Source organism: Schistocerca cancellata, chromosome 12, assembly GCF_023864275.1.
Source record: "Schistocerca cancellata isolate TAMUIC-IGC-003103 chromosome 12, iqSchCanc2.1, whole genome shotgun sequence".
Lineage (NCBI taxonomy): Eukaryota > Metazoa > Arthropoda > Insecta > Orthoptera > Acrididae > Schistocerca > Schistocerca cancellata.
Genome location: NC_064637.1, coordinates 20,046,538 through 20,190,716, shown reverse-complemented (window position 1 = coordinate 20,190,716; position 144,179 = coordinate 20,046,538). Strand labels below are relative to the sequence as shown.

General features: G+C 41.8%; 1 protein-coding gene across 1 annotated transcript; it reads right to left on the bottom strand.

Annotated features, from left to right (window-relative positions):
* Nucleotides 1-39,690: 39,690 nt before the first annotated feature.
* Nucleotides 39,691-128,556, bottom strand: LOC126109582 (uncharacterized). Its single transcript, XM_049914616.1, has 6 exons — nt 128,442-128,556; nt 106,971-107,112; nt 78,600-78,721; nt 59,073-59,194; nt 53,036-53,106; nt 39,691-40,346 (listed from the first exon to the last, which is right to left on the bottom strand). The coding sequence occupies exons 2-6, from the start codon at nt 107,095-107,097 to the stop codon at nt 40,222-40,224; spliced, it is 567 nt and encodes a 188-aa protein (XP_049770573.1). The 5' UTR covers nt 107,098-107,112; nt 128,442-128,556; the 3' UTR covers nt 39,691-40,221.
* Nucleotides 128,557-144,179: the final 15,623 nt, after the last annotated feature.

The window sequence follows — 144,179 nt, the reverse complement described above, 5'->3', positions numbered from 1 at the left end:
ATTCTTTCAGCAAGCTAGCTACACTGTCTTTGGCACTGGCTGCAGTCGCTGACACATTGTCCTGAATTTGAAAACCAAATGAATCAAGGCCAAATATGTTCACACATTCGCATGATTGTAGCACAGTGAAAGTCACAGTTTGCGTATGCGAGCGATACGTGGCAGGCAAAGTACATTTTCTGAGAATGGGAATGTGTTGTCCATTCTAAGCTATCAGGTGTGTGTTAGTTTGAGACAGGCGTGGAGAGCACAACAGTTCATATGTGTTACGATTCAGCAATGTAACAGGGGCACCCGTTTCCAACTGAAATTTCACTCATTTTCCACTAATATGCAAACGAGCGAAAAGATTGTCGGGCTGGCATAGCACTGAGGAAACTTTTGCTAATCCCTGCAGCAGGCTTTGAAGCCTTTGTGAATGGGCATAATTCTTATGTTTGATCCATTGCAAACATACGGATTTTACGTGACTTTTCCTGCCACAAGTGTAACATTGTGCTTGTCTCGATGGGCAGTCTTGACATTTGTGCTATGAATAGCACCAAGAGCATGACTTAATTCTATTTACCTGGCTTGGCACGTGTGTGGTGTTGCTATCTGTTGGACCAGTTGTGATTAAGTGATGACTGAACATGACAAATTGGTGGCTGGTCAAATTTATCAGCCTCTATGGCACCTAAATCATACTGATATAGAATTTGGACTACATGATGAAATGTTGGATATGACTGTTTCAGAATCTGTTCTCTAAGTCTGACATAAGTTACATCATACACGATCGCAGCACGCAACATCACATCTGAATATTAAGCACCACAAGCACTTTTAATTTTGCATTTCCTCATCATACTCCACAGCTCTGTTACCCACGTGCGATAAGTTTGTTCTGACCTTTTCTTGCAACGAAAGAATTGGTACCTAGCTGGCACCACATTCCCTTGTTGGTCAAAATAGTTAGTTAGCGAATCTACAACCTGATCATAGGAAAGATCACTCGGAGTTGCATTAGGGAACAATTTCTGAATGAGGCGAAAGGCTGCACTTCCTACAGTTGACAAAAAGTAATGTAGTTTCACAGTATCTGATACTTCATGAGCAATTATGTGCACTTCATACTTTTGCAACCACTCGAGCCGTCCCTCTTCTTTTTCGTTAAACTGCCAAAAAGGCGGTATAGTACTTGGAGCTACAGGTATTGCTTGTTCTGTTGGGTGCACAGCATGTGCCAGTAACTGCTGTACCCTATTTAGTAGAGTTGAGATCTGCTACATCTGAAACTGAAACACTTGGGTTAGCTTCGTTGCATCTATCGCTTGCAACTCAGGTGCCTTAGCAATGGGTGGGAGAGGTGGGGTGCTCATTTTGGAATAGGCAAATGCAATAAACAGAAAATGTAAGCAATAGAATTAAGCACACAAGCAAAGAAAATTTCTGCAACTTCCACCTGAAAACACTGATTACAAAAAAACACTATAAGACACTGTTAAAACGTGTAAACACACCCCTGCAAAGAAAAGACAAAGTAGAATTAAGGCACCAGCAAAACAGAAAAGCCCATGAAAAACAAAGTTATTGCAGCCAGGTTCTGGGTGCGAAACGTGAACAGGTTGTTGTGTTGGTTCTTCATATACCTCGTCGCCAAATATGTGGTGTGTAGGAAGCCTGCTTGCATGGTTCATGAGACAAACATCCAAACAAGTCGTACTAATGACTTTTTTTTACAATGAGAAAGTTACAGTACTAAACCTTTACAATTGCACAGACGTATCACAAGCATAGGGCGACATATGAAATAATAAATCTTCTTCAGTATAAGCAATTCAAAGTCTGTGCTGCATAGGGAGTACAAGCGAAGTAACTAGAGTTGATGCTGCTATTGAACTGGGCCGTCACCAGTCGGCCGCGGAACTTATGTCCTCTTCAGATGCTGTTACATTATTGTGCTGGAGAGAGGTCGGTCAGCGTGCGATTGGCTGATGTCTTCTCACAGCCATCTCTTCTCTATCACTCCCGACTGCCATGCTGGCACTTGACTTTACACCGTAACGTATACAATATGACACCTGGGGGTAGAAAAATATTTCAACCCATTGGTAAATGATGCGCAAAGAAAAAAGTGTAAACTTTCCAACAGAATTCATAAATATGCGATGTTCTTAGTATACCCTTGCAAAAAAGGTTGTAACATTGTAGAAATGGAGATATTAAATGGAAAAGAAAAAGGCAAGTCAGTATTCATACCACTAATTCCACTCATTCCAGCTTACTCAACTTTCACTTTTAGGATGCTCTAGTTTACTGTAACATTAGTGTACAGTATGACTGTCTTTACAGCACAAGAGCTAACAGTTCAGTTTTGTGATGTGGAATTAGAAGAACCGTGTTTCTTGCACAGACACCTTTAAGTAGTATGTTTGCAAATTGGGCAATTACGAACCTTGCACATCTGTACACCCGAAATCAAAACATGAAATGTAGTTCACAGTAGTATACTTTCAATAAGCTAGAAGCTAAATGAATAAGATAAATAAGTGCACACTTTTTTCCAGTTCATAAAAAAAGTGAAATAGGTCCTTTCCAAATAGTATTATGTTAATGTTATGTTGCATGGCTGTAGTGGTACATTCTGCAAAGAAAGTGTCACGTTTCCAAACTACACCAGGTGAATCTAATCTGTTTAAAGTTTGCAGACATAAAACGTGATGTCCCATAAGGTTGTATGTTGGGTCTAGTCTTTTGCTTGATAAGCAGACTCTCAGTATTTCTTGATGACAGAAACATATTAGTATAGTGTCAAAACTTGTTCACCATAGACAGAGCTGAACAGATATGTGACTAGTTTGAGGCAAACAGTTGAAACCATACAAAAGCTTATATTATGTAATTTCAAACAAATAATAATATTGTGTCCTTACATTGAATCGTGTTTATGCTCTGTTTGTCATGGAATACGTATAGAAGCATATCTCACATGTTAAATATACTGGAAAGAGTGACACTGACCTGTCACCATTTAGTTTAGATCAAGTGATCAGCGGGCACATAGACAAGATTGAAAATGCTGCTGAGCTTTCAGCCAATGGAGCTAACTGGCGTGCTCTCTCTCTCTCTCTCTCTCTCTCTCTCTCTCTCTCTCTCTCTCTCACAGAGAGATATCAGAGAGAGAGAGAGAGAATATTTGTGTGAGCAAAGTTTCCCAAAGATGTGAGTTGTTGTTTATATTATGCCTACTCATTACAACTAAGTGAAATTTGAAGGAATACTTTAATTATGCTTTAAAATCCTACGGAGGCCAGAAACTTTTGGTATTTTTGTGAATAAGGCCATACCATTGTTCATTTGGGGACTGTCACAGTAAAATAAATTATTTACAGTAAATATGAATGAGAGGGTGAAGGTTGTGTGCATGTTGGGGGTGGGGTGGGGGGGTGTGGAGGGAATGGGGCATGCACTACACACACACAAATGCATTGCAAATTTAATAATAATAGGCTGGCTGTTAAAATGGAGATTACACTATTGTAAATGTAATTATTCTTTTTTCATTTATGATGGACTCCTGTATTGTCAGTGGTGAAAGATATAACTATGGCTTTTCATTTGAAGGCGTTGGCAATCTGATTAGAAGTATTACCCAGAAATGGAATTTCATGGATTAATGGATTTTGTGTTCAATTTTTGTACTGTGATTGTTTTGTCACTATTGAGTGTCTTGGGTGTCTGCCATGGAGTTGTTATAGTCATTTGCAATGGTTGTCTGCTTTATTATTTCAGTTTCTTCTTTACATTTATCGTCAGAGTGGCAGTTGAATTACTTTGTTTTGTCAACAGAGCAATATGGCAATGCTGCCATGTTGTGGGTTGTGGGTCGACAGGAGGGGCTGTGGAGTTGTGGTGGGCTTCTGATAAATTTCAATTGGTGTCTTGTTATTCATTATTCTAATGATGATGTGTGAAAAGTTTATTCTGTCACCTGCTTAAAGTTCATCTGTGAACTTCAGTTGTTGCATGGGAGCTATTCAACAGTTGGTTTTCCTCACTGATATCATCTGTTGTCCCATTGATTGAAATGATTGTGTCATCTACATTCAGGATGTATACGACCCGCGACAACCGGGAGATCCGGAAAAAAAAACCGGGTATCTTTTCACCCGGGAGAAAACCGGGAAAAACCCGGGAATTTCTTAGGATTCCGGGAATTTTACATTCTTTTAGTTTTAGTTTTCAGTTAAAATTTTGAAACTTTGACTGGTAAGAACCAATAATCAAACAAAGAATATTACTGTATCTCGCTACTGCAGAATAATGCTACAGCAATAAAACACGAGTGAAAGAAAAAAACGAAAATAAAACTTATGTTGCAAAGGAAATGCACCATATAAAACAAAAAAAAAAAAAAACACACAGTGGTCATACAAGCGTCTGCCAACACCAAAACGTGTCAAAGGCTTTAGGAAGACTTTGCAGTCTTTCATAACAACAAATTGCCTCCGATAAGTGTGACGTCACAACTGTTTATATTAGATTCGTTTGAGTGGTTGCGAGCGAGCTCATGCGCCGTTGAATCGCTTCTGGCTACAGAAGTGTGGCAGTCAGCTGTATAAGCAACAGCAGCAAGTAGCCAGATGCTATCCGGAAAAATTTTATTGGTGCGACTAAGCTGCCAGATTCACGTATGCGCAACAGGCCCGGAACTAGGGGGCGGGGCAAACCGGGTAGGGGGCAACTCCATTTTATTGAGGAAAAAGACCTTGTTTCACAAAGCGCCTAGCAGCCAGCGCACATTGGTCTATCCATTACTCATATGATTTTGAACGCATCCCTGTTGGTTTTTGAACAAATTCTAAGTTAATTTCTGAATGTATTATAAGTTGATTTTTGAATGCGTGCATAGTGTACGTGATGCCTCTGCGAGGGGAATCCCCGTCGCATCTAGAAATAAACTTTCCTGTAGCCAAAAGGGGACGGGGCTATACGAGCTGATAGGAATAAAGCAGCGAAGGAAACAAAAGAAAAATTCGGAGTAGGTATTAAAATCCATGGAGAAGAAATAAAAACTTTGAGGTTCGCCGATGACATTGTAATCCTGTCAGAGACAGCAAAGGACTTGGAAGAGCAGTTGAATGGAATGGATAGTGTCTTGAAAGGAGGATATAAGATGAACATTAACAAAAGCAAAACGAGGATAATGGAATGTAGTCGAATTAAGTCTGGTGATGCTGAGGGAATTAAATTAGGAAATGAGACACTTAAAGTAGTAAAGGAGTTTTGCTATTTGGGGAGCATAATAACTGATGATGGCCAAAGTAGAGAGGATATAAAATGTAGACTGGCAATAGCAAGGAAAGCATTTCTGAAGAAGAGAAATTTGTTAACATCGAGTATAGATCTAAGTGTCAGGAAGTCATTTCTGAAAGTATTTGTATGGAGTGTAGCCATGTATGGAAGTGAAACATGGACAGTAAATAGTTTGGACAAGAAGAGAATAGAAGCTTTCGAAATGTGGTGCTACAGAAGAATGCTGAAGATTAGATGGGTAGATCATATAACTAATGAGGTATTGAATAGAACTGGGGAGAAGAGGAGCTTGTGGCACAACTTGACTAGAAGAAGGGATCGGTTGGTAGGACATGTTCTGAGGCATCAAGGGATCACCAATTTAGTATTGGAAGGCAGCGTGGAGGGTTAAAATCATAGAGGGAGACCAAGAGATGAATACACTAAACAGATACAGAAGGATGTAGGTTGCAGTAGGTACTGGGAGATGAAGATGCTTGCACAGGATAGAGTAGCATGGAAAGCTTCATCAAACCAGTCTCAGGACTGAAGACGACAACAACAACAACAACAACAGGAATAAAGTTGAATGGGTGAATGTCAATCGCTGTTTATGTGGTTGAATGGGTTGGCAAATAGTCAGTGTTGTTATAATTACTAGCTAATTCCATAGAGTCAGACTACCAGAGTGGAAATAAACGACTAACAGGAATAACAGGCAACAAAGTTTAAGTATCGCCCTCTTCGTGTATCTAAGAAAATGCGGCGGGGGTTCGAGTCCTCCCTCGGGCGTGGGTGTGTGTGTTTGTCCTTCGGATAATTTAGGTTAAGTAGTGTGTAAGATTAGGGACTGATGACCTTAGCAGGTAAGTCCGATTAGATTTCACACACATTTGAACATCTAAGAAAATGAAATTTTGACAGAAAATTTTTGGCGAGACCGGTACACTATTAAAAAGGGCCAGTTATACAGTCTCAGGCTAACAGCCGCTAATGTTCTATTCTGGGAGTAGCGTGGAAAACGCGTTGTACGAACACGTAATAACGCCTAACCGGGGAATAAATGCGTGATAACTAAACCGGTGACTGTGGCAGGGTTAGTGAAGTTAACCAGAGGATAAGTTTTGACACTGTCAGGAATAGTTACAGAATTAGTGATGACAAGATTGTTTGCTATAACGAAGGAGGACAAGAAACGGGGCCTCACACAAATTACGGAAGAAAATTACGATTCCAAATTTATATAAAAATTTCGTACTACTTCTTTTCGATCTCATGCTTCAGAACCTATAGAGTATGAATGAAATGTGAAACTATGTCCTAACATAAAACTTTTTGCTAGTAGTAGGCCTAATAGACATTTGATATTGGTACTTCGTGAATTATATTCTGTCGTGTTATGAAAATGACCATTTGTGCCAAAACAGTCTCGTTTATTTGGTGTGTGTAACAATTGCTGCAATATTAGGCAGGCCTATTTCGTTTAATCTAGCAGACAGTGACAAAATACACGTAATCAGATCGAGAAACCACACTAGTCTTGGGTACTATTTTACTAACAGCCTTTCTAGTATTAGACAACGATATTTCATTTTTCCATGTAGCAAAACAATGACGAACTTTGGTGAGGTAATAGATTCTTTGCCAGGAAGGAAAGTACGCCTTATAAAGCTGTGGCAAGATTAGAGAGGGAAAGAAAAAAAAAAGGCTAGGGCATAGGGATTGAAGAAATGTGTACTGTCTTGCTTGTCTCTTGACTTTACTCGTTTTATGTATCCTATATTTAATTTTATGTCGTACAAAACAGCAAGTTATTAGCTAATATGCAGTAAAGACTGTAAATTTTCTGAAGAATTCTTGTTCTGCCGGTTACAAATAATCCCATCCAGTATTAATTGCGAGATATTTATTTATTTATTATTTTTTTTAAAGAGGGTGTCAAACCGGCCGACTGGGTGCAGGAGAGGCACCACAGGACATTTTAATTTCCACTGGGTTGAATATAGTTTGATGGCACCCATTACAAAAAATTACACGTTTGAATTCCACAGAGCGAAATACAGACATATGCGATGGAAGAATGCTGTGTGAAGGCGCGTGGCACTGCACTTTGGCACACTTAAAACCAAATGACATGTCTTACATTCCCTCGAACATATATGTTTTATGTATCAGACTCTTGAGAAAGATGCGCGCTACAAAATGAAGATATTTTTGAAAAGTAGATTTTTTTAAATTTTGGGCTTCCTACGTCAAACGCTCGAGGGAGGCCACTTTCTAATATTGTCCAGGTTTGGAAATATGGTAGATCCTGACCTGATGCACGGAACAGTCTGAGTTGTAGTGGGGAGGTGGTAGTCTCCACGTGACCCATGTTACCGTTTTACTGTTTCCTCTTCGTTTATTGCTCTCACGTCAAATGAAAACGAAATGGATCTCTGTGGCCGGGAGCTATCAAGTGAATTAAAATACATTCACATAATTACGGAAGGCTAAAATATGTTATTAGTTTCAGATTTTACTTTGTTTCCACCTTTCTGACAGTCAAACGTTAATCACCTTGTCGGTTTGTTAAAGAAATTTTGTTTTTATTAATCTTTTCTGCTGAGGCAGTCAATTTATTTGAAACGAAGTGTTTAATTCCACACTATTGGCTAGTTTCAAGTGTTTGATGCCTTTCAAGTTCACGTTTTCATCTTCTAGCACGTATGGCATTATGCCATAATAAAGAACCAAACATGAGATAATACAGTACTGGTACTGCAAGATAATTTATACCTATATCTGGACATAACGAATGTGCACTTTAAACCGAATTATGCATTTTAGTTTGGTTCACAAAATTCCTGTGCTCTCGGAATATCCTCTAATGTCTTGTTTCATTTATGACATAATGTAAGATCTTTTAATGTTTTACATTTACATTTATCCGGTACTTTCTGGCAACTACTGAAACGAATCTATTTCTAACAGGTCGCGGGAAAATATTCCGAATGGTTGTTGATAATTGTTCCGGGTTATATGGCCGTGGTCCATGGAATACTTCTATTCCTAACGTTTCGTCCTATACTACCTTGGACATCCTCAGAGGTATGGCTGGTCCTGTTGAGTCCTGCCGACTGATGAGTCTGGCAAAGGATGGGGCCCCTCCACGCCCACACCAACGTGGTGACCAAACCAAAAGTTCCACTGTCACCTCCGTATAACATGTTAGTTTCTGAATCAGGAGTCACAGGATGCGGGCTGTTATCCATGCGTCTGGGTAAGATTACTCATTAACATGGTTCATCAGGAGATAGAAAGTGGACGAAAGCGATCGAAGGATAGCGGTTATAAGAGCAGAGTAAAAAAAGTGCCAAGGCAGGCGCCGAGGGAAAAAAACCTCTGCGACAGTAGGACGGGTAGTAAGGGCAGTAGCGGCTTGCTATCTGCGACAGTGCATGCAAGGTGTGGTTATGTTAGTTCGAGGTATCGTGGATCGTTACCTTTGTCGTTGTTGGAGCTCGTTGCGGTGCTTGCTGCAGTTGCTGCGTCCCTGCAACAGTTCAAGGTCGTTGTACATTAGTGGGCGATCGGTCATAGATCGGCTCACAGACGGTGTAGGGGGTGTGTGTGGTTGGTTTGCGTGCTGTGTACAGTACGGTTTCCCTGCGGTTGCCTGTTTTTCGGCTGGTCGAACATCTGGGGTTGCCAGTATTAGCTGTGTTGCAGGGGCTCACCAGTACAGTCGTGTTAGCGTTCTATGGACCATAGATGTTTAGTTCCTAGCCAGTAGTGTCTTTGGTCTGTTATGCTTCCATCTATGGTTGTGGTCGTAGTTACCCAGAGAAAGGATAAACGGGTTGCGCGAGTGTCTCGTGTTATTGTACAGTCGTGTGGAGAGTTTTTGGAATACCTGCAAGATAGTATGTAGCCGGTATTCCCGGTGAAGGTCCGCGATGCGTGTGTAGCGCGGAGCGTTGCTTATGATTTTGAGTACTTTGTTCTGTATGAGCTGCAGACGGCGCAGGCGAGTTGGCGCAGCGTATCCCCAGACAGGGGCTGCGTACGTCATCAGGGGTCGAATAAGTGTCATGTACATGGACCTAGACACCCTCCTGTTCAGTGTGCTTCGCCTGTTAAGCATAGGGTAGAGTTGTTTGAGCCTCGCGTTAGCTTTGTTGGTCACGTGTTGAATGTGGTCCCCCCAGAGTAGTTTCCTGTCCAGCCAGACACCGAGGTATTTGACCTTCTCGCGGAAACGTATTGGGCGTGCATGTAGTGTTACTGGGTTGCAGTGCTGATGTTTGCGCAGCTGCTTCGGTCTTTCAGTGAACAGAACGGCCTCGCACTTGTCGACGTTTACTCTTAACACGCCATTTCACCAGCCAAGGCTCCGCCGTTCTGAGTGCAGTCTGTAGTCGTGAGTTAATGTTAGACTGCTTCCAGTCTTGCGCAAGGATGGCGGTGTCATCCGCGTAGATTGCCACCGTCGTGTTGTGTGTAGCTGGGAGGTCGTTAATGTAGAGGTTAAACAGTAAGGGCCCTAGGATGCGTCCTTGGGGTACTCCTGCCTGGATACCATGTCGTGTCGATTGTTTGCCCTGCACGAGTCGGGCGTCAGAGAGCGGCCTAAATACCGAGGAAAGTGGGCGTGGTCTAGCTTTCACATAGCAGCAGAGAGTAAACTAGTCAAAGATAAAATGTAACTATCGATAATAGTCCGTCATAGATAAAAGTCACTTATCGATTCTGTAACGCCACTGTCCATATCTTGCTTAATTTCAAGGCCTCTTCTTTTCTATTAAAATTATCTTCATGTTTATCAATTTCAATAGCCTCCCTATACAGTCGTGGATAATAGTTCGTGGTAACACTTAAAACTGTAGTTTCAGAAAGCTTAACTACATGGTCACCGTACTGAAGTGCATGTTCCACAATGGCCGATTTATCTATTTTACCCTGTCGGCAAAGACTTTTATGCTCCTTTACCCTCGTATTCACACTTCTTTTCGTAGTACCAAGATAGACCTTGCCACAGGTACACGGAATTTTATACACACCGCTAGATGATAATGGTGGCCTTCTATCTTCAACAGAACGAAGTACTTGTCCTATTTTTCTGGTAGGTCTGAATACCGGTTTCACTTTATGTTTCAGCAAAATTTTGCCGATTCCATCTGTAACCTTACTAATGAAAGGTAAAGACACCGTGTTCTTCCATTGTTGTGTACCATTCTTGTCCTTTGGCTTGCTGTAATTAGGTCTTAAAACTATTAATTTCTTTGTTTGAGTACCCATTCTTTTCGAAGACCTGTTTCAGATGATTCAGTTCCGTATCCAGATGTTCCGGCATACAACAGTACCATCCGGTCATGAAAGCCTTCATTGTATGATTCTGAATGGTTGTTTGAAAAGCGTTACTTTCAAAGTAAATTTCCTTATAAACAAAAAGAACTCTCTTCGCAAATGTCCGATGAATTTCTTAAATCATAGAGTGTTTGACTCTCATTCAAAAATCTGATCTTTGAGGACGACCATTTACATAATTTTCGAGCCCAGCAGAGCAGACATTTATTTCGTTGTTAAAACTTTTAGTGGAACATTTGTGTGATGTATCTTGAAGTGTAACACGCGCAAAAAAGATCAACATTATGTGTGAAAGCTTAGCTTCTCTTGCAGCTTATTGATCTTAGAGACCAATATATACGTGAAAGCTTTTCTTTTCTTGTAGCAACACTGTGTATATTAATTTCAACCATTACCTTTACCTATTTGTGTGGTCGCGCTGCTTAACAGTGATGTTGGTATTGGCTGGCTGTCACATGTCATATGCTCTGAATATCCGCTGTCATCGGCTAGAGCTATCGCTTGACATGAGCCACGACTGGCTTACAAAACCGCATCGCAAACTCGATTTCAATCCTTCGGAAAATAACATGCGGTGTATGGAGGAATTCAAATTTTTACTTTCGTAATACGAAAATATGCAGTATACATGTTGCTGCACATCAAACGTCTTTCCAAAACGCGTTTTTTCCCCTGAGCTTCATTTTCTAAAGTGCCAGGAAATTCTACGCCGGTGTAAAAAACCCCAACCATCGAAAGGATTGATAAGTTTTATGGTTCCGAGGAAGTATACTGTTACTGAACACGGAAAAAGTGTATTTTAATCCGGGAGAAAGTGTATTTCTAACCGGGAAATTCGCGAATTTTTTTTTTCCTTGTCCACATAGGCTATACACCCTGTACATACAGGATGACAATTATTGAACTATATGAAAAAACCATAAATTAGTTACATACTATGGTGTACACACGCTTTATTCAACATACAAATGTCGCTACGGATATTCGCATGTAGGTTATGACATGTTCGATCAGTGTGCCATCATTGGTGATTGTTGTGTACATAGTTCCGCATAGTCAGCGTGTACACAACTTTCTCTATAGATCGCGCCCTGCTAAGCACAACAGCACAGGCGCAGCGCTCGTCTGTCTCCGCAATACGAGATGGTGCTGTCTTAGAGACGGACCAAATTCTGCTTCCGCCGATCCGCGTATTAATATGTAACGCAGCCAATGAGATTGCTGCTAACGTAGAACGTAGAACGTAGATCACACTCGCGCAGTGATACCTGAACATGCGAGGTATTATAACGAGTGTACAGACCTCCGATTAGTCAGTCTGCATTAGTCTGTACCAGTCTGCATTAGTCTGTAGTCAAGTTTCAGTCTGCGCGTAATAAGATTACCATATTCCTGTACGTAGCCATGAAGATAAATGTATAGACACTTTGTCAAGTATCAGAGATATGTGAGAATAAGATTAAAGTACCAAGACCAAAGGAACTTCAGATTGTCAATTGTAAACAGCATCCAGAATCAAGTTAGTAATGTCTATATTTGTTGTTATTTTAATAAATGTGTGTGAAAATTAATCAAGTTCTGTTTAAAGTTGGTCACCGTCAATTTGCTACTGTAAGCGTGCAAGTGGCATTTCTATCGTCTGACCTAACGGCATAAGATAAACACGCCACGATAAGACCACGAGACATATTGCTGACACTTGCCAACTTCGTTAGAGCGACAAGTCAAATAATCTGATGGTGTGTGTACCAAAGGTCTTACTGTACGCACCCCACAGTGATGGTGTGGCACAGATGAATAGTGAAATTCTGCATGACCCACTGAAGTGTCAAAACATTGATACTATGAGTGACCACCTCTATGGCTGTTTTCAGCTTAGCAATGGTTTTGGGGTTATTGCTGTACACATTGTCTGTAATACAACCCCAAGAAAAGGAGTCAATGTGTTCAGATCTGGAGAATATGGCAGCCAATCGAGGCCCATGCTAGTGACTTCTGGGTACCGAAAGTACTCCTCCAGGACATCACACTCCTGCTTCAATGGGGTTGAGCTCCATCTTACATGAACGACATGTCAAAATCAGGGTCACTTTGAATAATGGGCATGAAATCATCTTACAAATCTTCATGTACTGTTCAGCAGTCACCGTGCCATCAAGGAGCATCACACCAATTATTTCATGACTGGATGTTGCACACCACACGGTCACCGGCTGAGGGTGGAGAAACCTCTCGATCACGAAATGCGGATTGTCAGTCCCCTCCCCCCCGATGCGCCAATGTTGCTTATTGATGAACCCATCCAGATGAAAGTGGGCTCTGTCACTAAACCAAACCATGCATGCACATACAAATTCCCATCTTGCCCAACCGTGCAGTTTGAATGTCTAATGCAAACAATTTAGAAGTTATGACGGTCTTGCGCAAGGATGGCGGTGTCATCCGCGTAGATTGCCACCGTCGTGTTGTGTGTAGCTGGGAGGTCGTTAATGTATAGGTTAAACAGTAAGGGCCCTAGGATGCGTCCTTGGGGTACTCCTGCCTGGATACCATGTCGTGTCGATTGTGTGCCCTGCACGAGTCGGGCGTCAGAGAGCGGCCTAAATACCGAGGAAAGTGGGCATGGTCTAGCTTTCACATAGCAGCAGAGAGTAAACTAGTCATATTTATCTGGTGGTTTATGTATAGCCTTAAGATTAATGGGATGCCAAAACTAGTTGCATATAGTAAAGGATTTATAAAAAGTAAAACAGCTGTTTGGTACAAGGTTTTTCACAAGAATTTGAAGCCAGCTGCAGTCCTATATCCCACCTCCGATGGATTCACAAAAAGAAGAAAAAATCATTCACTGCCCTAAGAATTTCTCCAAAAATATTACCCATTACATGGAATGACCAGATGCCGCATTCAGAACAAGAATTTTGGAGACCTATGCAGGACCAATGCCTGGTAAGTGCTAGATCAAAATATGACCTCTTTCAACACCTCTTCATTTTCTACCTCGTTTTCATGTTTTTCTTCTTCTTCACCTAACTCTGAATTACTGTCATGGCTGCTATATAATCCAGATAAAGGCCCAACTCAGCGTTGTAGCTGGTTACTTTCTGTAGAAGAGGGCAAAATGAAGACAGAAGTCTTACATTTTGCATTTAAGAACTCATTCACACAGGGTGATCATACAGACACACTTGATTTTGCCCATCACACAGACTGGCATGTGATTGAACTTGAACGTGGCATCGGAGCTCACTCCCCAATATTTACAAGAATTAGGGGACTTGTGTGCATAGACGTTGTGCCAACTCCCTCCAGTGACCTATCAAGGCTTCGTTGATTCCGTGCAAATACGCATCGTCACTGTTATCTGTGCCGAAGATAGACATACTGGCTATTAGGTAGATGGTCAAAAGGTTCTGGTTAATCTTATTTTCATTTCTTTACGAGAATATAACATCGTTTCAATCTATAGGAACAGGAAACAGTTCGCTAGAGAAATCCCACAAGGAGTATGGTGGGGTCAGTCTGGTGCCAAACTTACCTGCTCTGAACACAACCACTTGGTTTTACAGTTCAGAGTGCAAAGTATGCACACCTAAAGCACTACAATTTTACAAGCATTCAATCTAAACATAAACAAAATTCCCTGGCATCCGTATTAACCCACCACACTGGTTATCGGTTAGATAGGCTACGCCAGATGACTTGGCAGACATTTGTAAAAGAAAGAAATGAAGGTAGTTAACTGAGGTGATGGAAAAAAAAGAGGCAAGTGAAAGTAAAGACTAAGTATAATTGAAGTAAAGATGCACTAGAAAATTGCATAAAGGAACTAATTGGAAAATATTTCAAAATCTTGCAGCGTACGGAAACAACTAACTTTCACTTTATTTAAATATTACTATTTGCCTAAATAAACACTTGCATAATATTGTACATACATTTTCAATAAAAAAAGTTTTGGTTGCCAGCAGCTTTTCAAGAAGTAATGTATCTTATACAAATTCATCCTACCAAATACAGTAATAAATTGTAAAGTGAAAGAGTTAAAATGATTGTTTCGATAGTTTTCTGTAAAGTGATCGGAATAATGGTGTTAACCCAATCTACAGAAATTCTGGAAGTGCTTCTAAGTATTTTAGCAGGTTATATGGTTTAATGTTTTATGTACTTTTAAATTATTAATAATTTAAGTGAACACACTGAAAACAGAAATTAATTCAATTAAAAATAAATACAAGCTGCAACACTAGCAGGACCATTGAAAAAAAAAATTATGAATACCATGTACAATGTACCATTATATCTGTATAGGAAGTTACTTTTATATTTAAAATAAATGCAAAAGGAAATAGTGTGTAAGGATTAAATAATTATGGGTAAATCACCAGAAAATGTTAAGCAAACAACAATATGTTTTAGCCACTTTTGATGATTAATTAGTAATGCATTTCAGACATTGCCCATCATCAGAATATCTGTCCAGAAACATCACAAAATATGTATGACACATTAAGCGTACTTAGATTCATAGGCAAATAAGTTATCATGCCAAGTGTTATCTATCATAACTTCGGAGCTCTCAACTCACAGCATTCTGCCGTCACATAATTAGCTGTTATAACATACCACTAATTGACTTGGTTGTAGAAGTGCTGAGTTCATTTGTCATATTTTGACAGATAATTAACAAAAATCAACTGAAAAACCATAAAAACAGTACATCGTACTAAATGATTTTTTATTCTTTTAGGAAAACTAATAATCACAATTGAGAGTACAAAGATCACATTGGAACAAAAGTACAGTATTAATGCAGGTGGTATGGGCAAGAGACGGAGGGAAGGGAAGGGACAAGGGGAATGTGGTGAGAGGCTTCCAAATTAAGCTCAGCTTATGTAAATGAGAACCAGCAATCTCTGGTATTAATAAAATTAAAATAGGGAATAGAGGCTTACTGTAAGTCTATTAGGTATTGCGCATACACATAATAAGTTGAAGGTGAAATTTCTTTAAAGTGCACAAACAGGTTATTAAATTATTCCAGCACTTAGATAAGAACACACAATATATTCAATATAATGTTATTCGAGTGGGGAGAAGCCATCTGCCTCTGTCAAACAGTAGTAAGTCACATATTTAGCTTTTTTTGTTTGTTTTCATAGTTTAATTCTTAAGTTAGAAATGGTAGGACGGATAGTGTGTGTTGGACAGAATAGGAGCTGGCTGCAGTTCATGATTGGCTGAAGGTGATTTTAACTATGGTCAGCTGTCTTCAGGCTGCTGCATTCTGGTATAATGGCAGCGGAGAAAGTGGTGCACTGCTTGGAACAGCTCAGGTATTATTTGTTTCACCATAGGCTCTGCTGTTGAGGCACCTTCTAGTGTATCTGATGTGGTGGGTCTGCCCTGACCATAGGGTGAGTGGCAGTCGGTAATACATTTGCATCACTTGAGGCAAGGGGTCAACATTGAGACAGATCATTGGGACGGGGGGAGTGGACGGCACATGGTAAAGTGAGCATTCATGATCATGGAAAGATGTAAGCAGAACACGGATTAAAGGGTCAGTGGAAGGAGGGTTGAGGCATGGAGGTGTTACAAAATAAGAGCAGAAGAGAGGAATATCTTTGTTTGATTGTGGAACTACACTCCAGAAAATACCCTCTATGTTTTGATGGCTATGAATGTCAACACTAATAGGTAAATTTGGATATCATCTTATAATGATTGATATTGGCAGTCATTAGGTGTAGTATGATGGTCTTTGTGATGTTTGAATTCTTTGCAGTATTAGGCATGTAATATATGTATTGGCTATCTATGCAAATTCCCAGTTGGAAGTAAGTTTGCTATTAATTCGGATAGAACACTACTGTATAAATTGGGATCGTGCTTATGACATGTAGTCCGTAGTCTTGTCATAATGCTGTGACATAATCTCTTCTAGCTTTGTATTTATTACGACTCAAAACCACCCCCCTGCCACCACCATTTAGTCACTATTTATTTTACTTATACCCTTTACCATACCTCCTCATCTTCCCACTGCTCTTTCACAATCCCCCCTCCCTCCAAACAAACATTCTGTATATGAAATTAGGTCAATTCTGTTGAAGAAATCGTCAGCCAAGTCATGAGGACAAATGTGTGGTGCAATGGGTAAGTTAGAGTGTAAACAGGCAAAGAATCAGATGAGTCTTTCTGTCACCAAGGAAAAATAAAGAAAGGTTGTGACCTGACAAACATACTCTCAGGCTCAGTGTACCAGGGATTTATAATATTCCGTGTGAGTATGGTATCAGTTATGTGGGACAGCCTATACAAACTACTGCTAATTGCTGTGTTGATCATCATCTCAAGCATGAAAAAATGAAAATCAGCAGTTTCCGAGAACTGTTTAGTGAGTAAATGCAAGAAAGCCCTTAAGCAGATGAGGATCTGACCCATATTTCTAGCTGTTGGGTCTCTGTAATTACGGAAGTAGCTGAAATTAGACTGTATGATCACAACAATATACACACTGGCTATGTAATTATCAGTTTATTTATTTGCTATTTTCTAATACAAGAACAGACCACATATTCCACATGAGGCAGTATATATGAATATAACACAATATTTTCACACAATTTCAAATTAATTAGTATAATTAAGCAATGCATGGAAGCTTGCACATCAGAAAGAAAATTAAGCTAATTCATCATTCAGCATTGTTTATCACAATGCCGTATGAACATAACCCGGATTCTGAAAAACTAGACAAGGTGTAGGAAGACGCAGTTCGAGCATAACACTGACATATAGTTCCTTGTTTACATAACAACGACCAAAATTGAAGCATAACACATACTTTGCCAGGAGCACAATATTGGGACACCCCCCTGGAAATCTATTCTATGGACTTCTCTATAATGTTGTCCGATGTGTGGGTGATAATTTCGTTAGTTGTGGAACTCGTAAAGATTGAGTGCGGGATAATTATTGTGGTGACAAACGGACATATGGCATTGCCTAATATTTACTTTTGCGTTATATTTGAAGGTACCATATTTATCGCACTTCTCGCAATAAAACCTAAAAGAACAAGGTAAAATTGGAAAATATAGTTAATGAATGAGCATTCACAGAATATTTTGATACATATTATGATGGTCCGCTTTTCCGCATTTGCCACAGCTGCAACCGGGTTAGTCTGTCACCACATTATCGATTATTCGCATTCGATCCAGGTTTTTAAATTTATTCCCATAGTTTAAGCTCCATTGAATAATCTGGTCTTATTTGACGTTCCAAAATGACAGCTGTGGGCAATCTATATGTTATTTTTAAACAACAGGTGAGCGATGTCGCTTAATGTCAATAGAACTCATTATACGTCTTGTCACCAGGCGACACTGCTACACACGTTGTCTCCCTGATGACGTCATGAGCCTCAGCCAATCAGCAGATCCAATTCCCTGGCATCCCCTAGACGCAAGTTGAGTAGGTGGCGTTGGAGACTTGCGTCTGGGGGACGCCAGGGAATCGGGTCTGCTGATTGGTTGAGGCTCATGACGTCATCAGGGAGACAACGTATGTAGCAGTGCTGCCTGGTAACAAGAAGTATAATGAGCGCTATTGACATTAGCGACGTCGCTCAGCTGTTGTTTAAAAATTACATGTAGATTGCCCACAGCTGTCATTTTGGAACGTCAAAGAAGTCCAGATTATTCAATGGAGCTTAATTTATGGGAATTAAATGTAAAAACCTGGTTCGAATGCGAATAATCGATAATGCGGTGACAGACTAACCCGGTTGCAGCTGTGGCAAATGCGGAAAAGCGGACCAAATATATGTAAAAGTTACATACATATTCCTTGCATTTTCTGCAGTTTATGTATGATATTGTTCACGATATGTATCAAAATATTCTTTGAATGCTTATTCATTAACTATATTTTCTGATTTTACCTTGTTCTTTTAGGTTTTATTGCAAGAAGTTCGATAAATATGGTACCTTCAAATATAACGCAAACGTAAATATTAGGCAATGCCATATGTCCGTTTGTCACCATAACAATTATCCCGCACCCAATCTTTACGAGTTTCACAACTAACGAAATTATCACCCTTCAACTAACCTAGGCCTCGGACAACATTAGAGAGAAGTCCATAGAATAGATTTCCGGGGGGGGTGTCCCAATATTGTGCTCCTGGCAAAGTATGTGTTATGCTTCAATTTTGGTCGTTGTTATGTAAGCAAGGAACTATATGTCATTGTTATGCTCGAACTGCGTCTTCCTACACCATGTTTAGTTTTTCAGAATCCGGGTTATGTTCATATGGCGTTGTGATAAACAATGCTGAATGAGGAATTAGATTAATTTTCTTTTTGACGTGCATGCTTCCATGTATTGCTTAATTATACTAATTAATTTGAAATTGTGTGAAAATATTGTGTTATATTCATATATGCTGCCTCATGTGCAACATGTGGTCTGTTCTTGTATTAAAAAATAGCAAATAAATAAACTGATAATTACATAGCCAGTGTGTATATTGTTGTGATCGTACAGTCTAATTTCAGCTGCTTCCGTAATTACATAGACCCAACAGCTAGAAATATGGGCCAGATCCTCATCTGCTTAAAGGCTTTCTTGCATTTACTCACTAAACAGTTCTCGGAAACTGCTGATTTTCATTTTTTCATGCTTGAGATGACGATCAACACAGCAATTAGCAGTAGTTTGTATAGTTAATAGATTAATAGATCTAGACAATACTCACGTCTCCAAATCGTGAGTCTGTTATAGATGTAGGTCACTGGTAATCACAGTTTATCATTTACTGTGAAATGTGTAACAAAACATTTGAAATAAATCACAAAGTTTCAGAGTGATACCGTATGTTTTAATGTATTAGACATTCACTCATAGTTCTTTTCCGTATTCTCTATTACAAACATAGGGCCTAGTCTGCTAGCTACAATACAGTATGTGGTGATGGCTACCTTGTATGACATTTCTCTAAATTTTCTCAATAGTGTTCCATGTAAAGAACATGTTTGTCCAAGGTTTTTTCATTTGAGTTCATGAAGCATCTCCATAATACTTGCATGTTGATTGAGCCTACCAGTAAGAAATCTAGAAGCCCACTTCTGAACTGCTTGGTTTCTTCCTTAAACTGACCTGGTGGAGATCCCAAAAATTCAAGTGGTACACCAGACTGAATTGCATCAGTGTTCAATACAGGTGGGTTTCTCTCAACTTGTGGTCTGAGCGACACTCCCCTCATTCCCAGTCTTCCCAGATGTGTTCATCTTCCCAGAGGAAGGAACTATGAGTACAGAAAGCCAGAAGTAGTTTTTTTACTCAACTGTTGTTTCCTCTAATAGTTCATACAAACCATTTTATAATTTTTAGAGAGCACCATCAGCTGTTCATATAACTGAAAAGTTAAATATCTGTTTAATATGAACATTACTGTTATCCAGTACATGCATCCTTGAGTCCAAACATTATGATTAATTATAGGAGGGGAGGCGAATCAGATACTCTTTTACTTTATATTTATTTTGGATAAATACTTTAAATCATTCTCGATCACAATTTGATTTTTTTTTTTTTTTTTTTTTTTTTTTTTTTTTTTTTTTTTTTTTTTTTTTTTTTTCATATGTGGTCATCTTCAGACCCATTGGCAGTGGCTGTTTGTGGAGTAGAACTCCATATGGCAGTAAATCACTGTTTCAGAAGTAATTACATTTATTTAATATCTAGGGTTTCCAGTTTTCTGTCTGATGCCTGCCAGCAACCTGTTAGACTACAGGGTGTTAAATAAAGGAACAGTCATGGAGATCAGCACCATACATCATGGATAAAATTCTGATTTTGCACCAGAATGTAAATTTATATTCTGAATCCCAGGCAGAGAAACAGACTATGCAAGTATTATGGCGTTTAATTTCACAAATAATCCTAAATTCACATTCTTATGAACACCAAATAAAATTAGGGGGTTAATATATTGACATGAGAGTGTAAAACTCAAGGACAATAAGGAGGCTTCTGTAAGATGTCAAACTATCACTTTTACACAATAATCTTACTCACGTAGATAAAAAGTTCTCTCATAAGATTCCACATTAAATCTGAATAGAATCCCATGCTTTTGATTACTGCCTCCATCCTACTGTCAGGGGCCAAGTCAGACTGTCATAAAATTAATGAGGTTCACACTTATGCCCAGTGGACACAATGCAGTTGGCTAAATTACATCATGGAGAAAGCATATGCTAAAGCAACACCATCTGCATTCATAGGTCACATTTTTGCAAGCTGTCCAGCATAGCTTGCAGTGCCATCACTTGTAATAGGTGGTGAACTATGTGAAGTTTTTCTCTGTAATTTTTCTTTCCGACTCACCCTATGGTCAGGGCAGACCCACCACATCAGATACACTAGAAGGTGCCTCAACAGCAGAGCCTATAGTGAAAGAAATGATACCTGAGCTGTTCCAAGCAATGCACCAGTTTCGCCGCCACCATTACACCTGAATGCAGCAGCCTGAAGACAGCTGACCTTAGTTCAAAGCACCTTCAGCCAATCGTGAACTGCAGCCAGCTCCTATTGTGTCCAACACACACCCTATCCATCCTACAATTTCTAACTTAAGATTTAAACTATGAAAATAAACAAAGAAAACTAAATATGTGACTTACCACTGTTTGACAGAGGCAGATGGCTTCTCCCCACTCGAATAACATTATATTGAATATATTGTGTGTTCTTATCTAAGTGCTGGAATAATTTAATAACCTGTTTGTGCACTATAAAGAAATTTCACCTTCAACTTATTATGTGTATGTGCAATACCTAATAGACTTACAGTAAGCCTCTATTCCCTATTTTAAGTTTATTAATACCAGAGATTGCTGGTTCACATTTACATAAGCTGATATTAAATTGGAAGCCTCCCTTGCCTCCGTCTCTTGCCCATACCACCTGCATTAATACAGTACTTTTGTTCCAATGTGATCTTTGTACTCTCAATTGTGATTATTAGTTTTCCTAAAGGAATAAAAAATCATTTAGCACGATGTACTCTTTTTATGGTTTTTCAGTTGATTTTTGTTAATTATCTGTCAAAATATGACAAATGAACTCAGCACTTCTACAACCAGGTCAATTAGTGGTATGTTATAACAGCTAATTATGTGATGGCAGAATGCCGTGAGTTGAGAGCTTCGAAGTTATGATAGATAACACTTGGCACGATACTCTGAAGTAAAGTTTTTTCCTCTGGTATGTTAACTTATTTGCCTATGAATCTAAGCACGCTTAATGTGTCATACATATTCTGTGATGTTTCTGGACAGATATTCTGATGATGGGCAATTTAATCCTTGCACACTACTTCCTTTTGCATTTATTTTAAAAATAAAAGTAACTTCCTATACAGATATAATGGTACATTGTACATGGAAATTCAATATTTATTTTTTGTTTCATGGTCCTGCTAGTGTTTCAGTTTGTATTTATTTTTAATTGAATTATTAGTATTTTTTCTGTTTTCAGTGTGTTCACTTAAATTATGAATAATTTAAAAGTACATAAAACATTAAACCGTATAACCTGCTGAAATACTAAGAAGCACTTCCAGAATTTCTGTAGAATGGGTTAACACCATTGTTCCGAAAACTATCGAAACAGTCATTTTAACTCTTTCACTTTACAATTTATTAGGCCTACCGTATTTGGTGGGATGAATTTGTGTAAGATACATACTTCTTGAAAAGCTGCTGGCAACCAAAACTTTTTTTATTGAAAATGTATGTACAATATTATGCAAGTGTTTATTTAGGCAAATAGTAATATTTAAATAAACTGAAAGTTAGTTGTTTCTGTACGCTGCAAGATTTTGAAATAGTTTCCAATTAATTCACAAAATTTAATTCCTTTATGACATTTTCAAGTGCATCTTTACTTCAATGATACTTACTCTTTACTTTCACTTGCCTCTTTTTTTTCCATCACCTCAGTTAACTACCTTCATTTCTTTCTTTTACAAATGTCTGCCAAGTCATATTGCATAGCCTATCTAACCGATAACCAGTGTGGTGGGTAAATACGGGTGCCAGGGAATTTTGTTTATGTTTAGATTGAATGCTTGTAAAATTGTAGTGCTTTAGGTGTGCATACTTTGCACTCTGAACTGTAAAACCATGGGGTTGTGTTCAGAGCAGGTATGTTTGGGACCAGACTGACCCCACCATACTGCTTGTGGGATTTCTCCAGCGAACTGTTTCCTGTTCTTATAGATTCAAACGATGTTATATTCTCGTAAATAAATGAAAATAAGTGATCACTCGATGAATGGCTACAGTCTATCCCTGACTAAGTACAGCTACACACACTGATTAACCAGAACCTTTTGACCATCTACCTAATAGCCGGTGTGTCTATCTTCGGCACGGATAACAGTGACAATGCATTTTTGCACAGAATCAGCGAAGCCTTGATAGGTCGCTGGAGGGAGTTGGCACCACATCTGTGCACATGAGTCCCCTAATTCTTGTAAATTCTGGGGAGTGAGCTCTGATGCCACGTTCAAGTTCAATCACATGCCAGTCTGTGTGATGGGCAAAATCAAGTGTGTCTGTATGATCACCCTATGTGAACAAGTTCTTAAATGCAAAATTTAGGACTTCTGTCTTCCTTTTGCCATCTTCTACAGAAAGTAACCAGCTACAACGCTGAGTTGGGCCTTTATCTGGATTACATAGCAGCCATGACAGTAATTCAGAGTTAGGTGAAGAAGTAGTACATGGAAACGAGGTAGAAAATGAAGAGGTGTTGGTAGAGGTCATATTTTGATCTAGCACTTACCAGGCATTGGTCCTGCATAGGTCTCCAAAATTCTTGTTCTGAATGCAGCATCTGGTCATTCCATGTAATGGGTAATATTTTTGGAGAAATTCTTAGGGCAATGAATGATTTTTTTCTTCTTTTTGTGAATCCATCAGAGGTGGGATATAGGACTGCAGCTGGCTTCAAATTCTTGTGAAAAACCTTGTACCAAACAGCTGTTTTACTTTTTGTAAATCCTTTACTATATGCAACTAGTTTCGGCATCCCATTAATCTTAAGGCTATACGTAAACCACCAGATAAATATATCACATAGTTGGTCTGCATTATGCAGGTGCCACCAGGTTTTTTACTAGATTCCACAGACTTCTTCAGACTGACGTGGACACCTTAGTCATAAGACAACTAGTTATATTTCTGCAATTATATGCATGGTATCCATTCTTTCAGACAGCCGAAAGAACAGTCACCATGCATACAATTTTATCTATACATAGCCTAGCTTGGCATTGGGTAACTTTCTTCAGTTCAGATGCACTCATACACTCAGAGCCATTTGCAGGAATATCTCATGGAGACGGTGAGTGAGATGGACTGCTGTAGTGAGGGTACTACTGCAGTAGTAGTGACATATGGAATTTTGGGTCAGATGGGAGACTTGCTGAGGTAATCCACATAGTCGTGATGGGCACTGTGTCTGGGTAGTGAAGTAGTCAGTGCAACTGCCTTGACAGCAGGAGTGACGGGTTCAAATCCCGATCCAGTAAAAATATTCTTGTGTCACCATTGATATAGGTCAACACAGCAAGAAAGCATTTAATAAAATTATCAAAATACTTTTATGTCAGAGGCATCCACATGGAACTGGAGGTGACATTCACAGAATCTAATAAAAAGCTGCTGGGACCTGCACAATGCAGACCAACTAGTAGACATGTTTATCTGGTGGTTTGCATACAGCATTAAGATGGCTGCCATTGGGTCACCAAAACTACATGCATGTAATAATGGATTGATTGTAGAAAAACAGCTGTTTGATACAAGGCTTTTCACAAGAACAAATGAAAAAATTCTGAAAAACCAGACTATTTCTCCAACAGAAAATACCTGATTGGTGATGTGTCATGCAATTTAAGGCATCTTGAGATTATTATTATCTGATTCAGCTTTCTTGAAGTAAAAATGTATTTACAATGATGCCTCTACAAGTTTATCTTGTTGTCCATCTTTTCTATAACCTTTGCAAGCTCTATAATAAAATTTGTACGAAAAGTTTACTGTACATGTTTACTTATCCTGTAACTACAGCTAATTGATGCATAACATAGTGCTATTGTGATGGGTTTACTCATATGTTGATTCAACCAACGGGTTTGATTCTTAAGGTTTCAAGAAAATATAACATTTCCATATATTATGCACATGTCAGAACTATTTCAATGTAAACATTTAAATTATGGTGAGGAGTATGTGATTTTCAACATGCTTCACAAGTTTGATTTTAATTGCTTTAACCAAAGAAAACTAGTTTGAGCTTCTTGCACAGCCACTTTTGTATATTATCCCTTCAATGTCGCAAAGTTGCCAGCAGCCATGGCAGACAGCTCTGCTGTGGCTGGTGTTGGCCTCATAGCACTTACCACGTTAAGTAATTACTAGACATTAACTGAATTATTGGGCAAAAACATTTCATTAAAGGAAAATTCCTCAGACAGACATTAGAATTTTGGCTGCACTTTTTAAACAAGACTTCTAGATGCATATACTTCATGCTCAAGGTCCCGAAAAGCTGTTAACACATCGACTGCAGTATTGTCACTAAAAGCCACACACCTGATGCCATATGCCTGGTGACAAAACATCCATCACCAAGCATGTCATAACCGACACGTTAAATACAGAAAATTAGACCAGGAAAGTCAGCAAAATAGATTTTTGGGAATTGTTTTAATATAACAAATAACTGGAACTGAATAAACAATTTTCAGCTTGTCTAAGCAAATTTTGCTTTTTGACTTCATTCAGTTGTCAACTGGAAAACATTCATACTGTAGGATTCTGGTGAATACTCATACTTTACCTGTGAAAAATAGCAAAACCATTTGAAATGACTAAGTACATAGTCAAATTAATGTTACAGTTTAGTAGATATTTCAGTTACATTTTGTTAACTATATGCAATAGGATAAATGAGTCAAAAGAAACACACAAACAGTGACATTTTCTTTATTAAGTACACTCGGATTTCCACATCACCCTGAGGTACCGAGTATGATGCGTTACTCATTTTTTTACATGGCGAGTTTCCCCAGTAGGCCTATAAACCATGCACACACAACTGTAGGACAGATAAATTTAATTCTTAGAGTATGTGTGATCAAAGCCAACATGTACACTCAACACTTCACTGTCAGGTTGCACCAAAGCACTAGCAACATTTGGCGTTTCAGCCAGGGTTGGTTTACCAAAGACACTTTTTGGACTGAAGTTCTGTTTGTTAGATGTTCGTTGAACTGATTGCTGGCACAGTGTTGACCTCCTTTCTTGGAGCGAGAGTTAACAAGTGACAGCAATTTCTTCCCACAGCTTCAGAATTTGCTCACTATCTCCCAGTGAGGAGTGTTCCTTTTGCTAAGAGAAACCTGTTACACATGAAACTGCATTCCAATCTGGGTTCCATGCGTTGAGCGATAGGGGAAAAAAAAAAGTTTCTTCAAAATTTATGGACAGTAAAAATAAGGTTTGTTAATTACCCATTGTGGATTACAATGATTGTGACTTAAATGTCTTCTAAGACTAGTCCGTTAATACAAATAATCCTTTCATGTGAGCTGAAAGAAACTTTGCAGTACAACATTGCACCAGATTACTGAATGCACAAAGAACGAAATTCTATAGTTTTACCAGAAACGATCCTACTATTGAATAGTAAAAACTTATTATTATGCAGTGTTTCTTACGGTCCATTGACTGGAATACAATATTTTCATCCGCAGTTCGAACCATGTGCTTTTTCCTCCATATGTGCTCTCAAACTAGCAAATGTATTGAAGGAATGGCTGCAGTTGTCTTGTGGGCACTTATTCTTACCTTCTGTATTTGGCTCTACATCATACATTTTCCTGATGTGCGGGTATAAAGTTATTCGAAGCTGAAATGCTTTACCGCACACAAAACACGTGTTGGAATCTGCCATTATAAACATAGGCCTAGAACACACAACAGTGAAGTACTATAACGAGTTAGCCACACAATGTACCGACAGACGAATGGCCTCGTTTAAAGAACAGCGCGTTTCAGAAAGTAGCAACGATCTGGATTGGCTGGTGTGGGAGACGACGTCATGGCACAACGTGGCCAATCAGCAAAGCCAATTCTTTGGCGTCCCCTAGAAGCAAGTGCGTTGGAGTAGCTCCTGCAGTCCTACACGAACAAAGACAACAAATTCAAATTGAGCAGCGACCTGTCAGCTGACGGGAAAAACCACAGATCAAGCGACTATAGCAAACAAAATAAACACGATGGTGCCAAATTAAAAACCCTCACACATAAATGTGATAAATAAAATCATTCTCTCTTGCCGTTTTACCTGTTTTGTAGCCTGGTTAAATAACAAATGCCAATAAATGGTTTACATTATTATTTGTGGACAAATTTTGGAAGAAAGTTTTCGTAACTGTTGGAGACAGTTATGTTTTTCGTTTAAAAAATATTATTTTTACTATCATTATTATATATGAAGACATAGCTCTGAGTTGAACATTACCTAATTGTAGTAAAGCCGTATTTGCAGCGCGCAAATGTCGCTATTTATAGATTTTTTTCCAACATTGTAATGTTGGGAATATTACATAGATCAGAAGACCTCGCGTAGTGATGATGTAGAAGAAAGTGCAAAGCTTCCATCTCAGCCTTAAGTCACCTCATAAACACAGCTTTTCCAAAGGTCCGCTGAAATGGATCAACAGAGAAATCGTGAATGCTAGATTTGAACGAAAGGTGTGGGACGTTTAATACTCAAGCACACTGTGAAATGTACAGATACAAGAAAAAAGAATATAGCAGGGTGATAAGACAAGAAAATATCGTTATTATAAGCTGAAACCTCATAAAATATTTCTTCGACAGGCTGGTTAGTTAGTTATATGTTCCATACGCATAAATAAAAAGAGGAATGAATTAAATAAGCCAGAAAGTGGGGACATAGTACTTACAGCACAAGGACAAACTGACTGACCTATGTGATGTGTATTCAACTTTAAATAAGTATTATGTAAATATAGTTCAGAATCTGGGAGAGTCTTGAAGATAGACACAAACTGTCCTGACAAAATCTACTAACAAAGTTTCAAGAACCAACTTCAAATGATGACTCTAGGAATATGCTACAACCCACTACATATCACTTCCAAAGGCTTCTTGAGGACAAGAGCAAATTAATTACAGCACACACAGATGCTTTTAAACAATCATTCTTCCCACACTCCATACCTGAACAGAATATGAAAACGCCTTATAACTGGTGCAGTGGAATGTACCCTCAACCATTCACTTCACAGTGGTTAGCAGACTATAGCTATAGATGTAAAAGCAAATGAAATGAAGCATTGACTAAAAGGAGTATAGCTTAACCAGAATGCCAATTCTTATTTGCGACAGATCGAACAAGTTAAAAATATTATGAGATTACCAATAAATGGAGATAAAAAAAGAAAAGATACAATATCTGCAAAAGTAAGTAAATACTGCTCACAGTATCTAGTGAAGGCTCTGACATTCCTAGTAAACTTGGTAACAGAAAGAGGTTAGTTTCCATCATGTCTGAGAAAGAGTAAGGTAGTCTAATTTATAAAGTCAGTGACAAGGGGGGATCCTGAAAATATAGACATATAACAATATTATGAAAACCTTTGGAAGAAAAGAAAGTTTATTGAGTATTCCTAATTCCCTTAAAATCCTTTGTCTGTGTGTGCCATTGCATAAATATAGTATCAGGGGAAAGTAGCCAGCCTAATAAAACCATTTGTGGACTGCAAACCACCACAACATGATGGCAGAGGGTACGTCACATTGTACCAGTTAGTAGGGTTTCTTCAGAATGACTGAATGCCTCTGTGCATTCAGCAAAATGGTTCAAATGGCTCTGAGCACTATGGGACTTAACATCTGAAGTCATCACTCCCCTAGAACTTACAACTACTTAAACCTAACTAATCTAAGGACATCACACACATCCATGCCCGAGGCAGGATTCGAACCTGCGACCGTAGCGGTCGCGCAGTTCCAGACTGAAGCACGTAGAACCGATCTGCCACACTGGCCGACTGTGTGCATTCAGCGATTATTCTAATCTTGGCCTCACAATCCCTATGTGACTGATACATAGGAGATTTTAGTATATTCCTAGACATTATTTAATGCTTGTTCTAGAAATTTTGTTAATAGACTTTCTCAAGATGGTTTATGTCTATCTGAAAGACTGTCGGTTCAGTTTTTTCAGCATCACTGTAACACACTACCACGAGTCAAACAGCCCCGTCACCATTCGTGCTGCCCTTGGCTGCATACCCCCAATATCTGTTGTTCATGTTGTCTGGTAAGAGTCCCACAAACTTGAGCAATATTCTAGAACTGGGCACACGAGTGATATGTAAGCAATATCCTTTGTAGACTGATTGCACTTCCACAGTATTCTACCAATAAACCAAAGTCTACCATTTGCTTTACTCATGACTGAGCCTATGTGATAATTCCAATTCATATCCTTACAAAGTGTTACACTCAGGTATTTGTATGAGTTGGCCAATTCCAACAGTGACTCCATGATATTATAGTCATAAAATAGAACACTTTTTCGTTTTGTGTTGTGCATAATTTTACATTTCTGAAAGTTAAAGCAAGTTGCCAGTCTTTGCACCACTTTGAAATATTATCAAGATTTGACTGAATATTTATGCAGCTTCTTTCAAATAGTTCATCATCGTAGATAAATGCATCATAAAAAAGGCTGATTTTACAATTAATATTGTCTGCAAGATCACTAGAATATAACATTAACAGCACACATCGCAATACACTTCCCTCAGGCATGCCTGAAGTTACTTCTACACCTGACAATGACTCTCCATCCAAGATAACACGTTGTGTATTCCACACCAGAAAACCCTCAACCCAATTACAAATTTCACTTGATATCCCACATGATAGCACTTTTGACAATAAGTGTAGGTGCAATGCCGAATCAAATGCTTTTCGGAAATCGAGAAATACAGCTTCTACCTGATTGCCTCGATCCAACACTTTTAGCTAGTGATGTGAGAAAAGTGCAGGTTGGTTTTCACGTGATCAATGTTTTCAAAATCTGTGCTGGTTGGCATTAAGGACATTATGTTCAAGATACCTCATTGTGTTTGAGCTCAGATTATGTTCTACAATTCAACAACAAATTGATGTCAAGGATAATGGGCGATAGTTTTGTGGATCACTTCACTACCCTTCTTGTAGACAGGTGTGACCTTTGCTTTTTTACAAGAAATGGATACAGCTCTTTGTCCAAGGGATCCATGATAGATTATAGTTAGAAGAGGAGCTAACTGAGCTGCCAAATCAGTGTAAAACCTGATAGCGATTCCATCCGGGCCTGGAGTTTTGTTCAGTTTTAACGATTTCAGCTTCACTGGCACTAATGCTGACCACACTCATCTTTAGAATGGTGCAACGATTAAATTGGGACAACTCTCCTGGCTTTCCCTATGTAAAGGAACATTCAAAAATGGTGCTTTGCTACTGTCAGTTTCAGTTCCTGTCTCATTCACTAGAGACTGGAAACTAACTGTGGTGCCACTTCAGCCTTCACAAATGACCAGAATTTCTTCGTGTTCTGTGAAAGATCATTTGATAATATTCTGCTACGATAGTCATTGAAGGCATTACATACTGCTCTTGACAGCCAAACACAGTTAATTCAGTATCTCTGTACCTGTAGCCCTATCCTTTGTTTTACACCTATTATGCAGTAATCTCTGTTTGTTTGGAGTTTTCTTTACAGTGACTGTATACTATGAAGGTCTCCCCCTCCCCCAATACAAACTGTTCTACTGGGTACATATCTATCCAGTGCCTGGTCAACTAGTCTTTTAATCTTGAGTCAGAGTTCCTCTACATGATCCTGTCTTGTGCTGAACATTTCAAGTTCCTCATTTAGCTATGACATTAATGATTTTTCATTTAGTTTACTGAACACATATATCTTTCTGAATGATTTAGTTGTTCTTTGATAATCATTGTTTTCACAGCTGCATCATGGTCACTGATACCAGTTTCAGTGTGGACATCATCATACAGGTCAGGTCTATTTGTTGCCATTAGATCCAATATATTTCCACCACGAGTGCGTTTCCAAACTATCTGTTCTACGTAGCTTTCAGAGAAGGCATTCAGTAATGTTTCACAGGGTGTCCTATCGTGCCCACCACTAACAAAACTGTAATTTTTCCAATTAATTGTTGGATGATTAAAGTCTTCATTATCAATTATAGTATGATTGGGAAACTTTGATACAAGTGAATGGAGGTTTTCTCGAAAGTTTTCAGTTACGTGAGGAGACGAGTCTAGTGGGCAATAAAAGGATCCAATTACCATTTTATGCCCATCCACGATAGTGAGCCTCGCCCAGATAATCTCAAATTCAGCTTCAATTTCTGTGGATGAGAGTTTGTCTACTGCGCAGGAGAGCTTCTGTGACGTTTGGAAGGTAGGAGGCGAGGTACTGGCAGAATTGAAGCTGTGAGGATGGGGTGTGAGTCGTGCTTGGGTAGCTCAGTGATAGAGTACTTGCCTGTGAAAGGCAAAGGTCTCGAGTTCAAGTCTCGGTTTGGCACACAGTTTTAATCTGCCAGGAAGTTTCAGAAATATGTTGATTTAGCCGTAATACTACAGGGCGTATCATTTATATATGAGGATAAGTAAATTATTATCCACAATGTAGCTATAAAATTTTATTGTAATCAAATAGGAAAGTTACAAGAACATCATTATTTGACAAAGTCTCCTTGCGCTTCAACACATTTGGTCCGTCGTCGTACCAGCTTCCTGTTGCTCTCATAAAAGAAGATTCTCAGTTGAGCTGTGAGCCATCAATGCACTGCTTCTTTCACTGCTTCGTCCGAGGCAAATCAATGGCACCTTAAGGATACAGGGTACTTTTCCAGCTCAATATTATGTAAAAGTCAACACCTATGTCTTTCAGGCACTGTTTATAATGTATATGTTTTACAGATTTTTTGTTGATATAGGGTAATGCAGCACACTTTCCAAACAAATTAGAAATATTTTGAATATTTTTAAACCTGCTTAGGGTTATTAAAAAAAGAAATTGATGCAATTTTTTTTCCAAAATGCTGTGTCAAATTGAGGTACCATTTAATCCAATGTTATTTATTTTACGACATATGCATACACATGCACGACATCCCCCCCTATGAACCATGGACCTTGCAGTTGGTGGGGAGGCTCGCATGCCTCAGCGTTACAGATAGCCGTACCGTAGGTGCAACCACAACAGAGGGGTATCTGTTGAGAGACAAGACAAACGTGTGGTTCTTGAAGAGGGACAGCAGCCTTTTCAGTAGTTGCAGTGGCAACAGTCTGGGTGATTGACTGATCTTGCCTTGTAACACTAACCAAAACGGCCTTCCTGTGCTGGTACTGTGAACGGCTGAAAGCAAAGGGAAACTACAGCCGTAATTTTTCCTGAGGGCATGCAGCTTTACTGTATGGTTAAATGCTGATGGTGTCCTCTTGGGTAAAATATTCTGGAGGTAAAATAGTCCCCCATTCGGATCTCCAGGCGGGGACTACTCAGGAGGACATCATTATCAGGAGAAAGAGCACTGGCGTTCTACGGATCGGAGCGTGGAATGTCAGATCCCTTAATCGGGCAGGTAGGTTAGAAAATTTACACAGGGAAATGGATAGGTTGAAGTTAGATATAGTGGGAATTAGTGAAGTTTGGTGGGAGGAGGAACAAGACTTTTGGTCAGGTGAATACATGGTTATAAATACAAAATCAAATATGGGTAGTGCAGGAGTAGGTTTAATAATGAATAAAAAATTAGGAGTACGGGTAAGCTACTACAAACAGCATAGTGAACACATTATTCCGGCCAAGATAGACACAAAGCCCATGCCTACTACAGTAGTACAAGTTTATATGCCAACTTGCTGTGTTGATGACGAAGAAATTGATGAAATGTATGATGAGATAAAAGAAAACATTCAAATAGTGAAGGGAGACGAAAATTTAATAGTCATGGGTGACTGGAATTCGACAGTAGGAAAAAGAAGAGAAGGAAACGTAGCAGGTGAATATGGATTGGGGGAGAGAAATGAAAGAGGAAGACGTCTGGTAGAATTCTGCACAGAGCACAACTTAATCATAGCTAACACTTGGTTTAAGAATCATGATAGAAGGCTGTATACATGGAAGAACCCTGGAGATATGAAAAGGTTTCAGATAGATTATATAATGGCAAGACAGAAATTTAGGAACCAGGTTTTAAATTGTAAGACATTTCCAGGGGCAGATGTGGACTCTGACCACAATCTATTGGTTATGAACTGTGGATTAAAACTGAAGAAACGGCAAAAAGGTGGGAATTTAAGGAGATGGGACCTGGATAAACTGACTGAACCAGAGGTTGTGCAGTGTTTCAGGGAGAGCATAAGGGAACGATTGACAGGAATGGGGAAAAGAAATACAGTAGAAGAAGAATGGGTAGCTTTGAGGGATAAAGTAGTGAAGGCAGCAAAGGATCAAGTAGGTAAAAAGACGAGGGGTAGTAGCAATCATTGGGTAATGGAAGAAATACTGAATTTAATTTATGAAAGGAGAAAATACAAAAATGCAGTAAATGAAGCAGGCAAAAAGGAATACAAATGTCTCAAAAATGGAATCGACAGGAAGGGCAAAATGGCTAAGCAGGGATGGCTAGAGGACAAATGTTAGGATGTAGAGGTATATATCACTAGCGGGTAAGATAGATACTGCCTACAGGAAAATTAAAGAGACCTTTGGAGAAAGTAGAGCCACCTGTATGAATATCAAGAGCTCAGATGGAAACCCAGTTCTATGCCAAGATGAGAAAGCAGAATGGTGGAAGGAGTATATAGAGCAGGGGTTGGCAAGTAGTTTTCAGTGGAGACCGAACTGTTGCAAATGTAACGGGCGAGGCATCTACTGTAAGACCTAGACCTTCTCCTCCAAAGGACAGATGCCAGCTGCTGAGACTGTGTGAACCAGGTAAGTAACCCAATCTTTATGCAAACTGCATTTTGTGTCATTCATCACTACACCATAAGTACGTAACCTCTCAAAAACTGTCCGGAGGTTCCTAGGTGTTTTAAATTTTTACCGCAGACATCTGCCAGGAGCTGGGGCTTTACAAGCGCCACTCACGGAAGGTTTGGCGGGCACGAACACCGGGAAAAACCAGAAGCTACAATGGACATCAAGCATGCAGCGCGCATTCGAGCGGATCAAGGAAAGCCTAAAGCAAGCGGTTTTACTAGCTCACCCAGAGAAAAATGCGAAGCTAGCTATTGTTGACGCAAGTCAGGTGGCGATTGGTGCAGCGTTGCATCAGTGGACTGCTGGTCACTGGCAGGCTTTAGGATTATTCTCCAAGAAACTCACAGACCCACAGTGGAATTGGAGTGCGTATGATAGAGAACTGCTGGCTGCTTACGCAGACATAAGGTATTTCCGGCTTTATGTGGAAGCCAGACCATTTACATTGTTTACAGATCACAAACCGCTGACTTTCGCATTCTGCAAGCGTATGTATTCTTTGTCACCTAAACAATTCAGGCAACTGGAATATATAAGCCAGTTTACTACTGATTTATGACATATTAATGGGGCAGAGAATATGGTGACAGATTACTTCTCACGAGTTGCAGTAATAAAGTATTCAGTGAAGTATGCTACAATGGCGAGAGAGCAGAAGGATGATGCATAGCTGCAAGTTTTTCGGCAGAGCACGCCCACTGGGTTGAAGTTAAGTAAACTGTGTCCAGAAGGTGAGACAATACAGTTATCGATACCTCACAGGGATGGCCTAGACCTTTCGTGCCGTACAGTTTGTGCCGGGAAGTATTCGAAGGGTTACATGGTTTGGCTCATCTGGGACCCCGAGCAAGTGTAATATTAATGACGGAGTGTTTCGTGTGGCCAGGAATTAAGAGAGACTGTCGGAAGTGGGCGCAGACTTGTCTGGATTGTCAGCAATGTAAAGTGGGTCACCATGTTAAAAAGCCAGTGGGTAAAGTTGACGGGCCAACTGGTCATTTCGAACATGTGCATATGGATATTGTTGGACCATTGCCAATGTCTGAAGGCTATAAGTATCTATTGACAGAAACTGACAGATTTATGAGATGGGCAGAAGCAATCCCCATTTCAGACAAGTCAGAAGAGATAGTCAACCGGGCATTCTTGACGACGTGGACAGCACGGTTCGGATGTCGGGTACGTCACGACGGACCAAGGATGTCAGTTTGAATCATCCTTGTTCCTGGAGCTGGCAAACATGTGCCGGTTCCGCCGTCACCGTACCACAAGTTATCACCCGGAAAGCATTGGCACGGTAGAGCGGTGGCACCGAACACTTGAGGCCGCGTTAATGTGCCATGGCGACAATTGGTCAGCAGCACTGCCATTAGTGTTACTAGGCTTACGCACTGTTTTCAAACCTGACCTCTGAGCATCTACAGCGGAATTAGTATACGGGGAAACCTTAAGTCTACCCGGTGAGTTTTTTCAGAAGAGTACATGCGAGACGGACCTACCGTACTTGTTAACGAGAGTAAGGACTCAACTGGCCGAGCTTAGGCCACAACCAGTGACACGGCATGGCGTTAGGCTGTCATTTGTACATCCAGGATTGAGCAAATGCTAGCATGTAATGTTGCGAACCGACACAGTCAGAACTCCATTGGAGCCGACATATACGGGACCTTATAAAGTACTACACCGTACGGACCAGGCCTCGACTATCCTAGTTCACGATAAGAGTGTTACTGTGTCAATAGACCAGGTGCAGCAGGCTCACTGCTAGAAGATGTAAGACAAGAAGAGGAGGCGGGCCTGCAGCAAGACGAGGGGCCCCTGCAGGGTGCAACGGATGGTAGGACAGCAAACCAGATGAAGGTATGACGATGGAGGAAGTACAGCCAGAAATTCGGGCAAAGGGTCTGGTACAAGTTTCCGCACACTTCTGGAGCTCCGCTCTTCAGGGAGGGGGGTGGGTGGGAGCATGCAGACGAATAGTTGCGTGTGCACAGTACAGGGGCAACAGCAAAGACTAGTGTGCACATAATCATTTACTCTTTGCTTGATGTTTGTTTTTGTCTTAGATGTTCTATGTTAATGCCTGGTTCATTGCTTCACAATAAAGTTGAACATTAAGAATACGAATGAGTCTATCATTAATAGAATGGAGATACGTAGTGGCCGTTTTTTATTTTGTTTTCAAGATGAGTTAGTTTCCAAAAAAAGAGTAAACCAAGTAAAACAAGCAGTTCTCAGTTAATATTATAATATATTCAATGCAAGAAATTACATCGACGGTCTTGAGCCAGCTTTTTAAAGTTCGGTGTATGAGGGGTACAGCAAATACGAAGAATGTCTTCGAGGTGGGTGTCCGTCAACCTTGACAGATATGCGTTCTTCGAAAAATTCATTTTTGAGAATGATGATTCGCATATATATATATATATATATATATATATATATATATATATATGTCGAACCAAACATAGTGGCCAGATTGATAGTTACTTTCGTACAATTTTCAAATTTTTATGAAACATGTTTACCTCAAAACTCTTCAGTGGATAGAGTTTTATACATCTGCAAGTCAATTACTCCACTTGAAGTGAAGACTTTGAAACACTGAACAACTTAACAGCCACATCAGTCCATTCTGCCAATGCATCAACTTCATAAGGAAATTTTAGGAATTGAGACAACTTTACAATTTCTGCCAAGGCTTGAAATCTTGTAGCAAATTTGTCCCTTAGATCAGACAGAAATCTTACAAACACTGCAATGTCTTCTTCAGAGTTTTCTTTTTTATACTCAAGAATTGTTGGGAAATGAATAAATTCGTGCCTTGCAATATCTTTTTCAAAAATATCTAGCTTACGACGAAAAGCAGACACGCTTTGCACCAGATCACATATTAAGTTCCAATTCCCTTGTAACTCTATGTTGAGCACATTTAAATATTTCAGAATATCCTTCAGAAAAGCCACAGGTAGCATATTGCGCTCGTTTGTTATGCTTTTTTTCTCCCTGCGTATCCAAGATTTGCAAGGAGGAGGTTACTTCTTCCTTTATTAGCCAGAAACGTTCAACAACTTGACCTTTACTTAACCAACGAACATTGGTGTATTGCAGTAAGTCAGAATAGGCTGCATCACATTCTGAAAGAAACTTCTTGAACTATCGGTGTTGAAGAGAAGAATATCTCATCAAATTAATCAACTGCACCAAGCTGTCCGTTACTTCTTTCAGTGTAGCACTGAGTTTTCCATGAAGGGCAGTCTGATGAATTATATACTGATACGATATTAGACCTGGATTCTGATCCCTAATTTTCTTTACTACACCTTTTTCTTTGCCAATCATCGCTGGGGCGCTGTCAGTTGAAAGAGACACTATTTTATCACAACGAATGTTGGAATTAATAATAAATTCGTCAATAGCTTTGAATAAATAATCTCCTCAAGTGTTACCTTTCAAAGGCAATATTGCGTGCAATTCTTCCCAGAAGATCTTATTTTCAATGTCGAAAAATCTCACGCAAATAGACATTTGTTCATCATCAACAATGTCACATGGCGTAGCATGGTGCCTTTTCCAAAAGTTCAAGCAGAGTGCTTTTAATACCAGTAGCTAAAATTTCCGTTGTTCTCTTATTACTTCTTGCTGACATTGGAATACTTTGAATTGCAGCGACAACATCCTTATTTCTTCAAAAAGTGCCAAGGCTACTTCCAACATACATTCTTTCATTAATTTAGAATCTGAAAATGGTTTTTGGTGTTTACTAAGTGTCCAGCACACACGTAACGCTGCTTCTGCCGATTTTTATTGCTCACTCGTGCAGCGAACCAACAATTTCGTGCTTTTTTCATCAGAAGTGAGATATTCCTCTAATTTAAATTTAAATTTTATCTTGATAAGTTTACAAAGCAGTTATACGCATCACATTTATACATTATCTAACAGAATTATATTACCTGTAGTTTTTCTTTACGAACCTCATTGCCAAGAGGAAAATTTTTGTGGAATCGCTGACGAGTTGTTTCATAGTGTCGCTTTAAATTGCCACTTTTAATAACAGCGACAGTTTTATTACATATTAAGCAAACTGGAACCGCTGGAAGCCTATCAGGCAGTGTAAAACAATATTGTTCAGTCCATTCACACAAAAATCTATTTTCTGTGTCCAATTTTCTCTTTTTAGGACCCATTATTAATGTAGGTAGGTATGAATGTATGTACGAAAAGGTTTTCCACACAACAAGTTGTAACACAAATGAATAATTGCTCCGCAGCCTGCTTGCGATTGACGAAACGAAGTTAAGACCGACCGCCCACTTTGCTCTCTCTGACTAAACGGCAGGTTTGGACTTGTTTAACAAATGAACGAGTGAGCAGTGACGTGTGGTGGGAGGCGCTACTCGCCAACAAAAATACAATAAAGTGGATCGACTCAATTAAATGATTTGCTGATCTACTCAACTAAATGTTTGTTTTTCAGACACGTTTAGCGCCGGGATACTTAGTTGGACGTCGGATTGTATTTAAGAATATTTGCTGGTCAGAGGTTCGACCTTCCGTGGTCCGTCTGTTGCCGATCTCCGAGACGGAGGGTCTATACAAGGGCGATGTACTTTAGGACAATATTATGGAAATGGAAGAGGATGTAGATGAATGTGAAATGGGAGATATGATACTGCGTGAAGAGTTTGACAGGGCACTGAAAGACCTGAGTCAAAACAAGGCCCCAGGAGTAGACAACATTCCATTAGAACTACTGACAGCCTTGGGAGAGCCAGTCCTGACAAAACTCTACCATCTGGTGAGCAAGACATAGGAGACAGTCGAAATACCCTCAGACATCAAGAAGAATATAATAATTCCAATCTCAAAGAAAACAGGTGCTGATAGATGTACAAAACTGATAGTTCAGTAATTTTCACAACTTGGAACTACTCTTGTAAATGGATAAAGCAAATGCATTATCTTATACAAACCATCATATTGCTGTGGATGTTTCACTGGCATTCCTTAACTGGCTATTAATAAATCTTTTGGTGACATGATGTAACTTTTCAATTAACTGAAATTTCCAGTCATCATATAGCTTTTTTAGTTTTTTCAACTGGTTCTCCTCATTTTATAGCTTGTTTTTCAAATTTACCTAATCTGTAACCTGTACTTTGATGCAATTTATACATTCTTTCTTTTCTTGGAATTGAATCACATTTTGAAATTCTAGAGCCCATTACATCCTTACTCCTTTCACTATCATAAAACAGTGTGGATAATAATCTGTTATACTCTGTGTGCTGAAAATAGGAACTGGTTGGCTTTTCCAATATTTTATGGTTTGCACTGCAACCTATGTCATGCACAGTTATATTTGCATCTGATTGGTGAAAACATTGTCCACAGTACTACTACCACTACCACAACCACCACCACCACCACCACCACCACCACCACCACCACCACCACCACCACCACCACCTCCCATGTAACCTGAAAAGGGCAAATGCTAGTATAATGCCAATTCCATATGTTCTCGAATACCTGTGCCTAGTGATGTTTACAAAATCTGCTGGCTAGAATTGATCTTCGCACACACAATAATAACGACAGTTAACTTATTCAGCTACAGTGCAAATGAACTTCCATTTTTTAAATAATCTCTCTCTGATGCAACTGGGAATTTATAGATGTTAATCTGGCTTTTTTGTTTGCATTTAGGTTTAGAAGATTGCCACTAGTGCATTCAGAAATCTTACAAGAGTATTTAAATTCCAAATTCTAATTTTTCTTTCTTGTACGATTCATCTTTGCTTCCCTAAAGTGTCTTTAAAACAAAAAATTCTGAAATAAAAAAATTAATAAAAAATAAAAATTGGATTTGCCAACATGGATAGTAAGTATATTTTACACAGTTTTCTTTCGGAAACTTTCACAAATCAATTTAATTTTTAATTAAACACAGTTATTATTCTGCTTTGTTTAACATGATTAAAACTAACACTTCTTTTAGATACAATAATATTTACATGAGGTTAACCACCCTCTCTTACAGAAACATGTTTTTTGTACAAAATGAGAAAAATATTTCAGTGTGAAGCTTAAGTCCTCAATGAGATAGATAAAATTGAATGCAGAGTTTTTTTTATGGTGGGAAGGAGAGTTGCTGAGCTTAAGTTGGTGACATATTTTAAAGTGATAACTTGTGGTAGCAGTGCAGGGTAGTAAAGGACAGGTTGTGAAAAAATAGTAATTTTATACTTATTTAATGCTATACTGCTTCTTCACACTGAAGATATGTGCAACATTCTTGTTCTGACAGACATATAAAACTTTACACATGAATAGCTAAAATATATTTAATGTCATGGAAATATAAAAGTGTAAGTATTTTTCAAGGTGTTTCATGATTCATTCACAAGAAAAAGCACTCCAGTCTGCAGTGCTGGCTTTTGCAATTTCCTCCCACAACTTATCTTCATTGGGAGATTCGTGTGAAAATGGTTTCACATAGTGAGTCTTCTTATTCACAACATCTGAAGCAAAATTAAGGAAAACATTCACTACAAAGCATGCAAGAGTTTTAACTTACATATACAATATCTAACAATAGTTTACCGAAATACCTACAAGAGCTCATTAAATCAGTGTATGATACACACATATAAACGCTCTGATTTTTTCCCAATATGTTTAAAGGCTATAATCGCAGCATACTGAATTCCCAAAGCAGGCGACTTAATGCAGAAAAATTGAGTTTTATATCATACCAATGTCAAAGTGAAGAGTCAATACAGGTATCAGCATTTTTATATTCAAACAGCTCAACAAATAAATTACAGAACTTGAACATCACTTAAAAAGTCAATCCCTAACTTGTGAAATGAGTGTTGGGGGCAGATGCGGGAATCATTCATCGTCATCTTGGACAAGATCCTAGCAGATGATGGTCGATTCGCTGGAGGGGACCAAACAGCGATGTCATCAGTCCCCTCAGATTAGGGAAGGATGGGGAAGGAAGTCAGCCGTGCCATTTCACAGGAACCATCGCAGCATTTCCCTTAAGTGAACTGTCATTCTCCCGAATGCAAGTAAAGAGTGCTAACCACTGCGCCACCTCGCTCGGTGAGATCCTAGTGGAAGTGTTTTGTAGCTGTCTTCCTCCAACCTGTTAAGACGTGTATATCAGTGTTGTGTTGGCAACTGTGAGAAGTGCTTGTAGAGAGTAATGTTGTGTTTGTATTGATATGGATGAAAGGGAAGGAGAAGATGTAAGATTTGCATCTGACAGACACATCACCTTCACTCCATAGAACACTGCCGATTGGTTTGTAATGTAATACAGGATGTTGGCGTAATTTTTATAGGACTCGTGCATGTGCCAGCCAAATAGAGCCACTGGAAAATTCTTATACCACTAGGTCTTGAAAGTATCAGCCTCTCGAGTCAAGTGCAATCACACGTGTATGTGTTAGTGACCTTAACTGCAGAGGTAGTTTAAGCTCTACACCAAACAAGTACAAAATTAGAGAGAGAAAATGAAACTACACAAAAAAGATGATATTGGTAGTTGATAACTGATAGCTTACAAAGCTCTATTACCATCAACAGAACAGGAAACAGCTGAACAGTTTTGTAATACAGGAATGAGTAATTTAATTTTTAGAACATTTCTCTTAGAGAAAAATCAGCAGCCTAGTTAAAATATTTTAATATGGATAAAAAACAGTCTTGGTTGCAGTAAAATACTTATGTATAACAGTAACTGGTTTCAGTCAGAATGTGGCCATCTTCAGATAATTTATACCATGATGGTAAGTGGTGGCAGTGAATGGAGAAGGTGTCGTTGACCCACAAACGTCTGCTGCTCAACTGAGCACCATTCCAAATAAATATTTTATTGCAGTCAAGACTTTTTTAAATCCATTTTAAAATACAGGAACAGATAAATCATTATCCAAACCTTTTGTATTATGAACTAAAGAAAAACATGCCTAACACAGTAAGATGGCCAATGTTTCAATGTTGATGTTGGAGTCTTCTTCTATGGCTAATTAAGCTGCACTGCTGTACTCTTGGTAACTACTTCCCTCATATTAGACACAAACCCCACTTGTTTATGTTAGACTGCATTTCACTGGCTGTTAATTGCTGATGGTATACGAAAATGTAGCTGCATCGTGACTAACTGCCACTGTGATAATTGAGAGGCAACTGGTAAACTTGGGTTCTTGCTTATGTTGATATTTACATTTTCTAAGTAGCGATCAACAACACACATCAGTGCCAAGTATCAGAGTCCCTAGTAGCCAGTAGGAAAACAAAATTATTGAGGCACTGCATGAGATTCCCTTATCTTCTGCAGCAAGAATGTTTGTGTTTCCAAAGTGTTCCTTTGTGTGTTCTTGAATAAGTGCCAGCCATCTGGTACATAACAACACCCTCACGATCTGGAATACGGAAAGGAATAGCATGAAGGGTACGACAAGCATGTAAATGGCAGTCACCTCAATGTAACCTTAAGAATTGAGGAGACTGACAATATTAAAAGGAAGATCAGGATTTAATTGCCTGTCCACAATGGGGTCATTAAAGAGAGTGCAAGTTTGAGTTTGGGAATGTTGGTAGGGAAGTTGGCTGTGGCCTTTTCAAAGGAACCAGCCTGGCATTCACTTTAAAAATTTAGGAAAACCACACACAATCTACATCTCATGGTTGAACAGAAATTTGAACACCAGTCCTTCCAAACTTGAGTCCATCTTGTTCGATACTGACACTGACGTTGCAGCTCTAGATGTCCTTGTTTGCAAGATATTAGTAGAAAATGTAATGTAGTACAGCTTTCACAACCTCAACTTTTTGAGGCAAGAAGGATGTAGGTTGCAGTAGGTACTGGGAGATGAAGAACCTTTCACAGGATAGAGTAGCATGGAGAGCTGCATCAAACCAGTCTCTGGACTGAAGACGACGACGGCGACAACAACAACATCAACATATCTGCATGTGGTCTCAACTCACCATCTTGCAGAAAATTTGGCTGTCCTTGGGACATGGCCCAGATGAGTATCACATCAGTGATGTTGAACATATAGGACAGGAACTTTGGTTCTTGAGGAAGACACTAATGGCTAATGGATATGTTACATTGCAATCAGTAGAAATTTGATCAACATCAAAGCAGGTCGAGGACACGACACCAAATTGCAATTCTGCCCTGCACCAGTTGCATTACTGAATATGGCAGGAAACTCAGAAAGAAAGAAGTTCAGCTGTATTTTCAAGCATTCAGAAGATAAAAAATTAACTTGTTTCAATATAATACAGGAAAACAACACAGAGCTGTTGGTTTTTATCTTTAATGATACTTATACAGATGAAGTAAGGTTCCACAACACAAATTACCATGTCACAAAGGCTTAAATCATCCATTACAACTCACAATTGCCAAATATGGTAAGGAATTTGGTCAGGTAATCAACTTTGAAAGTAGTTCTATACTTGTTAAAGAGATGCACATGCTCCAGAGGAAAGTCCAAGAAGATCTGGAGATGACAGTAGGTCCCAACAATTTTAACTGAGATGGACTGCTATTGGGGGGGTAAGCAGCATTGATACTAGGTAACGAGCAACAAGGAACACTGATGCCCAGTGCCTATGTGGACTGCTAATGGTATCCACAGAAAATGTAAATATTAATACAAACGCGACTGTCAAATGCAGTCTAGAAATATAGATATCAACATCAAAGTACATTCACGTGTGCCGCTTCGGCCACAGCAATCACACTGCCTGTCCTATGTCAATCATGATATTGTCTTCAATGATCTATTGCATTAACTTCAAAGTAGCCAAAGAAATGCATTATAAATATAAAAGTTAAAGATTTTTGTCAAATGTAAGAGGCAAAATTTGACACAGCATATCAATCCTGGAAGAAGATTCCACGTCTTACTTGCATAGAGCTCCTGTTGGCTCATTCAAAGAATTCTGCCTGATTTTCCATAATTCTCTCGTTTTTTTCTCCGTGGAGTCTTTCTACCTTCAGTGCACTTTGTTCCTGGTTTCTTCTGGAGTGCATTTTCTGACCTAACATTCAACTTTTATATTTTGTCTCTGTATAATGTTTCTGTCTTCAATTTCTGTTGGATGGATTTGTGATTTTCTAAGTTAAGTTTGACTAGTGTGGTCCATGGAATTGTTGACTTGATCCCTTGTCTGTATGTCACAATTCTGTTGGTGAGTATGTTGATGTGTGTGTAAAATTTTAACCTTTTTCTGACACCTGCTGCTAGGTCAACTTTAGACCAAGAATTTCTCTCACGATTTTGCATTCTTCCTTCAGTATGTTTTCCATCTTGCTTTCTGTATGCAGTGTTAATGTCACACTTGCATACAGAATTCAGACTTGATCACTATGTTGTAGTGCCTGACTTTGGGCTGAAAGGATATGCATTTCTTATAATATACATTTTGAGTTTTGCTATTAGCTCTCTTCATTTTTTATAGTAGAGTCTTCTGTACGACCTTTCCTACTTCTGCAGGTTTAAGGATGTCACCTAGCTATCTGAAATATGTAACTCCATTTATCTTGGCACATTGTGTGTAATTTTGAGCAGAAGAATGCAGACTGCTGGAAAGAGATTTGCAGGCCAATCCTTTCTGTACATTCTTTTAGTATTTTTATTTATTTGGTTGCTGATAAATGTTTTAAAGAATAGTTTGGATGAGATGACATGGGGGTAATTTGTAAAGAACCAAATGCTAACATAAAATTTAATCTGTTCCATGATATATTCATATCATTCTTTGAAAATAGCTTCCCACATAAGCTAATCAGAAAAGACACTTAACAGTCCTGCAAAAAACCATAGATCACTAGAGGAATTAAAGTAGCCTGTGAAAGGAAAAGGGAAATGCATCTATGATATTGAAGTACCTGTGTTATTCTGATTATGATGCAAAGTTCCTTTGCATCATAATCAGAACAACACAGGCACTGCAATGTTGTATTTACCTGCTGATACCAGGTAAGCCACTTTCAAGTACAATGTCTGACCTGCATGGGAATATATATATAATGGATGTACGAGTACAGGTTACAGTCGCACGGTTGACGACATACGGAAGTCCGGGTTTGGCCGTGAGTCGTGCACAGATAGCCAAATGGAAAGTTGACTACTAGCAATAAGTGAGAAATCTGGGTTCGAGTCCCGGTCCGGCACAAATTTTCATTCTACAGCTGATGGTTGTCTTCATTGACAATTGCAAATTCATTTAATGGTAATGTGTCTTTTGGCAAGAACAAGTAGATCATGCAGTAGTTGCACACTAAAAAAACCTACTCAAAACTACTACGAGAGGTTATTAAAAAATCAAAGAACATGCACATAACATCAGAAATCAGTACTTCGAACAGACTTAAAGCTATATGGTATGGAGTGAAATGAGAGACAGGACAACCAGCCACAGAACAAGACAAGAGAAGAGCTGTAAATGATGAGTCACTTGTAGCACACGTATTTAATAACCATTTCTGAAATGTGGCAGAAAGCATAGGGACAAACAGTTCTGAAGCAAAATCAAAGCAGTGTGTCGAAAATGTAACTTCCATAAAATTCAATCATGTGAGTGTATCAAGAACTTCTTCTGAAATTAATAAACATATATTCTCTCAAAAATCTAAGCTCATCTGGTTTTAATGGTGTTTCCAGTAGAGTACTAAAAATCTGTTCCCCTGTAATAAAACCAGTCCTACCTGAAATATGCAATGTATCCCTAACTCAAGGCATTTTTCCACAGAGACTGAAATATGGTGCTGTTAAACCCCTCTTAATGAAAGATGCTAAGAGAGATATCAATAACTACTCATCTGTTTCAGTGCTGACAATATTCTCCAAAATTTTTGAGAAGCTGGTGTATTCTAGAATAATATTAGCAACAACAGTATCCTTGGAAAATCAGTCTGAGTTTCAGAAGGGTTGCTCTACTGAGAATGCTATTTACAAGTTCACTCACCATATTTTACAAGCATTAAATAATAAAACAGTGCAGGTTGGTATTGTCTGCAACCTCCAAAAAGCACTTGACTCAGTGAATCACAGTATTCTCCTAGGTAGACATTTTATGAGATTGATTGTATAGCCAACCACTGGATGATCCCATATCTAACTAAAAGAATACAGAAAGTTGTACTTAGCAAGTCAATATAGTCCAAGGACATGATTCTGACTGAGGAGAAATGATGTATGGGGTTCCACAACGTTCAGTCTTAGGTCCAGTACTGTTCCTCATATATGTAAAGGTTCTTCCATCTAGTATACAAGAACAATTAGTTCTTTTTGCAGATGGCACTAGTACTGTAATCAATCCAAGCATACAAACAGAAACAGAAGAAATGGTTCGTTCAATAATGTCATACGGTATAATGTTGTGGGGTAACTGATCTTTAAGAAAGTCTTCATTGTGCAAAAAGTGCCATAAGAATAATACGTGGTATTCACCCACAATCGTCCTTTAGCCACCTATTTAAGGAATTGGTCAGTCTGGCTATGGCTTCACAGTATATTTATTCCCTCATTAAGTTTTTTGTAAATAATCCACTATAGTTCAAAATTACAGTACCAGAAGGAAAAAATGACATTCATTATACAACATTAAGGTTGTCCTTAGCACAAACAGGGAGGCACAATGCTTCAACAAAATCTTTTATCACTTACACTGTGATAAAAATGCCTGTTGTAAATGTGGACAATCTTACAGTGAGTATATTATCAGGGACACAATCACACAGAATGTGACAGACAATAGGATCAGAGAATAGATTGTGAAATATTCCAATCCTACTCTTGAGCAGGTATTGCAGATCACTAATTACCAAGGCTCTTGTGATTTTGCTGTAGACAGTTTTCAGCACTCTGGTAACATTTGTGCTGTAGAACGGAAAGGTGCAAATAGCTCCAGTGCTACGTGGTCCCGTAAACAGCCACACTTAACAGCACACAAACAGCCTCACGGACAGAACATCGTAACATGTCAACAGCTTAAGTGCAAGCAGTGCTTCGCTCACCAACAGTGTGGTGCAAAATCTTGCCCACAATGCTATTCAGCACATAAACGTGAAGATTGCCTGTCATGCCAAGCCACTTGCTACTCCTGCCACTGAACTGGACATGTACAAAGTGTTTGCTTAAAAAGACAAAGTCCTCGGGTCACAATGTGGAACACTTGCTCCCTGCTATGCAAGTGCATGTTGTAAATTCAGAACAGGTTGCTCCCACAGAACATTCAATAGTTCCCCTGAAACTTCCTGGCAGATTAAAACTGTGTGCCAGACTGAGACTCGAACTCAGGACCTCTGTCTTTCGCGGTCAAGTGCTCTACCAACCGAGCTACCCAAGCAAGACTCACGCCCCGTCCTCACAGCTTTATTTCCACCAGTATCTCGCCTCCTACCTTCGAGTCTCGGTCTGGCACACAGTTTTAATCTGCCAGGAAGTTTTATATCGGCGCACACTCCACTGCAGAGTGAAAATCTCATTCTGGAATAGTTCCCCTGTACAACATCTCTCTACTAAATTGTATGTACCTTTAGTGATTCCAAGCCATATGGTCAAACTTCAATTAGATACAGGTGCATCAGTGTCCTTGTTAAGCTATGAAACTTATGAACTGTTAGGCAAACCACAACTGTGTCAGTCTACAAATATGCTTACAGCATACAATGGTCAGAACATTCCAGTGATAGGAACACTGAACATTGTAGCCACGTATTGCAATCTGCAGATACAGTTTCCTTTCAAGTTCTACGAAGTAGACAATCAGTTAATATTTTTGGTCTCTACTTGTTTGAACTAAACACTGTCGCCTATGTGATAGCTATGTCTCATTTCAATTCAAGTGACAGTATTGCTAAGCTCTGTGACGAATTTCAAAAACTGTTTGCTTCTGGCGTACGTAAAGCCAATAACTTTGTAGCGCACATCATGCTTAAAGACAACACCCAGCCGCGCTTTTTCACAGTATGTGCAGTGCCTGTAGCACTTTGTGAACAGGTTGCGAAAGAACTGGCTCACTGGCAAAATAATGGCATAATCGTACCATCTCTGCAAGTCAGTGGTCTTTCCGAGTAGTTTATATTCACAAATAATCAGGAAAAATTAGGATTTGTACTGACTTCAAAGCCACTGTCAGTCCTCAGGCAGTTATGCATTACCTCGATGTGACAGACTCGTGGATCACTTAGGCACAGGTCGCTATTTTTCAAAAACTGACCTTCGCAATACCTACCTGTGTCTTCAACACACATTTAGGACTTTTCAAGTTCCTTTGTTTGCCTTTCAGTAGCACATCAGCACCTGCCATTTTTCAACACTACTTAGAACAGCTAACTACTTTTGTGCCTTCATGTACAAATTACAGGGACAATATTGTAGTTGCTGGCTGCAATTCTCGAGTTGTTCATCCGACACAGGCACATTTGCAAGCAATACATGCTCTCTAACCATGTCAGAATGTAAAAGAATTGCAATCTGGCTTAGGGAAGTCTCAATTACTACATTCGGTTCATCCCTAACGAATGGTGAGGCTGAACGTTTTGTTTGCATGTTCAAAAAGCGAATGGACGAACTTTGCTCGCATCATCGATGCCAACAAGCCTTGCTTCACTTCTTGTCCACTTCTCACTCTCAGCGCCACAACAGGCCTTCGTTGGCAGATTTGCTACACGGGCGATGCCACCGCACACTCTCGCATTTGCTCCAACCCCTGCTGCAGCTGGAACCTACAGATTCTAGTCAGCCGACATACCAGATTAGCCAACATGTGTTTCACAGAATCTATGGCAGAAAGAAGTCACGGGAGTGCGGCATCATTACTACTTCAATTGGTTCACACACGTTTCAGATTCGAGGTCCCGATGAATTGCAGAAGTGGCACCTAATTAAATTCGCCTCTGTCGCTTGCAAAGTTCTGCCACTTCTTGTATGTTCACAGCTTCCTGGTCGACACAACCCAAGCACCACCCTTCACAGTGGGGTCACGCAATGCTGTTTTCGGACCTCGAGCCGACGGTCATCAATCTGACACCGCATTTGCCCACTAGCAGATGTCCGGCAGCACCTGCCACGTTACCACTGCCGGGTCAGCACCGTGCCGAGGCCTACCGAGGGGCCTCCAGTTAGAAAGATGCCGTTGCGGATTCACGCCATCAAGAAGATGCCCTCACAACGGATGCCAGGACACACCTCCTGCACCGTTTTTCGGCCGGTGTTCCCTCGCGATCTCGAGACGGTAGTCAGGGTGCGAGCAGCGACTCGGCATCGGCTACAGCAACGGTCGCCGCTCCGACAACGGTTCCGACACCTGTGCCGCCTCCTCACTGTCGATATGGTGCTCAGCCGTACGTGACAATGGTGTGGTGGTTTGGGGAGGAGGAGTGCTGTGTCTTCTGAACAAGACACAGCCAGGGAAAAGCACCACAGGCACAATGATGCGAGCTGGTACAAGTGCCACAGACACTCTCCACTCGTTTGAGTTTCACCAGCACCACAGGCGGCACTGAGGACGAAGACATCAAATTCGCCTCAGCCAATTGCCAGCCGAGTACAATCTGCCACTGACTGGACGACAACAGACGGAAGGCCACTCGGAAGATAGAAAAGCAGTTCTCGCCTACACGGTTATAGATCCTCGTCCAGAGCTGACTTAGACAGGGAACGCTGTCTAGTGAACTCTTAGAAGTCAACAGACAATTATTGTAAATTGCATTTGCTATGTACTGTGAAGTTTACTTACTATTATTTGCACTTAGCCATTGAGGGCCTTTTTTGTTATATTACAAGCAGTGTTGCAGACTCTATTATTCAACAAGTCACAAAGATAAGTAAACCTTTATAACTCACTTGTGTGACTGTTACAAACTGTTGGAGTGTTGTAGAAACTTCGTTGTCCTATCCTGTTACGTGACCATACGCCATAGCTGTGTAATAGTGGCAGAAAAAAATTGTCTTAGCAGTGTACTGCACCAGAAGCCATTTCACAAACTCACGAACTCGGCCTTCCGTAACGACAGTGTCAACTCGGCCTCCACAACAATAGCGTTGAGGTCTTTACAAAACCGGCAACAAGTGTTTACAAAAAAATTATTTTTTGTTTCCACTGCAGGGAGGCCTTTCAATGCACCACAGTAACAAATCTAATTTTCAAAACTTGAAAATTTATCGCTACTGACTATGCTTCCCCTACAGATTGTTGGAAATGTGAAAGAAATTTTGCTGCGTAATATCGATCTAATGTAGAACATTAATAACAACAAATTGTTGCTCGTTGTTTCTAGAACAATGCAGTACTTCACACACAGCAAGCATAACATTTAACTCATAAAAATGTAATAGAAAACACACACTTGACAACAGTAAACTTCACCCAAAATGTGTCATGTGCAAAACAAATTAGACAAAGAATTGTAACTTGCAGCAGCAACTCTATTGACACAAATACTAAAACAATTGTTTTTACAGTCTTAAGTTTAAACATTCACTTTATAAGGATGCAGTTAAAGAGTTTAGTGCTATTGCAAAACTAGTCTGTATGCCAACATTTGTAACACTATGTAATGTGACTTATGTTACAGTCCAGCATGCACATCTGAGTGGAAATTGCTGCATATATTCTTGCTTTCTGATTGATCATCTTAACTTAGTACTATGTTTCCAAATTTAGAAATTTCTCTGTAGAAAAGAAATAATGCCAGTTTTTGATTGTTTTCTTGAAATATCATCTATATTCTACAATGAAAGTAGTTTACTTTAAGACTAAAATCAAGTACACACTTCATATCCTGACGGTCAGGGAACTATTTAACATAACGCAATGCGTTCATTGTAGACTATGAATTAACAGTAAACTCACAATTACTAGGAGAATGAGGCACAAAATTATCGACCAAAACACTAAGATGTTGACAGTAAGAATCAGCTGTGAACTGTGGCACTCACTGTTACAATTATAGTGTGACATTTGAAAAAATAAAAAATAGCCACAAACAAATTTTAGAAATTTTGTCAAAAATAGGTCCGAATTTAAAAATGGTTTGATATACTTAAAAGCTAAATTTTCCTATGTTCAGGAATTTCTTGAAAGCAGGTTTTACTATATATGAGAATTGCCATGATGTTACACACTATTAAAACTAAACCCAATTAAACATAAATCAGAAGTTCTCCGCGGTAGACTGTTATTCTACCATGATGTGCAGGTCATGTTAATGCTAGGATGGTTTGTTAAGCAAGGCCACAATCAACTTCACCTATCCATATCCGACTATTATTACAATCAAATTTGAAGCACTGTTACCTGCTTGCAGAAAATAATAATGAATCTCCTTCCTGCAACTAAACAAACCAAAACAAAAATTGTGTTCTTGCAAGAAGGCAGACCCACTTTAATTCAGTATCATACCTGACTAAGTCAGTACTGTGTAGTAGTTGTGTGTTTTAGGTGTGTGTGTGTGTGTGTGTGTGTGTGTGTGTGTGTGTGTGTGTGTGTGTGTGTTTGTTTTGTCTATCTTTGACAAAGGGCTTGTTGGACAAAAGCTTATTTTGTGACAGTCTGTTCACTGTGCCTACCTACGACTCACGATCTCCGCTATATGGTTAGTAGCAACAATCGTTTTAATAATATTGTTAGCACTGTTACTCTGCCTCCAATGGCTTCTAAAGTAACAAACAAACAGTGACGTTACTTCCTTTCTCGCATAACTTTAAAACAATTACATACATAAAATCTTGCAACAATTGCAACCATGCAATACTTTTTTTGTCATATTGGCCACTGTAACATTCACAGCAAAATGAAAAGCTGTAAATTACGTAAGGGGCTTAATGAAATAATTGTTTTCTACTGCACGTGTTATGCATGAAGGAACGTTTTGTAGTAGCACGTCAAAAGTCAGAAATGAGGTAACTGATCAAAGTGAAGTAACAATAACAACAGCAACGTATTTATTGAAATATAAAGGAAGAAAGAAATGATACTTCACAAAATGAATATGACACTCACAATTGACTTGTTTTTGAGCCACAAATTAATCGCATACCGAGTGTGTAGAAATGTCATGTACTGCCTAAAACATGTTTATTAAAATATTGGGACAAAAAGTATACTGATGGGTAACTGAATTAGAGGTACCAGCCTTATCCCAACAACAGCAATACTTCAACTAGGTATGCAACCATGGTGCCATTACCCCTTGTATTTGCAGTCCAAGTGGAAATCACACGAGATTTCTGTACATTTGGTGATGATCAGACACATGAGAAATTTCTATTCTGATGCTGAGCATTGAGCTCTCAGTTGCCCACCATGAGACAAATTTACTATAAATACACTGACTAGGGTAAAATCACAACCACCAGGGGCAAGTCTTAATGTTAACAGCATCGCCTGACAGCAATAGCCTAGTTTAGATTATAAGAGCAAACAATTCAATGTTCAAAAGCAACAACAATATGTGAAATGATATTCCCATCAAAGCTATTACCTCACTGAGGAATACAGAGCCGAGTGCTCTACTAGCCCTGCATCATAGGGCGCACAGAAAAACGTGTGCACAACATATCTAATACATGCTCACACTATAAAAGACTGCTTCCTCGACTATGAAGTTACGGAACTGGTTAGTACACACAAATGACAAAGTGTAAGTCACTCAAAAAGTGAGAGATATTTAATATTAATAGCAACATTATTGTATGGCAAATACTTGTGAATGAGAAAAGAACACACTTTAATCTGTATGTCAACAATCTTCATAACACAACAGTATCACAACCTGTTGGTAGATCATGTGCATTTGTCTGTCCACCTACTTAAAATGTGTATATCTAAACAGGACATTACTTTAATCACTCTTGAATTACATGAAAGATATTTAATCACCTCTTCACAAAGTTTCTACATAGCCCCAAAAGTCAAATGAGTTTCATCATATTGAGCAAATGTAGTATATGCACGACTGTTCTTCACAAATTGTGGTTGCAATTGAACGGTTGTCTCTTCCAAAACATGTGTTTCACAGACTCCACGGCATGATGAATAATAATAATCGTGATAATACATGATAATAGTAAAAGATGGTGCTACATGCTATAGTGAATGCTTTCTTAACACATCTGAACATCACTGTAAATCAAAATCAGAAGAAATACGTTATTCTATTAAAGGATACAGCCCCGAGGTGCCTTAGCTTTATAATCCCAGCGCACTCCAGTTATGTCTTTGTAGAGCTGGTATTTGAGCCTGTGAACAAACAAATAATTGCAAGCAAGTGATCTAGGCTAATTACCTCAAGAAAATTTCAGTTACAGTTATTAATTTCCATTTAAGTTATTCTGAGAGAGATACTGTGTGTTAATTGTATGCAGGCTGATTGCAGAGGGTGTTGCAGGGAGTGGAGAAAGCGCACCCATCCCCACATAGATTGTCGCAGGGTAAGAAGCCAAGAGGGGGGAGGGGGGCAGCCTTGCCTATCTCCAGTACTTCACACTTTCGCAAAAGCCAAAAGCACGCATGGAGGTAAAGATGACTTAAATTTTTTTCACAGCCGAAGCTGAAATCACCTTATGTATTGACATATTCATAAAGATCCTAACTGCAATAGTTATATACACTTATACAACAGAAAGAGAATGAATCACTTACATTAGATGTAGTTATGCTTATGATTTCATTGATGGCAGATGTGGCCATATTATGATGATTTCATTGACAGCAATTTCGATGACACCAAGTGCCAATTATTTTTTGACTTTATCGGTGCTGAACAGCGGAACCTATTATTCTTCCTCTACTTCTGCCCTTTACTCCAAAATCCTTCTCGACCCTTGGCAGTAACTAACTGGAAGGAACTTTTCCTAAGAGCCCTCAAGTCCCCTGATGTGTTGTGCCCCCAATACGCCTTTCAATATTTTCCTATACCAATTCTATTGTGTTTAGACTGTGATTATAAGGTGTGACTGTATGACACTATGTCCTTGCTTTCAGCCAAGTCCATAACATACGACTTCTCAGGTGGCTTATTCTCACAAACTATAGTGTACAGCACATCTTTTCTCACACCTTCTCAAAGTTTGTCAAATTCATCTGGCCGTGATAGTGGTCCTCCGTCAATTTTGCACAGCATGGAAGTTACGCTTCCCTGACGAACTCATTCTTGGTTCTGCCAATTGCAAACTACAAGTCCTCTCAAAACATTGCTGATTATGACATCTGGACATGGAGAAGAAATAAAAACTTTGAGGTTCGCCGATGACATTGTAATTCTGTCAGACAGAGCAAGGACTTGGAAGAGCAGTTGAATGGAATCGATGGTGTCTTGAAGGGAGGATATATGATGAACATCAACAAAAGCAAAACAAGGATAATGGAATGTAGTCGAATTAAGTCGGGTGATGCTGAGGGAATTAGATTATGAAATGAGACACTTAAAGTAGTAAAGGAGTTTTGCTATTTGGGGAGCAAAATAACTGAGGATGGTCGAAGCAGAGAGGATGTAAAATGTAGACTGGCAATGGAAAGGAAAGTGTTTCTGAAGAGAAATTTGTTAACATCGAGTATAGATTTAAGTGTCAGGAAGTCATTTCTGAAAGTATTTGTATGGAGTGTAGCCATGTATGGAAGTGAAACATGGACGGTAAATAGTTTGGACAAGAAGAGAATAGAAGCTTTTGAAATGTGGTGCTACAGAAGAACGCTGAAGATTAGATGGGTAGATCACATAACTAATGAAGAAGTGTTGAATAGGATTGGGGAGAAGAGAAGTTTGTGGCACAACTTGACCAGAAGAAGGGATCGGTTGGTAGGATATGTTCTGAGGCATCAAGGGATCACCAATTTAGTAATGGAGGACAGCGTGGAGGGTAAAAATCGTAGGGGGAGGCCGAGAGATGAATACATTAAGCAGATTCAGAAGGATGTAGGTTGCAGTAGGTACTGGGAGATGAAGAAGCTTGCACAGGATAGAGTAGCATGGAGAGCTGCATCAAACCAGTCTCGGGACTGAAGACCACAACGACAATACCCTCTTCATCTAATTCCCAATTCGTATGCCAGCATTTACCTCACAGTAGATTACCATCAATCTACAATTCACCACTAAATTACTGTACTACTCTCTCATCTGTCATCTACTTCACTCTACGAACACATGTCCAACTGTGACCATTGTTCACAAAAAAATCTGAAAATTAACTGCAAAACATATACCTCCCAAACTGACAGCAAATATCTTGACAGATTAATAAAACAACAATATCATTCTGTGAGAGGTAATACAAATTAACAAGCTGTTTTAAAAATTTATGGCACATTAAAACTGTTCAGGTCCGAGACTCAAACACAGAACTTCTCCCACCTACTTCTATTCTCCTGCAGAGCGCAAAATTTATTTTGGAAATGAAGTGGCCCTCTGAACACACTTGTTTCACATACATTTTAGTTAGGGAAAATAATTTGCAGACTGTCACTGGAGGACGCAATAGATCACGTCTAACGGCGTGTGCCCACTTGCACCTACACACTGATTACTACAGTATTAGTAAGTATCCCCCCCCCCCCCCCCCTCGCTTCTTTAAAGAATTGAATGCCCCTATATTAAATGCCTTCAAACATTTGATTACTTTACAAATGTGTTAATGTGTTACATATTTGACATTAAGTACATAAGAGAAAAAAAAAGTTTAAAAATGGTTCGATATTATGTTTAAAGTCACCAAGTGCTCTGATTATCAAATATTGATTGAGTATAGCGTGAATAATTTGAACTCCACTTTAAGCAAAAGATAGAATTATAATGTAATAAATTAAACAATCTTTAGATGACTGTATTCTCATGACATCATTAGATAGTCAAGATTTTCAATCTACCAGACTTGTATCTCTTGGAGAGCATTTCTCCACAAGCCTTGTTTTTTCCATCTTCAACCCTATGTATGTAAACATCTGTATGTGTGTTGTAGTTTCAGATCCACTTGAGAATGACTAAACAAAAAAACTGCAAATGCTAGTGGACTAAGTAAGGTTCTACAAAGCAATTGGAGTGGCCTTTTCATTAAATAAGACTGAAATTGTTGTTAATCCTTCAGAAATATCCCTCATATCCCTAAGCAACCAATAAAAACACACATATATACACGCATCACGATATTATCCTAGTGCTACAGTGTAATCATGATTATGAGGTGTGTCAGTTTGAGTGGGTGAGAGGAATGAAGGGGAAGGAGGGAAGGGCGGCTCTTGGCTGGGAGGGAGGGGGTATAAACAAAAAAAAGATACGAATGTGGCACTGGTAAGCCTGCTTTGGCACAGGGGAAGTTGCTTGTGTCACACAGTGTACTGATTTCGGAGGCAAGGGATAGAACACGGGAAGATGGAGATTGCAGTGAGACCACAGTGTGAACTGAGAGGCCTTACGACAGGGGTGGATCACTTTACTCTGATGGGGACTGATGACCATAGATGTTGAGTCCCATAGTGCTCAGAGCCATTTGAACCATTTTACTCTGTTGAAAGACATTATCAGGACTCTTAACAAGAGTTTTAATCTTTTGTATGCCCTTGTTGATTGCTCAGTACCTCCGCTATACTGTGAGATTACCGTAACTCATTCCATTACTTTTCCCAATTTCCAACATTATATTAAGCAATTTGGGCTTAATCTTCACGTTTACACATTTATGTCCCAACACAGTCACCTTCGCAAGGAACACTTGTCTTCCAACAAAAGATCAGTTGGTTGACACTGACACGGTACAGTGTTTGATTTTGTTGACAGCCACAACCACACCTCTGATTGCACCACTTCATCCCTATCAACGTAAAATCCTCGAAGGTGATCTTTAAGCTTTAGAAATAGATGAAAATCAGATAGGGCCAAGTCAGGACTGTACAGAAGATTATCAATGACAGTGAATCCAAGGCTTCAGACTGTTGCAGCATTGTCATACTGAAGGAGAGGATGCTTCACGTGTGGACAAACTCTTCGAATTCGTGCTTTCAGTTTTCTGAGGGTCTGATAGTTGCATGATATAGTTAAATTACATACCAGCACACTACAATTTATAGCCCTCTAGCAGCAGAGATACACAACTTGCATCAGCGACTGAGTAATATGCATGGCAGGTAATACATCCACTGATTTTGAGAACAGAACAAAAAATTTTTGGAGGCATTACTTTTCAACACACTCATACGTATCACTGCTGGTCCTTCATGCTGTGTAAATTATTTTTATTGAATGCTGCTCTTCACAGAGTAAACTTCAAATTTACTAAAGTACTGATGTTATGCACTTAAAGAGGTATGTTGTGAGTGAATGAGAAAGCCAAAAATGAGCAGTGGACTAGGAACTGACAGCTAGAAGAAGATAGTAAACTAAGATTTAATGGAATGACTCCATAACTGCCAGCAACTGTCTATTCTTATTTTGTTCTCAGTATGATTACAAAAATGTTGCCGAAAGTTATTTTCAAGTACACTGGATATAAATTATGATACGGATCAAATATGTAATGGCATATATTGCCATGTTGGTGTCTTGCACTGTCTTTTTATATAAATCTGTGTCCTGAACCCAACATTTTGGAGAGTGAAATAGTTTATAGTATTAAGAGTAAATGAAATATTGGTAGCAAATGTGTGGAGAGTTGCAAAACTGACACTTCCTGGCAGATTAAAACTGTGTACCAGACCAAGACTCAAACTCAAGACTGAGGTACTGGTAGACTTTAAGCTGCAAGGACAAGTCACGAGTCATGCTTGGGTAGCTCAGGCAGTACAACACTTGCCTATGAAAGGCTAGGTCCTGAATCCGTGTCTTGGTCCAGTACGCAGTTTTAATCTGGCAGGAAAATTCTTATCATCGGACAATTTCCTTTCAGTGCACACTCCACTGCTAGTCGCACAACTTTTTAACAAACATTTAATAAACTATTGCTGATAAGATAAGGTTTTCACATTCAATAGATGCTGCCATTGAACATCTCACACTAGCCATTACTAATAACTCTAGTAACATCAATGTGGCTCTCTCTACACTAGAAGAAGTAATAACCAGCATAAAATTTTTGAAATAAAAAATGTCTAGTGGTTATGATAAAATATCAGCAGAGTTAATTAGTGTTCCAAGTTTAGTGACATACTAAGTTATTTGTCTAACTACTTGTCTACCACCAGAAAATTTACTGATTGGATGAGATATGCTTAAGTTTACCATCTGTATAACAAAGGAGATAAAACTTATGCAGTTTAACGTTTGCTAGCAGTCTCAAAAATTTAAGAAAAGTTGGTTTCTTAACCACCTAACCAGAAATAATGTATTGTGAAAGTCACAGTCTTGGTTTCTGAAGAGTTCCAACACTGAGAAGGTTATTTACTTAAACAGAAAGGATGTAATTAATTTGTTTGACAATAAATTACAGGTTACTGGTATATTCTGTGATCATACAGTGAGAGACGGCTTTATATTTGGACATATTCAAATTTGCAGGCAGTAGAAGTAAGAGGGTAAAAACATTTTTTTAACAGAAATGCAATACTGTTCCAGTATCCAGGTCAAGTAAAGAATTATAGTCCTACTGTGACAAAAGTTGACCTACAGGGAACTAAAGTGTTTTTAGGTATAGCTTGAAAGTGTTGTGGGCTGCTTGCAGGGCATATTTACAAACGTCTAGATACCACTTTGATACAGCTACAAATTTGCAGAGTAATTTTAAGTGTGCATTACATGAACAAATGTAAGCTTTGTTTTTTCGTCTTCAATCATATACATGTATACTTCTATCATATGTATAGCAGTTTCAGACCCACTTGAGAATGGCTTAGTAAGAAAGCTGAAAGTGGTTCTGGACTGAATAAAGTTCTACAAAGCAATTGGAGTCTCCTTTTCATTAATTCAACAAACTGTTGTGGATCACACAGAGACACTAATAATTTCAGTCTTATGTGGGTGGTTACTTTACCCATTCAATAATTTGTATCACTGTTCAAGTCTATTACTGTTGTAAAATTATCTGCCACTGTTTGCCATTAATGTAACGGTAGCAACTGTCCGATATTTGTTTTGAAAAACCAAGAGATCTCCTGAAGGATGTAACTGAATTTGAAAGTAAAAATAAAAATAAAACAAACAAATAAAGACATACATGACTGAATTCTCAAAGCATTTAGAGATCCTAAAAAAAGTTTTTAACTTCACCTTGAAAACTTACCGACATAACTGTAAATTGGCAGCGTCCTCAGCCGATGGCTGAAAATTTTTTAACGCTTCTATTTTGTTCTTCAGCATCTCTCTCTTATTTTCAAGTTCGTGATTCTTGTCTTTTAAAAGTTTCTGCAAAGAACAACATTATGGTATTTCTAGATATGTATGATTTAACAACCACTGATTTGACAAACATTATACTGCCACATGACAAACATTATACTGCCACATGACAAACATTATACTGCCACATGACAAACATTATATTACCACTTACAAATATGGAAACACTGCCAGAAATGCATCCTTGAACATAAATGCAGATGCCAGCCAAGCATGCTGGTTGTGCTGTTGTGAATGGCACCTGTTCAATATCCTAAATATGCTGCAAGTGCCAGTTATGGTCAAAACAGTGTTCTGTGTAGTTGTGACAGCGTTATGCTGGAGGTAAGTGACTTAGGATGTGGGCAGATGTTGGTGCTCGTATGGTGGGTGCTTCCATGAACATGTCATTCTCAATGGAGAGAAGTCTTCTGAAGTAAGAATGATTTCAGGTGTGCCGCAGGGGAGTGTCATAGGACCGTTGCTATTCACAATATACATAAATGACCTGGTGGATGACATCTGAAGTTCACTGAGGCTTTTTGCAGATGATGCTGTGGTGTATCTAGAGGTTGTAACAATGGAAAATTGTACTGAAATGCAGGAGGATCTGCAGCGAATTGACGCATGGTGCAGGGAATGGCAATTGAATCTCAATGTAGACAAGTGTAATGTGCTGCGAATACACAGAAAGATACATCCTTTATCATTTAGCTACAAAATAGCAGGTCAGCAACTGGAAGCAGTTAATACCATAAATTATCTGGGAGTACGCATTAGGAGTGATTTAAAATGGAATGATCATATAATGTTGATTGTCGGTAAAGCAGATGCCAGACTGAGATTCATTGGAAGAATCCTAAGGAAATGCAATTCGAAAACAAAGGAAGTAGGTTACAGTATGCTTGTTGGCCCACTGCTTGAATACTGCTCAGCAGTGTGGGATCCGTACCAGATAGGGTTGATAGAAGACATAGAGAAGATCCAACGGAGAGCAGCGCGCTTCGTTACAGGATCATTTAGTAATAGCAAAGCGTTGCGGAGATGATAGATAAACTCCAGTGGAAGACTCTGCAGGAGAGACGCTCAGTAGCTCGGTACGGGCTTTTGTCAAAGTTTCGAGAACATACCTTCACCGAAGAGTCAAGCAGTATATTGCTCCCTCCTACGTATATCTCGCGAAGAGATCTCCCTTCTATTCCAGTCTCTTATTGTTCGTGGAAAGAAGGATAGTCGGTATGCCTCTGTGTGGGCTCTCATCTCTCCGATTTTATCCTGATGGTCTCTTCGCGAGATATACGTAAAAGGGACCAATATACTGCTCGAGTCTTCGGTGAAGGTATGTTCTAGAAACTTACACAAAAGCCCGTACCGAGCTACTGAGTGTCTCTCCTGCAGTCTTCCACTGGAGTTTATCTATCATCTCCATAACGCTTTCACGATTACTAAATGATCCTGTAACTAAGCGCGCTGCTCTCCGTTGGATCTTCTCTATCTCTTCTATCAACCCTATCTGGTACGGATCCCACACTGCTGAGCAGTATTCAAGCAGTGGGCGAACAAGTGTACTGTAACCTACTTCCTTTGTTTTCGGATTGCATTTCCTTAGGATTCTTCCAATGAATCTCAGTCTGGCATCTGCTTTACCAGTGATTAATTTTATATGGTCATTCCATTTTAAATAACTCCTAATGCCTACTCCCAGATAATTTATGGTATTAACTGCTTCCAGCTGCTGACCTGCTATTTTGTAGCTAAATGATAAAGGATCTATCTTTCTGTGTATTCGCAGCACATTACACTTGTCTACATTGAGATTCAATTGCCATTCCCTGCACCATGCGTCAATTCGCTGCAGATCCTCCTGCATTTCAGTACAATTTTCCATTGTTACAACCTCTAGATACACCACAGCATCATCTGCAAAAAGCCTCAGTGAACTTCCGATGTCATCCACCAGGTCATTTATGTATATTGTGAATAGCAACGGTCCTATGACACTCCCCTGCGGCACACCTGAAATCACTCTTACTTCGGAAGACTTCTCTCCATTGAGAATGACGTTCTGCGTTCTGTTATCTAGGAACTCTTCAATCCAACACACAATTGGTCTGATAGTCCATATGCTCTTACTTTGTTCATTAAACGACTGTGGGGAACTGTATCGAACGCCTTGCAGAAGTCAAGAAACACGGCATCTACCTGTGAACCCGTGGTCTATGGTCCTCTGAGTCTCATGGACGAATAGTGCGAGCTGGGTTTCACACAATCATCTTTTTCAAAAACCATGCCGATTCCTACAGAGTAGATTTCTAGTCTCCAGAAAAGTCATTATCCTCGAACATAATATGTGTTCCAAAATTCTACAACTGATAGACGTTAGAGATATAGGTCTATAGTTCTGCACATCTGTTCGACGTCCCTTCTTGAAAACGGGGATGACCTGTGCCCTTTTGCAATCCTCTGGAATGCTACGGTCTTCTAGAGACCTACGGTACACCACTGCAAGAAGGGAGGCAAGTTCCTTCACGTACTCTGTGTAAAATCAAACTGGTATCCCATCAGGTCCAACAGCCTTTCCTCTTTAGAGCGGTTTTAATTGTTTCTCTATCCCTCTGTCGTCTATTTCGATATCTACCATTTTGTCACCTGTGTGACAATCTACAGAAGGAACTACAGTGCAGTCTTCCTCTGCACTTATGTTACCTGTGAAAAGAGAAATGTAAAGAAATTTTAAAACCTGTGTACAGCAGATCAGTACATGTCATACCCTGTTCTAGCCAAATTTGCGACTTCCCCTGAAGATTGTAGAATGAAGGCTTTCACGACCGGTTGACATGGCTGTTGATGTACTTTCTGGGATGTGAGGTCGTGGTCCAAGAACTTTTCTGCTCCATACGTTTCGTCCAGGACTGCGCTGGACTTCCTCAGAGGCACTGCTCCGCTGAGTAAGTCCAGCGCAGTCCTGGACGAAACGTAAGGAGCAGAAAAATTCTTGGACCACGACCTCACATCCCGGAAAGTATATCAACAGCTTCCACTGAAGAAATGATTTCCACGAACCTCCTCAACATACCGTGAGATTCCTGCAGGTGATGCTATGCCAACCTACAGCACCATCACCATATTAAATAACTTATCACTTGAAGTCTTTAATAGAGTAAAATATTTCAGGTTTTCTAGAAGCAAAATTAAGTCAACTTTCTTTCAATCTCTGAGCTTCATCTTCAGAGAGAGCCCCTACAAAAATCTGTAATCGGGAAAGTCTTGTCACATCTGTGTAGACACGAGAGCAGTCAATGAGTTCACGACACTGAAACCCTATCCCCTATTAACAATCAATGACACTCTGGATAAGCTCGGCAAAAGCAAATTATTCACCAGCTTAGGTAAGCAATCTGTTTACCGTCAGCTAACAAAAGCTATGAAATATTGGTAGTGAACAGCCTTTGTTGTGCCCTTCGGGGACTATGAATACATAAGGATGTCGTTTGGCCCCCAAAATGCTCATGTCGTGTTTCAATGATTTACTTTTACAAGGTTAAACCCGACAATGTGTCTATTGTAGTACCTGGTGATATAATAGTCTTTTTGAGTACAATGACAGAGCATGCAGTGTGACTAAGAAACTTCCTAACTTGTATAAGTACTGGTAATCTAAAGTTGATTTCAAAAAATGATAGTCTTACAATTGCAAGCGTGCTGTCTAGGGAACATAACTGAGTCAGATGGTATACAACTAGACCCACAATTAACATACACAGCAAATGATTTTCCAGCACTGAAAAATGTTAAAAAACTGCAATTGTTTCTTGGTGTAGCCTATTACCACTGAAATTTCATGGAGAACTATACAGTCACCATGAAAAATCTCACAAAATTACTAGTGAAGAGAACTCACTTTGTCTGGGCAGCAAAGTTGGAGAGTATAATTTTAAAATTAAAAAATTCTTACACATTTGCCTCTCTTGGCAAATCCAAATTTTGAGCAAATTTTTATTTTGTCGTATGATGCTAGTAACTTTGCTTCATGTTGCGTATGGAGTTAAATACAATACAGTGAAAAAAAAAAAAAAAAAAAAAAAAAAAATATTCATTATGCATTAGGTTCTCTGAATCGAATTCAGTAAAGGAACTTCAGACACTTAATTGGCAGTCATTACTTTAAGTATAACCTATATGGGCACCAACTGGTTGATTGGTTGGTTGACTGGCTGGCTGGAGGATTAAAGGGACCAAACTGCAAGATCATCAGTCCCCTTATCCTCGACAGATGGGTCTCTATGCTGTAGATCATATATAGTCTACCACACAAAACCCGAGGGAAGAAAAACCCAATGTCCACGAAACATCAACAAGGGCGAGATAAGGGACAAAAGAAAGAAAGGGAGACACAGGGAAAGAGGCAGGCAAGATGTCCCACCTAAGAAGCAGCTGGAAGCCCCAAAAGAAGATTGTAATGAGGGAATGTACAGCTCCCAACACCCACTACTTACCACATGTACCCCACTAAACAATTGCTTAGGAAATACTAAGAACACAAACAGGGCAAGAGAAGTGCAGAGACACAAAAGAGAAACAAGTCTAACAGACCATGCGAGAAGGGGGGAAGAACAGTAAATGAGCAGGTAGGGTGAGGACCGGACCGGTCAAGAGTTCGAGTCTCGGTCCAACACACAGTTTTTATCTGCCAGGAAGTTTCATATCAGCGCACACTCCACTGCAGAGTAAAAATTTCATTCTGGGAACATCCACTACGCTGTGGCAAAGCCATGTCTCTGCAATATTTTTTCTACCAGGAGTGCTGGTTCTGCAAGTCTTGCAGGGGAGCTTCTGTGAAGTTTGGAAGGTAGGAGACGAGGTACTGACAGAAGTGAAGCTGTGAGGACGGGGCGTGAGTATTGCTTGGGTGGCTCAGTTGGTGGAGCACTTGCCCACTGATGTGTACATAGTTCCGCGTAGTCAGCACGCTCGTCCGTCTCTGCACTAAGAGATGGCGCTGTCTTAGAGACGGACCAAATTCTGCTTGCGCTGATCCACGTATTAATATGTAATGCAGCCAATGAGATTGCTGCTAACGTAGAATCTTTTCTCCTCGCAGATCACACTCACACAGTAATACATGAACGCTCGAGGTATTATAACGGTGACCAGTCTGCACCAGTCTATAGTCAAGTTTCAGTCTGCGCCTAATAAGATTACCATATTCCTGTACATAGCCATGAAGATAAATGACTAGACACTTTGTCAAGTATCAGAGATATGTGAGAATAAGATTAACGTACCATGACCAAAGGAACTTCAGATTGTCAATTGTAAACAGCATCCAGAATCAAGCTACGTAATGTCTATGCTTTTTATTATTTTAATAAATGTGTGTGAAAATTAATCAAGTTCTGTTTAAAGTTGGTCACCGTCAATCTGCTACTCCAAGCGTGCAAGTGGCATTTCTATCGTCTGACCTAACGGCAGAATATAAACACGCCACGATAAGACCACCAGACGTATTGCTCACACTCGCCTACTTCGTTAGAGCGACAAGTGAAATAATCTGATGGTGTGTGTACCGAAGGTCTTACAGTACGCACACCACACCCACTAAAGGCAAAGGTCCCGAGTTCGAGTCTCCGTCCAGCACACAGTTTTAATCTGTGAGGAAGTTTCATAACAAGCTGTTGTTCGCGCATAATCCACAATGGCAGGACCTGTTATCAGGACTAGTTCTAAAGGCTCCTGTGCAGGTCAAACCATACAGTGGTGTATCAGATCCAGTATCCGCAATGCTGAGAGTGATGTGAACAATATGCCAGACTCCCATAATCAAGACGGGACTGTATCACAGCTTTGTAAAGCTGCAGAACGGTAGTGCAATTTGCACCCCAGCTGCTATTATTCAGGCAGCGAAGTGTATTAAGGTGCAGCCAGCACTTTGCCTTAAGTTGGAAAAGATGGAGAATTTCGTCAACCAAGAATCGAAGACCACTCCTAAAAGTGATAAGTCTCCACCGCATTGAGTAGCAGGTCTGCAAGCAAAGTTCTGGTTATGGGTGAATGGTACAACATAGACAGAAGTGCATGATGTGGCTCTTGGCAGTTGAAAACCAAAAATCATGTGAGAGGACCCATGCCTGTGCCTCTCATATGGCACCTGGCAGTCAACGCTTGGCGACACGCACACTAGAGGAGCAATAGTAGAGGCCAAAGTTGTCAGCATACAAGGGTGGTGACACAGAGGACCCCACAGCTGTTGCTAGTCCATTGATGGCTACTAGAGAGAGAGAGAGAGAGAGAGAGAGAGAGAGAGAGAGAGAGAGAGACGCAATACAGAACCCTGCAGGACCCAGTTTCTCTTCGATATTGGGGGTAATGTCGGAAGCACCAACTCAAACCCAGAACATACAGCATGACAGGAAGTTCTGTATAAAAATTGGGAGCAGACCTCAGAGACCTCACTTACGTGTGTGTGTGTGTGTGTGTGTGTTTTTGAGGTTTACGGGCACTAAACAGCGTGGTCATCAGGGCTCAACCCCACTTGTTTAAGGTAGCAAGGATGTGGTGTCGCCAGGTGGTGTCATAAGCCTTTGGCAGGTCGACAATGACGGCTATAAGGTGTTGACGTTGGGCAAAAGCTGCTCAGATGGCAGGCTCCAGGTAAACCAGATTATCAGTAGTGGAATGGCTGTGGTGAAAAACCACCTCGGGATGGAGCCTGAATACTCCGAGACCCAAGGAGCCAACACAGTAACCAGCTCACCATGCACTGAAGCAACTTACAGAAAACATTGGTGAGACTTATTGGGTGATAACTTTCCATCTTTAGAGGGTGTTCACCTGGTTTCAGCACTGGGACAATAATTCTTTCTCACCACTGTGATGGAGATTTGCCCTCAATCCAGATGCAATTAAAAATGGGAAGGATATGATGCTGACAATCCACTGACAGTTCCTGATCATAGCCCTGGGGCTATATCAGGGCAGTAAGCTATGACAGTGACTAATTCCGAATTCCCACTGACTGAAGGATGCATTATATGGCTGAAAGTGGGTAGTAGTAAATGATAATTGCTTTCACTCCACCTGGTGTTTTAGAACGCAAAAGGCAGGCTGATAGTTCTCAGGTGCTGAGGCTCGAGCATAATACAGAGCAAAATGTTTGGCGACAACATCTAGGTCAGTGTAGATAGTGCAATTCGAGGTAATACAAGCTACACCCGTAGGTTTCAGTACCTGCAGAGATGTCAGATCTCAGTCCAAACCTGTGAAGGAGAGGTATATGGTCTGATAACTGAAATGTATCATTCCCAACATTCTTGCTTCTGTTGTTTTATTAGGTGGCGGACCCAGGTATGGAGCTGCTTAAAGGCAATGATGTGCTCCGTTGATGGGTGCCGCTTATGATGTTGGAGAGTCCGCCTATGATCTCTAATGGCCTCAGGTTTCTTATGACCACCAAGGTACTGTCTTCCATCAGGGTGGACTAAGGAACAGGGGATTGCTAGCTCAGCTGCTGAAAGAATGTCTGTAGTTGTATTCTTTTAGCACTGTTGAGAGTCCATCTGGGCAAGTGTCCAGGGGAGTGATGCTGAGGGAGGGACAGGAAGATCGGGAAGTGGACACTACCACACAGGTCATCGTGGACTCTGCTGGATGTATGGGAGAAGACAAGGGCTGCAAACGGAAGGGTAGAAGAATTGGTTTGTAAAACTTTTGTCCTTTATCCGTGACATCTATTTGTTGTAGAATCTTAGAACATACTCCGAGCTCAAAAGTACTGAGGTATTGTGAACAGAGTCACCACCTCCACACCAACCAGTACCGATTCCCAAAACATTGATCATGTGACACCCAACTTGCACTTTCCTCACACGACATACTGAAATCCAGGGATCCAGGCAATTAGGTAGATGCATTATTTCTCTATTTCCGAGTGGTATTTGATGATGTACCACACATACATTTATTATCGAAAGAATGATTGCGTGGAGTATAAAACAAAATTTGTGACTGGTTTGAGGATTCCTTGGTAGGGAGGTCACAGTATGCTATCTTGAGTGGAGAGGTTATCTGAGGAAGCAAAGTGTACAGTAGGGAACTGTTTTAGGACCCTTTCTGTTTGTAGTTTATGTTAGTAACCTCAAAAACCATGTTAATAGTAACCTCAGAGTTATTGCAGATGATGTGGATGCCTGTAATGAAATACTGTCTGAAAAAATCTGCACAAACCTTCAGTCATGTGTTGATAAGATTTCAAAGAAGCGCAAAGAACGGGAAGTTGCTTTAAATGTTCAGAAGCGTAAAATTGTGCACTTCACACAGAAAAGTAGTACAATATGCCCACAATATCAATGATTCAGTATTCAAATTGGTTAATACATGCAAATACTTGGATGTAACACTTTGTAGAGGTATGGAATGGAACAGTCACATAGGCTCAGTTGTAGGTAAAGCAGCCGGCAAACTTTGGTTTGAACAGCCAGGGTAAATACTTCTAACATACAGGTACTGGTTTCTGTAATTATGCCTCCAGCTCATTTATTTTTGAATGCCCCTTATATACAACATCTGACCACGCCTTCCATATGTTTCACTTTTTTTTTGTGGGGCAGTGAACTGCAGCACTTACGTACTGCTCCGTAGGGATCACAAGGTCAAGATTGGATTGATTAAAGTGGGCAAAGAGGTGTCTTAAACAGTCATTTTTGCTGCGCTCCATATGTGATAGAAATGGCAGGATGTATATATGGACAAGGAAGAAAATTCCCGGATTTTTCCCGGTAAAAAATAAACTTTCTCCCAGGTGAAAATACACTTTTTCCACGTTAAGTGACAGTATACTTTTCCTCAAAACTGTAAAGCTTAACCAAACGAAGGAATGATATGGTTTTATACACCGGCGTAGTATTTCCTGGCACTGTAGGAAACGAAATTCAGGGGAAAAAACACGTTTTGGAAAGATGTCTGATGTGCAGCAACATGAACACTGTATACATTTGTGTTACAAAAGTATAAATTTGAATTCCACCGAACATCGCATGTTACTTTCTGAAGCATTGAAATCTAGATTGTGATGTGCTCTTGTAAGCCAGTCACAGCTCACGTCACGTGATCTCGCCAGCCGATGACAGCGGACATTCAGAGCACAGGACACGTGATGTAGTAAACCAATAGGAACATCACTGTTAAGTAGAGCGAACACACAAATAAGAAACATTAATGGTTTAAATTAATATACATAGTGTTAATACAAGAAAATTAAAGCTTTCACATATTAGTCTCAAAGATTAAAAAGCTGCACGAGAAGCTAAGCTTTCACATATAATGTTGATCTTTTTTTGTGCATGTTATACTTTAAGATACATTACACAAATGTGCCAGTAAATTTTTTAACAATGAGAAAAATGTCTCATCTTCTGGGCTCAAAATTATTCTAAATGGTCGTTCTCAAAGAGTTTACTTTTTAAATGAGAGCTCAACGGTTTGTGATTTCAGAAATTCACTGTACATTCTCACACATAGACCATCTTGCGTAAAAGGAAATTTATTTTGAAAATAACGCTTTTCAAACAATCACTCGCAATATTTTCTGTGACCTGTTAGAAATAGGTTCATTTTAGCAGTTGCCAGAGAGCACCCGACAACTGGCATCACCACGTTTGTGCAGCTACGATGACTCAGGAAGCCCGGAAGTTCGTATGTGTAAAACATTAAAAGATCTTACATTATGTCATAAAAGGAACAAGACATTAGAGGATACTCCAAGAACATTGGAATTTCATGAACCATACTAAAATGCATAATTTGGCTTAAAGTGCACATTCACATGTCCTGATACGGATGTAAATTTTCTTGGAGTACCAATACTGTATTATCTCATGTTTGGCTCTTTACGAGGTGCATTCAAGTTCTAAGGCCTCCGATTTTTTTTCTCCGGACTGGAAAGAGATAGAAACAAGTGCATTGTTTTAGTTGGTTGGTTGTTTGAGGTGAAAGGGACCAAACAGCGAGGTCATCAGTCCCTTGTTTCAAATAGACTCCATGCTGCTAACGGGACATCTCAGAAAAGGCAGAACAATAAAACGGAAAAAGGGGAAACGTAAAAGGGCAGTCACGTTGTCATTAGTAAAAACAAACGAGGGAAGTTGGCAAGAGAACGAACCCAACACTATGCTGAAGCAGCATAGGCAAGACCACCTGTGACTTAAAAGGGACAACCGCTATAATGCAGAAAGTACGGATGGGAATAGAAAAACTAACCAAGCCTTAAAAAGAAGGGGTAAAAACAGAGTAAAAGGGAAAGAAAAGAGGATTCCAGGCAGGGAGGTGAATCGGGAATCTCTGAACACCGCCTACAGTGGGAGACACCCAAACACTCACCGCCCTGCCCCAACACCAGAGGGAGATTAAAAACTTTAAAACTGAGAATAAAAACCACTCTCCCGGAGGAAACCTAGAACCAGAGAGACCATCCGGGAATCGTCAGCCAACATCAAAGGTAAAGTGTGGGGGAGTCTGTACTTCGCACGCAGAGCCAAAAGAAGGGGGCATTCAACCAAAATGTGGGCCACTGACTGGAAGGCTCCACAACCACATAGCGGGGGTGGCTCATCACGCAAAAGGAAACCATGGGTCAGCCTGGTATGGCCAATGCGGAGACGACACAGTGTGGTCGAGTCCTTGCGGGAGAGGCGAAAGGAAGAACGCCATGGGCCTGGATTCACCTTAATGGCACGAAGTTTATTAGACAGTGGAGTAGCCTCCCAAGAACTGGCCCATGACTGTGCAAAGTGGGATTTGATGTGAAGCCGTAAATCCGCTGCAGGAGGGGTTACAGAAAACGGGGGGTAAGTAACTGCTCCCCCAGCCAAACGATCAGCGAGCTCATTACCCGGGATACCCACATGGCCCGGGACCCATAGGAAGTCAATGGAACAAGCAGCACGGTGAAGATCAGCGAGATGGTCATGGATGGCAGAGACCAAGGGATGGCGCGAAAAACACTGGTCAATAGCAAGAAGGCCACTCATCGAGTCCGTACATAACAAAACGCGGTTGTGTTGGGATTGTTTAATAAAGGTAAGGGCCCGGGATATGGCCATCAATTCCGCGGTAAACACCCCACATGAGGGTGGCAGCAGATGATTTTCCGTTCCAACAAAGGACGTGAAGGCATACCCAACATGATCAGCAGATTTAGAGCCATCAGTGTAAAAAACAGCAGCATCCCGAAACTCCCATAAAATTTGGCGGAAAAAGGAACGGAACACCACCGGGGAGATGGAATCTTTCGGACCGCGGCAGAGATCCATCCGAATTCGAGGCCGAGGAACCAACCAAGGAGAGGTGGAGGGGAGGGAGCGAGGAAGACAGGACAAAGAAGGAAGCCGAAAATCACGGTTAAGAGACGCAAGGCGCAGCCCAACCGGTAAACCCGCCCGAGGGCGGGAGTCAGGCGGGCGACGTCCATGGTCTGGAAATAGGATAGAATAGGAAGGATGAGCGGGAGAAGAACGGATAGTAAGGGCATAAGACACCAGAAGCTGGGACCGCCGAACAGAAAGGGGGGGATCCCAGCTTCAACCAGGAGACTATCAACAGGGCTAGTAGGGAAGGCACCGGTGGCCAAACGGATACCACGATGGTGGACCGGATCCAGCACGTGCAGCGTGGAAGGAGCAGCTGAACCATAAACTTGACAACCATAGTCCAAACGTGACAGAACTAGAGCACGATAAAGACGGAGGAGGAGGGAACGGTCCGCACCCCAAGAGGAGTGGGCAAGGAAGCGAAGGACATTGAGTTTACGGAAACATCCTACCTTCAGGAGTCTGATATGGGGCAGCCAAGTGAGCTTGTTGTCAAAAAGAAGACCCAGGAAACGAAACTGTGGAACAACAGGCAATTGTTGTGCAGCAAGATAGAGCTCTGGATCAGGGTGGACCGTAGTACGGCGACATAAGTGGACCACCCGCGATTTTAAAGGAGAGAATTGAAACCCGTGTGAGTGGGTCCATGCAGAGGCACGCCGTATAGCCACCTGGAGCTGCCGTTCTGCAGATGCCATCGAGGAGGAACTAACCCAAATGCAGAAATCATCCACATACAGGGCAGGAGCGACCAAGGGACCGACAGAGGCCACAAGTCCATCGATAGCAATGAGGAAAAGAAGGACACTCAAGACAGAACCCTGTGGGATGCCCGTCTCCTGGGTCCGTGGAGAACTAAAAGCAGTACCAACTCGTACTCTGAATGACCGATGGATCAGGAACTGGCGGATAAAAATCGGGAGTGGGCCCCGAAGACCCCACTGATGAAGGGTTAGTAAGATGTGATGGCGCCAGGCCGTGTCATAGGCCTTGCGAAGGTCAAAAAACACTGCAACCAAATGGCGGCGCTGGGAAAAAGCCTGCCGGACTGCAGATTCCAAGTGGAGTAAATGATCGATTGGAGATCGTCCCTCTCTAAAGCCACACTGGTATGGGGACAATAGATCCCGAGATTCGAGGACCCAAGTGAGCCGACGGGCTACCAGCCGTTCAAGTAACTTACAGCCAACATTGGTCAAACTAATTGGCCGATAGCTGTCAACAGATAGGGGGTTCTGACCAGGCTTAAGGACAGGAACCACAATGCTATCCCTCCACTGAGAAGGGAAGTCACCCTGGAGCCAGATACGGTTAAACACCCGAAGAAGATGGTGCCGTTGTGGAGCACTGAGATGTTGAAGCAGCTGGTTATGAATGGAATCGGGACCAGGGGCCGTATCATGAGAAGAAGATAGAGCAGAAAGAAATTCCCATTCAGTGAAAGGTTCGTTGTAAGATTCTGACGCACAAGTGGTGAAACATAAGGCGACAGCTTCAGCCTGCTGTTTTTGATGAAGGAAAGCAGCTGGATAGGAGGCCGACGCCGATGCCATGGCAAAATGGGTCGCAAGATGTTCTGCGAGAACTAATGGGTCCGTACAAATGCCATCTGGGAGGTGAAGGCCTGGGAGGGTGGACTGCCGATGGCAACCTTGGAGAGAGCGAAGTGTAGCCCATACCCGCGACAGAGGGACAGTGGAACCACGGGAAGAAACGAATCGTTCCCAACATATCCGCTTGCTCTGTTTGATTAAATAACGGGCTTTAGCGCGAAGGCGCTTAAAGGTAGAAAGGCTGGCTACAGATGGGTGCCTCTTGAAGTGTTGCAAAGCTCGACGGCGATCACGGATGGCAATGGCAATGGCCGTACTCCACCACGGGACTGGCCGACGACGAAATTGGCCAGATGAGCACGGGACAGCAAGGGTAGCCACGCGAACAATCGCGTCAGACACGTCACGTACGACGTCATCAATACAACCCAACAAAGAGGGAGAAAACTCGATCTGTGCAGTGTATAGAGGCCAATCGGCGCGGTGGAAAGACCAACGAGGTAACCCATCCATCGGGGAGCGGGAAGGGAGCGTGATAATCAACGGGAAATGGTCACTATCACAAAGGTCGTCGTGTGGCGACCAGTGTAATGAAGGGAGGAGAGAGGGAGAAGAAAGAGAAAGATCAATGGCAGAAAAGGTACCAGGACCAGCACTGAAATGAGTAGGGGAGCCATCATTAAGAAGGCACAGGTCGTGGTCTGCAATAAATTGGTCGATAAGAAGACCTCGTCTAGATGGAAAGGCACTGCCCCACAAAGGATGATGAGCATTAAAATCCCCAAGGAGGAGGAAGGGAGGAGGGAGTTGCTGAAGAAGGGCAGTTAAGGTAACAGGTGTAAGAGTCCTGTCAGGAGGGAGATAAAGATTGCATACTGTGACTGCAGAGTCTAAGTGGACCCTAACAGCAACCGCTTCCAATGTAGTTTGGAGAGGAATCCACGTGCTAGCAATGTCTGTACGGACCAACGTACAAACGCCACCAGAAGCCCGCAAGGGTCCGACCCGATTGCGACAGAAAACACGGAACCCACGGAGGGTCGGTGAGTGAGCATCAGTAAAATGAGATTCCTGGAGAACCACACAAGCTGCTGAGTAGGACGAGAGAAGGGATTTCAATTCCGGAAGGTGACGATAATAGCCATTACAATTCCATTGGAGAACCACAGAACGATGGTTTAAATGAGGGCTGAACACGCTGAATCCAGTCATACCGCCGGGTCCCCATCCGTCACCGACAAGGAGGGGGCGACGTCCATAAAAGACAGGTCAGAATCCGGTTGTGAAGTCGGGGAAATGACCTCCAGTGACACCAGAGGCTCTTTGTCCCGGGACTTATGTTTCTTCTTCCGTTCAGGCTGCGATCGAGGAGGGCTGTGTGGCATAATGGAGCCAGCTGCAGCAAGATCAGGAACAGAAAGAGACCGGGCGACCTGGGGGCCGATAGACCGCGGCTCTCGCGGTCGCCGCGCTGCAGCAGACCTCTGACCTGGAAGGTGCCGGGAAGGGGCATCCCGGGAGAGGCGCCCTTGACCGGCAGACGCCGAAGGAGTGGGACACTTCTCCGGCTGGGGAGGGGGAGCAGCGCCCAGAGGAGAGGGGGTGGGAGCCGCAGGGGAGGGGGGAAGGAGAGGGGTCCGGGATGGGGGTAAGGAAGGGGGAGGAAGGGATGAAGATGTAACCAAGGCGTAACTAGATTGCATGGACACAGGGTGCAATCGTGCATATTTCTTACGGGCCTCTGTGTAGGTTAAACGATTGAGGGACTTATACTCCTGTATCTTTTTTTCTTTCTTATAGACTGGGCAATCTGCTGAACGTGGAGAATGACTACCATGACAATTGACACATACAGGAGGGGGAACACAGGGACTCCCCTCATGGAGTGGACGTCCACAGTCACCACAGAGGGGGTCCTGGGAACAGCGAGAAGACATGTGGCCAAAACGCAAGCACTTAAAACACCGCATAGGAGGTGGGATGTACGGCTTCACATCACAGCGATAGACCATAATCTTAACTTTCTCAGGAAGGGTATCCCCTTCAAAGGCCAGGATAAAGGCACCAGTATCAATACGATTATCCTTAGGACCCTTCTGAACACGCCGGACGAAGTGAACACCCCGCCGTCCGAGATTGTCCCGAAGTTCCTCATCAGTTTGAAGGATGAGGTCTCTGTGAAAAATCACACCTTGTACCATATTTAGAGACTGGTGAGGGGTAATGGACACGGGAATTGTGCCAAGGTGGGTACAGGCACGAAGGGCCGCAGATTGGGCAGCCGAAGCAGTTTTTATCAGCAACGAACCCGACCGCATCTTGCTCAGGGAGTCCACTTCGCCGAACTTGTCTTCAATGTGTTCCACAAAGAATAAAGGTTTGACACTGGTGAAAGTATCTCCATCAGTCCTAGTGCAAACTAAATAACGGGGGAAAGGTTTTGCCCCTAGACGACGGGCCTGACCCTCCTCCCAGGGGGTAGCCACGGAAGGGAAGGCCGAAGGAGCAAGAGAAGCAGCACTTGAGGAATCAGTACCACGCAGAGAGACGGCCGCAGAAGAGCGGCCAGAGGTTTGGACCCGTATGCGTTTCATCTGCATAGCGTCCGCCCTGATACCACCCACTCCGATCAGGGGCTCTCCTCACGGGCGCCACCCAGCCACAGCAAGGGCCGTCTGGCACGGCGGCCATTGCCGGGAGTTCCGATGCTCCAGGATGACGAGCAACCACTCCAAGGCATGCATGAGGAGGTCACAGCTCAGGTATCAGAAGTGTGATCCCTGTGTGTTCAGGGGGCTCAACCAAAAGGGTACATAGCGACCCCACCACACGGGCTGGCTACCGTGCTGGCTATGCACCCTAGCATCAGACAACGACGTAAAAGAAAAGGTGGAATGTACTAGAAGGGCACACGTCGGAGACACTAGGTAAGGTGCTCTTCCCCAAATGGCTCACACTACGGAAGAGAAATTTTGGAATGGAGGTCAAACCCCAGAGGGGGACCAAGGAATGCCAAAAGGAGGAGATGATTACGCAACAAAGCCGGAGTGTAAAACCAACAGAACCAGGAGGATAGCGGGGGCCAACATAAGCAAGGACACCAATAGAGGGAGAGGAGAGGGCGAGGGGAAAGGGGTATGGAGGGGAAAGGAGGGGAAGGGAAAGGAAATGCAGCCCGAGAGAGAAGGAAGGCTGCAATGGCTCGGGGCCCCGTGCTCGCCACACACGTATCCACAAAAGAGTTGTGGACCCCCTGGGGGGGCCGCGTTCATTGTCAATACGTCCCAGAGATGGCAGCACCGTACGGCAGATGGAATTTTACCGCCAGCGGCAAGAATGAGAACTGTTTTAAATACTTAAAATGACGATGTTTTCCTTACTTGAACACCATGCAATCATTCGTTTTCTGAACTTGCGTGGTGTGAAACCAATTGAAATTCATCGACAGTTGAAGGAGACATGTGGTGATGGAGTTATGGATGTGTCGAAAGTGCGTTCGTGGGTGCGACAGTTTAATGAAGGCAGAACATCGTGTGACAACAAACCGAAGCAACCTCGGGCTCGCACAAGCCGGTCTGATGACACGATCGAGAAAGTGGAGAGAATTGTTTTGGGGGATCGCCGAATGACTGTCGAACAGATCGCCTCCAGAGTTGGCATTTCTGTGGGTTCTGTGCACACAATCCTGCATGACGACCGGAAAATGCGAAAAGTGTCATCCAGTTGGGTGCCACGAATGCTGACGGACGACCACACGGCTGCCCGTGTGGCATGTTGCCAAGCAATGTTGACGTGCAACGACAGCATGAATGGGACTTTCTTTTCGTCGATTGTGACAATGGATGAGACGTGGATGCCATTTTTTAATCCAGAAACAAAGCGCCAGTCAGCTCAATGGAAGCACACAGATTCACTGCCACCAAAAAAATTTCGGGTAACCGCCAGTGCTGAAAAAATGATGGTGTTCACGTTCTGGGACAGCGAGGGCGTAATCCTTACTCATTGCATTCCAAAGGGCACTACGGTAACAGGTGCATCCTACAAAAATGTTGAAGAACAAATTCCTTCCTGCACTGCAACAAAAACGTCCGGGAAGGGCTGCGCGTGCGCTGTTTCACCAAGACAACACACTCGCACATCGAGCTAACGTTACGCAACAGTTTCTTCGTGATAACAACTTTGAAGTGATTCCTCATGTTCCCTACTCACCTGACCTGGCTCCTAGTGACTTTTGGCTTTTTCCAACAATGAAAGACACTCTCCGTGGCCGCACATTCACCAGCCGTGCTGCTATTGCCTCAGCGATTTTCCAGTGGTCACAACAGACTCTTAAGAAGCCTTCGCCGCTGTCATGAAATCATGGCGTCAGCGTTGTGAAAAATGTGTACGTCTGCAGGGCGATTACGTCGAGAGGTAACGCCAGTTTCATCGATTTCGGGTGAGTAGTTAATTAGAAAAAAAATCGGAGGCCTTAGAACTTGAATGCTCCTCGTATTATGGCATAATGCCAAACATGCTAGAGAATGAAAACGTGCACTTGAAGTTCAGTGAACAGTTAAAACTAGTCAATAATGTGGAATTACACACTTCGTTTCAAATAAATTGTCTTCCTCAGAGGAAAAGACTTATAAAAGCCAAATTTCTTTAGCAAACTGACAAAAATAACTTCATTGTTATGCAAGGTCATTGATGCTCAACTGCCAGAAAGGTGGAAATAATATAGTCTGAAACCAATAACTAGTTTTAGCCTTCCGTAATTATGTGAACGTATTTTAATTCACTCGATAGCTCCCGGTCACAGAATTCATTTTGTTTTCATTTGATGTGAGAGCAGTGGACAAAGAGGAAACAGCAAAGTCACTATACATAAACACGGGTCACGTGGGGACTACTCACCCCCCCCCACTACAACTCAGACTGCTCTGTGCATCAGCTCAGATCTACAATATTTCCAAACCGGAGCAATACTTCTTAAATCAGCCTATCTCCACACCAAATACCATCAGAATAGGTTAAACGGTTAAGACACGAAAATGTATCAGCGTGAGTCACTTTTGCAATTAATAATACTGGTGTTCATATTTAAGTATGGATTAAACATGTTGAGAATTGAATAACAATTGTATTGGCTACATTGAACCGTGTTCAAACAAATTTCGGGCTTGCAGCCAGTCATACTTTAATTCATTGTGGGATATTTCAACTGAGCACCTGCCAGTTACCTTCAGGTGAGCAACCTAAGATTGACGAAGTTGACAGACAGACCACACTTCGCTGGAGGAACCGCAAAACTCACCTGTCCTCCGTGTTACGGCTCGCCGCAGGCACTGACACACACTGTCGTCTGACTGGAACAAATCGTGGAGATGGAGCTCCACGCACTGACCAACTGGTAGCCACCATCACAGTTCATCAGATTTTATAGGGTGGAACAGAGCAAGTCTTTATCAGTCTTCCGTGGCTCACCTCAAGGTACTGGCAGGTGCCCAGGCAAAATATTGTGCAATGAATTAAAACTATGACCAGCTACATGCCTGAAATTTGTTTGAACATGATTCAATGTAATCAATACAATGCTTATTTAATTCTGAACATGTTCAATCTACACTTAAGTATTAATACCAGTTTTATTAATTGTGAAAGTAACTCACTCCGCTACAGAGACATTAGAACTGTCACAAGTCCGTCGCATTTTAGACATTGAGTGTCACGCACCTCTTACAGCTTCTAATCTACTTGAAAGAATGGTCGGTCCAGTACTAGGCGGGCCAGAGAAAACCCTAAAATTTATACTTCTGCAGGAATGTGATGAATCGAGTCACTGTTTTAATATAATTAGAAAAATACAATGCATGCTTTCAGATTTGATATGCAGTAAAATAATATAAATACATTCATTATGTACCCACATAACGGGTACGTTTTTTACACGTATGTCTCTAAGCCGCTACAAACACAGAAATTTTGTGAAATTACTAGCTTGCTTACTCACCAACACTCGTCAGAAAAAACTACTGATAAGTGAGCAAAACAGCAGGTAACAGCCAGTAATAAATAAAATAATAATTCCTGTGAGCATAAACCCAAACACAAACAAAATCCCAGTGTGCAATGAAAGATCACACAGGACAGCATACTGCTTAAAATTAAAGTATATAGTAAGTGGGAAGTGTTGTGGTGGTAGGGGGGTGGGGTGATGTTTGGCAACTGTGTGCGTTTGGTGTGGCTAAAGATCTCGTGGGATTAGTGGAATGTGTGCTGTGCCTCCAGCAAGGGCCTCACCATCATAGCCGTGCATCCTGAAGTAATTTTGTACACGCTGTAGTGTGGATTATGTATTGAAATGTTTCATTTGTGTCAATTCACAATCGCATAAATGGCTTAGAAGTTAAAATTAAATAAAAATTCAATTACAACTACAGAACTCACCACACTGTCTTGAAATGACCCATTATCAGTACAAGAACAGGGAGTAACATTGTTTAATATGTGGTACAAATCAAATTAAAAACTCACCATTTCATGCTTTAAAGAATCTGTTGCAGCATCCTCCTCTCTCTCTTTCATTTCCATCTCTTTCTGATATTCACATAGCTCCTCGAGTTTATCCTTTTGTTCCTTTACCTTCATTTCCAGCTCTGTTAAACCAGTTATTCATATTACATATTACACTAAGATGAATTAAAAACACTTTATCCATGGGATAGGCGCGATGGGTTGAGGAGGAGGAGGAGGAGGAGGAGGAAGTGAGAGCAGTAAACAGGGAAGGTGTGATGCAAAAGGATTCAGTCAATGCAGGTGTAAAGGGGAAGTAAACAATATCAGTATGGTTGCATTTATTCATATACGCTGCTGGGTATCACAATTTCTGCATCAGGAAAGATTGAAAATAACAAAATCTTACAAAAAGGTTTTTGATAGATGACTACCAGTCACTAGATGTATTGGCTATTTAAATTATTTAATGAAGCCACATATTTCAAAACACTTCCTTTCTCAGAAAAGTTCCAGGACCTTTTTTTTAAAAAAATAGAAAATTGCACTCACCAAGTGATGAGCCCAGATCCTGTCAAAGTAGTTTCCTTGGCTATCTATAGGCTACACAGTTGCCAATGTTTCTGGAGGTCTTGGAAGCAAGCAGGGAGATTTTGAAATTAAATGCTTCTAGGCTCATTTGTCACAGGCCGTTGGATGTTTGTGATATCTTGATGAAGCTATCCTTTCAGCCACCTTTTCACTCACAGAAACAAGAAAGAATCAAAAAGTGAGGGGTCGGGTGAATATGGCAGATGTAGGATGGCAAAAACAGAATGTCTGGCCAGACACTCAGTAACAGATAAAGCCGTAGGGGGTCTCGCATTGTATTGCAGCAAGAACCAGTCCTGAAAATGCAACACATCTGGGTAGCGATATTGAACTGCTTGTCGCAAACATTTCAAAACTTTGATGTAAAGAGTTTGGTTCACTGCTCGACCTGGAGGAACATACGGTGAACTAATCCTTTACTATCAAAGAATGCTATAAACATTGTCTATGTTCTCGAAGGTTCCTGGTGATCCGAGATTCCTCCATTCAGCATTTTGACACTTCACATGAGGGTCATACTGGTAGCACCAACTTTCATCCTGAGCAATAATCACTGACAGAAATGTGGGATCAAATCTGTCTCTATCCAGTAGTTCAGCAGAAATTCTTCATCTTTTCTCTTTTCGATCATCTGTTAGTGTGTGAGGGACGAGTTTTGCATTAAGTTTCCGTTTCCCTAAATCTTCGCATAAAATTTTATGACACATATCGTGATTCAAATTTAGCTCTTCTCATATTGCACGCACAGTTTCATGGCAGTCTTCTTGCAATAACTGCCTTACACGCTCTATGTTTGCATCGGAATGTGCTGTAGACGAGCGACCAACTCTGGAATAATCTTGCATTGAATCTCTGCCTTCACAAAAAAAACTTGTGTGCCACTTTAAAACACCACTTCTCGAAAGTGCCTCGCCTGCATACGCTTGCTTAATCTTAATCACTTTTCATGTTTCACTAAGAGTTTTTCCGAGCCTAGTACAGAACTTGATATTCCCTCTTTGCTTACGATCGGCATCCGTTGCGTCACCTTAACTCGAGAACCCAAACAGTGTCTTGCTAAGCACAGCCCTGCTACCTACTGAGTTTGCACAGAAACATGACCGAGGTCATTTTAAGGACGCATACATACCAGGTAGCATAAAAGCAACATTTGTTCCTTTCTAGTATTGCAAACTCAGAAATAAATTAAAGTCATCAAAGTTTTCTGACAGAGGAAGTATAAATTTAATCTTCAGCCTACAATGGCAATGCAAAAACATTTAACAAAAGTACACATAGATATTAAAAGTGTTTTATATTTTCAATTTAATGTTTCTGTATGCTTGGAATACTTGTAACAGCTTTGCTTGTTAGTATAAAAAAATGTTTTTGTATCACTACTGTAATCTGAAGATGAGGTTTACGTGATTCATCAAATAATTTAAGTAGTCAAATTCTGCGACGAGTAGTGGCCTCTGAAAAACCTTTTCATACATGAAACAGTCGTTTGATAAATAGTTATCTTTTTATAAAACAGAATTTGTCCTCTTGCGCACACACAGTATTGTTGAAAGAAAACATAACATTCGTAGGAATTCTGGAGAGGTAGAGGGTGTGAAATTGAGTACACAGACCTGGTCCTCTGGCAGCAGCCATGGCTCTACCACAGCTGGGCAACAAGTAAAACTAAGCATGGATGACAGATACAGTTACATCATTCCACACTGCTACAGCTCTATTCCAGAGTTCTTCAAACAAAGGGGCAAATGGTGAAGTTCCAGTTTCTCTATAACTTATGACCAGATGTTTTCAATGGGTAAGGTCTGGAGAACATGACAGCACAGACAACATGCAGTCTTGCATTATCTTGTTCAAAGATAATGGAGTCCCTGAAGACAGGACACATGCACTGACCTTAAAAAATCAGAAATGTAAGGGCTGTTGTGCAAGTTATCAGGTACGAAAACCAGAGGTTTTCGTGTTGTATACTCAATGAGTCTCCTCACCAGTCGCGCCAGGTGCCTGTCCTGCATAAGGACAACGAATGCAATTCAGCAAAACCCATCCTCCTCGGAAGATCCACAAGTGGATATTGCTGTACACAGAAACAGGACTCGCCTGAAAAGACAACACGGTGCCACTTCCGTGTCCAGTGTCATTGTTGGGCGACCCACTGTTAGCAAGCCCCTCTCTGCTGCAATATCAGGTAAAGCTGCAACAATGGTTGCCACCCACACGGTCTGTGGAGCTCTAGACATCACTGCTGCAGGACACTGCAGAGTGATTGAGTGGGTGGGTGTAACCCTTCAAAATGAGTTGACTTTGCCTTCTGTTCTCATGTTCTGGCAGGCAAAGTCCATTCTGGTCACCATCAGTGCCACACTTTGTACTGGCCTCGGACGGTGCTGTGTGCACGATTTTTCATCAAAGGTTTGCTTTGAGTACGTACAGTGGGGGAGGGGATAACAAGTCACTTCTGCAGAAGGATGCTATTACACAAAACCTCTCTGCCTTCTTGCGTTGCCACTCAGGCTGGACTACATCCATTGTCTAAAGAACTGAGGTGCAACATCTTGGACTTGCATAAAAAATCCTGGTGCACGGCACAGGGGGAGTTGTTAAGGATTCAGTTGTTTCCATAGTTTCTTCTGCCATTCCTTATCGTAAAATTGTGTCCTATTACATCTCTCCGATCTGCCTCTAACATGTCAGTGCTATCGAGTACCACCAAAAATTCCTTTACGTTGTAGTCTTGTGCCGTTAATACAGTACAGTCCACCCATCAGTTTTGCCCCCGAGACCACGGACACTTCTGAGCTGCACGGTTCGCTGCACCATTGCGAGCTCACTGGTCCACTTCAGTGACAACGATTTCATCCAATTCTCACCAGCGACAGTACCCCACACTCCAAAGAAGTGGGTGCTCCTCTCAACTTTGCCCCCTACTAGCCTGTGTTCATGTACCGAGGACTAAAAATCCACTCCTACTCAGGTTGAGGGCTGATCCGTCAGATGCTCCGAGGTCTGGACTTAGCTAATCTAACACAAACAATGCCACCATCCCTTTGTGTTAGCAGAACAAGCTGTGGCTTAGGTAGGGGCACAGGAAGGCATTCTGGCAAACTTAGATGCTGGAAACAGCAATGCAATTGGTACTGCTAGTCAGTGCTATACGTATCCATTGCGACGCAACTCCTAGCAGTTGTGGTTATCGCTGAAACAACCAGTTTTCAGTTATATTTTCCACACCAGTTTAACCTGACTGTTACAAGTGCTCAAAATAACCTGTTTCTGAAATAACCTATTTTCATTTTTTTATTCCTGTAATTTTCTGTAATAAACACTGAACTCTAAGGAAGCCTGGAACTTCTCACTCCCACAGTTTCAAGCTACATATGATCAAAATATTAAATTAAATAAGCAAATAAAAGAAAACTGAGTCCGTCTGTCATTCAGTATTTTCTCAAAGAGTGGTAAGTGGTTGAATACTACTACAAAAATCACCAGTATTCTCATACTGATTCTAATTTTTGAAATCCTCCTCAAGAATTATGTAATTGAGGATCGCGCACTGGACATTGTGAATAGTCAGTGCTAAAGGGTGAAAATTGGGGTTGCAGAACTTTTTTTTCATGTTAATTTGTCCCTTTTCATGGGCTACAAGCAGATCACAGACAGCTGTTCTCTATTTTTATTGTATACTATGAATGAGTTGTTGTTAAGTTTTTAATTTCCTTCCTCTTCTACTGTCTCAGAGAAATGGTATACAAATCTTTAATCTTTCAAAGCAAATGAAACACTGTCTATTACTGCTAAGTCACTTCGTAAAAATATTTCCAGACCAGGGTTGGTCCATTATGCGATACAACGGATTTATGGCGACGACAGTGAGAAACTACCTTATAGACTAGATGAGGGCAAACTTTGCACACTGCACGTACACATACACCTTAAGCCGTGACACATGGCAATAGGGGCATTATTATCTGAGAAATGCTGTTGTCCAACTCTGGAACCAAAGGGCGTAACAATCCAACGCTAGGAGGTGTCACTGTCTTCTGTGAGCACACCTGGTTGACATGCTTGTGACACACAGAGCTATTTTTAGTCATATTTCCACCACATTCTGTCCTTATAAATGGGTGACCACTGCTAGGGCCCCACTGGTGAAGATTTTTGGAGAAAACCAATACCCATACATCATCTTTGACAGAATAAAGTTGGAATCGAGACGACGAATGGAGAAACGGAGGTCCTGTATGTTGACGGTCGGAGAGTTTGGACCGATACAATCATCCGTGGAAATTTTTGGGGGGGCTGATGCCGTACTGACCTGTGGCACAATACGATACCAAAAACAAAGTGAGGGCTTCATCTAAATCATGAAGGGGATGCAGCTTTGATAACTGTGACTCCAATGCACATACGAAATGTTCTGCTAATCCAGTGGATGTGGAATGAAAGGCACTTTGCACACTACGGCAATGTTGTCAGAAGCACAAAAAGTGGTAAATTCAGAAGATGTGAATTGATGCCCTTTAACAGTAGCCATGGTTTCTGGGAGTCGTCCTGTGGAGAAGATCCGTACCAGAGTCTGGAGAGCATGTGCCGAGGATGTTTAAGTAGTAGAATCCGGTTACTGTGCCAACCACAACCACCACAATTAGCCCAGGAAGGCCTGCAAAGTCTAAATGGAGTCGAGATTGGGGCACGAAGCATCCTGTGAAAGAGTGTTGCCCGTTTTCTTTGGCAGGTCTCACATACCACCGCCATGTTGGCAATATCTGCATCAATCTGTCGCCAATACTCATATTGAGGGGCCAGCCTCTTCATGAGCACTATTCCCCAGTGTGTCTGATGTTCAGGGGTGGTATACTGTGCCACAAGGCAAACTGAATCACAGTGCAGGTTTGACCACTTTCCCCTTGCAGCAAGAGGGCTCTAATGAGGATAGAGAACTTGTGGCACCTGTGCCAGAATGCTTGGACTTCTGGATGATCCAACTCTTTCCCATCTGTTAGCCATCCTCAGTGTACCAGATGCTTGTGACACACAGAGCCATTGTTTAATCATATTTCCACCACATTCTGTCCTAATAAATGGGTGACCACTGCCAGGGCCCCACTGGTGAAGATAGATAACTGGGTCCTCCAGTCAGTGATGGGCAATGCACCTTAAGGAAGGGTGGCTACACCTACTTCAGCTTCTTTGTCCATCTGGCAACAGACCTCTGGTTTCAAATCAAAAAGTGTGTCGTGTCCATTTGGCAATATGGAGAGAATGTCAGTGTCGGCATGCTGAGCTGTCGAGCGATATCTGATGTCGTACGAGTAGCTAAGAAAAACAATGCCCACCTCCGGAGGAGACACGCCAGTGTGGTAGGAATATTGGAGTCTGCTTTCAATAATGGTAAAAGACGTTTATGTTCAGTCAATAACATGAAACATCAGCCATAATTGTGGAATTCTTTAGTGCAAACACAGCAACCACGGCCTCCTTTTCTATTTGGCTGTAGTTGCATTGTGCCTGTGTTAGAGTTTTGGATATGAATGCAATAGGATGTTCCACACCACATATTATACGAGATAACAATGCACCGAAGCCGTAATCAGAACCATCAGTTGCTACAATTAAAGGTTTTGCTGGATCAAAGACCACAATTTTACATTTTTACATAACTGATGGAGTGGTTCCGATATGACCACGGTATGTGGGACAAACTTGCAATAATAATTAAGTTGGCCAAGCACAAATTGTAATTACTTAATGTCCTCAAAGTTACTGGACTGTTTAAATGTAGTATGATGTGGATTGTATTCCTTAAGCATTGTGAACATGATCAAGATACGACACCTGAGGGACAAAAAATGTTACACTTGTTAAAGGACATCAACGTAATGACTAGAATTCATCCAGATAGTTTGCTATGCCGGGTACACTGGACATCAACTGTTCAAAGTACCACTGAAAAATAGCCAGAGCACTGGAAACACCAAAAGAAAGCCTGTTATAGTGGAATAGTCCAAAAGGAATGTCAACGAGCAGAATGCTCTATAATGCTTCTTTCAGAGGGAGCTGAAAGAAAGCATCCTGCTAATAAATCTTGCCTCCTGCAAGACATGGCATAGTGTCATCCACTTTTGGAATTGGATAGGTGTTTGTGGCGGATTGTACGTTGACCGTGAATTGGCTTTTCCAAAATACCACTCCGACTGCTGGGGACTGGATTGAGACTAACTTTCTCTTAGATGCACTGTAGTTCTGACTATAGCTCATCCCAGAGAACGAATAGAACATTCCACACTTTGAAGAAACAGGAAGTGGCTGTTGGCAGGAGGGTGACATGACTGAATTGTACTCTGAATGAAGTTGCTAAAGTACGAGCTAGCCTCCGGCAGCTGAATGCGTTTGGTGGAGTCATGTACTTCCGAGTCCAAAGTATTAAAAAGGTTCAAACCAAGGATGTTTGTGGTTCCTTAAATGCTTACCAGCAAGATGTTTGGCATGAAAACAGTGGAATGATACTGAATGCAAGCCAAAAACTGTCCTTTCACTTTGATAGTATCGTTGCTGTAGCTATGCATGTGTCCTGAGAATTTCTGTAGTGTGGGTGTCATGGAATGCTGCTGATGACCGTACAGACTGTTCAAAAGCCCTAATTATGGGGAGGTAAGTCTAATGGGGGATCCTAATGCTCGAGGTGGTCATTACGAAGTCTTCCACCTGGTGAATGTAAAGTAACCATTTCTTTGACAAGGGAAGTTTTGTACGACTGTTTACATTTAGTGCACTAGAACAGATAGTCATGGGATAAACCCCACAACTTGTCTATTCTCTCCCTGTAAGATGGTCCATTCACAAGGGGATCACCATGCCTACTCGTCATCATCGATTTCATCCAAATTTATCGCGTATGTACACGGGTAAACATTTAGAAAAGTAGCATTTTTGGCATGGGTCAGACAAGGCATGAGCTATTTATACTAGTGTAGTTCCCAGGCAGTGGTTGACACACTGGGAAGAGTCCCGAACTGTTCTGGCATAATCACAAGCACCGGAATGAAGACAAAGAACACAAGACTGGAGAAGGCAGTGAAATGACATCGGCCAATTGTGCGCCGATGAGAACCGCACCACAACACGAGCGACACCTGCAAGAAGTGAATATAAGTGTCGCTGCTGGCAGCCTCAGCCAGACATTAGTGCTGAGTATTCGGACATTAGTGGACAGCATTAACACGGCCTAGCAGAGAGTGCTGCGATATCAGATTGTAGTGACCCATGTCCATTGCTTGTTTGAACATTGTGTATAGCCAGGACTGATTTATGTCGCACGTCACCCATCGCTTGAGATACCTTCGTACATTAAAGTTAAGTATCGTAGATATGATTTATAGAAATGAAACTACTAATGTTATTTGCTCGAATTGCTGCATAGCATTCTGAGAACACAGCATCCCTTTGACACCCTGCAAGAGATGAGTGGGCACGACCCAACAACTGGCGACGAGTCTCATCCGAACCCACTGCCCAGTGGCCACAGAATTTCATTTATATTGTGCTGGCTCTTTACTTTGCAGGAGCGATTCATTGCTTTAACAGTTTCCTGTCAGTTTTGCTAATCAGTGTTTTCAGGTGGGTGTTGCAGAATATTTCTTTGATTCTGTCTTTATTTAGATTGCCTGCCTTGTATATTTTTTGCATTTGTATCTTCCCACATGCCCACAAATCCTGTCCCGCCCCCCTGCTCAGGCTCCGCACTGCAAGCATTAAATGCAACACAGCTAATGCACACGTTTCAGTTCCAGACGCAGCAGATCGCAGCACTACTCAACACGATGCAGCAGCTACTTCCCAATGCTGTGCGCCCGACGGAACAAGCACCACCTACTACAGCTGCTATACCACCTTTTTTAGTGACCAAAAAGAGGAATAGCTAAAGCGGTTATCACAGTTTGAGGCACATTTACTAGCCCACAATGTTGCAGGTTCTGTGAAACATACCTATCTCTTATCCACGGTAGGAAGTGCAGTGTTCAGATTAATTCAAAAACTCTTTCCTAATGCCACTCCGTGTGAACTTGCTTACGATGCAGTGGTAGACTCACTAACAAACTATTATGAACAACAAGGGAATGTGGTAGCAGCTAGGTATCAATTCTTCAATTGCGAAAAACAGTCAGAACACACTTATCGCGAGTGGGTAACAGATTTACAGGGTATGACAAGGAAATGCAGTTCGCCCCTGTTAGCTGAGTAGTCAGTGGGACAGAAAGTCGTATCTAACGGATCGGGTTCAATTCCTGGCTGGGTTGGCGATTTTCTCCACTCAGGGACTACGTGGTGTGTTGTCCTTATCATCATCGTTTCAACCCCGTCGACACGCAAGTCACCGAAGTGGTGTCAACTTGCACCAGGCGAACGGTCTACCCGACGAGAGGCCCTAGCCACACGGCACTCTCAAATGTGCTTGCGGTGCTATGTTATGTTGCGTGATGTGATCGTGTACATTGTACCCGATGTCAAACTCTGAGAACAAATTTTCAAACATTCTGTGAACTCATTGGAATACTGCATGTAACTAGTGCACTGTTCCATCCGCAGTCAAACAGCAGAGAGAAATGTTCTGTCACAACCTTCAACAGCGGAAGGCCAAACTTTGCTCCACACACACCAGGGATCAAGCATTGCAACTGTTTCTCACCTCACATCATACGCACCCACGAGATGGGCCATCGCCGGCAGAATTGCTTCACGGCCACGGCCATTGGACACTGCTCCACCCTCCTCAGCATCGGGTGCCAAAGGAAAGCCTCAAGTATCGCTTCGCGCTGCGTTTTTTTTTTTTCCTTTTTTTTTTACAGGATTTTTAGCGATAGCAGACCATGGGCGAGAACCGAGATTGTCTGTCGTCTGTCGACTTGTATGTATCTTCTTTTAGGTCCAGATAGCTTGCAGCGCCACCATCAAAACACCATCTTTGGCATGTACCCAATGATTTTTCAGTCTCTCTTCTCCCAGATTAATGGGTCCAGAGGAGAGCAGGCCACTGCAGCCACCAAAGGTTGTCATCACAACAACACGGGACGACCCCACGGAGAAGGAGCCTTCACCTCTCCTTGTCCTACCGACAGAACTGGACCCACCCACACCGCAGCAGTCTCCGCCTTCATCTGGTTCATGGCACCAGGAGGTGGATGCGTACCCTTCTGGTCGTTTTCACCAGAGCGCAGGCTGGATGGCAGGGTACAGCTGCAGCAATCAGCTTCCAGCCTGACACTGGGCCCACTTCCCACACGACAACAGTCTGTCGCTTTTGGGGGGAGGGGGCAAGGAAAGTTCTGGTGTAACCACAAGCATTGAACGAAGACGCAGAACACAAGACTAGAGAATATAAATCTGAGCAAAATCAGTGATCGCGAGTAGGCACGGTCCTGTTGAAAGCTTGTGGCTGCTAAAAACATTGCGGGGCACCTCAACATGCACTTTAACATTGAAATATTCTAGTAAAAAGTATTTAAGCAATTGTATGGGAGGGCATTGGGCTCCACTTCATGGTTGAATTCCTGAAAAAACACATAAATTTCCAGACCTGCATAGGCTAAAAGTAATGCATACTACTGGGTGTCAGCTGTAATACCATGGGCCAGGAACGGTTGCTCCATTCTGACCACATAGCTTCCCAGAGCTCATCTTCCGGTCAACACTTGGAATGACAACAATTCCCCTCTGAATCTTTTCACAGAGAATTGATGCAGGACAACCAGCTGGACATCACAGTGTTTGGATGTGGTTGTGATGATGGTCACTATCTTGTCCAGCGTAGTGTGCACAGCTTGTTGCATGCCCTGGAGTAGGAGCAACATATGGGTAGCAACACTGGAAGGGTTAGGCATGGTGGAGCAAAAATTTACTACCATGGTCCTCACAACATAGGATTTGTATGCATACCGACACTGTATACCTGGGGCACAAAACACAAGTGAAAATATTGATTTACAGACCATCTTCTCATTATCACTTGGTAAATCTTGCACTGATTGAGGTGCAATGAAAACAGGGCCCAGGCAAACAATGCACAGCATGAAATTTTCACTTTACAGCAGAGTGTGCGCTGATATGAAACTTCCTGGCAGATTAAAACTGTGTGCCGGACTGAGACTCGAACTCGGGACCTTCTGTTAAGTTTGGAAGGTAGGAGACGAGGTACTGGCAGAAGTAAATCTGTGGGGACGTGGCATGAGTCGTGCTTGGGTAGCTCATTTGGTAGAGCACTTGCCCGCGAAAGGCAAAGGTCCCGAGTTCGAGTCTTGGTCCGCCACACAGTTTTAATCTGCCAGGAAGTTTCAATGCACAGCAGTTTTACCGAAAAGTACATAAACCAAAACACTCCTCCTTTGGGGAAAAAAGTTACTCACAACAGATTGCAAAGTTCGTGATTCACACTAAATTTACATGCATCCACAGAACGTTATAATGATGAAACAGTCAAATTCTAATATTAACTCAAAAGTAGAATGAAACAACACAGTTAAGGTCGACAGCCGATACCCAGTTCCCGATCATCTCTGATGCAGAAGCCAAGTCCAGATGACCGTGAAAGACACTGGCAGTTCCCTTGACTGGCAATGGCGGGTGTGGCACACCATCGTACGCAGTGAAGGTTCCAGTCAGGACTCTTAAGATCCGTGGATGCAGCTGGCACCTGGCCCAGAGCTTAACGGAAGGTGACCTGAAGTGGCTTTGCACTGCGCTAAGTACCCAGGCTGCACAGAGACACTAGAGGAGCTATTTGTGATCATGTGGCTCACGGAGGCAAACAGGTCCACAGGGCCAGCGACCTCTGGCAGCATTTGTTCCGCCACTAGCTGGACTACGCAGCGTGCACAATTGAAGCTCTGCCATCTGCTGCTGTAACCTCTTTGTGGTTAATCAACAATGTAGGAAAAGCTAGATCGCTACTTACTGTAAAGAAGATGTGTAAAGCTGCAGACTGACACAACTGAAAGAAACCTACTTACAGCTTCCGGCCACAGCCTTCATCAGCAAAGGAGAAGCATACACCATTCATACACGCAAGCAAGCACACCTCATATACACATGACCACCACCTCCCGCATCTCAGGCTGCAAAGCAACTATTACGTGGGATGTAAGCAGCTATCTGGACGGAGTGGGGAAGGGGAAGTGACTATAGTGTACGGGCGGGAGAGAGACGAACGCTGTCTGCCGGAGTGTGCAGGAACTAGAATGCCAACAGAAGCAGTGTCAGGAAGTTGTGGGAGCAGGGAGGTGGGGGGAAAAGAAGTGAAGAAGGAGAGGAGCGAGGAAAGATGAGCAGGTGCATTGGGAGAGGGTGGCAAACAAAAAGGATGGGAGATGAGAAGGGGTGGAAACTATTGGGTGGAGGGTATGGGGACTGTATGTTACCATAGGTTGAGGCCAGGAATATGTTTTAAGCATAACTCTGACCGGCATAGTTCAGAAAAGTTGGAGGTGGCGGGGAGAATCTAGATGGCTCAGGTAGTGAAGCTGCCACTGAACTCAGACGTGTTACGTTCAGCTGCATGTTGTGCCAAGAGGTGGTCTACTGTACTCTTGGACACAGTTTGGCAGTGGTCATTCAACCTGTTGGACAGCTGGTTGGTAGTCATACCAATATAAAAAGCTGTTCCATTATTGGAGCAAAGCTGATAAATGACATAAATGACATGGTTGCTTTCAGAGGTGGCCTTGTCCCTGATGTGGTAGGAAATACCTGTGGCAGGACTGGAATAGGAAGTGTTGGGCGAGTGTATTTGGCAGGTCTCGCACTTGAGTCTTCCTCAGGGGTACGATCCTTGTGGCAAGGGTTGGAAATTGGAAGGCGCACAGGGATGGACTAGGATGTTCTGGAGATCGGGTGGGCGACAGAAGACCATTTTGAGGGGGGGGGGGGGGGAGGTATCTCAGGTAAGATGTCACTCATTTCAGAGCATGATGATAACTAATCAAAGCCGTAACAAAGAATACGGTTCAGTAGTTCCAGTCCAGGGTGGTGCTGGTTGACAAAGGAGCACTCCTTTGTGGCCGGTTTTTCGGGGTGGTGGGGCAATTTAGGGTGTGAGGAGAAATGGCATAGGAGGTCTGTTTGCAGACTAGGGCTGGGGGATAGCACCTGCCTGTGAAGGCCTCGGTAACACCCTCACCATACTGAGCGAGAGAGCTCCTGTCATGGCACACACGCCTCGTCAGGTGGCCAGGCTTTATGGGAGGGATATTTTTGTGTGAAAGGGGATGACAGCTGTCAAAATGCAGGTACTGTTGTGTACAATGTTGACAGATGTGTGGCTGAACCATCGCAAAGGAAGTGGTCAACATTTAGAAAGGTGGTGAGCTGGGTTGAAGAGGACCATGTGAATTGGATGGGAAAAAAAGGTGTTGGGGTAGTGAAGCAATGAAGATAGGGAGTCTCCGACATGAGTCCAGATCTTGAAGATATCATCAATGAGCCTGAACCAGAGTAGGGGTTTGGCATTTTGGGAGGCTACGAAGGTTTCGTCAGATGGCCCGTAAACAGGTTGACATAGGAGGATGACATGCAGGTGCCTCTGGTTGTGGCATGGATTTGTTTCTATACCTTCCCTTCAAAGGAGAAGTAATTGTGGGTTAGGATGAAATTAGTAGGGTGTATCAGGAATGGGTTTAGAGTCTGAAGGACGTTGGGAAAGCTAGTGTTCAATCGTGGTAAAACAGCTGGCATGAGAGATGTTGGTGTATAGGGTATAGGTAGAGACGAGTAGGTATCCAGGAGATAAAAGGGGTGGGGATAGTGGAGAGTCGGTGAAGGAAGTGGTTGGTGTCTTTGACGTAGCAGGCTAGATTACGGGCAATTGGTTGGATGTGTTGGCCAATGAGGACCGAAATTCTTTCAGTGGGGGAGCAATAACAAGACACAATGGGGTGTCCAGGATTGTTGGGTTTGTGGATTTTTCAAAGCATGCAGAAGATGGATGTGCGTGGTGTCGTAGGGGTGAGGAGGGAAATTGATTCAGGGGAGAGGCCCTGGGAAGAGTATAAGGCTTTAAGCAGGGATTGGAGTTTGTATTGGACTTCTGTGATGGGATCACTCTGGCAGAGTTTATAGGTGGAAGAGTCACAATTGGCAGAGGCAATCTGTCAGCTAGTCACTGCAGTTTATAACAACAGTGGTGGAACCTTTGTCTGCAGGCAGGGAGATTAGGCAGGATTTGTTTTGAGATTGTGTGTGGCTATTCTTTCTTCTTCTGAAGGGTTGATGTTCTGAGGAGGACCTAGGGAAGGATGTTGATGCTAAGTTGGAGGTGACTAGTAGTGTTTAGGTTGGTTGGTTGTTTGAGGTTTAAGGGACCAAACAGCAAGGTCATCAGTCCCTTGTTTCAAATAGGCTCCATTCCGCTAATGGGACTTCGCAGTAAAGTCAGAAAAATAAAACGGAAAAAGGTAAAAACGTAAAAGGGCAGTCATGTTGTCATTGGTAAAAAACAAAATGAGGGAAGTCGGCAAGAGAACGAACCCAACACTATGCTGAAGCAGCATAGGCAGGAGCACCTGTGACGTAAAAGGTACAACTGCTAGAATCTAGAACGTACGTATGGGAATAGAAAGACTAACCAAGCCTTAAAAAAAAGGGTAAAAACAGAGTAAAAGGGGAAGAAAAGAGGATTTCGGTCAGGGAGGGGAATCGGGAATCTCCAAACACTGCTTACAGTGGGAGACACCCAAACACTCACAGCCCTGCCCCAACACCAAAGAGAGATTAAAAACCTTAAAACTGAGAATAAAAACCACTTTCCCGGAGGAAACCGAGAACCAGAGACACCATCCGGGAATCGTCAGCCAACATCAAAGGTAAAGTGTTGGGGAGCCTATACTTAGCACGCAGAGCCAAAAGAAGGGGGCATTCAACCAAAATGTGGGCTACTGACTGGAAGGCTCCACAACCACATAGTGGGGGTGGCTCATCACGCAAAAGAAAACCTTGGGTCAGCCTGCTATGGCCAATGCGGAGACGACACAGTGTGGTCGAGTCCTTTTGGGAGAGGCAAAAGGAAGAACGCCACGGGCCCGGTGTCACCTTAATTGCACGAAGTTTATTAGACAGGGGAGTAGCCTCCCAAGAAGTGGCCCATGACTGTGCGAAGTGGGATTTGATGTGAAGCCGTAAATCCGCTGCAGGAGGGGTTACAGAAAATGGGGGGTAAGTGACTGCTCCCCCAGCCAAATGATCAGCGAGCTCATTACCCGGGATACCCACATAGCCAGGGACCCAAAGGAAGTCAATGGAACAAGCAGCACGGTGAATATCAGCAAGATGGTCACGGATGGTAGAGACCGAGGGATGGCGCGAAAAACACCAGTCAATAGCAAGAAGGCCACTCATCGAGTCCGTACATAACAAAACACGGTTGTGTTGGGACTGTTTAATAAAGGTAAGGGCCTGGGAAATTGCCATCAATTCCGCAGTAAACACCCCACATGTAGGTGGCAGCAGATGATTTTCCATTCCGACAGAGGACGTGAAGGCATACCCCACATGATCAGCAGATTTAGAGCCATCAGTGTAGAAAACATCAGCATCCCGAAACTCCCATAAAATTTGGTGGAAAAAGGAACAGAACACCACCAGGGGGATGGAATCCTTCGGACCTCGCCGGAGATCCATCGGAATTCGAGGCCAAGGAACTAACCAAGGAGGGGTAGAGGGGAGGGAGCGAGGAAGACAGGACAAAGAAGGAAGCTGAAAATCATGGCAAAGAGACGCAAGGTGCAGCCCAACCGATAAACCCGCCCGAGGGCGGGAGTCGGGTGGGCGACGTCCATGGTCTGGGAACAGGATAGAATAGGAAGGATGAGTGGGAGAGGAACGGATACTGAATGCACAAGACACCAGAAGCTGGGACCGCCGAACAGAAAGGGGGGGGGGGGGGATCCCAGCTTCAACCAGGAGACTATCAACAGGGCTAGTAGGGAAGGCACCGATGGCCAAACGGATACCACGATGGTGGACTGGATCCAGCATGTGCAGTGTGGAAGGAGCAGCTGAACCATAAACTTGACAACCATAGTCCAAGCGAGACAGAACTAGAGCACGATAAAGACGGAGGAGGAGGGAATGGTCCGCACCCCAAGAGGAGTGGGCAAGGAAGCAAAGGACATTGAGTTTATGGAAACATCCTACCTTCAGGATTCTGATATGGGGCAGCCAAGTGAGCTTGTTGTCGAAAAGAAGACACAAGAAACGAAACTGTGGGACCACAGGCAATCTTTGTGCAGCGAGATAGAGCTCTGGATCAGGGTGGATCGTAGTACGGCGACAGAAGTGGACCACTCGCGATTTTAAAGGAGAGAATTGAAACCCGTGTGAGAGGGTCCATGCAGAGGCACGCCTTATAGCTACCTGGAGCTGCCGTTCTGCAGATGCCATCGAGGAGGAACTAACCCAAATTCAGAAATCATCCACATACAGGGCAGGGGCGACCAAGGGACCGACAGAAGCCGCAAGTCCATCGATAGCAATGAGGAAAAGAAGGACACTCAAGACAGAACCCTGTGGGATGCCTGTCTCCTGGGTCCGTGGAGAACTAAAAGCAGTACCAACTCGTACTCTGAATGACCGACGGATCAGGAACTGGCAGATAAAAATTGGGAGTGGGCCCCGAAGACCCCACTGATGAAGGGTAAGTAAGATATGATGGCGCCAGGCCGTGTCATAGGCCTTGCGAAGGTCAAAAAACACTGCAACCAGATGGCGGCACTGGGAAAAAGCCTGCCGGACTGCAGATTCCAAGCGGAGTAAATGATCGATTGGAGACCGTCCCTCTCGAAAGCCACACTGGTAAGGGGACAATAGATCCCGAGATTCGAGGACCCAATTGAGCCGACGGGCTACCATCCGTTCAAGTAACTTACAAACAACATTGGTCAAACTAATTGGCCGATAGCTGTCAACAGATAGGGGGTTCTTACTAGGCTTAAGGACAGGAACCACAATGCTATCCCTCCACTGAGAAGGAAAGTCACCCTGGAGCCAGATACGATTAAACACCTGAAGAAGATGTTGCCGTTGTGGAGCACTGAGATGTTGAAGCAGTTGGTTATGAATGGAATATGGGCCAGGAGCCGTATCATGAGAAGAAGATAGAGCAGAAAGAAATTCCCATTCAGTAAAAGGTTTGTTGTAAGATTCTGACTCACAAGGAGTGAAACATAAGGTGGAAGCTTCAGCCCGCTGTTTTTGATGAAGGAAAGCAGCTGGATAGGAGGCTGACGCTGATGCCACTGCAAAATGGGTCGCTAGATGTTCTGCAAGAACTGATGGGTCCGTACAAATGCCATCCGGGAGGTGAAGGCCTGCGAGGGTGGACTGCCGATGGCAACCTTGGAGAGAGCGAAGTGTAGCCCATATCCGTGACAGAGGGACAGTAGAACCAAGGGAAGAAAGAATCGTTCCCAACATATCCGCTTGCTCTGTTTGATTAAATAACGGGCTTTAGCGCGAAGGCGTTTAAAGGTAGTAAGGCTAGCTACGGATGGGTGCCTCTTGAAGTGTTGCAAAGCTCGACGGCGATCACGGATGGCAATGGCAATAGCCGTACTCCACCACGGGACTTGCCGGTGACGAAATAGTCCAGATGAGCGCGGGACAGCAAGGCTAGCAGTGCGAACAATCGCGTCAGACATGTCACGTAGGACGTCATCAATACAACCCGACAAAGAGGGAGAAAACGCGACCTGTGCAGTGTATAGAGGCCAATTGGCGCGTTGGAAAGACCAACGAGGCAACCTGTCCATCGGGGAGCGGGAAGGGAGCGTGATAATCAACGGGAAATGGTCACTATCACAAAGGTCGTCGTGTGGCGACCAGTGTAATGAAGGGAGGAGAGAGGGAGAAGAAAGAGAAAGATCAATGGCAGAAAAGGTACCACGACCGGCACTGAAATGAGTAGAGGAGCCATCATTAAGAAGGCACAGGTAGTGGTCTGCAATAAATTGGTCGATAAGAAGACCTCGTCTAGATGGAAAGGCACTGACCCACAAAGGATGATGAGCATTAAAATCCCCGAGGAGGAGGAAGGGAGGAGGGAGTTGCTGAAGAAGGGCAGTTAAGGTAACAGGTGTAAGAGTCCTGTCAGGAGGGAGATAAAGATTGCATACTGTGACTGCAGAGTCTAAGTGGACCCTAACAGCAACCGCTTCCAATGTAGTTTGAAGAGGAATCCATGTGCTAGCAATGTCTGTATGGACCAATGTACAAATGCCACCAGAAGCCCGCAGGGCTCCGACCAGATTTCGACAGAAAACACGGAAATCACGGAGGGTCGGTGAGTGAGCATCAGTAAAATGAGATTCCTGGAGAACCACACAAGCTGCGGAGTAGGATTTCAATTCCGGAAGGCGGCGATAGTATCTATTACAATTCCATCGGAGAACCACAGAACGAGGGTTTAAATGGGGGCTGAACACTTTAAATCCAGTCATACCGCCGGGTCCCCACCCGTCACCGACAAGGAGGGGGCGACATCCATGAACGACAGGTCAGAATCCGGTTGTGAAGTCGGGGAAATTACCTCCAGTGACACCAGAGGCTCTTTGTCCCGGAACTTATGTTTCTTCTTCCGTTCAGGCTGCGATCGAGGAGGGCTGTGTGGCATGAAGGAGCCAGCTGCAGCAAGATCAGGAACAGAAAGAGACCGGGCGACCTGGGGGCCGAGAGACCGCGGCTCTTGCGGTCGTCGTGCGGCAGCAGACCTTTGGCCCGGAAGGTGCCGGGAAGGGGCATCCCGGGCGAGGCGCCCTCGACCGGCAGACGCCGAAGGAGTGGGACACTTCTCCGGCTGAGGAGGGGGAGCAGCGCCCAGAGGAGAAGGTGTGGGAGCCGCAGGGGTGGGGGGGAGGAGAGGGGTCCGGGATGGGGGTAAGGAAGGGAGAGGAAGGGGTGAAGATGTAACCAAGGCGTAACTAGATGTCCTGGACACAGGGTGGAGTCTTGCATATTTCTTACGGGCCTCTGTGTAGGTTAAACGATTGAGGGACTTATACTCCTGTATCTTTTTTTCCTTCTTATATACTGGGCAATCTGGTGAATGTGGAGAATGACTACCATGACAATTTACACAGACAGGAGGGGGAGCACAGGGACTCCCCTCATGGAGTGGACGTCCACAGTCACCACAGAGAGGGGCCAGTGAACAGCGGGAAGACATGTGTCCAAAACGCAAGCACTTAAAACACCTCATAGGAGGCGGGATGTATGGCTTCACGTCACAACGATAGACCATAATCTTAACTTTCTCAGGGAGGGTATCCCCTTCAAAGGCCAGGATAAAGGCACCAGTATCAATACGATTGTCTTTAGGACCCTTCTGAACACGCCGAACAAAGTGAACACCCCGCCGTCCGAGATTGTCCCGAAGTTCCTCATCAGTTTGAAGGATGAGGTCCCTGTGAAAAGTCACACCTTGTACCATATTTAGAGACTGGTGGGGGGTAATGGACACAGGTATTGTGCCAAGATGGGTACAGGCACGAAGGGCCGCAGATTGGGCAGCTGAAGCAGTTTTTATCAGCAACGAACCCGACCGCATCTTGCTCAGGGAGTCCACTTCGCCAAACTTGTCTTCAATGTGTTCCACAAAGAATAAAGGTTTGGTATTGGTGAAAGTATCTCCATCAGTCCTGGTGCAAACTAGGTAACGGGGGAAAGGTTTTGCCCCTAGCCGACGGGCCTGACCCTCTTCCCACGGGGTAGCCACGGAAGGGAAGGCCGAAGGGGCAAGAGAAGCAGCACTGGAGGAATCAGTTCCACATAGAGAGACGGCCGCAGAAGAACGGCCAGAGTTCTGGACTCATATGCGTTTCATTTGCATAGCGTCCGCCCTGATACCACCCACTCCAATCAGGGGCTCTCCTCACGGGCGCCACCCAGCCACAGCAAGGGCCGTCTGGCACGGCGGCCATTGCCGGGAGTTCCGATGCTCCAGGACGACGAGCGACCACTCCGAGGCATGCATGAGGAGGTCACAGCTCAGGTATCAGAAGTGTGATCCCTGTGTGTTCAGGGGGCTCAACCAAAAGGGTACATAGCGACCCCCCCACACGGGCTGGCTACCGTGCTGGCTATGCACCCTACCATCAGACAATGACGTGAAAGAAAAGATGGAATGTACTAGGAGGGCGCACGTCGGAGACACTAGGTAAGGTGCTCTTCCCCAAATGGCTCACACTACGGAGGAGAAATTTTGTAATGGAGGTCAAACCCCAGAGGGGGACCAAGGAATGCCAAAAGGAGGAGATAATTATGCAACAAAGCCGAATTAGAAAACCAACAGAACCAGGAGGATAGTGGGGCCAACATAAGCAAGGACACCAAGACAGGGAGAGGAGAGGGTGAGGGGAAAGGAGCAAGGAGGGGAAGGGAAAGGAAATGCAGCCCTGGAGAGAAAGAAGGCTGCAATGGCTCAGGGCCCCGTGCTCACCACGCACGTATCCACAAAAGAGTTGTGAACCCCCTGGGGGGAGTAGTGTTTAGGTGTGTGTGTGTGTGTGTGTGTGTGTGTGTGTGTGTGTGTGTGTGTGTGTGTGTGGCGGAGGGGGGGGGGGGGGAGTATCATGGTTGGTTGGTGGTATGAACTAGAGGAGGCAGGGTTCAATGCTAGAATCTGGGTGGTTTTGTTTGGAGAGAGTGGCAGCAAACAAGTGTGCAATCCCTAGTCCATAAATTGCATCTCTGTAAATGAATCCTTTGCTCTCCAACACCTAGAGGAGCATCTCAGACACCATACCATATGTTATCCACCCTGTGGACATCCTATTGGCACCTCTGGGCACCGCTATCCTACCCACAGTGTTCCTCCTCCTCCACCCTCACAACACTTAAACTCTGCCTAGCTGACCTTTTCAACTTGTCGCATCCCCCATAATTGCCTACCAACTCTTGACCAAATCCAGAGCCAAACATTTACGCAACATTGTTAACCTTTGCGCTGAAATTCTCAGCTTCAAAGAAGTTTCAGTCCTATCCAAAGGCCTCAAATTTTACTCTCCTCCTCCTGCACCCTGCAATTGAAGCACTTCTTCGCCGCTAATCCCTCCAACCAAAAGCACCCTAATTACAACATTGAACCCTGCCTCTTCCAGTCCATACCACCATCCAACTGTGATACACCCCTCCCCCCTCTCTCTTTATCCCACCTAAACACCACTGGTCACCTTCCAGGAATTTCTTACCTCCAACTTAGCATCACCATCCTTTCCCAGGTCCCTTCCTCAGACTATCAACCTTTCAGAACAAGAAAGAATAGCCACACAATCACAAAACAAATCCTGCCTAATCTCCCTGCCTGCAGACAAAGGTCCTACTGTTGTTATAAACTGCAGTGACTAGATGACAGATGGCCTCCACCAATTATCTGACTCCTCTACCTATAAACTCTGCAGGGTGATCCCATCCCAGAAGTCCAAAACAACCTCCAATCCCTGCTTAAAGCCTTACACTCTTCCCAGAACCTCCCCCCCCCCCCATTTCACTCCTCACCCCTATGACACTCCATACATCCATCTTCTACATGCTTTGAAAAATCCACATGCCCAACAATCCTGGACACCCCACTGTGTCTGGTTATTGTGGCCCCACTGAAAGAATTTCGGTCCTCATTGGCCAACACATCCAACCAATTGCCAGTAATCTAGCCTTCTACATCAAACACACCAACCATTTCCGTCACTGACTCTCCACTATCCCCACTCTTTATCTCCTGGATCCCTACTCATCACTCGCTATATCCTATACACCAACATTCCTCATGCCAACGATTGTACCACCATTGAACACTACCTTTCCCAACGTCCTTCAGACTCTAATCCCATTCCTGATACACGTTACTAACTTCATCCTAACCCACAATTACTTCTCCTTTGATGGGAAGGTATAGAAACAAATCAGTGCCACAACCGTGGGCACCTGCATGTCATCCTCCTATGTCAACCAATAATGGGCCATCTGAGGAAACCTTCCTAGCCTCCCAGAATGCTGTACTGCTAGTCTCGTTCAGGTTCATTGATGATATGATCTGGACGCAGGGCCAAGACACCCTACCTTCAATCCTTCTCAACCTTGTCATCACCTCTCCTATCCGCTTCAGTGTATCACCTACCTACCCCATTGACCACCTCTCTGATGGCTCGATCTGCACATCTGTCAACATTAAACCCACCAACCACCAACAGTAGCTGAATTTTGACAGATGTCATCCCTTTCACACCAAAAAATCCCTCCCATAAAGCCTAGCCACCTGAGCATGGAGTGTCTGCAGCGACAAGAACTCCCATGCTCAGTGTACTGAGGGTCTCACCAAGGCCTTCACAGAAAGGTGCTATCCCCTAGACCTAGTCCACAAACAGATTTCCCATGCCATTTCCACTCACCCCCCCCCCCCCCCCCCCCCACACACACACACACACAAAAAACCATCTTACCATCCCCAAGAACCACCACGGACTTTAACAACTGAACCATATCCTTTGTCAGTACTTTGATTACCTATCATCATGCCCTGAAATTAGGGACATCCTACTCAAGATACTTCCCTCCCCTCCGAAAGTGGTGTTCTGTCGCCCTCCCAAACACCAAAACATCCTAGGCCATCCCTATGCCACTCTCAATCCCAGCCCCTTACCACAAGGATCATATCTCTGTGGAAGATCCAAGTGCAAGACTTGCCCAATCTACCCACCCAGCACTTCCTGTTCCATTCCTGTCACCGGTTTATCCCACCCCATCATGGGTCGAGCTACTTACAATAGCAGCCGTATCATTTACCAACTCTGCTACAATCGTTGCACAGCCTTTTATATTGGGATGACTACCAACCAGCTGTCCTCCAAGACGAACAGCCACAGCCAAACTGTGACCAAGAGCAAAGTAGATCACCCAGTGGCACAACATGCAAGCTGAACATGCTCGATTTCAATGGCTGCTTCACTACCCGAGCAGCTGTTCCTCCCCTCCACCACCACCACCACCACCACCACCACCACCACCACCACCACAGTTTCTGAACTGTGCAGATGGGAGTTATCCTTACAATACACTCTGTGCTCCTGCAGTTATCTCTGCCACAACCTATGGTAACATACTGTCCCCACACCCCCCAATCAACAGTTTACAGCCCCTCTGTGCTATCATCTCTTCCCCATTCTTGTCTCCCACCATCTTTGTTTGCTGCTCTCAGACAAGGCTCCTGCCACTCTTTCCCCACTCCTCTCCTTCTTCGCTCCTTTTTGCCCCACCTCCCTGCCACATAACCTCTGAAGCTGCGACTGTCTTTGCCTCTCTCCTCACCCTCCACCACCACCCCTTTCCCTTCGTTACACCTCCTGATCGCTGCTTGCACCCCAAATGACAGTTGCATTCCAACCTGGAACGCTTGAGGTGGCAGTCATTTGTGCATGAGGTGCGCTTGCTTGTCTGTATGAATGGTGCGTGCGTGCGCGCGCGCCTGCGTGTGTGTTTTGCTGATGATGGCTGTAGCTGGAAGCTCTATATAAATGTCTTAATTGTGCCTGTCTGCAACTTAACATGTCTTCTTTACGGTAAGTAGCGATCTTATCTTTTCCTGCACTGTTGATATTCATAGCTAGAGTTTCCTTTGATGTTAGGCTGCTGATACATCACTGCTGTGAGAAGGGTTGCCGGTGTGTAGTGCATCCAGACTGTACAAAGTATAAACCCAGAGTTAAAGAAACATATGACATGGGAATGGACAGCAGTACGTCAATAAGCCTTTGGTATAACTGAACAAGGGCTGAGTCAAGTTAACATGTTATACCACTCAATTTAAACTATGATTTCAAGGTAGCAACTGATGATTCATTTGTTGACATGCGAGCTTTTTTGTTTCAGATTCAAACTATTAATGAAGAACAAATTTTTCGCACTATTGGATGTAGAAGCAGAGTGTTAATAGGTTGTGGGAAGTCTTAGTCCAAAACTGAAATTTAATCTTTGGCCATAGTACTGGCATTCGAGGGGTTTCATTTTTATTTAACAGGTCCCTGTACCAAAATACACAGTGATCATAAAGCTCTATGTCTGCTACTCTGTTTTACATTTCTGCAAGTGCAGTTACTTTGGCACCACCCCTACTGCAATACAGATTTGAAACACTTAACATCAAGGAGAAAGGAACAGCTGTAAGTTGCCTATTCAATTGTACACAACTGAATGCATGATTAGTACTCCAGGTATTATCCCTATGGGAATACAGTTTTGAAATAATTACCATTAAATGAGAATGGCACAGTCACAGATGCATCATCATCATCATCATCATCATCATCATCATCAGGAGGATTAGAAGAATTGTCTACATATAAGGAAGAGATCTGAGATATAGAAGTTTTACTTGTGAAAGACAGAACATGTCAAATACTTTCTGAGCCTGTGTAAAAAAGTCAGATCCAAGATGCATATCTTACCTGGTTGAAAGTAAGAGGAACTCTGAAAATAGACCCAAACAGCAAGCTTATCACTCATTATACCCTAACCAGAAGTATTATTTTACAGGAGAAGGCCCAACATGGATCACTGGTTAGTTCGTATTCCTTTGGAGACTGAAAACAGAGCGATTTGGCATAAACGCACTAGGGTGTCACAAAATGAGTTAATAATTTAAATGAGTACTGTTACTTCCAAATGCAAGAAGGAAAATACAGATTATTTTGAGATCTTGTTTACTTTGTCAAAAACCAAAGCAAGTAATAAATGCACAAAAGGAGAGTTACATCCGATTATCCCCACTCAGCCATTATAAATAGTTGCTGCTGTTATTTGTGGCGCTTTGCCCAAAGGACGAGGAGGTGTGAAATATAGCATTCCCTTGTATGGTATGTTCACAAAATATCTGAAATTTTATGTGAGACAAAACATAATCAAAACATTATTTATTATGAGAATTCATGATTACTTTGCGATGGTTGGCAAACCAGAGATAATATCAGATAACAGAAGTCAGTTTACTTGTGATCAATGGCATAACTTCTTAGCAACTTCTGGGACTAAGCAAATACTTACATCAAAATACTAAATGAAAACCAGCCTAACAGAACGAATTCTTCATTAACTGAACTGATTTATGAGACTACATTGCTCTAAAAGACAAGGAAGGTGATTTGATTATCAATATCAGTTTTAGGAAATCATACTCATCTACTGACCTTAGGTCACAGGAACTAATATTTAGGAACAAAGAACGAAATGAAAGTTCACACTGTATACTTCAGCACAAATGCACAAACATTGGACAAGAATAGAAAGTGTGGCAAGCAGTAATTACCATGCTAAACTAAGCAAAAGAATAAAAGAGTATCTGACAGAAAAATAGCTCACAAATGGGAGTATAAGGTGTGAGATTTAGTCCTCATGCCAAATCATCCTGTTGTCACTGTCAGCTAAACATGTAGAGAAATGCAAAGTGTTATATACTAAACTACATGGAACTGTTTCCATTCCTCATGAAGAAACGTGTTTGGTATGTTATCCAACTTCAGGACACATAGAAAGGCTAAATGCATACCATGATTTAAAGTATTTTTACAGCTATACAAGGAGAGAACAAGAATGAACCAGCACACACAAATTATTGAATACAGACATATGTGAATTTTATTTATGTTTTTTTTCTTGTTAGTCATTTGTGTGTGTGTGTGTGTGTGTGTGTGTGTGTGTGTGTCTGTGTGTGTGTGTGTGTGTGTGTGTGGGGAGGGGGGGGGGCGGCTCGCGCGCACACACGCATGTATTGTTGTGTTTACGTTCCTATGGATTAAGATTTACTAAGATTCAAATCCCCCATAGAAGGTGGTGTATTTATGCGTGAGGGACTTACAAGTAAGTACAAAAAAAAGCGATATTATGCTGTGGTTAAAGTGAGTATTTTGGTAATATGATAAAGGAACTTTTAACTGAGACTTCCATTCATGAGAACTGTGTGATGTGAAGGGACCTAGTATCAATGACAAAGTGTAGCAGTGAATATATGAATGTGTTAAAATCAGGGACAGTCATTAATAATGTTTGCTTTCGAATATTATTTAGTAGATAATATTAAGTGAGATACCGAATTTGAAATCCATGAGGGGGAAAAAAAAAAAAAAAAAAAAAAAAAAAAAAAAAAAAAAAAAAAAAAAAAACATACACAGTATCTGTGACACACGAGCATTTGCTAAGCACTTTTAACATCCAGTCCCTGCAGGACAATTGAACACTATGTAATAGTAAACTAATGCGAGTTTAAAAAGAGCGGAGGGGGTGGGGGTGAGGAAGCAGGGGGGTAGCAGTGGCAGCCACCAATGGCCGGCAGAAGACAGGAAGCGTAGAGATCAATGTCCTGAGGTATAATTCTGTGAGTGGTGAATAATACATAAAATAAAACCCATAGCTGACCGACATGTGGCACATAGAAACAGGCAACAGAAAACCGTATTCACACTAGCTTTTGAGCTCTTGCTCTTTCTCTAGTAGAAAGACACACACACACACACACACACACACACACACACACACACACACACACACACACACACACCACAAAGATACCGATCTGTGCACTTGCATGCTTGTGGGGTTGTGTACATGAATGGCTGCACATTTGCTAGAGAAAGAGCAAGAGCTCGAAAGCTATTGTGGATACCGTTTTCTGTTTACATGTTTCTAAGCACCACACATCAATCAGTTATATTTTCCTTTAAACTCTGTATTATGGCATCCTGGAATTTCCACTGTTCATATGATCGGTAATATGATCACAAGTAAGAGATGGTAGTATCCTGGGCTGAATGATGTAGAATACATTGTATACTGTGAATAAGAAATGAACTAAACTGTAAAACATTCCAGATTGATTGCTGAACATGGACAAGAAGCATCAGACATCCATAGCACCTTCTACACTGATGCTGCACATGTTAAAAATTTTGTGACATATGAATCTTATGAGTTGCTTATGTCTAAGAACAAGTGATTGAATCCAAACTGTTTCATGTATACTAATTCTAAATGATTCATATGTTTCATATCAGGTTGGCATGGAACTGTGTTTATGTTATGGAAGCTTTTTTTTTATAAAAAATGACTAATATGTTATGCTTTGCACATGAAATCTGATGACTGTTGCATTCTCTCATAGACGAATAATTAATGCACAATATTAGGAATTTAATTTATGTAAAATTTTAAGTAATAATACTGAACTGAAGCTAACAAAATGTTTTCTCTTACAGAATATTTCACAAGGGAGTGTGTATGTGCTAAAATACGTATCAATGGCAGTTGTTACTTTCAGGAAGCAGAAGTACTTCATAGTTACATAGAATATTCATACACTTGTAGAACTGTAGCATTTCTGATGACACAGATCCAAGGTGGAGTAACTGGCTGGAAGAGAACACCCATCATATCCTAAACCCACTCATTAGAAAACATTTTGGAAAAACTGATGTCATCTGCTCAGGTTTCTCTCAGGTCTTTCCCAAGGATCTAACAGTGGCAAATGCTCAGATGAAGAAGATGCTGGAGGTCACTCTTAGAAACCCACCAGGGAAAGAAGAAAAAAAACTGAAAAAAAAAAAAATTCCAACACTCAAGTTTTATACCAATTAATTATTTAACATACATGCAAATGCATAAAGATTTGCAATATGGCTATTTTTTTCTGAAGATAAACGAAAATAATTGCTACTATTGTATTCAAGTATATTAGGTAGAGAGATCTGACTGAAGGTTTTTATTATTTCACCTTAGTATTCACATAAATTCAATTTTTGGTTATTTAAAACAGCTTTTGTAGCAGAAAGCTAAAATAAACTCCGAGTCTCAAAATATGATGGAGTGGAATCCATTACTCATTAATCCATTGAATCATTTTATATTTATGCAAGAAGGACTAAGAAACAGAGCACATCCAACAAAGCAAGGGAAAGGTTTCTTTTGGCAATCTCAGCTGCAACAAAAAAAGATATATTAAAGGCCTAAGCCGCCTCCATCACGCTGCAAGTATGGTGAAAGGTCATTCCGTGGTTATTGATGTAACATCTGTACAATTAACAACGAAATATTAGAGTGAACATAGAACACAGATAGGTCTGAATATGAACAACAAACAGCAAGGGTTTGATGATATGATCTGTGCTGATTTGCCACCAAACAAAGGGTCAGGAAGTGTTACAGACATAATTAAAACTTCACTTTGCATGGGATGACACTGTAATAGCCATCACCTTTACTACATTCCCCACTGATCCACACTCTTACTCTATGGTATTTATGGCCAAGTGCAAATTTAGGGTAACATTCCAACCTCAATACTAGATGTACAGAAATGGAGAAATATTAGGGTGTACAGACTGTTGGTGATGTGATTAGAGGCAGAGCATAATCACGTATCAGGGAAGCAAATAGGTTGCATCCTTTTAAAAGAAACAATCCACGCATTTTCCTAAAGCAATTTAGGGAAACTATGAAAAAACCTAAATCCTTAAAGTTGGACAGCACTCTTCCAGATGCATGCTTTTCAGTGGAGTCCAGAGTCCGTAAAATACTGATTGGTACAGGAACCTAGAACTTCACCCGTACACAGCACATAGGAAACTACTGGAAATAATGGCTCAACACAATGCTGTTCCTTTGCTGATAAACTGTCAGAATTTCATTAGTTTATATCACGTTTTGCGGTGTGAATTAGAAATGTTTTTGAAAACAACAATATTAAAAGCTTTCACTTCACAAAAGAATAAACTAGTTAATAAATACCTTTGAGCTTCTTCATCAAATTTGCCTCTTTTTCTGAAAACTGTTCATGTATTTCGAAAGAACGAGCAATGAGGCTCTGGCACTTTTCGGAGCAATCTGCAGATCCATTCACTTCAGTCGTAGCCATATTGAGACAGTGCAGCTGTTATAAAATACAAAGAGGAAATTTTACACATAAAGAGGTGACAACTAAACAGATTGCAATATCAGAAATTTCTGCTTCAAATTATATGCCAACATTGTGTTAGAAATAAATTATTGCTATCCATGGTATTATGTAAAATGTATGACAAATATATATCGATGTTGACAAAACAAATGTTTTGATATATGAAGTACTGCACATTTTAGAGGTAGTTAACTGTATTTGCAGTTCAAAATTATTTCTAATTTAGGCAAGATATCGCGAAATATCAGAAACACACAAACATTCTATGAAATGATTTTTTTTCTGGCCCCTAAACTGGCTAAATGGCAAGTTTATTGTCCGGTTTCTTATCAGCTTCAACAGATACAGAACAAAATTGATCAAGCCAAAACATATGCAGAATAGTATGTACAAGTCATCATCATTCATTAACTAAATTTCAAGTTCGTTAACTTCACTGCTGTGGCAATTAGTTATCACGGAATCCACAGTTTGGGTGCACGCAAAAAATTGCTCATGGCACTTATAACCACTACCCTGCGACATACTAGTAACAAGCTACTCTGTGATATCATGGTCCATACAGTATTATTATGGATAATGCAAAGTGCACCGATGCAAAGTGTTCACCTCCTTTCAGTGTCATACTCGGCCATCATTCTAATCCAGGCTGAAGCAAGGCTCAAAGAAGAAAATGAAATCCAGCAAACCAGTGCATTACAGTCAGTACTGAGTCTGTCCAATGGAGCCGAGGCAGTGCTGGGCTAGCGACATGGGAAGGGGCGTGGTCGTGTGCACTCTGCCCCAGGCCTCTGGTCGTGGGGTACTTCCAAATCTTGAAGACCTCATAAACCCCCCCCCCCCCCCCCCAATGACCAGATAAATTTTTATAAAATCTCAAACAAGGTCAAAATAAGTTCAGTAAAGAAAAGGCAGTTTGAAATTTGAAGACCCATAAATCTGAGTATAAACATAGGTATCTATTATCAATTACCAGCTTATGGCAATTTTTGATGAGCGGGTTCAGAATTTTTACGCTTTTCGTAAAACACTGCGAGGAACTTAAGAACTGTTGAAAGATAATCAGTTGTCTGTTAGATGCAATTATTCTACATGAAACAAATTTTGGTATCTATGCCACCTACATAATAGGGGTACTAGAAGTGAAGTTTACAATTTTTCCAAATTGCTGAAACAAAATTAATGCTTTAAACTTCTAATGATGCTCTGGCTGTAGCACAGGAGAATCTGTTAGAAATTTACTATGAATCTGAAAAACAGCTGGTGTTGCAAGAAATTAAAAGGTATCTTAAAGGCATTTACGTGCAACTGATACTAGTGTGAGCATTGCTGTGGGACTTCAGTGAATCATTACCCTTTGAATCACTTATGATCCATATTTTTTGGAACCCTGAAAGAAGATACTCTTGGCTGTTGATTTGCTTCAGACAAAGAGGCGCATGAATGTATAATGGTTCCTTAGGTATTTTTCCATGCTGGCACTGACTGTCTCATCACCCAGTGTAATTATTTTTGAAATTATAAACAATTTACTTAAATTTTTTAATCTGTCTCATTTTTATTTGACAGCCCCTTATATTTTATAATTACCAAAGCATAGTGTACACACATTATAAATGCCTGATTTTTTTATCATCCATTACACATATATTATTTAGTTCATATTATTATAAGAATTATAATTAGAATAAATGTGCACAGGTTGTGCATAAGTTACATAGCTTTGTGATATCATCTTGTTCCTCACATTTCTGTGTTCACATTGTTTACTATTTACAGACTTCTACCAGTGATTGTACTCGTTTTTTTTACAGCTGGTCACATGGTAACCGTCACAGGGTTGGTTGCACAATTCACACACACAGTTGCTGCCGGGATCGTGGAAACACTTGTTCTGGCATATTTTTTGGTCATATCCATGCACTGCTATTGAGTTCACCAGGTGAGGAGTTCTTGATTTGTGTTGGTCCAGGATATGTTTGTCATGGCTCCTGTTGTATAAAAGTCCAGGCAAATTTCCCTTTTCTTCTCTCTTTCATGTAGGAGTTTATTCGAGTTGTCGGACGATGGGAGCCTCATACGCAGTTCCTCTATGAAAAAGGGTTCCCTGGTGAGTTTATACACTGGCATAGACTGTGTGTATTGAAACTCTGTGCTCTCAAGAAACATGACTTAACTGCTTCCAGAGTCCTTAGGTCTTTCAGACTCAACTTTTCCCAAATTTTATCTATCCCATAGGTTGTGATGGGAACTATTTTTGTAGTGAACAAGGCCATGGCTGTTTTCAGTGACAGCCTTGATGTGAAACATGACTTTTGTGGCAGCTGCTGCTCAAGATTTTACATGTATTGGGAATGACCTGGCAGTGGTTAGAGATTCAGCCCCAGGTATTTGAAGCTATCGACTGTCATAAGAGGTTCCATCCCAAGAAATATTCTGTCCTCCACAGCTTCTCGACCTCCGTTGCAGAATGACATCTTTACGATTTTACCCGTGTCAATTTCCATATTGACCTCCTGCACCCACGTCTCGAGTTGGTTGGTTGCTCTTTGCAGGTTGAGTCTGGAGTTTGAACCAATGACCATGTCATCCGCATATATGTAGATTTTGATGTCCTCCATTTCTTGTCTTATCATCTGTACATCATCATATGTGGCAATACTGAAAAGTACAGGGCAATACGCCGTTGGTTTGTGTTATTGTTTTCGACGTGCTTACATCATCTGATCTGAATGAAGTTAGTGATCAGCATATTATGGATCAACACTAAGTTTATCTTTCCCTGTTATTAATTCTAGTTTTGAGATTAGTATGCACCTGTTTGTTTATTGAAGGCCTTGATATAATCTACAAAGACTGCATGGAATTTTCCTTGGCGATGTCTTAATGCCTCCTCTACGTCGTCTTTTAGGTTGCTAATAGTGTGTAGCATGTTCCTGCCTTTCCGGAATCTCCATTGTTCTTCCGGAATCTTCTGGTCTACTTCTTCAAAAATTTGCTTTTGTGATAATGTTTGTTAGTATCTTCAACATGCATTTTTCCAGGACAATTCCCTGTAGGAGTTCTGATCCATTTTGTTGCCTTTCCCCTTCAATAGCATCTTAATTGTCAACAACCTCCATATTTCTGGTATGTTGCCCTCTTGTAGACATATGTTTCATATACCTGGTTGGAGCAGTAGGCTAGTTGAACTTTTGGTATGTTCATTACATATTCTGTCGGGGCCTGGAGGCTTATTGTGTTTTAGAGACTATGTTATCTCATGTACCTCTTCCATCATGAAGGGGTTAGTTTCTGCTAGGTCTGTCTCCATATTGATCATTTCATATGCGGTGCTGGTTTGATCTATGTTGAGAATATTTCTAAAATTTTCTTCCCCAACTGTATCTATTTGTCCACTGCTCTGAGCTTTTCGTAGCCTCAATGTTAAGTATGGGTCCTTTATGACTTCCTCCAACATATTGATCATTTCCTGTTACATGCATCCCTTTCGTTTAGTCTTCTGAAGATTTTTGTTTTCTTTTCTGATTTGGCTGTAGGATCTTACATCCTCTAGGCTCTGGCTGGATTTTGCTATATGGAGGGTGATCTTTCTTTTTCCATAAGATTCTCTGTCAAACCATTTCTGCACTCTCCTTTTGGGTTTGCACATTAGGGCAGACTGAATTATTTTTGCCAGGGTTATGGCAGCCGATTCAATGTTGTTTCCCTTTAAGTGGTTCTCAAATTCTTTTCATTCTTCTGTCTACTGACTTAGTACATGGCTATTTAGCTGCCATGAGGTGTTAATTGCTGTGGCTTTTACTCTGCTCTTCACTTTTGGGAAGCAAAAGCTGGCCACAACTGGGCACTGCTTCTTTAGAGGTGTTTCATCTGCTGATTAACTTACTTTATAATTATTTAGTGTCACGTTTGATCCTTTGAAGAATATTAAGTCAATGGTGCTACATCCTGAGTGTGCAAAGTATGTTTGTTTGTCCGCCTTGTTGACCTTGGTGATTCCTTTCTTGTCATCATGTCTAGCAGCTCGTTTGTTCTATGACTAATGACGTCTAATCTGCAGTTGACATCTCCAGCTACGTTGATGTTTCGTCCCGGCATCACGTGTCTTGAGGTAGTCATAATGGCTGCTATTATGTCTTCAATTGGCGTTACTGGTTCTACGCACATGGCTATTACAGAGAGGTTTTCGAAATTCATCACGAGTTTGTCTTGATCCTGGTGTGTGCTTAGTAATTTTCCCAATTTTGGCTTGAAGAAGGAGGAAATTCCTCGTTTTGCTGTCCTCTTGGTCCTAGTGTTGCTGGTATACGTTGTGAGTAAAATCTGTTTATCTCTAAGGATATAGCTGTCAGAGCTTCTATGAGGATTATTATGTCATGTGCATTCAGGAAGGTGTTGTCATTGAGAACTCTAGGAGGATACAAGATGAGTTGGACAATATTTCTAGTTGATGGGGTGAATGGCAACTAGCTCTAAAAGGAGAAAAATGTAAGTTTATGCAGATTAGTAGGAAAAACACGTCGATAATGTTCAAATACAGCATTAGAAGTGTGAGGCTTCAGACAGTTACATTGTTCAAATATCTAAGCATAGTGTTGCAAAGTGATATGAAATAGAATGAGCATGTAAGGATTGTAGTAGGAAAGCCGGATTGTCAGATTCTGTTTAGACAGTTTTAGGTAAGTGTGGTTCATCTGTAAAGAAGACTGCATTTTATGAAGATGCTTGGGGAATTGAAACAGGAAATCCTGGAGGGAAGGCTACATTCTTTTTGAGGAACACTATTGAGAAAATTTAGAGAACTGGCATTTGCAGTTGACTGCAAAATAATTCTACTGCCGCCAACATACATTTTTCGAAAGGTCCACGAAGATAAGACGAAAGAAATTGGGACTCATATGGAGGCCGACAGACAGTTGCTTTCCTTTGTTCTACTTGCATGTGAAAGAGAAAAGGAATGACTAGTAGTGGTACAACACACCCTCCACCAAGTGCCATATAGTGGCTTGCAGAGTATGTATGTAGGTATAGTGTAGATGAAGATCTTGATGCAGAAAGAAACTGCACAAAAAGTCAGTCACCAGATATATTTTGAGACAACGAGTCCCATAATTCACGGAGACAAAATATGGAAAAATTAAACGAGTTCCACAATTTAAATATCTTGGTGAAACCATTCAGGAAAATGGAATCAAAACAAAAGTGAACAAAATTAGATGCCGACAGATGGAACTGCACACTGACTCACCCAAAATATCTATAACAAGAAATAATTCTCCAAGCACACAAAACTAAGACATTACAATATGGTAATTAAACCACAATGCCTCTTTGGATTAGAAACACTAATTTGGAATGAGAAAACAATGCAATCAAAACACTGAGAAAAAGGAATGCAAAATCATAAGAAAAATTCTATGCCCAAAACTTGCGCATGAACAATACCAACTCAGAAGCAATCAGAAAATCCAACAATACACAAATACCCATAATGAAATTAGGAAACAGAGGTTAAAATTCTATAGACACATTAGAAGAATGAACCTAGACAAACTTACAAAACAAATTGTCTGATTTTATGACAACACGAGCAAAGCCAAAACGGACACAATGAAATGGGTTGCCGAGATCAAAACTGACATGAAATTGGCAGAAGTTACTCCAGGAAATAGTCACAAATGCCAAGTCTTCAGGTCCAAATTTCACAAACGGCAAGTTGACCACAAGAAAAAACCAAAGAAGAAGACTGGAATAACATGCTCTGAAGTGAGAAAGCAGGCACACAGGAGAGAATGAAAGAAACACGGGCACAGAGGAAGAGAAATGCCCACATCTAAGTAATCTAATGCACTTATCCACAAATAATAATAATAATAAATGAAATGTTAGGAAGTGTTGTTCAAAAGCAGCTGTCTTGAGTATAGCCTTATGCAGAAGTAAATAACAGAAAATAAACAGTAGAAACAACATGATAACAGAAGATTTTAAAATGTGGTGGAGCAGAAAAACACTGAAGATTAGATGGGTAGATCATGGAACTAAAGAAGAGGACCCGAATCAGATTGGAGAGAAAAGAAATTTGTGGCACTGCTTGACTAAAAGAAGTGATCAGTAGATATGAAACATCCTGTGCTATCAAGGTACAGTCAATTACATAACAGAGAAGTGTGGGGCTACAAATTGTAGTGAGAGACCAAGAATAGACTACAGTGAATGTAGATGCAATAATTCTGCAAATACGAAAAGAGTGCACAGAATACACTACTGTGGACAGCCGCATAAGACATATCTTCCAATTTAAGGCTGGAACAACAAAAGCTATGTGAATGAGTTATCAGTTTTGAAATTGCGCATGCAACATCGTAAGTCCATGGCGTTAACTTCTACTGGTGACTGACAGAGGAAGGCTGACAACTGCACAGAAGGCAAAGGTTTCATTACTATTATTAGAAACAAAGTGAATGATAGTGACAGATGTTTCCATGCCCATTTCAGCTAACAGCGAACACACACTCACAGGCTACATGCGAGTTCTCTCACCAATTTCGATGTAGTGGGTCTGTTAAGGTGAGTAAGAATTCACATGCTGCTAGTGTTTGCACGCAAGAAAGCAAATGAAAACGTGAGAGTCATCTTCATCCAAATGGTGCTGGAAACAAGCAGAACATCTAGAACTGGCAGTTCCAGGGCCTGTGATCGCTAAAAACTGTAGCCAGTCACTGAAGGATACTCATAACAAGGGTCACTGTAGTCAGAATTACTAGGATATACTGTGTGATCAAAAGTATCCGGACACCTGGCTGAAAATGCCTTACAAGCTCATGGCACCCTCCATCGGTAATGCTGGAATTCAATATGGTGTTGCCCCACCCTTCGCCTTTTTGACAACTTCCACTTTCCACTCTTGCAGACATCAGTTGCTCGAAGGTTTCTTGGGGAATGGCAGCCCATTCTTCACAGAGTGCTGCACTGAGGAGAGGTATTGATGTATGTCAGTGAGGCATGCCACAAAGTCGGCGTTCCAAAACATCACAAAGGTATTCTGCAGGATTCAGGTCAGGACGCTGTGCAGGCCAGTCCATTACAGGTATGTTGTTGTTGTTGTTGTTGTTGTGGAATCTCACTGCCACAGGCTGTGCATTACGGACAGGTGCCCGATCGTGTTGAAAGATGCAATTGCCATCCCCGAATTGCTCTTCAACAGTGGGAAGCGAGAAGGTGCTTAAAACATCAATGTAGGCCTGTGCTGTGATAGTGCCATGCAAAACAAGGGGCACAACGTGAAAAACACGACCACACCCTAACACCACCGCCTCCGAATTTTACTGTTGGCACTACACATGCTGGCAGACGATAGTTAACTGGGCATTCGCCATACCCACACCTTGCCATCAGATTGCCACATTGTGTACCATGATTCGTCACTCTACACAATGTTTTTCCACTGTTCAATCGTCCAATGTTTACGCTCCATACACGAAGTAAGACGTCGCTTGGCATTTACTGGTGTGATGTGTGGATTATGAGCAGCCACTCGACCATGAAATCCTAGTTTTCTCACCTCCCACTTAACTGTCATAGTACTTGCAGTGGATCCTGAAGCAGTTTGGAATTCCTGTATGATAGTCTGGTTAGATATCTGCCTATTACACATTACGACCTCCTTCAACCGTCGTCTGTCTCTGTCAGTCAACAGACAAGGTCGGCCTGTACACTTTAGTGTTGTACGTGTCCCTTCACATTACCATTTCACTGTCATATCGGAGACAGTGGACCTACGGATGTTTAGGAGCCTAGAAATCTCGTTTACAGTCAGATGACAGAAGTGACGCCCAATCACCTGACCACGTTCAAAGTCCCAGAGTTCTGCGGAGTGCCCCAACTTGCTCTCTCACAATGTCCAATGACTACTGAGGTCACTGACATGGAGTACCTGGAAGTAGATTTCTGAGAGGCTTGCAGTGAAGTATACCAGGCCCTGGTGGTCACCTCGTTTGTTCTCAGCTTGTAGAGGGTTGTGGTTGCCTGACATCCCTTATCCCAGATTTCCAAAATTTGATGATGTATTCGTATGTCTGGGTACTGTGGGCTCATGTCTTCTGTGGTTGCTTATTTAGCTAATTTGTCAGCATGTTCATTTCTCAGAATACCCCACTTGGGGCAGAGTCCAGCTCCGGAACTGTGAAGGTTAACTAGTTAGTCTTGGACCTTAGTGACCAAAACACTTCTGTGGTAGCATTGAGTTATGCCATGCTCACGGACTCTCTTCAAATCAGGATGTCCTTTGCAGAGAGAGTTTTATTGTATTGTACTGCAGAGCCCATGTGTACACTGCATGAATGTGGCAGAAAATGCGTCTCATGTCACCTTGCATATGCAAATGCACAACCAAAACTGTCACTAACTTTTCATCCATTTGCATAGATGGATGTCGAATTTGGGTAACTGCAGAGAACCGAACAGAATAGAATAGGTGTCTGAGGAAGGTGGGGTCAACAATTTTCTTAGGGGACACAGAAGAGGATCATCTGAAACAGAGGACTGGGTACACACCACAGGGGATGTTGAGAGGGAACTCCATGCACACAGACAAGAGCAGCAGTTTGATGTCCTCGCCTGGAGCCTCCAGTCATATCCCAGCTGGTCTAACCAATTTTGCGCAATTTGTAAGCAGTCAGAACTGCTGGTTATGAAACAGTTAAGTACCACTGATGGAAGGGCATCTGACAGATTGTGACTGCATAGTCACCAAGAATTGCTGGCGTTTTACCATCACTCCCTTGTGGGACACCAGCTTCCACCAGGAGGGTGTCTACAGGACTCATATGGGGGGTTCCAGTTGCCAACTGCACACCACTGTTTTTTTTTTTTTTTTTTTTTTTTGTGGTTTTAGGGCGCACAACTTCAATGGTCATTAGCGCCCTGACGACGTTAAGAATGCACCGCGAGGCACAAGTTTAAAACAACAACTAAAAGGGAAAACACGATAAAAGACAGACTGACAGGCATAGGATTAAAAAAACAGCATAATCAAATGTCCTTAGAGAGGTTTGTCAAGTTGATAAAACGAAGAACGCGAGCAGCTGCTCGTGGGTCATCTGCTAAAATGGCATCTAGAGTACATGGCAGGCCAAGATCAAGACGCAGTGTGTTAAAATCTGGACAGGACGTTAAAATGTGGCGGACCGTCAGCAATTGCCCACATGGGCAGAACGGCACCGGTGCAGCCGTCAGCAGATGGCGGTGGCTGAACCGGCAGTGTCCAATTCGTAACCGGGCCAAAACGACCTCCTCCCGCCGAGAAGGGCGGGAGGAGGACGTCCAAGCCGCAGGAGGAGGTTTCAAGGACCGAAGCTTGTTGTCCGTAAGTGCAGCCCAATCGGCATGCCACAGCGATAAAATGCGCCGACAAATGACCCTGCTACAATCTGACGAAGGGACACAACAAGAAGCTGTCCTAGGCTGGAGGACCGCAGCCTTGGCCGCAGCATCTGCAGCTTCGTTCCCAGGGATACCGACATGGCCAGGAACCCACATAAAGCTAACCGGAGAACCGACGTCCACCAGCTGCTGAAGAGAGCGTCGGATCCGGTGCACGAAAGGGTGAACCGGGTACGGATCACTGAGGCTCTGGATGGCGCTCAGGGAATCTGAGCAGATGACATAAGCAGAATGTCGGTGGCGGCAGATGTAAAGAACAGCCTGGTAGAGGGCAAAGAGCTCAGCTGTGAAGACTGAACAATGGCCATGGAGCCGGTATTTGAAACTTTGTGCCCCGACAATAAAAGAACACCCGACCCCGTCATTGGTCTTAGAGCCATCTGTATAAATGAAGGTCATATTAATGAACTTCGAACGAAGTTCGACAAAACAGGAGTGGTAGACCGAACCGGGGGTAACCTCCTTTGGGAGCGAGGTGAGGTCAAGGTGAATGCGAACCTGAGCCTGGAGCCAAGGTGGCGTGTGGCTCTCACCCACTCGAAACGTTGCAGGGAGTGAAAAATTAAGGTGTTGAAGGAGGCGACGAAAGCAAACTCCAGGGGGTAACAGGGCAGAGACATACAACCCGTATTGATGGTCGAGTCATCAAAAAAGGAACAATAAGATGGGTGGTCGGGCATTGACAGTAGCCGACAGGCATACCGACGAAGCAGTATATCGCGCCAGTAGGTGAGTGGCAATTCACCAGCGTCAGCATGAAGACTCTTGATGGGACTAGTATAAAACGCTCCAATCGCAAGACGTAAACCCCGATGTTGTATGGAGTTGAGGCGGCGTAAGATGGATGGCCATGCAGAGGAGTATACGAAGCTCCCATAATCCAGCTTGGAGCGGACGATCGACCGATATAGACGAAGTAGGATGGTTCGATCCGCTCCCCACGACATACCACTGACAACACGGAGGACATTTAGAGAACGGGTACAACGGGCAGCCAAATATGACACATGTGGAGACCAGCTAAGTTTCCTGTCAAATGTAAGACCTAAAAATGTTGTTGTCTCCACGAATGGGAGAGCAACGGGACCGAGTCGTAAGGACGGTGGGAGAAACTCTATGTAGTGCCAGAAGTTAATACAGACCATCTTCTCGGCAGAAAAACGGAAGCCATTGGCGACACTCCAGGAGTAAAGACGGTCAAGAGAATGCTGAAGACAGCGCTCCAGGAAACATGTACGCTGCGCGCTGCAATAGATAGTAAAATCGTCCACGAAAAGGGAGCCTGATACATCAGCTGGGAGTCAATCCATTATTGGATTGATCGCTATGGCGAAGAGAGCGACGCTCAAACCTGAGCCCTGTGGCACCCCATTCTCCCGGCGAAAGGTGTCTGACAGGACAGAACCCACACGTACCCTGAACTGTCGATCCATTAAAAAGGAACGAATAAAAAGAGGGAGGCGACCGCGAAGGCCCCATGTATGCATGGTGCGGAGAATGCCCGCCCTCCAACAGGTGTCGAAAGCCTTCTCCAAATCAAAGAACACAGCTGCGGTCCGGCGCTTCCGCAAGAAGTTATTCATAATAAAGGTCGACAAGGTAACCAGATGGTCAACAGCAGAGCGGCGCCTACGAAATCCACATTGTACATTGGTAAGTAGGCGTCAAGACTCGAGCAGCCAAACCAAACGAGAGTTAAACATTCGCTCCATCACTTTACAGACACAGCTGGTAAGCGAGATGGGTCGATAACTGGAAGGCAAGTGCTTGTCCTTCCCCGGCTTAGGAATCGGGACAACAATAGACTCGCGCCAGCATGCGGGAACATGTCCCTCAATCCAGATGCGATTGTATGTACGAAGAAGAAAACCTTTACCCGCAGGAGAAAGGTTCTTCAACATCTGAATATGAATAGAATCAGGCCCTGGAGCGGAGGACCGTGATCGGCCAAGTGCGTTTTCGAGTTCCCGCATGGTGAATGGGGCATTATAACTTTCACAATTCGAGGAGCGGAAGTTAGGTGGCCTAGCCTCCTCTGCCTGTTTGCGGGGGAGGAAGGCAGGGTGGTAATGAGCGGAGCTCGAAACCTCTGCGAAAAAGCGGCCGAAGGCATTGGTGACATCCTCAGGGGCCACAAGGACGTCATTCGCAACTGTCAAGCCAGAAACTGGTGAGTGGACCTTAGTGCCAGATAGCCAGCGCAGGCTACCCCAGACAACAGAAGAAGGAGTAAAACTATTTAAGGTGCTTATGAAAGCAGCCCAGCTGGCTTTCTTGCTTTCTTTGATAATACAACGACACTGTGCACATAATCGTTTATAATTGATACAATTCGCCACTGTAGGGTGCCGTTTAAAGGTGTGTAAAGCACATCGACGAGCATGTAAAGCGTCTCTACATGCTGCGGTCCACCAGGGGACCGGTACGCGATGTGGAGAAGAAGTAGGGTGAGGGATGGAATATTCAGCATCCCGTGAGGTGTGCGACCTGACGATTGCAGCTTGTGAAGATTTGATCCTGAAAGATCGCCCTGGAAGAGAAGAGCCCTCAGTCTGCTTTGGAGATGTTCCAAGTAGATGAGCACGGAGAGGGGGTATGCTGCAGGAGATGGATAACACATGGGAAGTGGTCGCTCGAATATGTATCAGAAAGTGCGTACCACTCAAACCGGCATGCAAGTTGGGTAGTACATATAGAGAGGTCTAAATGGGAATAGGGGTGAGATGTGTCCGAAAGAAAAGTAGGGGCGCCAGTATTGAGGCAGACAAGATTGAGCTGATTGAAAAGGTCTGCCAACAGGGAGCCCCTCGGGCAGGATGCTGGAGAGCCCCAAAGGGGATAGTGGGCATTGAAGTCTCCAGTTAACAAAAATGGTGCAGGTAGCTGAGCAATAATTTGCATCATGTCTGCCCTGGTAACGGCAGACAACGATGGAGTGTAAATGGTACAAATGGAAAATGTAAAAGTGGGGAGAGTAATTCGGATGGAAACTGCCTGCAGGCCGATGCGCAATGTGATGGGATCGTAGTAAATATCATCCCGGACCAGCAACATAACCCCTCCATGAGCCGGAATACCTACCACAGGGGGTAGGTCAAAATGCACAGAGGTGTAGTCTGCCAAGGCAATTTGATCGCATGGGCGTAGCTTCGTTTCCTGGAGGGCTACGACGAGCGGACGGTGCAAGCGGAGCAGCAACTTCAAGTCCTCTCGGTTGGAGCGAATGGTACGAATATTCCAGTGAATAAGTGCCATCGTAAGAAAAGGAAGATGAAAGAAGGGGTCACCTCAAAGGCCGCTGAGGGCCTGGCTTCGTGCGAGCACTGCCGCCGCTATCAGTAGGCAGACAGTCATCGTCCATTGGTTCTATAGGTTCATCGGCCATCTTGGTAAGATGGCCGGGAGGGGGAGCTTCCTCCGCCGGTGAATGGCCAGATGTTCGGCTACCAGCGGTGCGGCCAGGCGAAATGGATGACGGCCTGGGGCGGCAACCACTGGGTGGCACAGGAGAAGAAATGCGCCGTGGCGGAGGAGGAGAACTGTGCTTCCTATGAGCCTTCTTGGAAGGTCGTTTGGTGGAAGTACTGGTCGATGGCTGGGAGGTCGAGGTATGTAGGAAGTCTGCACGGGACGGTTCCTTCTTGAAGGCCCTTGCATCTGACTTCTGGGTCTTCGTCTTAGCAGAAGCTGATGAAGGGGCTTGTGTCTGGGGGTGATGGGAGGAAGAGGAGACGTCGACCGCGTGATCTTAGCACTGACCGAATGGACGACCGTGGTGCTGAAGGTCAGATCGCATGTCTGGGTTGCCACCTCCCTGGTAGTCCGAGGAGAGGCGAGGACAGTACTGTATTTCCCCGCTGGGAGCAGTGTGGGCTTCCTACTAGCAAATAGCTTGCGAGCAGCCGACGTGGACACTTTCTCTTTGACCCGAATTTCTTGGATACAGCGTTCTTCCTTATAGATGGGACAGTCGCGGGAGGATGCCGCATGGTCACCCTGACAGTTCACACAACGAGGAGACGGAGGTGGACAGTCACCCTCATGGGCATCCCTGCCACAAGTGACACATTTAGCCGCATTGGAACAAGACTGGCGAGTGTGATTAAAACGCTGACACTGGTAGCAGCGCGTAGGTGTCGGGACATAGGGGCGAACAGAAATAACCTCGTAGCCCGCTTTGATGCGCGATGGCAGCTGAACACTATCAAAGGTCAAGAAAAGTGTCCGGGTCGGTACAAGGTCATTGTTGACCTTTTTCATGACCCTATGGACAGCCGTCATGCCCTACTCAGCGAGGAAAGACTGATTCTCCTCGTCAGTCAATCCGTCGAGAGATCTAGTATAGACCACACCACGAGACGAATTCAAAGTTCGGTGAGCCTTCACCCGGACAGGGAACGTGTACAGGAGTGTGGCTCGAAGCAGTTTCTGTGCCTGGAAGGCGCCCTCAGTTTCTAGTAGCAAGGTACCATTACGCAACCTTGTACAAGACTTAACAGTACCGGCTATGGCATCGACGCCCTTCTGGATAACGAAAGGGTTGACAGAGGAAAAATCCTTTCCGTCCTCAGATCAAGAAACGACGAGGAACTGTGGGGCAGGCGGTAGTACTTTTGTCACTGGTGGCTGGCCATGTTTCCGTTTGTGGGCAGAAGTCGAGAGAGAAGAAGAGAAATCCATTGCGGAGGAATCCCCCACGATTGCCAGCGTCTCCAATGGCGCGCTCCTTCCTTAGGGGGACCCTCTCAGAGGGCACTCCCGCCTTAGGTGAATGTTTACACCTCAGGTCACACCTCCCGAGAAACAGACGGAGGGACCAATCGGCATGGTCAGAAGGTATCAGCTCAGGCAATCACCCCTCCCTGGGCCTGGCCTTTACCAGGGAGTACGCGCGTGCCTTACTTGTCTACCCAGGGCGGGGAATTACGCGTTACCCCGTCACCGGCTACGCGTGCGAACGCGTGGGTCGGCCTTCAGGCGCGCACAGGGAGGAAGGAAGAAGAGGAAAAGGAAGAGAGAGAGGACAGACTGTCTCAAACGCCGAGGCGGAGACCAGAGAAGGCAAGGAGAAGAAGGCAAGGAGAAGAGTAAGGAAGACAGTGAGATGGAGAAGAACAAAGAAAGGAACCAACCAAAGGAAGGAAGAAACGAGAAGTGAAAAACCAAAAAGACCACAAATATAGGTCGTGGAATCGTCCGTCTCCGGACGCAGGCGCTAACTACCCCCTTGAGGGGGATGTACTCCTTTTAGTCGCCTCTTACGACAGGCAGGAATACCTCGGGCCTATTCTAATCCCCGGACCCGCAGGGGGGGGGGGGGGGGGGGGGGGGGGGGGTATCAAACTTGGTAGCATTAATGTCAAGGAGATGGTGAGAGAAATAATGCTGAATCAACGCAACTGAACCACTTTTAATGAGCTGCTACAGTACATTATACCATTACATACTGGTACCGATATCGCTACAGAAGAGCCTCACTATGGTGCACATCACCGACCAGATAAGTTTGCAAGAACAGGATTGCATTCTCCACAACAGACGAAGTATGTCCATAGGTATGCTGCTGGCTACCTCTCTTGATATGCTGCACTTCAGATCAGCATGTGTGTGGATGTTTCCTTGGTGAATCCTGTCTTTCAAGTAGCCCCACAACCAGAAATCACAGGGAGTGAGATCAAGTGATCGTGCCGGCCAAGCATTTGGAAACAATCGGTTGATAATTTGATCATTTCCGAATGTATTTCTGAGAAGCAGATGAACTTCACAAGCGATGTGCAGGGGGGACGCTGGTGAAGCATATTGCAGTAATGCTGGCCAGTGACACTGCACGTCTTTGGCCCTTGAGCGCCAGCCTTTTCAAAAATGTATGAGCCAATGGTGAACAAAGCTGTGAACCCACACCATATGGTAACATATTCACCATACAGAGGAATTTCAGGCACAGTGACTGGAGGTGAAGATCCCCACACCGGCAATTCTGTGTGTTCACCTCATACGTTAAAGAAAAATGAGCTTCGTCTGTCCGTAGGATGGTCCAGGACCAGCCCTTGTCAACTTCAACCCTTGTGAGAAAGAAGAGCAAAGTCAACAACCCGTTGTGTGTCCTGTGGTGCAAGCTGCTTCATTATATGGACCTTACACAGATACAATTTGAGAATGGTTCAAAGCACCTTCTGAACAGTGGACCACAGGATGTTAAACTATTTTAAACAGCATGCACATCACCTAATAATCAGCAATTGCATGCAATGTTGTCTGCCACAGCAACAGTAATTCCATCAACTATCTGTGGTGCAAGCGATCGTCGGCCTCTTCCCAGAGAGACGCCCAGTTCTCCAGTCGATTCGAACTATTTCATCACATTCCGCACAGCAGGCACAGAAACAGAACCATTCCGCAATCCTTTCAGCCCGCGATATTCTCGAAGTGCAGCTGCAGCATTACCGTTGTTTTGATAATAGTGCTTCACCAATAATGCCCTACTCCTTTTTTCCAAGCTCATGTTGACACATCAACAAGTGCACTGTGGATGGTCAGGATTGCAAGACTATGAATCACAATGACGGATAATGGCACGTGGTGGCCATAGTTGGACTGCACGGTGGCACTGTTACACATGGAAATCATGCACCCCAAACTCTGGACATTAAGGCCACCAAGTGGTACTCATATGGTAATTAGTTTCTGCAATATAGTGTGTTAAATAGGGAAATTTAATTACAACCACCCAGTACAATAGACAAATCTCCAATGTATATTACTATGCATATTATGAAGAATTTTGTACGTTGAAGAATGCACTGCATAAATCTTACAATAAAGTGGAAAAATAATTTAAATTCTCTTGAAAGACACACTGATTTTTCAAATGCAAGACACCAGCACTGAAACAGTTGGCAGAGAAAAATGTTTATTAAAAGGCAGTTAGAAACATGTAAAATGATCAGTACGATAGTTACTCTCAAAGGAAACAGTAATATTCCAGGAGAAATCCGTAAAGTAGCATTTATATCAAATGAATGGTCAATCTGAGTATATTTTTCAAGCAGGCAGAATCACTTAACTATTGTTCTCAAAAATCAAGGAAATAAACAGGCCTGGTGATTTTAATGTAAATGTTCTTACCTGCAATAATGATAGGACACATTCTGAGAGTTTAATGAGCTCTTTTAATCTGAGGACAGTTATTGACTTTCTCACAAGAGTGATGTAAGGCCAATTTTAAATGCTACAATTTGGATGACGGCGAAATGGGAGGACAGGTAAAGTGCAGGCAATACAGGCACTACTGAAGTGCGTTATCATGGCAGCATGGTAGATGATGAAATAGTTAGCAATACTTTCAACCACAATTTTTGGACAATAACTCATGAAATTGGTAGTAGAGGGTTTGTGGTTGATGCCGTGAACTTTCTACAAAAATCTGCAGAGAACAAAATCAGCCAGATGCATGTAGGGCTACCCCACATCACAACATATGAGGTTGGGAAGGTGATAACACAAATGAAAGACAAAAATAGCACTGGTGTGGACAATGTATCAATTAAAGGGGTCGACAGAAGCGTCCGATCCCACGTGTCGGCTTTGACTAGTGACGTAAGGGTGTTGTCTCGTGTGACGTCATGACAGCGTGGAGTTTGGTTTGTGAATGTGGCGTGTTTGTAGATGTCATTGTGTTGTGGTTTGTTGTGCTCTCTGGTGGTATGTTGAGGGTTTCCGTTTGTGTGGTGTAATGGGCTCAGTTTGCTTTTGCTCTTTATCAAGAATTGTTCGCGTGTCGGCTGTGTTTGTAGTAGAATTCGTTTCAGTGAGTTAACGATTTTGTGTGAAGGTTAATTTAGTGTTGTTTGCTGTACGCCGTGTGGTAATTTTAGTAAAATTAATCGGTTGTTGTTTTTGTTCAGGAATGGATAAGACAGATAAAATTAACACTGCGCAGGTCAAGGGAAGTGTTCAATCCCAAAGTGTGGCTGTGTATGTTGGTGTTGGTATTGGGAGATGTTTTTGAGCTATATAAGCCAAGGGAAGTGTGATCCTAATTTATGGGATCGGAAGCTGCTGATGAGCTATATAGGTCAAGGGAAGTGTCCAATTCCAGAAGATATTGTGTTCAGTGGTATTTGGGGAATTTTGTGATGTCAGTTTTTTTCGTCATTTTGTGTGGTTTGTATGTGTGTAGGTGTCTAAATTTGTTTATATTTAGTTTGCCCCCCACCGAAAAACACCCCATTTTCCACACACGTCCCGTTAGTGTCATTAGGCTTTTTGTGGAAAGAGTGTGTGTGTGTGTGTGTTTGTTTTTCAATGTATTTTCATCCTCATAATGTGTATGTAACGACTTTATATGTGCTGTATTGGAATCGTGGTTTATGGTCATTTCCGCCATATTTGTGATGTCACGGGTCAAAGCAGACGGGTGGGATCGGACGCTTCCGTATTTCCCAATTAAAGTACTACAGCAGTGCTATTAATTTATTTTTAAGAGTTTTGTCAAATATTTAATGAACCTTTAAATCAAGGTGCTCTTCCTATTGGATTCAAATGTGCAATTGTCGAACTATTCTTCAAAAAAGGTGATAAAGCTGAGGCTTCCAAGTCATCCACCCATCTAAATGCAGTATCCATAGTAAAATTCTACTATGGCTTAAATGGCACAGCAGGGATGTGGCATGAAACAAGAGGGCAGAAAGCAGAAGGTAGTGTCAAATAATTCTGCAATAGCTCCTGCCTGTCCTGACTTGGGCACAGTGAGATGTCGAATCTTGTAGAGTTCATATTCTTAATCTTTATCAATGAGCTGCCATTGTGTGTGAGCCAAAAAGCACACTTTATCCTATTTGCAGACAGCACAACCATTATGGTTGACAAAGCAACCAACTGCAGTCTAGAGAACACTTCACCCACAATATTCAATGGAGCTCTAGGCTGGTTCACTTCAAATCATTTGTCTTTCAGTGTTAACAAGACTCAGTTCATTCAGTTGCAACTGCACACAAAAAACAGGAAGATGCTGAAATAAATTGACAGTTAAGCCTTCAAAATTCCTGGTATTACACACTAATAATCAGCTCTGAAAGTAAGTCCACATCCTCAACCTATGAAAAAGACTAATTCGACACCAGATGCTGTTTGTTCAGTTACAATTCTGTGATTTGCAAACAATCAAAGCTGCATACCTTGGATATTTATGACGTATGACGTTATATTCAAGTGAAATCAGTCACATGTAAACAAAGTCTTCAGTATGGCGCATCTTGCAGCACTCAAATGTTGAAGAAAAGACTTTAAATGTTTGGCACCAAAGCTTTTACATTCAAGATTTAAAAATGTCTTTTTTTCCAATGTCTTGATGGCACCGATGGAGGTGATCAGGTTTATGAGTAGAATCGACCCTAGACACTCTTGCACAAATTTATTCAAACAGCTCGTCATGAATGCCAGTACATTTTTTCACTTATGTGCTTGGTCAACAAGAATAGTTTAATTTACAAAATAAATATCGCAATGCAAGTAGTAAATGATCTTCACAAAGATACAAAACTCTCAGCATAGGACAAAAAACAGTACATTATTCAATCATACAGGTATACATACAATAAACTTGTTCACATAAAATCAGTCACTGGTGGTCTGATTAAAATTTTTCTTTTGCACAGCTGTTTCTATTCTTTACAGGAATTCTTTGACTGTGTGTAATACTTTGTCGACTGCGTTTAATTTTAAGCATACTGATATGAACTTCCTATGAAAACTGGTATCTCACTTGACAACAGACATCCTTATATATGATTAAGAGGCGAATATGGAAGTGTCATATTCCACCCGTCTGCTTTTACCCATGATATCAATATAGTGGAAATGGCTATTCTAAGCGACAACAATACGGCACCTATGATATCACTACATACACATGGCAACAAACACAAAAATATGTATAAATTAGATAGTAACATCTCCTTCCAAAAATACAATCAAACTAATGGGACAACTGCAGGTAATTTGGGGTTTTAGGGAGAGGACAAGCTAAATGTAACAGTAAAAAAAACACCACGATCCTAACACACCCACACCCACCCACCCACCCACCCACCCACACACACACCACACACACACACACACACACACACACACACACACACACAGACAGACAGACAGACAGAGAGAGAGAGAGAGAGAGAGAGAGAGGGCGGTGGGGGGGAGCCATCAAACACAACAAGACAAGATCTACAAACATAACCAACTCAAACTATTAAGACAATGGTCCTCGGATGATTGAACATGTTCTAAAAGTAGCCATCAATGTCCTGATCAAATAATTTGGAAAAAAATTGAAAAATATCCAGATTATAGGTAATAACAATGACAACATGCACTAAATGTGTTTCAGCTGTATCTCTAAGAGTAAATGTTAAATTAGGTTTTCTCTCTATAATATACTCCCCCCCACCCCTCCCAACATACATGATCATTTAATCAGTGAAATAATGCAAAGAAATATCCAAACTTTTTTTTTATGTAACCCACTAATAAATGTCAACTCCCCATCTTTTACAGTGCACAAGAACTTCACTTACTTCCATGAAAAGATCATAAATGAAAATTGAAATCTTACTGGCAGTAAAAAGAAAGCAAACGGGCAGAAATGCAAATAAAACCTGAATGCTGAAATAGTGGTGACTAAGTCAGTCCTCTAATACACAGAGATAACATTTCAAAATTTTTGTCATCCTCAAGGAGCTCCTCTTTGCAAGTCTACATAGCTAAGTGATCCTAATTTAACCAAAGGTGTCATTTATGAAGGTGAGACCAACACCAGTCTCTCAAGCTATTTCTGATATTTCTTTACAGATAAACTTCATTAACAACATTTTATAAGGTTAATTTATTATGAAAAAGATCCAAGTTCTTCATGGGAAAGAATTTACATCAAGTAGACTCATTTCCACAATCTAGCCGCTTAATTTGAGAGACTTATTTACCCAATTTCTTTCCTTTCTTATATTTTTAGCTTGGTATTATATAGACCTTAAGCCTTACAATGTCTTAAAATAGTATGACTGCACTGTATTCAGTCTTAATATATGAACAGTTAACACACACAAACTGCCCTACACTCTGCCAGCACAAAACCGACGTAATTTTGAATCCCAACGAACTGTAGCATGTTATTCGAAAACTTCTTTTACTGAAAATGAAAACGGGTTCCCTCTCAGAACACAAACATTTAGATTTGTTATTGGTCAGTTAATAATGCACAAACTCCCACTTACGTTCGAGTAGGTAATTTTAATTTATTCGAAGGACTATAGTGATACGACCAGAACATTAAATGTCATTATCAGAAATACTTTCATTTCACTTTTCACGCCGAGTGAGTTCCTCTGCAGCCAACAACGTATAAAGGTGAGCGAAGGTGGTCATATGCAAATTTATTACATAGTGAATGTGAACACAATAAACGAGGTATAATGCACAGTTAATTTCAATAAAATGTGCGTATCCAGAATTTCAATGCGCAAGTTCATAAGACAGAATTTTTCCAATGCATGTTTATTTCAAGGAATAACATTTCTTTCTTTATATCGTGAAGTTTTAGCACTGTCATCTGGGATATCGTCGGGGCTAAAATCTGTGTCATAGGACTAGATTTATTAGTTTCTTTCTGAAAACTTCTTAAACCATAGGTATTTTTCCATTATTTGGCACTAAGCCTGTAAGTCTAGTTTTTCGGGTCTGACACCATCCAGAAATGATACAACGAAGGAATCTTTCGAACTACTCACAGTCGTGCTAAATGCAAATACTAGATAACCTGAAAATAAAATCTGTTGTATATGTGTTGTAATTATGAAACTTACCTACAGACTACTGTACAGCGCGAATGTGTCAGCGTTCATCATTTAATACGTAAATACCGCCATATATTCCATAGGCCATACTGCGACCACTGAGCAGCGACCTATCAGCTCACGGGAACGACCACAGATAAAGCGTCTATCGGAAACAAAATAAACGCGATGACGCCAAATTAAAAAGCCTCACACATAAATGTTACAAATAAACTCTTCCTCTCTTGCCATTTTGCCTGTTTCGTAGTATGGTTCAATAAAAAAAATGCTAATACATGGTTTACATTATCATTTGTGGACAAATTTTGGAGGAAAGTTTTCGTAACTGTTCGTGACATGTTTTTCGTTTAAAAAATATTATTTTTATTATCAATATTATATATGAAGACATAGATCTGAGTTGAACATTACCTAATTGTAGTAAAGCCGTATTAGCAGCTCGCAAATGTCAAAAATGGATAAAAGTCGCCATATATAGATATTTTCCCGACATTGTAATTTTGGGAATGTTACTCAGATCAGAAGACCTCATGCAGCGATTATGTCGAAAAAAGGTGCAAATCTTTCATCTCAGCCTTAAGTCACCTCATAAACAGAGCTTTTCGAAAGGTCCGCTGAAACATAAATGTAAGACACAGCAAGAAATGGATCAACAGAGAAATCATGAATGCTAGATTTGAACGAAAGGTATGGAATGTTTAATACTCAAGCAGACTGTGAAATGTACAGATACAAGAAAAAAAGAATATAGCAGGGTGATAAGACAAGAAAATATCGTTATCAAAAGCTGGAACCTCATAAAATATTTCTTAAACAGGCTGGTTAGCTAGTTATATGTTCCATATGCATAAATACAAAAAGGAATGAATTAAATAAGACAGAAAGTGGGGACGTAGTACTTACAGCACAAGGGAACAAACTGACTGACCCATGTGAAGCGTGTTTAACTTTAAATAAGTATTATGTAAATATAGTTTAGAAGCTGGGAGACTCTTGAAGATAGACACAAACCGTCTTGAGAAAATATACTAACAAAGTTTCAAGAACCAACTTCGAATGATGACTCTAGGAATATACTACAACCCACTACATATCGCTTCCAAAGCGGTCTTGAGGACAAGAGCAGATTAATTACAGCATACACAAACTCTGTGAAACAATCATTCTTTCCACACTCCATACCTGAACGGAATAGGAAAACGCCTTATAACTGGTCCAATGGAATGTACCCTCCACCACTCACTTCACAGCTGTTAGCATACTATAGCTATAGATGTAAAAGCTAATGAAATGAAATGAAGCATTGACTAAAAGGAGTATAGCTTAACCAGAAATAACAGAATGCCTATTCCTATTTGTAACAGATCAAACAAGTTAAAAATATTATGAGATTACTAATAAACGGAGATAAAGAGATCATAGATAGAATATCTGCAATAGTAAGCAAATACTGCTCACAGTATCTAGCAAAGGTAACAGAAAGAGGTTTGTTTCCAACATGTCTGGGAAAGATTAAGGTGGTCTGATTTATAAAGTCAGTGACAAGGGGAATCCTGAAAATATAGACATATAACAATATTATGAAAAGGATGCTATTCGCCATATAGCAGAGATGCTGAGTCAAGATAGGCACAACGAAAGGACTGTTATAAAATGAGCTCTTGGCCAGTGTGTGTTTTTCATCTCCGACGAAGACTTTGTTGGCTGAAAGCTCATTTTCTAACAGTCCTTTTTTTGTGTCTATCTGCGACTGAGCATCTCCACTTTGTGGTGAGTAGCAACTACCCTTTTCATAATATTGTTACATTCCATCCTGGATTTTCCATTGTTGAACAGATGTATAAGACTTACACCTACCTTATCAAAAAACTGTAGGAATAGCTACGAAATTATTAGAAAAAGGATATCCTGGATGAAGTGCAACATGGATTCATGAAAGGAAACTGTACAAAGATAGCAGTAGCAAGCTTCATGACACACATAATCAGACCTTTGGAAAAAAAGAAGAAATTTAATTCAGTATTCCTAATTCCCTCAAAATCCTTTGTCTGTGTATGTCATTGCATAAATATAGTATCGGGGGAAGGTAGACACTCTAATAAAACCATTTGTGGAAAACAGAGAAAAAAGTGTAGAATTAAGATAAAAGGTAAAGTATACAATGGAAACTTTTTACTCTCATTTTGAAGTAGTAAAGCATGTTGTAGCACAAGGCTCAAAACTTGGTTCCTATGTGACTGATACATAGGAGATTTTAGTATATTACTAGAGACATTATTTAATGCTGGTTCTTGAAACTTTGTTAATAGACTTTCTCAAGATGGTTTATGTCTATGTTAAATAGTCTGTCAGTTCAATCTCTTCAGCATCACTGTAACACACTACCATGAGTCAAACAACCCCGTCACCATTCGTGCTGTCCTTGGCTGCATACGTGCAATATCTGTTGTTCATCCTGTCTGGTAAGAGTCCCACAAACTTGAGCAATATTCTAGAACTGATCACATGAGTGATTCGTAAGCAATCTCCTTTGTAGACTGACTGCACTTCCGCAGTATTCTACCAATAAACCAAAGTCTACCATTTGCTTTACCCATGACTGAGCCTATGTGGTCATTCCAATTCATATCCTTACAAAGTGTTACACTCAGGTATTTGTATGAGTTGGCCAATTCCAACAGCGACTCCAAGATATTATAGTCATAAAATAATACACTTTTTCATTTTGTGAAGTGCACAATTTTACAATTCTGAACTTTTAAAGCAAGTTGCCAGTCTTTGCACCACTTTGAAATCTTATTGAGATCTGACTGAATATTTATGCAGCTTCTTTCAGATAGTTCTTCATCATAGATAACTGCATCATCTGCAAAAAGTCTGATTTTACAATTAAGATCTGCAAGATCACTATTGTATAACATGAACAGCATAGGTTCAAACACACTTCCCTGAGGCATAACTAAAGTTACTTCTACATCTGACAATGACTCTCCATCCAAGTAACATGCTGTGTACTCCACACCAAATAATCCTCAACCCAATTACAAATTTCACTTGATATCCCATATGATAGCACTTTTGACAATAAGTGTAGGTGAAGTACTGAGTCAAATGCTTTTCAGAAATCAAGAAATACAGCTTCTACCTGGGTGCTCCTCCTTCCAACGCTTTTAGCTTGTGATGTGAGAAATGTGAAAGTTGGTTTTCATGTGATCAATGTTTCCAAAATCCATGCTGGTTGGCATTGACAAGGTCATTCTGTTCAAGATACCTCATTGTGTTTTAGCTCAGATTATGTTCTAAGATTCTACAACAAATTGATGTCAAGGATAATGGGCAATAGTTTTGTGGATCACTTCTGCCACCCTTCTTGTAGACATATGTGGCCTTCATTTTTTTACAAGAAATGGACCAGCTCTTTTTCCAAGGGATCTATGATAGATTATAATTAGAAGAGGGGCTAACTGAGCTGCCAATTCAGTGTAAAACCTGATAGCAATTCCATCCGAGCCTGGAGTTTTCTTCAGTTTTAACGATTTCAGCTGTTTCTCAACATCACTGACACCAATGCTGATCACACTTGTCTTTACAATGGTACAATGATTAGACTGGGGCAACTCTCCTGAATATTCCTATGTAAAGGAACATTCAAAAATGGAGTTAAGCATTTCAGCTTTTGCTTTGCTACTGTCAGTTTCAGTTCCTGTCTCATTCACTAGACACTGGAAAGTAACTTTGGTGCCACTTACAGGCTTCACAAACAACCAGAATTTCTTCACGTTCTGTGAAAGATCAGTTGATAATATTCTGCTACGATAGTCATTGCAGGCATTACATACTGTTCTTGACAGCCAAACACAGTGAATTCAGTATCTCTCTATCTATAGCCGTATCCTTTGTTTTACACCTATTATGCAGTAATCTCTGTTTCTTTTGAATTTTCTTTACAGTGACTGTATACTATGGAGGGACCCCCTCCATTACAAACTGTTCTACTGGGTACATATCTATCCAGTGCCTGGTCAACTAGTCTTTTAATCTTGAGCCAGAGTTCCTCTTCATGCTCCTGCCGTGTGCTGAACATTTCAAGTTCCTCATTTAGCTCTGAATCTACTGATTTTTTATTTAGTTTACTGAACACATACATCTTTCTTCATGATATAGTTGTCCTTAGTACTTTGATAATCATTCTTTTCACAACTGCATCACGGTCACTGATACCAGTTTCCGTCACACAGGTCAAGTCTATTTGTTGCCATTAGATCCAATATATTTCCATCATGAGGAGGTTTCCAAACTATCTGTTCTATATAGTTTTCAGAGAACGCATTTGGTAATTTTTCACAGGATGTCTTATCACGCTCACCACTAACAAAACTGTAATTTTTCCAATTAATTTTTGGATGATTAAAGTCTCTGCCATCAATTATAGTATGATTAGAGAACTTACATACAATCTCTGACATCTCGTCTCTTACTTTTAGACTGTGGAAAACATCTTTGGGGGAGAAACGTCAACCTCCGAAGATTTCTCGTCTCCTGCAGTTGGAGACAAATATTTTGGCCATGACCTCCCAACCCAGACATTTTTAGTAAAGTAAACACCAGGTGTGAAAGCCAATATTCTGTGAAAGAATACTTCTGGCTCCTCAAGTAAGTTTTGGTGGGAGGCGGGGGGTCAGAGAGAGAGACTAGCCTTTCTTGATACATATATACTTCTAAAAGATATTGTGTGTCCTATAGTCATCCTTCATATCTACAATTATTTTTTCGAAAAGGTAGTTTCCCTTCAGTGTCACACACTCCGTCTTCAGGCCTACCGAGACCACCCAACCGCCATGTCATCCTCAGAGGAGGATGTGGACAGGAGGGGCGTGGGGTCAGCACACCGCTCTCCCGCTCGTTATGATGGTATTATTGACTGGAGCCGCTACTAGTCGGTCGAATAGCTTCTCAATTGGCATCACGAAGCTGAGTGCACCCCGAAAAACGGCAACAGCGCATGGCGGCTGGATGGTCACCCATCCAAGTGCCAGCCATGCCCAACAGTGCTTATCTTTGGTGATCGCATAGGAACCGGTATATCCACTGTGGCAAGGCTGTTGCCGTATCATCACAAAACTCTTTTAAACATTTGTATATTGGAAACTTCTCCCATATAACTTCATCATCAGCTATTGTTTCCAGCACATTTTGCTCTTCACTTGAAGGATCGCTTTCACTTACAGCTTCATCACTGAATTATTTCTTACACCATGGATCCAACTGTGAGAATTTTGCATGCTTGTAGTGCTTGTCAATTTTTACTTATACACTATGTTTACAAGTAAAGATTAGAAAGCTACATAACTACTACATAACTATCTTAGGCTTACAGATATCAAAGTATAAAACATAGTAAATTAAATATGAAAAGGTCATATAACCCAGGGGGTTGTATATAAGAAGTTAACACTAAAAGAGTTACATATGTGACAAGAATGTACAGGTTAATGTTCAATTTATATGATAATACATGTTATGTTATTTCAAGGCAGTTTCTCACTGTGTTTCATAAACTCTTCCAAATTGTAAAATGATATGGCTAAAAGAAATTGCCTCAGAAGCTCCTTAAATGTAGATTTGTTGGCTATTTCACATTTGATTTCTGGAGGAAGAGCTTTAAATATCATTATACAGAGTACTGTACACCATTCCGCACAACCTTCAAATTTTTACCTTCACTGTGGAAATCATGTTTCCTCCTTGTGTTGTGCTTATGGTATTCACTGTTACATTTGTATAAATGAGTGTTTTTACTTATGAAACACATAAGTGAATATATGTACTGAGAAGTAGTTGTAAGAATTCCCAGATTCCGGAATAGGCTTTTGCAAATGCATATAGAGTCTACACCACACATCAATCTTACAACATGCTTCTGAGCAACGAATATTTTCTTTGCCAGTGGTTGATTTCCCCAGAAAATAAATCCATATGCAATCAAAGAATGGAAGTAACAATAGTATGCTACTTTTTTAATGCTTACATTTGCACTGTCAGAGATGATTCACATTGCAAAAATTGAAGAGCTGAGTCTCTTGTAAAGATCTAAAATGTGGTGAGACCAGTTCACTCTACAGTCAATCTTCATGCCTAGCAATTTTGTTACTTCCACTTTTTCTAAGACCTGTGTGGCATATTTAACAGTCATTTCTTCCTCAGTTTTGGCAGTTGGTATGAACTGAATATAATTAGTCTTACTAAGGTTTAGTGGAAGACCATTTGCAGTAAACCATTTCATTAAATCTATAAGAATAATATTAACAGACTCTTGAACATTTTCCCATTTATGACCATTAACCATTATGTTCGTGTCATTTGCAAAGATGGTAAAATTACACTGTATCATGGTAGAATAATGTAAATCATTTATAAATAACAGGAACAGTAAAGGACCAAGAATAGAGCCCTGTGGCACTCCGCAATTTATGTCTCTCCATTCTGATGAAATCATTCCACCACACAAATTATGTGACTTATCTAAGACTACTTTCTGTTTCCTATCTGTCAGGTATGACTGGAGCCATTTATTTGCTACACCATTTATTCCTTGATGGTCTGCCTTCAGTAATAGTATTTGGTGGTTCACAGTGTCAAAGGCTTTAGATAAATCAGAAAATAACCTTGTTGTCACCATTTTCTCATTTAGAGATTCCAAAACCTTATCTATTAAGGCATAGATCACTTGTTCAGTCGATATTCCTTTCTGGAAACCAAACTGATGTTTGCTAAGAATATTGAATTTATGTAGGTGTTCTAAAATTCTAGAATACAAAAGTTTTCCTAGTACCTTTGAAAACAGTCAGGAGAGATATTGGTCTGAAATTTGTAACATCAGTTTTCTCCCCTTTCTTAAAGAGAAGCTTAAAGATAGCATATCAGGAACAATTCCTTGTTGCATAGAGGCATTGAAATTATTATACAGTATACTGCTTACAGAAGTACAACACTGTTTTAAGAATTTGCTAGAAATATTGTCTACTCCACAGGAGGTCTTGGTTTTCATGGAGGCAATTGTTCTTTCAATTCCTGACACTGTAATAGGTCTAATATGCATTTGAATGATTTTGTTAGGGACAGTATTTTGCAAAAAGGTCAAGGCATCATTCACAGAACCCTTGCAGCATATTTGCTCAGACACTGACAGGAAGTGTTTATACAAGATTTCAGCTATGATCTCAGGATTTTGCACAAGATTTCCTTCGTGTTTGATTTTGAAGTTTTCTACAGGTCTTTTTTTATTGTTCCCTGTCTCCTTGCTAAGTATTTGCCAGACAGTCTTCATTTTATTATTGGATTTATCAATTTCGTTTACATAATACAGTGCTTTTGATGTCTGAATAACTTTCTTTAGGATTTTACAATACATTTTATAATGGCTGATTAATTCTCTGTCCCTGGACCCTCTGGTTGCAATATAAAGTTCCCTCTTACATTTACATGACACTCTAATAGCCTTTGTGATCCATGGCTTCTTTAAGGATGAGGAAATATTGTTCCTAACAAACTTTTTAGAAAAATCTTCTTCAAAGCAGGATAGGAATTCATTTATGAATATGTTAAAATTTGTATCAACATCATTTACTCTATGCACTGAATTCCAGTCTTCATGCTGCAGCTTATGGTTAAAAATTTCCAGGGACTCTTTGTTCATATGTCCGATTGCCTTCCAGGATGGGGCTGTTTTCCTGAGAGGTCTGTAGTCATGTAAAGTGAAGTGCTGCCCATCATGGTCTGATATGCCATTTAAGATTGGGGTGACAGTGAAGTTCTGGTATAAACTTACATAAAAAAATATATTGTCTATCAGAGATTGACAGTCAGGTGTGATCCTAGTAGGAAAGTCAACTACCAATATAAGACTGTAGGAACTCAGCAAATTCTGGAGGTCTACTTTGTTGTTGCATTCGGTTGCGAAGTTAACATTAAAGTCCCCAAGTAAGATAATGTCATTATTTTTTGAAAATAGGGTTGATGGTAACAATTCTAACTGCACCATAAAGACTGTGAAATTGGTTCCTGGTGGCCTGTAGACTGTAACCACTATTAATTTTGAACTGTTTAATGTCACTTCTACTGCACATACTTCAAACTGTTGGTCAATGCAATATTTGCTTACATCTACAGATTTAAAAGTAAGTAAAAGTAAGTAAGTAATGTCTGCTTGTGTCTGTGTATATGCGGATGGATATGTGTGTGTGTGCGAGTGTATACCTGTCCTTTTTCCCCCCTAAGGTAAGTCTTTCTGCTCCCGGGATTGGAATGACTCCTTACCCTCTCCCTTAAAACCCAAATCCTTTCATCTTTCCCTCTCCTTCCCTCTTTCCTGACGAGGCAACTGTTGGTTGCAAAAGCTAGAATTTTGTGTGTATGTTTGTGTTTGTTTGTGTGTCTATCGACCTGCCAGCACTTTTGTTTGGTAAGTCTCATCATCTTTCTTTTTAGATAGATTTAAAAGTTAAGTTATTTTTAATGAAAATAGCTACTCCACCTTTTCCCATGCTATCTCTACAGTAGTAGGTGGCAAGGCTATAACTGTCTAAACATAACATTTCAATTCCTTCTGCAATATGGTGTTCTAAGAAACATAAGAGCTGAGCATTGTTCATAAAGTTTTTGACATTTATGTTAACTCCTAATTGATCTAGTTTGCTTCTTATTCCCCTTATGTTTTGATGAAAAATGGAGAAGTTGTTTGGGTTATTACCTATTTTGGTGGTTTCTTCTTTGTCATGCCTGTGGTTAAAAAATCTTTCAGATGAGGAGGAGAGACAACTTTTTTGTATTCTGAATTTTCGTTTGGAGGCCATGGTCAAATGCTCTGTTCCTAAAAGAAACAGAATCTCTCACTAATTAATGCGTCACAGCAGTTCTGTAGTAAAAGCAAACATAATTTTTGTGTTTACGTCACAAATATAAAGAACTGGATGAAATTAAAATATTACTCTACTTTACAACACACAACCTTTGGTAGCTTAGCAGATCAGCACCAGTGTGAAAGATAAAGTAGCTGATATCCCACCATTCTCTGCAACTAAATGACTTTGTTGCCTTCGCACTCACATAATGTCAAAGCACATGGTAAGTTGTAATTCTTGACAAGAGGTTAGCAGCATGAAGTGAATCAGTGGTATTACAGAACAGCCATTGAGTGGCTCTTGAGACTTTAAATAGAAGATAGTTTCACTGTGAAACCAGTTGTAAACTAAATGTTAAGGATTTCTGTTAAAGAATGCATCCAACCGCAAATACTTTCACAAAGCTTTATTGTAATGCTGTTACCATAATTGGGCTCTCATACTCACCTTCAGGTGACTGACTTTTTAATTACAGTAATGTATTTGTCAGCAACATCCCTTCTGCTCTGCACTGAATAAAAATCTTTCAGTATTTATTGACATTTATTACATTGTGTGGATAGCAAGAAACATGCTTAAGTGCTTGCATTTGATAAGATATAAAGTGAAAGAATTATACACACTGAAGTTTGTTGTAGTGGATGATATTCTGTTTTGTTCTGGTTCTTACACCTTTTCAAGTGATGCACAAAGTGTTAAAATGTAAACAGTACATACTTTGTAAACAAACCATTGTGTTACATGTTGAACACACTTTGTAATATTCATCATGTCAGTTGCAACCTCAGACATGTGATTTACATGTACTCTTGTTGATTACAATGCAAAAACTAACCACTAAGCAAAGGCATCACTCATCCTCCAACAAGCGAAGATCTCAACTACCTTATGTGAAGGAAGTATAATTGGACAGGTACAAAAATCTACTTGCCAATTAGTGGCAGTAGAAAACACACACAAAACTTACGGAAAGGTCCAAGATTTTGGAGCCAGTGGCCCCCTCTGGCAGAAGGGTCAAAGGGGAAGGAAGGAGGTCAAGGAAAAGGACTGAAGAGGCTTAGCAAAAGGGGTAGAGTTCATAAAAGTTACACAGAACCCCAAAACGGTAGGTCACCTCTGAGCTGGGGTTCTGGGTGACTTTTCCAAACTCTACCCCTTTTTCTTAACCTTTCCAGTTTTTTCCCTTCACCCGTCTTCCTTCCCCTTCAGCCCTTCTGCCAGATGGAGCCACTGTCTCTGAAAAATTGCCTATGTAGTAGTAGTAGTAGTAGTAGTAGTAGTAGTAGTAGTTTATTCATCCAGAGACAATTTACATTGCATGGATTTCGTCAAAAAAATACATAGTATATATATATACACACATATAGGGTGAACAATACTATACAAAATACAGATGTGCATAGTAGACTACATCAGACCACATTGAAATAGCATGTACAACTTTGATTATTTACATTGATGTATGAGAAAGACTTTTTACATGGAATACACAGTTGATATTTAGATATATTTCTAGCACTTTTGTACATATTATTTATTTAGAACATAGCAACAAAACCTTTTATTATAGGTGTGTGTGTGTGTGTGTGTTTTTTTTTTTTTTCTCCTCCTGCCACTTGGTTAGGAGATTTATCTATCCATTTACATTATATTGCCAAACAATAATTTACTTTTGTTGTTATAAAAAGAAGCTGGAATTTAATATGGTATTATGTAAGTCCTCAAACTATGTGTCACACTGCTATACAAACAGTAGTTGAAGATGTATGGCTTGCAGGAAATTATGTGTAGATTTAATTAGACTGCTCAACTATTAATGAACTTGTGGTCATCAGAATTTCCACTGTACAATAGACTGGTAAGCTGCAGATGTACTGTGTTTGTCTTCTTGCCATCAACACCTTCTTTCAAACTTAATAATTTAAAGAAATTGTGCACTGCTCATTTCATATGCTTATCAGCTATAGAAAATTGATGATTTATCATAAACTCTAAATAACCTCTTATGGTTCACGTTTTACATATAGTAGCCATTGTTATACAAATCTAGTCATATTAGTTGTAAAAATTGTTTAAAATTATGATGACTTGTTGATATAAATTTTTTTGGTAATAGTCTTCTGGTAAGGTAAGTGGTTTATTCTTGTTTTATGATAAAATGTTTATTTAATTTGTTATATAAATGTTTCTACATCTACATCCAAATGATTCCTCTGCTGTTCACAGTTAAATGCCTGGAAGGTGGTTCAATGAACCACCTTCATGCTGTCTCTCTACAGTTCCACTCTCGAATGGCACACAGAAAAAATGAGCACTTAAATTTTTCTGTGCGAGCCCTGATTTCTCTTATTTTATTGTGATGATCATTTCTTCTTATGTAGGTGGGTGCCAACAGAATGTTTTCACAATCAGAGGAGAAAACTGGTGATAGAAATTTCATGAGAAGATCCCGTCACAATGAAAAACGCCTTTGCTTTAATGATTGCCACTCCAATTCATGTATAATGTCTGTGGCACTATCTTCCCTATTTTGTGATAATACAAAACAAGCTGTCCTTCTATGAACTTTTTCGATGTCATCTGTCACTCCTACCTAACACGGATCCCACACTGCACTGGAATACTCCAGAACAGGGCGGACAAGTGTGGTGTAAGCAGTCTCTTTAGTAGAACTGTTGCACCTTCTAAGTGTTCTGTCAATGAATCACAGCCTTTGGTTTGCTCTACCCACAACATTATATATGTGATCCTTCCAATTTAGGTTATTTGTAATTGTAATCCCTAAGTATTTAGTTGAATTTACAGCCTTCAGATTGTGTGACTTTTCGCATAATCGAAATTTAGCAGATTTCTTTTAGTTTATTGTTAGTCATAAAATTAAGTCTCGGTCAATAGAACTCCCAGGACATAGTTGTTCGGCTCAGTGTTTAAAGTACTTTTTGTATTGTGTATCAGAAAAGCTTTTCTAAAATTGCAAATTTATAACAGAAAAATTAATGATTAAAACACTCTTGCCTCCCTTGCTGTGTACTGATTTATGCAGATATACACTACTCACCCAAAACATTATAATCACTGCCTGTCGTGGTGTCTGGTGGCATTGTGGGCATGCAACATGGTAACAAAAGCACACAAGCAGAGCAGACACAGATGGTTGATCACCCCAGTGAAGATATGGGGAATTGGATTGAGATAATCACCTTTGACAAAGGTAACGAATATCTCAAAAACGGCAAAGGTGGTTGAATGTTGGTTGGTTGGTTGGTTTGGCAAGTAAAGGGACTAAACAGCTGGGTTATCAGTCACTTTATCACATGCTCATGTGCTGGTGTTGTGAGCATCTATGAAAAGAGGTAGAAGGACAGGGAAACTACCAATACACACTAAATGGTTGGACGTGGTGTTTGGAGGCTTGTCAGCTCTACAAAAGAGGATAGATGGGAATTCGTGGCATCTTTGCTGAAAGAGTACAATGCTGGTGCACTCACAAGTGTATTGGAGCACATTGTTCATCATGCATTGTTGAACATAGAGCTCTGCAGCACACAACCACTGCCTGTTCACATGTTGGCCCAACGACACCATCAATTAAGTTCGCAGTGGGCACGGGACCATCGGGATTCGACTGTTGATCAATGGAATAATTGTCGGCTCTTCAGATGAATCACATTTTTGATACATTAGGTCAATAGCCGTCTCCAAAAATGCCATCATCGAGGTGAACAGGGTTTGAAACTTGCAGGCTGGTGGGAGCATTATGCTATGAGAGACAGTCTCCTGTGCTTGTGTGAAACCTATGGTTTTAATTGAAGACACACTGACTGCTGCAAACCACCTGCATCCCTTCATGCTTGATGTCTTCTCCAATGGCTATGTCATCTTTCAGCAGTATAATTGTCCATGCCTTCGAGCCAGAATCATGTCACAGCAGTTTGAACAGAGTTATAGTGATCTCATGATGATGGTTCGGCTACAAAATTTGCCCGATATGAATGCTATGGAACTCATCCGGGCCGCTATAAGGTTCCAACACATTGTACACTAATCAGTGGCCCATTATTTACCCAAATTACATGACCTATGCATAGACATCTAGTGCCACGTACCTCCACAAACCTGCCAACAAGCTGTTGGATTCCTTATACACAGAATCAGTGATGTATTTTGTTCCAAAACTGGACAAAAGGTCTTTTTAAGCTTAATGGTGCCTCGGTGGTACTCGATATCGTAACTGTTATCTTTAAGTGTAGTCTCATTTCGTTACATTATATGCATATGTATAAAATGAGACTAATCAATACCATGCAATATAATACATTTCTTGTGTAAAAAAATGTTAATGACAGTATCAATACTGAATGTGTTTAGAAATTTTATTCACATTATGAAAAAATTGCATTATTTGTCAGTTTAAATGTATAATACTTGACATCTTGGGTTGTCGGGTGTTCTGCCAGATATCAGCGTCGTACTTGCACGATATTTCGGTCACGTAGCTCGTGACCTTCATCAGGTGCGACCTGAGACTGCTCCTCGAGTGGACCTGGTCCAGTATTTATGCCTATGGCCTTCCCCCTCCACCAACGGCTGCAGGCGCTTCCTCTGTGGTCCGCGCCCATTCCCTGCGACCTGCTGGAGCGTTGCTGCTCCGTTTTCCGTCCGCTGCGGTTCTAGGTGTTCCCTCTGCGGTCCGCGCCCACCAAACCCGCTCCTGGCGGTTTCATCTACGGTCGGGGGTACCGAGCGTTCCCCCTGTGGTCCGCGCCCACTCACGACGACCTGTTGGAGTGTTACCGCTCCGTTTTTCGTCCGCTGCGGCTCTGGATGTTCCCTCAGCAGTCCGCGCCCACCAGTCCCACTTCTGGGTGTTCCACCTTCGGTCTGGGGCGCCTGGCAGTCCGTCAGGGGCTCGTTTACCATCTCCGTGTCTCTGGTTCTTCTGTTTGTCTAGTGTTGCAGCTGGCCCCGTTGATTCTTTAACAATTCCAGAGCCGGATCCCAGGCTCTGCTTAGCTGCCCCTGCATGCCACCCTAATATCAAGTTCACCATGAAACTGGAGAAGAATGGCCAGCTGCCATTTCTGGATGTACTAGTCCAGAGGAAAGCAGATGGATCAATTGGCCACAGTGTGTACCGAAAACCAACACACACTGATTTATATCTGCAGGCCAGCAGTTGTCACCACCCTGCACAGAAGAATGGGGTTCTGAAGACTTTGGTCCACAGAGCACATGCCCTGTCAGACCAAGAGAATCTACCCATAGAGATAGAACGTCTCAAAACAGTTTTCTCCAAGAATGGATACAAGGACAGACAAATTGAGAGGGCATTCCGACCAGCCACTATACCACAGGTTCCTGAAGAAGACCAAGATGAAGCAAAGAAGGTGGCATATCTGACCTATGCTGGCTCTATTTCTGCCAGAATCAGTAGGATCCTCCGTAAACACAATATCAAGTGTGTTTTCTGTCCATCCAACAAGATCGGGGGACTGCTGGGGAGTGTCAAAGACGACCTGGGGTTAAGAAAACGAGGGATTTACAATATACCTTGTCAATGTGGCATGTCCTACATTGGCCAGACGACAAGAACTGTGGAGATCAGGTGCAAAGAACATCAGAGGCACACTAGATTAAGACAGGTGACTAAGTCAGCCATTGCTGAACACTGTCTAGAACTAGAACATGCCATGAAGTATGAGGATTCCAAGATTCTAGCACAAACACACAGATTTTGGGACAGTGTTATAAGAGAATCGATAGAGATTAAAATGGCTGACGATCTTATGAATCGTGACACAGGGTACCAGCTAAGCAGAGCCTGGGCTCCGTCTCTGGAATTGTTAAAGAATCAACGGGGCCAGCTGCAACACTATACAAACAGAAGAACCAGAGACATGGAGATGGTAAACGAGCCCCTGACGGACTGCCAGGCGCACCAGACCAAAGGTGCAACACCCAGAAGTGGGACTGGTGGGCACGGACTGCTGAGGGAACATCCAGAGTCGCAGCGGACGAAAAACGGAGCGGCAAAGCTCCAACAGGTCGTGGTGAGCGGGCGCGGACTGCAGGGGGAACGCTCGGTACCCCCGACCGTAGATGAAACCCCCAGGAGCGGGTTTGGTGGGCGCGGACTGCAGAGGGAACACCTAGAACCGCAGCGGACGGAAAACGGAGCAGCAACGCTCCAGCAGGTCGCAGGGAATGGGCGCGGACCACAGAGGAAGCGCCTGCAGCCGTTGGTGGAGGGGGAAGGCCATAGGCATAAATACTGGACCAGGTCCACTCGAGGAGCAGTCTCAGGTCGCACCTGATGAAGGTCTCGAGCTACATGACAGAAATATCGTGCAAGTATGACGCTGATATCCGGCAGAACACCCGACAACCCGAGATGTCATTAGATCACCGGGAAAGCCTGAAGAGTTGTATAATACTTATTTATTGCATAACCCTTAATGATGTCATGTTCATTTTCACCTCAGTAAGTCCTTGGATATTTCTGTGATTAGCATCTCATGGTCTGTTGATCAATGGCAGAGTTTGTTGCAATGTCGCTCATGACTTTGCGCTCATTCTTAACCTATGAGTAGTTGCTAATCGTATTTCTGGCATTGTGGAATTAGATGTTTGTTTCTGTTTGAACCAAACTTATTTATTTATTTTTCACTGAGTCATAAAGGTGACATTTGGACAAGGCAGTTAGACATATTTAATGTTAAAAGTAGTAATTACAACAATTAATAATATGTATTGAAATTCAGTACAGTCTTTACATACATTTGTATTGCAAGGGATATTAGATTACCACATAGCATATGTCCCAATTTTTATGAAACTCTTATTTATA

Excerpts from the sequence above, each read along its gene's own strand:
- LOC126109582 (XM_049914616.1), bottom strand. The coding sequence starts at position 107,097 with ATGGCTACGACTGAAGTGAATGGATCTGCAGATTGCTCCGAAAAGTGC. Across the intron at positions 53,107-59,072 it reads GCCAATTTACAGTTATGTCG|GCTCAAATACCAGCTCTACA; the intron begins GTAAGTTTTCAA and ends GTTTGTTCACAG. Across the intron at positions 40,347-53,035 it reads AGCTAAGGCACCTCGGGGCT|ATGTTGTGAATAAGAAGACT; the intron begins GTATCCTTTAAT and ends ATTTTGCTTCAG.